At 51.6% G+C, this 142,373-nt stretch overlaps 2 protein-coding genes across 7 annotated transcripts; one reads left to right on the forward strand and one right to left on the reverse strand.

The window, feature by feature from the left end:
- Window positions 1-6,292: 6,292 nt before the first annotated feature.
- Window positions 6,293-43,938, reverse strand: NMT1 (N-myristoyltransferase 1). Its single transcript, XM_073326244.1, has 12 exons — window positions 43,752-43,938; window positions 28,922-29,033; window positions 26,798-26,939; window positions 23,227-23,345; window positions 21,619-21,710; window positions 15,515-15,631; window positions 14,521-14,691; window positions 13,480-13,588; window positions 11,724-11,894; window positions 11,120-11,287; window positions 10,426-10,563; window positions 6,293-6,632 (listed from the first exon to the last, which is right to left on the reverse strand). Exons 1-12 carry the CDS (start codon window positions 43,877-43,879, stop codon window positions 6,612-6,614), a joined length of 1,488 nt encoding a protein of 495 aa, XP_073182345.1. The 5' UTR covers window positions 43,880-43,938; the 3' UTR covers window positions 6,293-6,611.
- Window positions 43,939-46,708: 2,770 nt separating this feature from the next.
- Window positions 46,709-67,952, forward strand: DCAKD (dephospho-CoA kinase domain containing). Of its 6 annotated transcripts, none has more exons than XM_073326326.1 (6): window positions 46,726-46,802; window positions 48,124-48,182; window positions 56,907-57,024; window positions 59,528-59,731; window positions 66,042-66,129; window positions 67,015-67,952. In XM_073326326.1, exons 3-6 carry the CDS (start codon window positions 56,913-56,915, stop codon window positions 67,298-67,300), a joined length of 690 nt encoding a protein of 229 aa, XP_073182427.1. In that variant the 5' UTR covers window positions 46,726-46,802; window positions 48,124-48,182; window positions 56,907-56,912; the 3' UTR covers window positions 67,301-67,952. The 6 variants fall into 6 exon arrangements, with proteins under 6 accessions (XP_073182426.1, XP_073182425.1, XP_073182427.1 ...); XM_073326328.1 differs by having other exon boundaries at window positions 56,912-57,024; XM_073326327.2 differs by lacking the exon at window positions 46,726-46,802 and adding an exon at window positions 46,812-47,745.
- Window positions 67,953-142,373: the final 74,421 nt, after the last annotated feature.

Consider the following 142,373-nt stretch of genomic DNA (forward strand, 5'->3'; position numbering starts at 1 on the left):
AAGCACAGTAAGAACAAACATTTTGCAGTAGCCAGGGCCTGAGCAGAGCCACTGACCCATCTCCTCCTGGGGCTTGTTACCCCTCTGTGCCATGAGTAACAGCTGGCTATAGGGCCAGGGGGCTTCGGTGGGACATGATGTGTGGAAATCTGCGAGCTGTATGACCATGACTGGCAGCCGAGGGCAGGGACAGCCCCTGGAACTGATGGAAAGTTAGGTTTTGCCTAAACTAAATTTTTCATGAAAAGTACCTGCCTCTGGGGAAACCTTCCAGCTTCTGTTTTAAAAAAGGCATTCAACGCCCCAGTTCTATTGTTAGGGCACCGGGCTAGGGTACTTCAGCTGCCTCTTGCCCCCTCTATGGGCTTCTTTCACCAGCTGTACTCCATCTCCCAGAATGCACTACAGCCCCAGGACGGTGGAGCACCACGGGGGATGTATTCTGACCAGATACAGGATGTGATCCAAGAGGATATTCTTCTGGGAGGACACCAGGAGACCCTTCAGCCTGTCCGCCACTGTGACAAACAGCTGGTTCGACTTGCGGAACGATTTTATCCATTCAATATAAAAAGCCAAGGCCTGGCGAACATCCAGGGCGTGGAGCCTCTGCTCACAGCTGTTGGCATGAGGCTTCGGGTAAAAGACCGGTATTTATCCCCCTGATATATTTATAAGAGAGCAATCATATCTCCCCTCAACCTTCTTTTGGTTAGGCTAAACAAGCCGAGCTCCTTGAGTCTCATAAGACAAGTTTTCCATTCCTCGGATCATCCTAGTAGCCCTTCTCTGTACCTGTTCCAGTTTGAATTCATCCTTCTTAAACATGGGAGTCCAGAACTGCACACAGTATTCCAGACGAGGTCTCACCAGTGCCTTGTATAACGGTACTAACACCTCCTTATCTCTACTGGAAATACCTCTCCTGATGCATTCCAAGACCTCATTAGCTTTTTTCACAGCCATATCACATTGGCGGCTCATAGTCATCCTATGATCAACCAATACTCCAAAGTCCTTCTCCTCCTCCGTTACTTCTAATTGATGCGTCCCCAGCTTATAACTAAATTCTTGTTATTAATCCCTAAATGCATGACCTTACAGTTCTCACTATTAAATTTCATCCTATTACTATTACTCCAGTTTACAAGGTCATCCAGATCCTCCTGTATGACATCCCAGTCCTTCTCTGAATTGGCAATACCTCCCAGCTTTGTATCATCCGCAAACTTTATTAGCACACTCCCACTTTTTGTGCTGAGGTCAGTAATAAAAAGATTGGTCCCAAAACCGATCCCTGAGGAACTCCACTGGTAACCTCCCTCGAGCCTGACAGTTCATCTTTCAGCAGGACCCGCTGTAGTCTCCCTGTTAACCAATTCCTTATCCACCTTTCAATATTCATATTGATCCCCATCTTTTCCAATTTAACTAATAATTCCCCATGTGGCACAGTATCAAACGCCTTACTGAAATCAAGGTAAATTAGATCCACTGCATTTCCTTTGTCTAAAAAATCTGTTACTTTCTCAAAGAAAGAGATCAGGGTGGTTTGACACGATCTACCTGTTGTAAAAACAACCAGGTTGTATTTTGTCCCATTTACCATTGACCTCAATGTCCTTAACTACTTTCTCCTTCAAAATTTTTTCCAAGACCTTGCATACTACAGATGTCAAACTAACAGGCCTGTAGTTACCCAGATCACTTTTTTTTCCCCTTTCTTAAAAACAGGAATTATGTTAGCAATTCTCCAGTCATACAGTACAACCCCTGAGTTTACAGATTCATTAAGGTGGATCTTATCTGGGTGACCTGTTGATCCACTTGTGTCCTGGACCAGCCCTTCACTAGCCAGCTGTCGAGGTAAGGGAATACCTAGACATGTGTTTTCCGCAGGAAGGTGGCCACGACTGACATACATTTGGTGAACACCCGAGGTGCCGATGATAGGCCGAATGGGAGGACTGCGAATTGGTAGTGAGTAACCCCGTCTACAAACCTTAAGAAGTGGGCACTGGTGAATGCGGGTCAATCAGGGCTATAAGGCCGCCTTGAAAGTCTCTGGGGTAGAAGGAAGGTCCAGGTCCTCCTCCCGTCCCTCTTCCACCAGCCCCGGACTCGACGGGCCCGCTTGTTGTACTGCTGGAGAGGAGTGAGCCGGCCCGGGTTGCACTCCCTCAGCTGTCTCATGCTCTGGCGCTCGAGAGGGGGAGTGCCCCGTCAGTCTTCCTGTGCGTCTCACGAGGCACTGGTGACTGGGAGCAGTGCCGAGACTCAGTGTGTGGTGCTGTTTTCGGTGCTGGGGAATGCCGGTGCCGAGGGTCTCTAGTCCCAGAGTCCTTCCTTGGTGGTGCAGCCTCCCTCATTGAAGCTGGTGCACTGCAGACTGACACACAGGAGCCCGGTGCTGGATCCCCAGGGCTCGACTCTGATTGCGGTTGCAGGGTTGCCTCCAACAGCTTTAATCTATGGCCCCTTTCCCTCTCCGTGCGGGGACGAAAACTCCTGCAGATCTTGCACCTGTCTGTTTGGTGGAACTCACCCGGGCACTTAGGACAGGCTGTGTGTGGGTGGCCTTTGGGCATCAGTTTTTGGCAGACCCCACATGGTTTGAACCCCTGGGACCGAGGCCTGGCCCGGCCCTGGGGAAGGGAAAGGAAAAAACGTGGAGAAGAACCCCCAATAACCACTAAAACTTACTGTCTAAACTGTAACAAACATCTCAACTATTTACAAAAATTTCAAGCGAAAGCTACTAGGGGATCACTCAACAAGCGAGAGAGGGAGCGTTCCGGCGACCGTCACTGGCGGTAAGAAGGACCTGGAGAGGCGGCAGGTCGGCAGGGCCCTATATGCAGCACCAGGAAGGCGTGACTCCAAGGGGCTCCACAGCCGACCCCACAGGCACTGCTAGGGGAAAAACCTTCCCGCGACTCTGCACACGGCCCTAACTGGGAACGATATGCGCAAGCACTTGAAGAATAAACGTGGCTCTGAGCGCCCTCTGCTGGAGAGATGGGTTGTTCCTTGGATGCAGCTTCAGTTCCGAAATCCAAAGCGACCCCTGTTCCTGCAGCAGTCCTACTCAGATGTTACGTGGCAGCTGCACCCCCTATTGCCCGCAGCTGACATCGTACTATGGCTGCCCCACAGCTTCTCCAGCAGCTTCCGGTAGCAGAGAATCTGGGCCCACGCCTGAGACCCCCCTGTTCTCATTGCAGGAGCAGCAGGGAACTGCAGCAGCCCCCTCCCCAGGAAGCAGCAGGGCTGGGGGGTGGGCTGGCTCCATGCAATGGGGGTTGTCACTTCTGTCCATCAAGACGTGCCAGGCAGCTGTTATGTCAGGAGCACAGCCAGGGGCCGAGCGCAACGATGCGTTGGCACCGAGAGCCAGCCATACATGGTGCTTTGGAAACGTCTTTGGGGAGAAGTTTAAATCTCCTTCTGGCCACAGCAGCAGCAAACCATCTCAGCAGGCAGCAGAGGAGTGACCAGAATCCACGGCTAGAGAGGAGCTGGCCACAGCTGGATTTCAAAGAAATGCTGAGGAAGTCCTGCCACAGAAGTTCTAGGCGTAGCCATTGGTTGGGTGGCACCGATGTTGCAGCCCATCACCTGCTGCTGCTGCTCCAGGGCCCCATGAATTCCAGGCCCACCAAAGCAAATATTCCCCACCCTGCCTGGAGCAGGATGCAGAGAAAAAGGCTCATTGCATCTGGGTTTTCCTGCTTGGAACGGGGATGTGCCCTTCCATAGCCTGTCACACCGAGTCAGCAGTGCAGGCCTTAGGAATGTGCCCACCACACAGACCAGGGCAGGACCTTCCCATCAGAGCACACTGCTGGTTGTTCCTCTGGCTTGGTGAACAGTGTGGGGCTCTCTGCCTGCCTTGCAGACTGGCCAGTGGGTGTCTTGGCTTGAGGGTTTTCATGAATGCATTGGCCTGTACATCAGGAACTGGCTGAGGCCTTTGCTCCTGGTCAGTTTGTTTCTGTGGTGGTCCCATTCCACCGACAGGGCATTGCAGTTTATACTGCAACAAGGATGTGAAAAACCAATGGGTCGCTAAACATGGGGTCTCTTCCACCAACCGCCGGACTGTGCACCAAGCTGGGTCAGAGATTTCCAAGCAACCTTGGGCTGGTTCCCTGTAGGAAGTGCCCTCCAAGCTCTGTGTAGATTTCCTTGTGGGAGCTTACACGCTTCTCTCATTGTCAGGCAGAAACACTTCCCCCAGCGAGGCTCGTCACACAATTAGAAACAGCTTTTGCCAACAGCAGTAGCGAAGGGGTGGCCTGGTCTTGGATTATAATTACAAGGCCCTAAGGGACCACTGTGATCATTTGACCCCTTATCCACTGGCCACAGGACTTCCCTGAACTCCTGGCTGACCTACAGCAAAATGTCCAGTGATGGCAAATCCCCTCCCCCCCACAGATTGTTCTCATGGTCCATTCCCCTGCCTGGGCAGTGAGAGTGCCATTAAAAGACAATGCAAGCCTGACGAAGGAGGGGCTGTGGGGTGGTTTCCCAAGATAAAAATCTATGAGAAGGGATGCTGTTACACAGACAATGGGGGAAACAATCAGCTGGGATGTTCCGATCATTGCACGGGACACTTTAGAAACCAGAACATAAGAACGGCCACACTGGGTCGGACCAAAGTCCATCAAGCCCAGTGTCCTATCGTCCAACAGTGGCCAGTGCCAGGTGCCCCAGGGTGAATGAACAGAACAGGGAATTACCAAGTGATCCATCCCCTGCCACCCATTCCCAGACTCTGGCAAACAGAGGCTAGGGACACCATCCCTGCCCATCCTCAATAACTTATTTAGTTCTTTTTTGAACCCTGTCATAGTCTTGACCTTCACAACATCCTCTGGGAAGGATTTCCACAGGTTGACTGTGTGTTGTGTGAAAAAAATACTTCCTTTTGTTTGTTTTAAACCTGCTGCCTATTCATTTCATTTGGTGACCCCTAGTTCTTGCGTTATGAGGAAAAAACAACACTTATTTGCTTTCTCCACACCAGTCATGATTATATCCCCCCTTAGTCATCTCTTTTCCAAGCTGAAAAGTCCCAGTCTTATTAATCTCTCCTCATATGGCAGCCGTTCCATACCCTTAATAATTTTTGTTGCCCTTTTCTGAACCTTTTCCAATTCCAATATATCTTTTTTGAGATGGGGCAACCACATCTGCCCGCAGTATTCAAGATGTGGGTGTACCAGGGATTTAGAGAGAGAGGCATGAACCAAAAGGCATGAACAAAAATGAGCATGGAAGGGACTGTCGTTCAGAGCCCCCGAAAGGTACAACAATGGGTAACCCCAGAACTGCCAAGATAGCCAAGCCAAGGTGCACTAGACCCCTGCCTTTCAGAGTGATGGGGTTGGAGAATTGATTCTGACCTGGCTGGCGTGGTTATTGCAGCTACGTGACATGGGCTGCCGGGGGCAGAGAGGAGTTTGGGTGACTACATCCAGTTTACTCAGTGCTGCAGTTACGGATTTGCACCAATGTGAGTCCAAAAGCTGGGTTCCTTGGGGCACTTCATGAATAGCTACTTCTCCAGAGCATAGGGAGGGTCGGTTCAGCTCATCAAACCCAGCAGAGAGGGACCACGTCTCAAAGGTGCGGGGGAGGCTGAAGCTCCAGGTCTGCCTTGATCAGACACAGATAGCCCTTAGCTGTGAATATGGATTTACTTCCTGGCAGGCCGGCAGGGCAATCCACCTATCCTTCGCTCCAGGCACCAGGCAGGGGCTAGGCTGGGAAGAAGCACGCTCTGTTGGGGCTAGCCAGTAAGGCAGTCTCATGGCAGCTCCTCTCAATGGTTGGGCCTTCCAGCAGGAAGTCACTTCTCCAGCCCTTGACTTTCGCCACCCACAGAGTCCAGGACACAGATGGACGCCTAGCCTGCCGCATCACATTGTTAATGAATCTGGAGCTCAGGAAAACGAGGGGAGAACCCCGGAGACAGCCAGGCAACTCCTCCAACAAGCCTCAGTCCTGGGGCCTCCAGTCATCCCAGAGCAGCGCCCTCCACCCTGCCCCACTGTTCTTGGCCCAGTCTCTAGCGTGCATGTGCTGATCAGCAGTTTCCTTGGTGGTGATGAAGCCACCAAACTCATCCACGCTTGTGACCCATGATGGGATTTGAACCCAGACCTGCAGAGGCCAGGGCGGCAAGCAGCTGTCCCATTTTAGACCCAGCTTCTTGCTGAGAAAAGGCAACATGCAGAGCTGGGGAAGTGGTGATCTGGGTCAGTCTGCAAGAGGAAAGATATTTAAAATATATATAATATATACTTTTATTATTCACCCGTTAACTCCAGTATTTGCCAATCATGAGCTAGTTTGCAGCAGTTACATTCCCTTGATCACGTCTGTACGAGGATGCAATTAATTGAAACAAAGGAGACCGATGCCACTGCCCAGGGTGTGGCAGCTGGCATCCTGTGACACAATCATTAAAATCAGGTGATGGTTAAGTCCCTGCTCCTCTGCAGGAGGGTCTTGCTTCCACGGAAACCCCAACAGCCAGTGGCAACCTTCGCTTCCTGGCCCAACTTCTCAGAAACGTCGCCTCTCCTCTCGAGGATTGGTTACTGCAACACCAGTCCAACCTGAGAGAGCCAATGGGAAACAGGTTAGGAAGCGTTAACGTGACAGATCCTCTCTGTTTCAGTCCCCAACTCTGGACACCTGGCACATGTTCTCCAGCGCTCCCCACGGCTGCTGGAACTCAGCAGCAATCTGAGCCACACGGGGGAGTCCAGCCGCAGCCTCCGTTAGACCAACAACGCATCACAGCCCAAGGGAACCCATGGCAAAGGCCTGAAGAACAAGGTGTTGGAGAAAGAGCACACCCTCCTCACAGTAGTGGTCCCGTGGTAAGAGCATAGGGCTAGGAGTCAAGACCCATGGGGCCTAGCCACTCGTTCCTGCATAACCTGAGGCAGATACTTACCCTTGTGCTTTGGGAGACTCACCTGTAAGACGGGGGTGACACGGACTGCCCCACTGTGCACTGGAGAGGTCCCTGCCAGTGCAGGATTCTGGCATTTGGGGGTGATTTGTATTTATGTTCAGGTTTTTCCCTGGCTAAGTTAGTGCCTTTGAGTTCAGAAGCCAGTTTTCTGCACGGGGATCCCCTTTAGAAGGAGCCAGCCGCTCTCGGGGGTTCCCTGGTGCCAGCTGTTGTGTGATAGGTCATTTCTGGTTTGTGAAGTGCTCAGATTCGCTGATGGGAGGTGCTGGGGAAGGGCCAGAGCTGCTCAGCTGCCAAGGGGCACAGCTGGGCTCAGGGCCCGTGGCGTTCGTACTCAGCGCCTTCCTGTGTACTCGCAGCAGCACAGCTCCCCCGGTGCCACCCGTCTCAAGCGGTGCTGAGCAGAACGAGCCAGTTAGTGACCGACTGGCTGCTTCGTAAAGGCTAATTCTCAGCAAGCGAGAAAAGCTTGATATGGTTCTAACTGTTGCTGGGGCTCTGCACCCACATAACTGCTGTGGAATTCATGGCTGCAAGGGGCATCAAGCCGAATACCATGGCCGGATTAAGTTATAATCCCAACTGCCATAGGCATTTTCTCCCACTGCCACAAGCAGCAATGCAAACCTGGCCAGGGGCGTTCTGTGAACCTTCCTCTGAAGCAACAGAGACTGGCCACTGCCAAAGACTAGAGCAGACACCCCAGTGCTTTGGACCAGCGTGGCAGGTCCTGTTACTCCAGCCAGCCTGGATACCGTATCTACTGCACAGCCCAGAAAACACACGCAGTGCTATATAACAGGAATATTTTATAATTTTAGTGCAACTTCCATCCCAAGGCAATTTTCAAGCTAGGTGCATGCACTGAAATGCTGTCACCTCTGGGGTGTGGAAGTGGTGGACAAATGGGCAAGACAGCACGAAGGGAAGGGAAGCTGTGGTCAAGACCTCCAGGACAAAACAGCTCCTCGTACAGATGCAAAGATACCCGGGTCCCATTGCCCAAGCTGTAGGGGGGCTCGAACACTCCTAGTTGGGAGAGGGGAAGCCCAGTGTGGGAATGGAGAGGAGAGGAAAGGAAAGTGATGAGGAACAGTCAGAGTGGATTCACCAAGGGCAAGTCATGCCTGACTAATCTAATTGCCTTCTATGACAAGATAACTGGCTCTGTGGATGAGGGGAAAGCAGTGGACATGTTATTCCTTGACTTTAGCAAAGCTTTTGATATGGTCTCCCACAGTATTCTTGCCAGCAAGTTAAAGAAGTATGGGTGGGATGAATGGACTATAAGGTGGATAGAAAGCTGGCTAGATCATCGGGCTCAACGGGTAGCGATCAATGGCTCCATGTCTAGTTGGAAGCCAGTATTAAGTGGAGTGCCCCAAGGGTCGGTTCTGGGGGCTGGTTTTGTTCAATATCTTCATTAACGATCTGGAGGATGGTGTGGATTGCACCCTCAGCAAGTTTGCAGATGACACTAACCTGGGAAGAGAGGCAGATACGCTGGAGGGCAGGGATAGGATACAGAGGGCCCTAGACAAATTAGAGGATTGGGCCAAAAGAAATCTGATGAGGTTCAACAAGGACAAGTGCAGACTCCTGCACTTAGGAAGGAAGAATCCCATGCACCACTACAGACTAGGGACCGAATGGCTCGGCAGCAGTTCTGCAGAAAAGGACCTAGGGGTTACAGTGGACGAGAAGCTGGATATGAGTCAACAGTGTGCCCTTGTTGCCAAGAAGGCCAATGGCATTTTGGGCTGTTTAAGTAGGGGCATTGCCAGCAGATCGAGGGACGTGATCGTTCCCCTCTATTTGACACTGGTGAGGCCTCATCTGGAGTCCTGTGTCCAGTTTTGGGCCCCACACTACAAGAAGGATGTGGAGAAATTGGAAAGTGTCCAGCGGAGGGCAACAAAAATGATTAGGGGACTGGAACACATGACTTATGAGGAGAGGCTGAGGGAACTGGGATTGTTTAGTCTGCAGAAGAGAAGAATGAGGTTGGATTTGACAGCTGCTTTCAACTACCTGAAAGGGGGTTCCAAAGAGGATGGATCTAGACTGTTATCAGTGGTAGCAGATGACAGAACGAGGAGTAATGGTCTCAAGTTGCAGTGGGGGAGGATTAGGTTGGATATTAGGAAAAACTTTTTCACTAGAAGGGTGGTGAAGCACTGGAATGGGTTACCTAGGGAGGTGGTAGAATCTCCTTCCTTGGAGGTTTTCGAGGTCAGGCTTGACAAAGCCCTGGCTGGGAGAAGTTAGCTGGGGTGGATCCTGCTTTGAGCCAGGGGTGGGACTAGAACCTCCTGAGGCCCCTGCCAGCCCCGACAGCCCAGGGTTTGGTGAATGGCAATTCCCAATGGGCAGGCGTGAAGCCACCCATCAGGAGCTCAGAATCAGCTACCGAGGGCAGAGCCCAGTGACTCAGACTAGGTAGGACATGCACTGGACTCTCACGGGCGCGTGCTCCTTACACGGGCAGTGTCCAGCAGGCACCATGGGGTCAGTCAATCGGCATTTCACTACCGGACTTGTTGTAAAGGCCCGAGAGAGGGCAGATGTGCGGCACTCACAGGTGCAGTGCTGGGTATCCTGCCCATTCCCGCATGCTGCCCTACACAGGACAAACCTTCTGCCAGATGCTGCCTCGTTCCCAAGGCACCCTCAAAGGAAGGCTCCCGATGGCTAGGCAGGGGCTTAGCCCTCACGCTCTGCACCTGCAAAGCGCTTTTCAACACCAACTCTCCCCAGCCTTGTGTCCTAGCTCTAATTTACAGATGGGCAGGGCACAACTGCCCTGCCTCGGTTTCCCTGTGGTGACAGAGGAGTCAGTACCCAAACCATTAAGGCGCAGGGGCTCCTACCTCAGTCTGTGCTCCAAGGGGACAGAAAGGTGGCTTTGCTAAGACACAGGTGGTGTAGCCAGCTGCCGCCAGGGCTCTGGTGGAGGCTGCCAGACAGACGGCTTTTAATGAGCCCTTGGGCTAGTGCTTCTAGTTGCCTGGCCCTTGGTAGCAGGGTAGCGACTCAGCCCAAGGAAACCCTCCCCACACAGGCAAACAGCTTTGGAGGGCCCAGCAAAGCCTGTGGTACGTCCAGGCGCTAATTCCCAGGGGTACAAAGGCTGCTGCTCAGCCCAGCCCAGCCCAGCCCAGGCAGGAGCTGACCGGGCTGGCTCAGGAAGACATCCCTGGCATTCCCCTTGACAAGTGCGTTACAAGCGGTTCTGCCTTCTGCTAAAGCATCGCACAGTGGCTGTTGCTGGGAGCTCAGTGGCTGGTGATCTGACTTGGTACCACACTGGCCAGTGTCCTGTGAGAGCCTTGCAGAAATCATTCCAGCGACCAAACCAGATAACCTACCCGCACAGCCCCCTGGCCAGCCCCCACCAGGGCGACCCCTGTGCTGAGCAAGGAGCTTACCTTTTCTGCCCCCATGCTGGGGCATTTCCAATTGTAGAGATAATACTGCAGATTCCCGTCCCCAATCCCAAACTTCAGCTTCTCCAGGAAGGTTTTGTTTTCCATGAGATCCAGTGCATTGAACACATCAAACCCCCTCTGCACAGGTGAAAGGGGAGCGAGGTCATCAGTAAGCCTTCCCCAGGGCCAGCCTCTGCAGTTGTGCTGTCCTCCTTGACCTCCAGGCACTGCCCGTCCTGCAAGCCTCCCAACTGGCCATGTGGCCTTTAGCTGATCGCCCCAGGGGAGAGGCCCTAGATTGACTCCCCCTCTCTAGGGGATGGGGGCCATTGAGAGAAACCTGCTCAGCTGCTGCCCCTGCTTTTGGTGTCCTCTGGATAATACAGGGGGTCTGGCTTCGTGGCCGTCAGGCCAGTGTCGTTCTGGGAGACCAGGGTGGGCAAAGCACACGCTCCTCACAGCCATAAAACAACAAGGTGTCATCATTCACGCTTTCTTTTAAAGGTGGGTGGGGCCCACGTCTGCGGCTCCCCCCAGATCTCAAGGGCCAACCTGCAGCATGCAGCTGGTGAGGAGGTGGCTACAGTCAGCCTCCTCAGGGGCTGGGGTCACAGGTCTCAAGCCTCCCCCCGCCCTGGCAGCTCTCTGCCGAGCCCTGGTGCTCCCTGGGCGAAGGGGCTCCATGCCTGCTCACCGACTTCGCGAGGATGAGGGCGTCGCTCATGAGGTCGAGGAGGGGAGTCTTGGTGTGAACGTTGTAGAAGGAGTACGCGGCTTTCAGGCTCTTGTGAGTGGGGTGGTTCATGATGGTGGAGGGCAGAGTGTAGAAGCTCAGGAAGTCCGTCACCTCGCCGGTGGGGCTCTGAAAGCAAAGGGCAGCAGCATAGGTACGGCCTGAGCGAGGCCGAGACAGGACAGAGCAACAAGCAAGAGCCATCTGAGGCCGTTCGGGAGCTAACAGGGGCCATGCCACTAGCTGGCTGCCTTGCCCGCAGGCTCGGCACAGGGCAAGGCCCGTGCCTCAGGGCTGCACTGAGGCTGGTGCCAAGGCAGCACAGCGACAATTGCAATAACCCAGCCTCTTCTGCACCGCGAGGCCCGTCCCGTGGAGCCCAACGCTGGCACTCCCCCCCACCCCCTTTCGAAGCCGGCGGGAGCCATCCCCTCCCACGCTCCCGGGTCAGTGACCCCCGTCCGAGCCAGGGGAGGAAGCTACAGACGCTCAGCAGGCAGAGGACAAGCTGACCCTTCCAAAGTGACTGGGGCCCGGGTGACCGTCTCCAGCCCTGCCGGCTCACCTCCACCACGAAGGTGTCAATGATATTCTCCTGCGGGAAGAACCAGTGCTCCACCTCCTCACGACTCATGACCGGGGTCAGGTGGAACTGCTTCAGGTACTCGGTCAGAAGCTTGTGCACAGCAGCGATGTCTTTGTGCTCCATTGCCCGCAGGCTGGATGTCTTCGGAGTCTGGAGAGAGGGGGAGAAACTGTCCGTGCCAGCTCTAGAGCATCTGGACTCGAGCAGATTTTCTCAGTACCCAAAGGGCCAGGATTGCTAACGATTATTAACAAAGAGGGATCCTCCCACAAGCAGCTGCCTACAGGGCATCCCCACACTGCTCTTTTCTGCTCAGGACCCCCACACCTTGGCCCATCCTCAGATCCCTGCCCACCTGGCTCCCTTTAACTGACACCCTGCAGAAAGCTACGAAGACCACCTGCACAGGGGTCCCAGAATCCTATGCTTTGGGGTCTGTCACACGCAAAGAGGCTTCCAGCCACCCATGACCTACAATAACGCGTGGTGTTGTCGGAGCTCCAGATTCATGCCAGGCTTGCAGCCATGGTGCCCCCTGCTCTGGTCCCATTCTGGCACACATGCTAAGTGGGCCAGGCTGGGCAGGAGACCGTTAAGGAATACGTAGGTGCTGCAGGAAATGGGCTGCTGATCCAGTAGGGGGCAGCTTCCCTGGCTTGGCACTGAGCCCACACCCTGTCACGGTGCCAAAGTGAACTGGAGGTGCCAGCTTCTGCAAAAGAGGCAAAATCAGGGCCCTGCCCCCGGTGGTCACAGTGGGACAATTGAGCCCAGGGTTCATGGGGGGAGATGTACAGCTCATTTATGAGTTCATCAAGTGCTCTGGGATCCGCCCAGATGGGAGGTGCTACAAGGAAGCAGCGGCTCCTTACGATGGTCTAAGTGACTTCCAGAGCAACGTGCTCCATTTATACGTCCAAAAGGTGAGTTCTCTGAACTGTGGGGGCCGCACGCTCAGCCTGCATCCCTTGGGCCTCCCGCCCCTCCAGTGCACAATGGAATTCGCTGCTCCTGGTCTGGCGAGACCAGAGCAGGAGGCTGGGGTGTTTTGGGGTTTGTTTCTAGTCTGAGCCGATTCCTGCCCCATGGAGCAGCAGTGCCTAGCCAGACCCAGGGCTATGGGGGCTATGGCGACAGGCATCCTAAATACTCTTTAAAGAAGGATGAAAATTCTTTAGTCAGCAGCTGCTTAGGAGCGAGGCCAGCCGGCTGCGAGCTCCCCGGGAACTGTGGGGGCTCTGGACCAGAAAACAGCAACTCAGACTCCCTGGAGGGAGCAGCAAAGCCAAGCAGGCACTGCCATTTTCCTGACTGTAACTGCACTCAGGCAGTGGCCACCCCAGCACACTGCTGGGGATTACAGCACAGATTGGCTCGGCCTCTTATTGTTAAAGCAAACCCCTCTGAAATCGCTGCCAAGCCCGTGCACCTGGCTTCCCCGAAGGGCAGTGGTCTGACTCACCAGGCCACAGTCCGCGAGAACTCATGGCCCACAGCTGCACACGCTCGAAGACAAGCGCAGGGACTCAGGCAGCATGAGCTACGTGCTAGGCAGCTAGTGGTGGCTGTCTGGGACCTGTCTGCCACACTGACCACAACAGGGAGGAACTCAGAACCAGCTTGGATGTCTGAACCTCAGCAATTCACCTCCCTTCACAGCCAGCTCAGGAGTAAGCGGTTTGCACCCTTCAGGTAACCTAGAGAGGCAGCATCTACTCCATTCACAAGCACATACCTCTGGCAGGCGGTAAAGCTTCATGGTGCGTTGCATAGTCATGTTCCTGCTCAGGTGGGAAAACTTGACTTCAATCAGTTTCCGAGGATTCAGGGACCGATGCCAGTATCTGCAGAAACACAAATCTAGGTCACACATGCAGGACGCTCGCGATGGAGAAGTCTGGAAAGAGCATGCAAGTCTTTTAAGTGCCAGAAGGTGGCAAGCAAGAGCACAAGACATCAGGCTAATTAGCAAGGCAGAAACCACTCCATCACATCAATCTAATCAATCTGTCATCACTTTCAAACCCTCCATGGCCTGTCCCCACCCCACCTATTCACTACTGTCAACACCTGCCTCTGATTGGCCCAACATGCCAGCCTCTATTGCCCACTTGCTAAATTTTCAAACAAGTACCTTTGCAGTCTTTCCCATGCTGCCCCTCATGCTTGGGATGAGCTCCCTGTAAACATCCCCAAATTATCTCATCACCCACTTTCAAATCCCTCCTTTGCTGTGATGCCCACAGAAACCTGAGGACAGCTAGGTCGCTGGTGTACTGAGACCACTGCCCATCATGTGGACCAATCCTGTTGCATTGTTTTCTTGGGCTCCCATCTGTGTCTATCTACCTGCCTTCCCCTGTTTTAAACTTGGATTATAAAGTCTTTGGGGCAGGGACTGTCTGTTGTTCTGCATCTGTTCAGCGTCTAGACCCTGGAGCCGTGGTCCATGCCTGGGGCCTCTAGGGGCTATAGTAATTCACACCCAACGGCTCCCAGAGAGAAAAGCCAGGGCAACTTGGGGTGCATGTGCGGGAGGAGTCCTCGACACGGTATTGCTTCATGGCCTTCAAAGAGCCAGCAGCTTACCCTGAGGACACACACAGCTGTCCAGCCAACTCCCTGAAGGACACTGCTAGCAGGAGGAACCCCAGGATGTACCTGGTCCACTCAGCCCAGTGGGATCGTGGGTAAATCAGAGTGCGCTGCTAACAAGCCATGGGAAGAGGGGTCTGTTAAGGGCCAAGTCTGCACTGCTTGTTGGAGCGTCACTTACCTACAAGTTCCGACGGGTTTTGGCAACACTACCCCTGCAGTGTAAACAGCCTGGAAAATCCCCTCCAGGTGAACCCGCCGGGTGATCTCCCGGATCAGAACCGGGGCCACCCGTTTAGACCGCAGCTTCTTGTGGACGCAAAGGAAGTTTATCTCCACCATCTTCTTCTCTCTTGAGAGGACAAAGAACAAACCCGGAAAGAGTCATACAGAGTTGTCTTGGCAGGGTTACTCCAATTCCCCAGGCCCAGAGCATGGCCTCACCTGGGGAGGGAGGGGGCAGATGGGAGTCACCCCTCCCTGCTCTGCAGAAGGGACATGGGACATCCCTAGTATAAGAAACCAGGCCAGGGGACTGGGAGGTTTCCCCATTTGCCCATTCCGGGCCATCACCTGTCACCAGTTCCGTGCCCCACTCCTGGGCTGCATTCATCTAGCTACGCAGTGAAGCAATTCAACAGCAGAGCTGCCTGGCCTCTCGAACAGGAGCCCTCTGCTACCAGCGTTCGGTAAGTCACACAGGTTGGGTTTGTGCTTCTCATGCACTAAGAATCATGGCTGTCCCATCCTCGATGCTGCGTAAATAGCATCACACTGGCGTAGGGAAGCCAGAGGGTCTCATTGTCCATGGCCCCTGGGGAGCCCAAGTTGCTTAGGCGCTTTTGAGAACTTTACTCTGAGCACACCAGTTGTCCAAGGAACAACGTGCTCTGGAGAATTTCCACACGAAGTCCCTTTCCTACAGCCAGAGCTGTATGCTGGCCATGTTAGGAAGCACTAACAAAGCTAGTGTTGGAGATTCTTGTATGTGAGACTTCCTCTGACAAGAGCTGCCCACCTTAACCAAACCCCCTTTCCCTAATCATGGGACACTCCTAGAGCCCCCGCGGTGCACACCAGGCCCGACCCCGCAAGGACCCCTCCGACCCAGCCCAGGAGCATCCGACCCCACAGTGGGGAAGAACTGAGACTGAGCCGAACAGAAAGGCACTTACGAATCGTAGATGTGGATCGTGGCTGGAATAGCACTGATGAATCCCACCAGCTTCTTGCTAGAGATGACTCGGACCCCACAGTGCCACTGGGGCAACCAGCCGGGGGGACGCAAAGCCCTGGAGAATGGACAAGCCTTTGTTGGTCCTTGCATATTCCTGCACCAGAGGCCCCAAGGCACCCGTTTTTCTCTCCAACAGGCCTGCCTCCCCCCAACGTCCTGGCTGACTCTAGTGCGGGCAAAAGGCACCAGTGCAGCCCTGTCCTTGGACAGCATGGGCCCAAGGGCTGTGCTTCAGCCTTGGCCCGGAGGAATCCCAGGTAGATGAGGACAGAACGTTCAGCCTCCATGGGCCAGGCAATCCTGGGACTTCCCACAGAACCTTCCAGCCCAGGGACCTCAGTGGGATCTAGGCCACCAAAAGAGAAGTCTGATAGGTGGAGAGCACACAGCACGACTAGCTGGGCACCGTTTGAACCAGAGATTCCCTCCGTGCCATGGGCAACCCACGCTCACCCTAGGAGAGCTACGAGTGCGAGTCTCGCCAGTGCTCAGTGCTGGCCTCGCGCCGTGTTCACAGAGGGCCAGCGCTCAAAGCCCCTCTGTTCTCAGGGAGAGCAGCGAGCCCAGAGCCCAGGGGAGACCCCAGCCCAGAGTTCTCGGCCTGACTCACTTGTGAAGAGAATTAATATTTTATGGCTGTTTGTCTGAAGGGCGAGCCCCCACCCCGAGCACAGCACTGAGCAGCACGTCAGAGCCCCTGCCATGGCACGGAGCCCTCATCGGGCTGGGAGGGACCCAACTGCCGTCTTGCGGCTGACTAGAAGCGAACTCGAGGAGAGCAGTGTCCCGACCCAGGGCAGGGAGATGACACAGGCGTAGCGGCCAGGAGGCAGAGCCATCACTGTGCACAGCTGCAGGGTTATCACTCTGAACTGTACACAGCTGGGTGGGTTATCGCTGTGCACAGCTACCGTGATACACTACTTGTAAAACGCTAGGGGTTCTTCACAACCATGGCAATGGCATACAGCACCCATTGTATACAGTACAGGTATACAATGGTAACTAGCAAGAATTAATCAATAGCACATACAGAGCACCTTTTACCCCAGGATTTCCAACTACTTCACAACCTGGCAGCCCTCCGATGTGGAGGTCATTAGTGTTATTGCTGTTTTATGGAGCGCACCAAGAGTTTAGCACAAAGACTCAGGTTTAAAGCCATACTAGCTACGGCCCAAGAGACCCCACCGTGCTGCCAGCCTACAGTAACAAGCCGACTATGGGCTGGCTGCAGGAATCCCTGGGTGAGGTTCTCTGGCCTGTGTTACGCAGGGGGTCAGACTGAAGGATCATGATTGTCCCTTATGGCCTTGAAATCTAAGAATCGCTAAACGAGCGGCTTCCTCCCAGGGCTATGCAGTGAGCAAGAACTTTGAATGCTGGGAGCTGCCATGGGTTATTTATATCACACTGGCACAGTCCCCGAGCTTTGACTGCTTCTTAGCAAGAGCTGGTCCCTGGCCTGAGGAGCACAGGGACCAGGCAATGGTTCAGGTGAAGGAGGTGTGCAGCCTACAAGGAGCAGGAGGCCAAGGCAGGTACATCTGTGGGAGGAGGGAGTTTGGAGGGGGAATGCTTGGAATGGTCCCCATGCAGCATGAAAGAGGATCCAGACTCTAGAAAGAGTAGCAGAGATATAGGGCTGTGTGCAAGGGGTCTGCAGGACCGGCAAGGGGACAGCAACAGTCTGAAGTAGATGCAATAAGTGAGTGGAAGAGGGTGAAGGAACTGGGGTCCTGGAGGAGATGGGTAAGGAGATAATCACATGGCAAACACAACCACAGCAAGCGAGGACAGAGATGGCCAGCCCCAGCCCAGCAGGAAGGGCCCGTGATTTCAGCTGCTGTGGGCGGGGCGGACAATATAGTTCTGTCTAATCACCCTTCACAGCAAGGCCATTAATTCACAGCAAGGCCTTTCCTTCGCCTGGCTGTGCCACACAGCATGCAAGCGTATTGGGTAGGGAATGGATTAGAGTGACCACCATTCACAGGTGACCAAGACGTACAATGCTGAAGGCACCGCTGGTATCTTGCCAGGCCAGAACGTGACCATGTATACCAGTTCCTAGCAGAAGGGAATGCACAGAGCCTGGGGATTAGTTGGAACTTCTGAGAAGAGGAACCTGGCGTGCCATGATACTCCATATTCTTCATAGAAATATTGTTATGATATGAATATGGCCTAAGGTATATTTTATGCAGGATGGGTCTTGTAAGGTATCATTGAATCATAGAATCATAGAATCATAGAATATCAGGGTTGGAAGGGACCCCAGAAGGTCATCTAGTCCAACCCCCTGCTCAAAGCAGGACCAATTCCCAGTTAAATCATCCCAGCCAGGGCTTTGTCAAGCCTGACCTTAAAAACCTCTAAGGAAGGAGATTCTACCACCTCCCTAGGTAACGCATTCCAGTGTTTCACCACCCTCTTAGTGAAAAAGTTTTTCCTAATATCCAATCTAAACCTCCCCCACTGCAACTTGAGACCATTACTCCTCGTTCTGTCATCTGCTACCATTGAGAACAGTCTAGAGCCATCCTCTTTGGAACCCCCTTTCAGGTAGTTGAAAGCAGCTATCAAATCCCCCCTCCTTCTTCTCTTCTGCAGGCTAAACAATCCCAGCTCCCTCAGCCTCTCCTCATAAGTCATGTGTTCCAGTCCCCTAATCATTTTTGTTGCCCTTCGCTGGACTCTCTCCAATTTATCCACATCCTTCTTGAAGTGTGGGGCCCAAAACTGGACACAGTACTCCAGATGAGGCCTCACCAATGTCGAATAGAGGGGAACGATCACGTCCCTTGATCTGCTCGCTATGCCCCTACTTATACATCCCAAAATGCCATTGGCCTTCTTGGCAACAAGGGCACACTGCTGACTCATATCCAGCTTCTCGTCCACTGTCACCCCTAGGTCCTTTTCTGCAGAACTGCTGCCTAGCCATTCGGTCCCTAGTCTGTAGCTGTGCATTGGGTTCTTCCGTCCTAAGTGCAGGACCCTGCACTTATCCTTATTGAACCTCATCAGATTCCTTTTGGCCCAATCTTCCAATTGGTCTAGGTCCTTCTGTATCCTATCCCTCCCCTCCAGCGTATCTACCACTCCTCCCAGTTTAGTATCATCCGCAAATTTGCTGAGAGTGCAATCCACACCATCCTCCAGATCATTTATGAAGATATTGAATAAAACCGGCCCCAGGACCGACCCTTGGGGCACTCCACTTGATACCGGCTGCCAACTAGACATGGAGCCATTGATCACTACCCGTTGAGCCCGACAATTTAGCCAGCTTTCTACCCACCTTAAAGTGCATTCATCCAGCCCATACTTCCTTAACTTGCTGACAAGAATACTATGGGAGACCGTGTCAAAAGCTTTGCTAAAGTCAAGAAACAATACATCCACTGCTTTCCCTTCATCCACAGAACCAGTAATCTCATCATAAAAGGCGATTAGATTAGTCAGGCATGACCTTCCCTTGGTGAATCCATGCTGGCTGTTCCTGATCACTTTCCTCTCATGCAAGTCATTGGGAAGGTTATAATTTACTGAATGTGATCCTCCAATTTGTATCATTTCTGTATCTGAAGTTAGGAATATTGACTATGTAACAATTACAACTGTGTGTGTACTTGGGGAACGCCGGCTGGACAGCAAGCAACCATCCTGGATAAGCCATTAAGGAGAACAATAGAACTTTGAAAATGCTAATCTCACTCCTTCCTGAGATGTTTACTGGAATGCTGCATTGACACTGCAAGGTCAGGTAATAAGATCATGTGATGGAAGATACTATTTTGGACATTTCTGGTACTTTCCCATTGGAAACAAAGGCTTCCCGCCTTATGTAAATTCTATTTATGGCTGGGAGGCAAGGCCATCAGCACTCTCCCTTCGCTGCCTTCCCTCCCAAGAAGTAAGACTGCTAAAAGCACCTGAAGAGACAAAGGAACTAAGCTGAGGGAAAGGCAAGGGCTGAGTCAACACTGAGGCCCTGGCTACACTTACAGATGTACAGCGCTGTGAGTTAAACCCGCCTTCGGAGAGCTGAGTAGGGAAAGCGCTGCAGTCTGTCCACACTGCCAGCGCACTGTCGTGGCCACGCTTGCAGCTGCATTGGGAGCGGTGCATCATAGGCAGCTATTCCAGCATTCACATGGCTGCAACATGCTTTTCAAATGGGGCGGTGGGGGTGGAGTGTGACAGGGAGTGTGAGGGGAGAGAGAGTGGATTTTTGGGGTGCTGAGAGTATGTCAGCACGCTGTCTTGTAAGTACAGACCCCTCCCCCCCGCCTCTCTTTCACTCACTGAAAGCAAAGGGCAGCTGTTTCTTTTTTCCTCATAGAGGAGATAAGCCGCTGCTCCCGGAAAGGGACCCCAACCGCCCCCCACCGCCTCTCTCTTCAAGCAAACATTAGCTGTCGGCACTCCAAATGGAGCCCCCCTGCCTGGCTCTCACTCATTCAAAGCAAACAGTAGCTGTTTGTTTTTTTGATAAGCAGTCCCCCAACGCCATGTCCACGTCCAGAGCTCACAACCAAACAAGAGAGGACGCTTCAGTTAAAAGGATTATGGGGAGTTTCCGGAGGTCAATCAGTGCGTAATAACGTTACTCCCCATTTACACTGGAGCTGGAGCGTCTCCGGCGATGCGCAATAGCTGTTAATCCTCTCGGGGAGGTGGAGTACCAGGAGCGCTCCAGCCAGGGAGTCAGAGCACTCTACGTGCCTTGCCAGTGTGGACGGGGAGTAAGGTAGAGCACTCTGGGAGGCTTTACGGCGGTATAACGTGCAAGTGTAGCCAAGCCCTGAGACAGAAGAGTCTAGTCTGTAAAGAGAAGTAACTGGAAATCTAAGCTACAGAAACTCTGCATCCTGCCCAAGTCAACATTTAGGGTGAGGAATTACATTTTAGCGAATCAAACTTAGTTGGCGTGTTTTGTTTTATTTGCTTAGTATCTGCTTGCTTTGTTTCCTATCTCTTATAATCACTTCAACTTTACCTTTTATAGTTAAACGAGAAAACAGTTTATTATAACATAACCCAGTTTGTGCAATTTATAACTGGGAGAGGGGGGGTAAGAAGTTGTGCATATTTCTCTTCACATTGAGAGAGAGAGCGAATTTTTATGAGCTTGCACTGTGCAGATCTTTCTATACAGTGCAAGACAATATTATCTGGGGTGTACTTTCCAGAGGGAAGCTGCACTTGAGTGCTGGGCAATTTCCGTGCTGAAACTGTCTGCAGCCTCTGTGTGATTCTACAGCTGGTGCTCCCTACCTGTGAGTGTGTGGCCAGAGAGCCTGACTCCGCAAAACAGGGACTGGGAGCCCAGGCTAGTGGAGCAGGCAGGCTCAGTGAAATCCCAATACATCAGGTGGCATCCCAGAATGCGGGTCCAACCCGGTACGGCAGGGGACCAGGCAGATCTAGGATCAGTCCCCAGCATTGACACTGACTTCCTGAGTGACCTTTGGCATGGGTCAATCTGCCCTCCTCTGTAACCACAGCTAACATTTACCCATGGCACGGGGATGAGGAAGGAGGCTCTACAGAAATGCCACCTTGGCCTTATCAGCCAATTAACAGCAAGTTTATATTGTTGGCACAATCTGGTCATCGGAGTCTTCATGCTGCAGCTCCAGGGCAGCAGGGCACAGGTCGAGTCAGGAAGCGACTGAGCTAACTGTGCTCACGCCCCCTTCCAAGGGAACAGCACAGTCAGGGTCGGGGACAAGCTCAGAGCTGGGATGCTCTGCCCTCCCAAGGCTCAGAGGAGTTCAGAGCAGGAAGAGCCACATGTGTCCAAATCCTCCTGCAGGATACCTGGGGTTGCATGCCAGAGACATCGACCTTTCCACACCACTGGGCATGTGGCGGGATGGGGACGGCAGTGGATGAAGGGAGATTTGGTGAGGAAGGAGGCAAGAGAATCAACAGATAGCTGCAGCACCAGCCCAGGGGAGCCAGGTTTGCTGGGCCCCCATCCCCATGCGCCCTGGCCCCTGCTCACAAGGTTGGGAAGAGCCTGCTACTCACCACAGCAGGAATTCAGGTGAGTAATCAAACCGGAACATGTTGTCATCATCTTCCACGTAGTTCTCGTTCAGGAGCGTGTACAGCTCTTTTAGCTAAGAGAGAGATCAGTCGGCTGAGGAGGCAAAGCCGGCTAGTCAGTAACAGCCCCCCTCAGCTGGGCCCCCTGACTGGACAGCAGCAGCGACAAGGGGAAATCCCATTTGCTGTGGGGAAAGAACACCCTTCAAAAGGCCAAGCTAATGCTGGTGCTCCGCTGAAGGTGGCCTCCTATGTCAAGAGACCAGCTGCTGCCTGAGTACCATGGAGCATGTCCCTCAAACTCCCCCTTTCCTTTGCCTAAGCACCCATTACCGCGGACGCGCCAAGAGCAGAAGTTCATAACCTGCCTGCGGAGCCAGGTTAGGACAGAGTGGGGCACACTGGGCTGCCGGGGGTCACGGCCTGGGGCGTGGACTCAGGAGCTAGTAGGGTGACAGCATCGAGCCTGGGGTTGGGGGCTACAGAGACACCTGGAGATGAGGGAAGAGGCTGCAGAGACCCATGGGGATGAGGATACAGGGACGGGGCAGATGTGCCTGACTGAATGGGAGAGGCTTGGGGCCAGCCAGGGTCTGCATGGCGGAAGCTCCCCAACTCCCTAACAACCCCCCGACCCCCACACAAAAACACCCTGTTCTATACTTCTCCCACCCAATCCCAACAACCCTCCAGGTTCACTCTAGGCTTTTTCCCTCTCCGTCAGCTCCTCCATTATCCCTGACTCCCCCAAGCCTTTGCACTGCTTCTGACAGGGGCAGGAAATACAGTGCTGTATTGTAATTTAAATGAATTACTCAAAGTTCTGTATTAAAATGCCTAGTAAGAAATCTATTTATTAAAAAAAATTACGGGCATCTTTTTTTGGTCTGTATTATCACAGACATACTTGCCGACAGCTATTTTGAAATAAATTAGCTAAATAACTGAAACTGGCCTAATTTTATAGTGTGTTATTTTGACAAATAAAATATGCAGAGTTTTTTAAAATATTGTGTGCAGAATTTTTAATTTTGTTGGTGCAAATTTTGTTATTTTTCAGCGCCGAATTCCCCCGGGAGTAAGCCAGTGCAACAGTAACTGGGCCAGTCATTGCTGCTGCAGGAGCAGTCCTTGGCCAGCTCTGGCCATTGCTGCCACGTGCCCTCTTCTCGATATGGGAGAAACCTCTTAGCTCCCAACTCATCTGTGGGTGCAACCTTGGCAGACACTCCTGCTTCTTTCCTCTTTGTCAGGCTCACTTCATCTCCAGCAGGCAGGTTTAGATTCCCAGGGAGGCACCTGCTGGGTCGCCCAACCCCGAGCTCCAGAGACAGGTGGGAATTTCCATCTCCCGCCGGGAGGGTTGGTCTGGTAGGGGGACTGACGACACTGAAGCTACAAATGCGCAGAGGCCCCCCTTGCCTCAAGGAGAGAGCAGCCCAACTGCTAGCCTGAGCCGGGGAAGTGGGGCAGAGAACGAATTCTACGGCTCCAAAAACAACTCCAGCAGCTCAGTACTCGGGGCCCACAGCAGGGGCTCTACATTAGAGACCCCTCCCAACCGGCTTGTCCTGCCTTGGCCCTTCTTACCACGCCTCGGTCCCCCAGGTCCAGGGCATCCCAGGTGAAGCCTGGGGGCAAGGTGTAGGGCTCCTGACGGATATTGTCTTTGTCTGGTTCCACCGGCCCATGAGTGTTCACCACTTCTCCTGGGAAAGAGACAGGAACAATGAAACGGTCCCTCAGCCTCTGGGAGCCACCTGCGTTTTAATAACATGCTCTGACATTCGGAGAGCACCTTTCACCCCAAAGGGTCCCAACAAATTTCACAGCTGTATATACAGGGATCATTCCCCCATTATTGAAAAGCAGCCAGCTCTCAGGAGGAGCAGAACAGCTGTTTAACAGTACACAGCAACACTACGCCATGGAGCTGAGGAACTGAAGAGCTCATTCCATTAAATGGCAGGCAGGTTTAGGGGAGCAGAGCTGGACTCTGACTGGGCCCAGGGCTAAGAAGTGGACAGGCACTGGCTTTATGCCTCACTTGGAAGGCGATGCTTCCACACCAGCCGCCTGCTGCTTGCTGGTACTGGTTTATTTCTTACTCTGAGGGAAGGGTGACTCTATGGAATCATTAACTCCTCCCTGCAGATGCTGGTTTTTCCTCAGTTTCCCACTCCATTACTGACCAAACCCAACCCCCTCAGCGGGTCAGATCTCAAAGTTACAGCCCGAGATGGTATTAGCTGGAGGCCACAAACAGCAGATCTTTCTCTTTGTGAATTTGCACCATCATAGTCCTTGGCCTACCAGCCAGCCCTTTCCTGAAACTCCCCCGTTGTCCGCAATACCCTCCTGGAAGCTTCCAAAAGAGAGTTTCTGCCTGCCAGCTCCAGCTTTTGCCATTTGGCAAACGCCAGGATTTCCCACCCTCTGTGCTTTAAATGCAGTTGAAATTAACAAGGCTACTTTTGTTTAACTACTGTGACTCCTAAAGCACTTTATCAAGCCAAGAGATCTCGACTTGGGCACCAGCCATACTGGGAGGTTAGCACAGCCCAGGAAGTGGTGGTGCTAATTAAGTGCCACTGAAAAGAAAGTACACCACATTGTCTTCATGCCTCCCGTTAAGGGAAAAAAAAAAAAAAGGATTAAAAAAAATTCTAGGCAACAGAGAGGTGAATTTAAGATCCAAACAAGAACCCAGAGAATTAATTACCCCAGAACCTCAGGGCCAGAGTGCTCACCTGGAGCAGCTCCCATCGCTCTCAATGAATGCGGAGCGCTAGAAAATCCGGCCCCTCAAATCCAGACTACTTATGTTCACCAGATTCTAAGGAGCATCGCACAAGTCATGCTGCGTGCTTGATACTGTCCTTTAACCAAACACCAGGGGAGACGGCATGGTGTAGTATTGAGAGCCGGGGGTGGGGGGTGTTTCAGGCAGTCGGAGCTCTGGTACCAACACTACCACTGATGTGACCTCTGGACAAGGCCCCTGATCATTCTGTGCCTCGTTTCCCATCTGTGAAATGGAGAGAACACCTTCTGCTTTACAGGGGTTTGTGATGCTTAACTGATGTTTACAAAGCCCTTTGGGATCCTCACACGCTCTAGGATCGGATTCCCATCCCCTAGGACACCTACAGCACACTGGTGTATTACAGTAACCATCCAGACAACAGAACAAGGACTGAGGTCTGCGTGCCAGACTACCTGAGCTCATTCCCTTCCACAGAACAGCCCTTCCAGAAAGCCAGATAAAGAATCAGATACACTGGTAAGGTGCCAGTGTTGACAAATGGATACAGAGCTAGCCAGACGTGACATGGGCGGCAAGGGGGATCAGACAGAGGCTTCTTCAAAGGAGTTGCTGAAAAGAGCCAATTTCCCAGTCATCGCAAGGAGGAACAAACCCTGGGTCACCTAAGAAAACTAACAGTTTGGCCACTGTGATGTAAAGCTCTTCTCAGCTCAGTTTGGACTAGGGTGGGCGTTGCCAGAAGCAGAAAGAAGAAGCAATGCAATCACACAGACACCACGGGAGTTTCTGCAGAGATCTGCTCCAATTCCTCCAGGACGCAAAGTCCTTCCAGAGACACAGCTCTCCGCATCAAAGAGCTTCTCTTCCTTTCAAAACCATTTGTCAGCTGAGCATTGTGGCCAGGACAGAGGAATGGCTCATTACTGGACAGCATCACTTCAGTGCACACTCACCAAGTCAGACGCAGTTATTAGTGCGCAAGTGACCTAAAATCCCCCTTCGAACAGGGTCAGCACAAGTCTTACTGGGGGAAGCTGCTGCTTTTCCAAAGAACTACTCCAGAGATAATGCCCAGGCCAGCTTGGCCAGCTGAACTATGAGCAGATCAGACTTCTTGTCACGATCCCGCCCTGCTGAGGAGATTTACTGCTTTTCCCTTACGTCGAGAGATTGAGAGCAGACTAGTGGGCGTCAGGATTCCTGGATTTGATTACCAGCTCTGCACCGGTGTCACAGCAACACTGGCAAAGTCTGTGTCTCAGTGTCCCCGCTGTCGAACAAAGAAGCAGATTAAGCCATTGATGGACCTGTTCTCCATGAACTTGCCTAATTCTTTTTTGAACCCAGTTATACTTTTGGCCTTTACAACATCCCCGGTAATGAGGTTCTTCCTTTTGTTTTAAACCTGCTGACCATTAATTTTGTTGGGTGACGCCACGTTCATTGAGATGTGAAGGGGTAAATAATACTTCCTTATTCAAGTACTCAAACAGGAGAAGAGGGGATTTGAAACAACAAGTTCGATTAAGAGAGACTTGAATATGACCTGTGGAGATCTCAGCAACTTTCCTTGGAACTTGGCAAAACTGATCAAATGCAGGGTTGGTTTAATTGTTAAAGGAACTTGGAACCAGCAGTTTCCACTGACAAAACAAAGATGAGACAAATATGAGCAAATGTTATGGCTCTAACTTTAAAAATATTATTTTCAACTGCAAACTTATACCAACTTAAGCGGAGTCTTTAGGATCTCGGCAATTTACGTTTCAAATATTGGGTATCCCTGACAGCCTTACTGTGCTTGGGCTGTGCTGGGTGGTGTTATTATGGAAGAAAAACAAAATGAAGTAAACCTACCTAAGCCAGCCCAAATACTAAGGTGATGGGTCCAAAAGGAGAATCTCGACAGAGAGCCTTGCAAGTTAGTTATGATAATGTACCGGCCCTGGCATAAGTCTTAGTCACCTATCTGCACCATGACAATAGTGAACAACAATGGAAGGAAATATAGTCTAGTGGATCAGGCACTAGAATGGGACTCAGAACACCTGGGTTCAATTCCTGCCTGCCCGCAACTCCCAGTGTGACCTTGGGCCAGTCCTTTAGTCTCCCCGTGTTGGTTTCTCCTATCTGTAAAACACGGATAAGGTTTCCTTATCTCACATGGGCGCTGTGAGGATAGAATCCATTTATAATGATGAGGGACAGAGGAGTATCAAGCTACAAAGAGAACGATAAATATTGACCAACCAAAAACCTGCTTCAGGAAAGGCTGGGCTAGGCAGACTCCGGATACAGAAGTTTGGGGTTTACCACCACCCAGGACACAGTCATGGTCATGGTGAAGGGATCCAGGACACACTAGTGTAGGAAGGATGCCCATAAGGTACTTACCTAGTTTGGGTACCGGCTGTGTGTCCCAGAACTGGTAGCTGCGCTTGCTGGCCTCCTCCATGGTCTTGGCGGGTCCCTGACCTACAGAGAACAATTCAATGGCTTTCTGAATCTCCTGGATCCTCTCAGCTGGCAGTTTCACCTGAGTAGCAGAGAAAGGGGCACAAGACGACAGACCAGTGAGCCATGCTACCAGACTCTGTCGGCTCCTGGAGCTTGAGTCTAAAACAGACAAGAAGGAAGGTCCTACCACCTGTGCCTCGACTTGCTCTGGGCATTTGAATGAGGGCAGCGCTTGCGGGTGGGGATGGGGAATTAGGAGGTGCAGGGAGCACAAAGGATATTATTGCCCGTCCTGCTCATGTCTCTCCCACAATACTCTGTGGAATGACATTGACATGCCCCCCATCTCCAGGGCGTTAGCTGCGTCCAAGGCACGTCTGTATTAAGAAACTGTAAAGTACAGGCACGGGAGCCCAGGGGCCAGCAGGACAAGTGAAGCGAGCCATCCTCAAGGCCGCTCCTTGGGCAGGAAGAGCGGCCCAGCAGACACATACCAGCACTCGGCTCTCACAGTGAGATCTGCTTTGGCCCTATCTTTCACCTCCTATTAAGCCAGGACTTTGCAAACTGGTAATTGCAGCTGCGTGATGCAAACAGCAGCAAAAACACCATGGCCATTAGGACCCAGGGAAACAAGTGCAGCAGCATGGCTCTCTCCCTCCTCATCTTGCCCTGCCCAGCCCCTCTCCCCCCCCCCCCCCCCCAAAATCTCCTCTCTAGTGATGCAGCATTTGTATTAGGATAATGCCCAGAGGCTCCAGCTGAGATCAGGAGACCACTGCGTTCAGAGCTGTACACACACACACAGGAATTTACCATCCAAAGGCCCCCCCAGAGGGGCTGTTACTTGCCCTCACTCAGTGACAGAGCCAGGAATAGAACTCAGGTTTCCCAGAGTCCCAGTCCAGTGCCCTACACACCAGGCCACAGTGTGTGTTATGGCAGTTCCTCCTCCTCCCCTCCCCAGCCACCTGCCCCCCATGTCCAGTGCTGCTGCTGAGAAGCACTGCTTAAAGGTGACGAGGAGTCAGCTGCCTTAACCACAGCCCCTGCTGCTTCTCCAGCTCCTCCCCAGCAGCACTGCCCTGGAGCAGAGCACAGTGCAGGCCCAGGGGAGGAAGAGAGCAGCCCAGCCAGCAGCAGCCATTCCTACTGCCCCATAGCCAGCAGCACCCTTCTCTCCCCTCTCCCTCCGCCATACTTCACACACCCAGGATTACCCACAGCTCCGGGGGGGACCTGAAGGATTAGAATAATAGAATCATAGAACTGGAAGGGACCTTGAGAGGTCATCTAGTCCAGTCCCCTGCAAACGAGGCAGGACTAACTATTATCTAGACCATCCCTGACAGGCGTTTGTCTAACCTGCTCTTAAAAATCCCCAATGATGGAGATTCCACAACCTCCCTGGGCAATTTATTACAGTGCTTAACCACCCTGACAGTTAGGAAGTTTTTCCTAATGTCCAACCTAAACTGCACCTGCTGCAATTTAATTTGACTGTGGGACTGGAGTTCAGTGCTTTGGGGTTTGAGGTGCAGACAGTTTGAAGTCCCCTGAATTGAGCAAATCAGGATCAGATGTTGTCCAAAAAGCAGACAATACTGGCCCTGTCTCCAGTGCAGGCAAGGGCAAGACACTGGCAGGCGGTGGAAGGGTCTGGCTGGCACAGAGAGCAGTGAGCCTCTCCTGGCCACCACACAGCAAGGCAGCAGCTGACTGGCCACAAGCGCCAGTCTGGGCATGCTTACTACAGCACTGGTGCTAGCTTGCATTTCCTAGCAAAGGGTCGTGTCCAGGCCCAGATCTGCCCACAAACATCTGCTAGCATCAGTGGGAGTTCTGGCACATGGATCAAGGCTCGGAGAGGGCCCTAAATCTTAGAGCTCTGAGTAACAGAATGCCAAGGGCAAGTCTCAGCATCGGTAGCCTCTTTCCCCACCCACGAGTCATGTTGGAGACACACACATACACACACACAGAGGATATATTCTCTCTCCAAAGGGCAGGCTCTCATCTGGGGGAAAGACCCACCAGCCTGGTGGTCAGGGGGCAGTTCACCTTTACTGGCTGATCCTGAGCCGGATCAAGTTGTTCTCCTCCCTTCTCTTTCTTCCGTTTCTGTTTCTTTTTCTTCTTTTTGGCTCCACTGTCATCCACTGGACTTAAGCCGCTAGGGAACAAAGTAAACATCATTGGAGCGTTTTCTGAGGGCATTTATACAGTCTCAGCATCTCGAGAGAAAACAAAGGGCTCCCTGTTCTAAGTCAGACCCGAAGATGCATCACACCTGCTCCAGGAGCCTGAATAATCCACAAACAAGGAATGCAGCCAAGAGTGCATTTCCTGGGCTAGTTTCAAGCCCATTTCTTAGCGACGGCACTTCCCAGAAAAAGCCTCTAATAAAGGAAGGTTAAAAATATTCATCCTTTTTCAGACTGGTACCGCTGCCCAGCGCTGCAGGATCTGAGCATCTTCTGCCTGACACAGGCTGGCGAGAGGGAGTCCCCAGGGGGACAGAGGCTGGGGCTCCCCTCCCACTCTGGGAAAGGCGGACGCTGTGAATGTCGTTCCAGTTATGAAGGAAATCAAAGAGGACGGTATCACAGCATTTCCTGAGGCTGCTCAGACTCTGGATTCATCTAGATTCCTCTGGGAGCTGCCTCCCCTGAGGATGTTCTGCCCCGGGCTCTGCCATGCTCTCTCCTGGGCTGTACACCCTACATGGCCCCCGAGGAGCTCCGCTGTATTGGCGGGGGTTGGGGTTCAGAGACCGAAATGTACGCGAACGCAGCGGAGACAATCTGTGAACTGCCCCACCACAGAGGGAATTTTCTGTTCTTCTTGCTTGATCTTACCAGTTTGGGGAAGTTAACGAATCTGGCCCATACTCTGTATTGGTACATCCATACCAGTGGCAGAGCTTGTGTGGGGGGTTCAGAGGCATTCCCACCCACGCACAGAGCAATCAGTAGGTGCCCAGGAGACCAGCGGCACAGGGAATGCTGGTAACTAAGAATTCCGAGACACAAGCCAATCTCCACACTCCTCCTTAAACGTCAGAGCTCCCCAAGCCATGGCTCATCGGGCTGATGTGGCTAAGGCACTTCAGTTTCATAGCAAACAGTACCCAAGGGAGCGGCCAGCATCACACCCGAGGGCCTTTGAGTGCCCTGACCTGAAGGATTAGGTGCCCGTTTTACAGCTGGGTGAACTGGAGCTGGCCTTTCAGCAAGATTGCATGAGACTCGAACCCACAACTTCAGCATTGACCTTCAGCCACCGCACCTGAAAACCACATTAACCCTCAGCTGCTCCTCAAAACCACAGGGACTAACCTGCAGGATCTGAACAAAACACAGAGAGAAGGAACGACGTCCTGCCCTGTGCAGAGCATATGTAACACCAACTAGCAGGGGCAGAGAGAAGGAGCAGAGAATGGAGTAGCCAATTTGAGAGTCACACCTTTCTGCGGTAACCCTTGGAGGCAGATCACCAGCCCTTCCCCAAAACATCCCGATGCCCCGGGAGCTGAGCAGCGGTCAGGGCAGCCAGGGAGGCCAGACAGGAGGTTAGCAGTCCTGGGACGGGAGGACGTTCTACCAAAGGGACCCTGAACACAAGGGCTACAGGAGGCAAATGAGTAGTGCCCTACCAAATTCACGGCAGAAAAAAATGCGTCTTTTGTGTGCTTTTACCCTGTACTATACAGATTACATGGTGCAGACCAGGGTTTCTGAAAGTGGGGGTCCTGACCCAAAAGGAGGTCACAAGGGGGTCGCAAGGATAGTGGGGGGGGGGTTGCGATATTGCCACCCTTACTTCTGCTCTGGCTTGAGAACTGGGTGGTCAGAGAGCCGCGGTTGCTAAGTGGACGCCCAGGTCTGAAGGCAGCACCCTGCCAGCAGCAGAACAGAAATAAGGGTGGCAATGTCATGCCATGCCATGCCACCCTGACCTCTGTGCTCCTGCCCGCAGAGCCGAGAGGCTGGAGAGTGGTGGCTGCTGGCCAGGGGCCCAGCTGCGAAGGCAGCGGCCCAGAAGGAAGGGGGCAATCCCACACCAGGCCACCCTGACTTCCGCACTGTTGTTAGTGGAGACTCTGCCTTCAGAGCTGGGCTCCCAGCCCGCAGCCGCCACTCACGGCACAGAAATAAGGGTGGCCACGACCCTCTTACAATAACCTTGTGACCCCCCCAACCCCCTTTTGGGTCAAGACTCCTACAGTTACAACACCATGAAAATTCAGATTTAAATATCTGAAATCATGAAATTCATGATTTTCAAAATCCTATGACCGTGAAATTGATCAAAATGACCTGTGAATTTGGTAGGGCCCTTCACACGAGGTGAGGAGAGAGCAAGAAGTCTTTTGCTCCTCATAAGTCAGGTGACACATGCCCAACAGCTCCTCTTGAAATGCTTTACTGTCCCAGTGGAACCAGCCGACCCAGCCCCTGGCAACTGACACCCCTTCGGACAGTAAGACACAATATAACCCAATCGCATAGCACAGCTAGGCTGCCCAGGCGCCAGAATTTGACCAGCACAGGCCTAGCCAGCTGCCGCTCAGAGCAAGCAGCAGGAGACCCCGGAGGAAGCCAGAAAGGGGATGTTTTGCAGCAAGTGGAGAGAAGAGGCACCTCAACCGCACACTCAGCCAGCAGCCGATCCGCCCTCCAGCCCCAGACCTGCACCCAGACCCCTGCTGAGCTCACAGGTCAGTTGGTTTGCAGACCCCAGAATACAGAGCATTTCTTTGGGTGTCAGCCAAGAGCTGCATCCTTCACAAACTGGCTATTATCTGCACTGGGCAAGACCTACACAAGGAGAAATTCTGGGCATGGCTACACTGGAAACTTCAAAGCGCTCCCGCAGCAGCGCTTTGAAATGCGAGTGTGGTCGCGTGCGAACGCTGGGAGAGAGCTCTCCCAGCGCTCCTGGTACTCCACCTCCATGAGGGGATTAGCTCCCAGCGCTCGGAGCCTGTTTACACTAGCGCTTTATAGCACTCTGACTTGCTGCGCGCGCGGGAGGGGGGAGAGGGGGGAAGGAGGTTGTGATTTTTCACACCCCTGAGCCAGCAAGTTAGAGTGCTATAAAATGTAAGTGTAACCAATTGGTCACGCAATCACAGTCATGAAGGTCGCTATCTTAAAACAAAAAAACTTCAAATCCAGACTCCAGCGAGAAACTGCTGAATTGGAATTCATTTGCAAATTGGATACTATTAATTTAGGCTTAAATAGAGACTGGGAGTGGCTAAGTCATTATGCAAGGTAGCCTATTTCCTCTTGTTTTTTCCTACCCCCCCCCCCCCCAGATGTTCTGGTTTAACTTGGAGAGTGGTCAGTTTTGAAGGGGTTTTACCAGCAGGAAAGTGAGTTTGTGTGTGTATGGGGGTGGGGGGGATGTGAGAAAACCTGGATTTGTGCTGGAAATGGCCCACCTTAATTATGCACATTATAGGGAGAATGGTCACTTTGGATGAGCTATTACCAGCAGGATAGTGAGTTTGTGTGTCTGGTTTTTGGGAGGGGGGTGAGGGGGTGAGAGAACCTGGATTTGTGCAGGAAATGGCCCAACTTTATTATCATGCACATTGTGTAAAGAGTTGTCACTTTGGATGGGCTATCACCAGCAGGAGAGTGAATCTGTGGGGGGTGGGGGGGTGGAGGGTGAGAAAACCTGGATTGGTGCTGGAAATGGCCCGCCTGGTGATCACTTTAGATAAGCTATTACCAGCTGGACAGTGGGGTGGGAGGAGGTATTTTTTCATATTCTCTGTGTATATATAAAGTCTGCTACAGTTTCCACGGCATGCATCCGATGAAGTGAGCTGTAGCTCACGAAAGCTCATGCTCAAATAAATTGGTTAGTCTCTAAGGTGCCACAAGTACTCCTTTTCTTTTTGCGAATACAGACTAACATGACTGTTACTCTGAAACCAACCAAGCCCTGAGTTACAGGACCTTAGACAGGACTGTGAACTGAGGGGCCATGTCTATGAACTACCCTCAGCTCCCGGGTCTGCCGCGGAAACCCCAGGCACTCAGCACCTTGCAGAGTCGGACACCGTAAGTGTATCTAACGGTTACGCTGCCAATTACAGGAATGGAGAATTAACGAAGAACAAACAACAACATAATATCGGGGCCTGGAAAACGTACTGGCACTTTCTAGCTGGAGAACTAAGCTCACTAGCCAGGGTAAAAACTAGAATTTAAACACTTCCTAGCTGCTGTAGCCAAACTCACTGCACTCACCAGGGCTCCTGGCATCCCTCCACACACCCCCTGCGTGCCACCAGGGACTCCCTGCACCTCCACCCTACCTCCACAGCAGGAGCTCTGCATGTCCCCCATTTCAAAGGCTCTGGGTACCTCCCATCCCTCCTTCCCCCCCATAGTAGGATCCTCGGTTCTCCCCGCATGCCAGGGGCTGTGCGTCACCCGTTTTCCCAGTGCCAGGGGGTTTGTGTGCCACCCCATTCTCCCCTCCCATTCCATTCCAGGGGCACTCTGTAGGTTAGAGTGTCCATTACAGGAAGTTGTTCCGGAATAGCTGAAGAACTCAATACGGAGATAAGCCCCGAGTCATTCAGGGTGTCAAGGAAGGAAAGGGAGGAGGAAAGGCAGAGCTGAGATAGGGGTGGTGTTATGCTGGAAGGTGCTAATGGCTGCCATCAACCAGTCTTTGATTTACAGTGAGTTCCAGAGTTGAGTGAGGCTGGTCTACTAATCAGATGCCAGGGGCTTCACGGGTCCCCCGATTTGCATCAGAATCAATAGGGTTTTGTACCCTGGTGCCTAGAACATTCCCGACACTTTGGAATTGATCAGAGACAGTGTTCAAGAGACAGACACCAGCACGCCGAGCGTCACACCTGGCTCTGCTCAGCCAGGAGGTGAAACGGTGGTGGGCGGCCCTGGAGCTATTCACTGGGCCAGCAGAATGAAAATCGGGGACGGAGGGAAACGATGATCAGCAGAAGCCCCCACCATCCTCCCAGCAACCAGGGGGCTCTGGGGCCAAGGAGCGTGCTCCTTTTCCTGTCCTTCCCTTCCCTACCAACGATGGCACAGCACTGGGCTGCCACCCAGTCTGTGTAGGAACATCACCTCCCAGCCGCTGGGCTGCCACCCGCAGCTCTCGTAGATACTTCTCTGGCTCCCACTGCCATAGACTTGGGAGTCCCTCGCAAGCCTACGGGTCGTGCAGTGCTTCTGTCCCTACTGTAAGGCAGAGAGGCTGACTGTCTGTCCAAGGTCACGCAGGGAGTCTATGGCAGAGCAGAAAGTGAACCCAGGTCTTTTGAGTCCCAGGCTAGGGCCAAACCATGCAGCCACCCTTCTTTTCAAGAGCCTGGCTTCTGCCCTGTGCGTTGCTCCTGACAGTACAGCTCTCTTCAGGCCTCTGGCTATTAGGGCTGGTAAATTTTACAAGTTCTGTGCATGGGGCAAAGAGCTGAGTGGTGGCTGGGGTGGGAAAGATGGAAAAACTGACACCATCATTTTATAGCACCCTTGTGGATGCTCACTGAGTCACTGAACTTAGAGCCATGAGTGGTCACTGCTCTCAGGCTAAGACTGTGATTCCGCATCAGACAGACGCCTGCCCCCGCACGGGCCACGCTGACAACAGGGCCGTGCAGGCACGCAGATCCACCTGTACGCAGCTCAGCACAGGACTGGGGTGAACCGAGGAGCTGACCTGCTAGAAGAGACAAGTGGACGGAGCAGGGCAGAGAACGGAGGGAAAGGAAAAACAGACTGGCTGAGACACTGGAAGCCATGCAGGAGAAGGTTTAACGGAAGCTGGAGAGATGCAGTAAGTTACATTTTTAAAATAGGAGAGTGGGTTGAAAGTACACTCAAGTAAATACAGCACCCAGCTGTATTCAGACTCTCTCCCGAGTGAAACTGACCTGACTCCTCTTGGTTTCACTGCTGCCCACAGGGTTTCCAATAGCAGCAGCGAAACCTGACAAGACTAATCCGCTGTCAGGACCGCAGCAAGGCAAGGCTCCTGCATAGCCGCAGCCGCCGCACTGGAACCCAGCAGCCTTGGGAAGACCGTGCTGCAGCAGTGTGCGTCTGGGCCACGTCTTCACAGCCAAAAAGCAGCTCCCTAGTGAAAGCCTCGAGTCTGCCGAAATTAAGGGCATTTGCCTGGGAAAGATTCCTACTCAGTTACACCTAACTTCGCCTCCAGGATCTCTGCTCCTGATGGTCTCTCAAAGCCCAAGCCGGAGGCTCTTTGTAATTTATTTTCTGAACAGCTTGGCAGGTTTGAAAGCAGGTTGCTAGGCTGGGGGGGGAGGGGAAGATCTTTTCCTTTGCAAACATCACATTTTATGCAGAAATCATTCAGACAAAAAGTGGACCCCACCCACCAGACTGACTGTACGGTCACTTCGCACAGTGGAACTGCCCTTAATAGCTCAAAACCATCCAGACAACACAGCAGCAGTTAGAGGAGACAGAACGAGCGCACAGACAGTTTGCCAAGACACAGGGGGTAAAATCATTCATTGGTACCTTTAATAACCCCCCAGTGAGAGGAGCCCAAGTTCAGGGGAGTTTTGATCTGGAGGTTTAAACAGGGGACTGAAAAGCCACAGTCCTGAACTCTATTCCCAGCTCTGCCATTGCTTGCTGGGTGATATTGGGCAAGTCACTTCACCTCCCCGTGCCTCAGTTTCGCCATCGGTACAATGGGAATGTAGTTCACCTGCCTCACTGGTGAGACACTTTGGACCTATAAATGCTGCGTAGTACAGGTCTCATCTGCCAGATGGCACCTCCAGAAACACAAGACGCGCGCGGTGTTCTGGGGCAGTGCTGCGGTGCTGACTAAGAGGAAAGTAACCAACATCACTTCCTACAGCAGTTAAAATATTCCTTGGAGTTCTCCTACCCAGTCAGCATGTCTCTGCTTATTGGGCAAGCCCTGAGGCGATCCCAGCCAGAGAGGGGCACAGCTGCAGTTTATGCCCGATTAAAAAAGTTATTTTAAAACGCACGCAGTGAATTTCCCCCCAACCTGCCCACAGAGAATTCAAATGACAGCTCTGTTCACAGGCCTTGGTGTATTTGCCCCAAAGGATGTTTGAATGCATGTTCAAACAGAGCAGTAAGGAGTCACCTTTTATTATATAGTGCAGGACTAGTAAAGGTCACTTGATTCACCCACATTTACTATAAACCACGCAGGTCTTGGACCTTGTCTGTACTACGGGGACTCCAGGCGCACGGCTGAGGCGCTGTATTATGCGGATGTAACCCTGTAGCTTAGTACAGCGACAAAGGGCTTTTTCTGTCTGTGTAGGAACATCACCTCCCATCTACGCCAGGGGTGAGGCCACCAAAGCTAGTGTGCTCGGGGTTAAAAGAAAAGGAGGACTTGTGGCACCTTAGAGACTAACAAATTTATTTGCGCATAAGCTTTCACGAGCTACTGCTCACTTCATCGGTGTTGGATTCTTCTGAGGGACGATACTATGTCAATCTACATTTTAAGCGTAGATTAAGCCTCAGAGTGATGTTCTACCCCAGAGCCTCTAAAGCAGCTCCTTGCTCCTGCCCAGACCTACTCTGTGTGCATCTCTGCTTATTTCCCATCAGCGCCTGTGTGGAAGAGCAGGCTGAGCTCCAATCTGTCTCATGAATCAAACTACTGGGCGAGTGCAGACTCTGCAATGCTTATTGCTGGTGGTGGCTGGCAGAGACGTATGAAGCAGAAACAAAATAGCTTGATTTTTCTGGCTGCCAGGCTGGGTTTTTGAGGGGAAGCAGTTAGAAGAATCCTGTCCTGATCTGCAAATGGAGCAGCTGCGATACGGAAGACACCAAGGGGGAATAACTAGAGACCTGCCATTTCTAGGTGGATACTTACTGTGGCCCAGGGAGGCTACCTGCACTAGGGGGCAATGCAAGCTCCTGGATGACAGAAATGTCTCCACTGGTGTTCAAAGGTATAATCGCCCTACTTAGCAGATGAGACCTTCAAGACGTTTAGGACCTTCACACTGCAGCCTTGATAATTAAGGGCAAAACTGATTAAGATCACAGGGCTTGTAGGCCAAGGGGAAGCATGACTATCAAACAGGAATCCCAATCTGTCTCAGAATTTCGTCTGTTTTCTTTCCTTTGCTATGTAAAACCCCAAGGCTCTTCTTTCTCCACTTTGGTGCTGGAGAACAAGCATCGGCCTTGTCTACATGAGCAACATTTAACATCTTCAGAACCATGTGCTCGCCACGCATACGGACAAGGCCCTTCATGCCCACACTCAGACGATCTCCAGGCAGCAGACTGGTGCCAAAGGCCAGTTCAGTGCCAATGCAGCTGGAGGTCGCTGGTGTAACAGCACAAAGAGTGCCTGCTTTCCTGTGGTACCACAGTACACCTGCAGCTTCTTGAGAGCTCCCTCCCTGAACGCACTCCAATGGGCTAGAATAGTTCCAGGTTAGCCATGGGGCAAATCTGCCCTTACTGAGTTTCTGTCTGAAGCAATGGGATCTTCCGAACAGTGCTCACAGGGTTCCATTTCTTTGAATCCCCGAGACTCTGCCAGATGGGGTGGGTCGGACACCCATTGTTATCATATTAGTGCAGGACATTTCTCGTAACTTTCCAAATTGCCCAGAGGATCTAAGCAGAAGCCATCGCTCCTCGCAATGAATTGAATTCACTCCCATCCAGGCTTTTAAGCTCTCTGCCTGGAAATTGATCTGGTTATTGCATATTCTAGGCAATGGGAAGTGCAGGAAAGGCTGCATGATGAAAGAGCTGGCTCACCCCTCCCTCCCACCGTTTGCGATGGATAGCATCTCGCACGTATGGCAGGGAGGGGGAAAGGAGCTAAAATCTCCACCTTGGAACTGACATTCAAACAAAGCATGATATACTATTTAAGTGAACTATCCAGGCAGGTTCCAGGCTAGATTTTACCTGGATGTGGAGGCATTCACTGCAAACAGCATAATCAACCTTAACTGAAAACTGACTGAAATGCCAAATGCAACCAAGATCTAGAAATGCACCATCACTGAAATCCCTGGTTATACAGTCAGGACAGTAACATCATGAAACTCCACGTTTATTCCCCTTGTGACTTCAGATCTAACACCCTTCGTTTTCAAGAGTGCGTGGTGGGGAGAGAATCTTTCAAACTGCCAACTCAACCTGGGTTTGCGGAGTCCTGGCTGCCTCAGAAACAGTCAAAGCTTAGCTGACACTTCTGATGAAGTAGAGCAGACTCCAGCTTGTTTTCCCTTGATTTTATCAGCTCCTACCAGGAGAAATACTTTGCATCAGTTAAGGCATCAGGTGTGACTCAGACACAGATGGAAGAGACACACTGGGTAACAAGGAGTTATTTTTTTTATAGTCACTTTTCTAAACATAACCTGAAATGCAAACCAAAGTCGCAGGAGTTTTGTTACTCAAAAAGTGAAAGAGAAAAAATCCAGAGAATAAAGGAAAGAAAATGGCACCACAGTCTTTCAGTTCTCCTTCAACACTGCCCCCCCACCCAAAAAGCTGGAAATGTAGTTGTAGATGCTCACATACCAGACTGAAGGACCTACATAAACTCCCCACTGCAGAGCTCAGCTCCCTGGTCAAAAAGATCCCAAACAACGGTCAGTCAGTGAGATCATTTTCTGTCCCGTATTTAGATGCTTGAAAATCTTCTGGGCAAGCCCACTGCTAATCAGGCCTGATACTTACACAGGTAATCTCATTAGAGTCCAGAGGGCTGTGAGAAGGAAGGCTGAATGATATTTTTAAGAGGCTGTCCAGATGGCAAATTACATGTTGTGGGGCAGAAAGCAAGAGAATGTAAATACAGCACTAAGTGTTACTGTGCTCTACACCAGTGTTTCTCAAGGGCTGGTCCCTGAGATCTTCCCTGACACCATTTAGGAAGGCAGCAAGCTGGGCTCTGGTGTCGAAAAGGTTGAGATACACGGCTCTATACCATTCAGAAACTAAACTCCATGGAGTTCCTCTGATGGGGGATTTACAGAGCACATCCCTTCATGGTGCCAGAGAAGGGGATGACTTACAAAATTAGAGAAGCTGCACCAACATTTCTAAACAGACCACCCAGAGAAGCCCCCGTCCGTCACCCTCCCCTGCTGCATTTATACCACCCAGGCATCCCAACCAGTTGTGGTCCAGCCTGTACAGACAGCACAAGGCAGTAGTGCAAGCTTCCCCTTCCCCACAGGGACAGCAGCAACGCCCACAACAGCTGCTCACTGTGCGGCTGCGGGCGGGGATTCTACATTGTGCACTGATGCCCACGTGGGAGAGCACCGTGTGACCCATGTCAGGTGTGAATCCAAAGTCTCTCGAGAAGAACATCACCACTGTGTTCCTGCTACAGCCTCCACTTTTGGACCACTCTACAACCCAAATAATGTCAAAATACTTCTTGACCGATACTGACAAGAGACACCACCGAAATGCAGCCATTTCAGGTACGGAGAGCGGCAGTCGACTGGCACACAGCACAATAGTGCCAATGACCAAGGCTACAACGGTTTACAGGCTTCCTATAGGTGAGAGCACAATCAAGAATAGGACTTGTTTTATTTCTATGAACTTTTTTTTTTTTAAACTAAACAGTGATCAGAGAAAATATTAAACTACACTCGCTCTCTAGAAAAGTAAACCATTCAGCCTTATCACAGACTCTCTGAAACAGGCTCATTTGATACTTTACAGCACTGATAAACCAGTTCCCCTCTTTCCTACCCTTAAAAAACCAGTCAGCACTATTGCTAATAATTAAGTTAGACCTGGCTTTTTCAGTCTTGTAGCAAAAACACAAAGGCCCTTTGACAGGGAATGGGGCACCGAGGAGAGAGAGAGAACTCCTCAAATTGTTTTGCAAGTCCACTTAGCAAACAGTTGCGTGACAGGTGGTATATTAAGGCTGAATTTCAAAATGCTTCTCTCCACCCCAATTTGTTGTTTGATAGCATGAATTGTGGGCAGCCCAAGTAACTAGATTAATGAATTGTGTGCATGTTCGTCTAATACAAGCATGAGAAATCACAGAGCACATCCATCACCAACAATGAAACCGCTCAGATGGGGTTCTGGAATTTTTCATTTTCTTCCTCTTTGGTCTTTTCTCTTTCAGGGTCCTTTGAATGTGGGGGAAGGGTGTTTGGGTGAGTCGTCAAGGCATGTCTTCACTATCAATATATCTATGGACTCTGCTTTCGAACTTCATCGCCAGTCGAAACGAGTTTTAAAAACTTTCCAAACACCTTTGCGAAGTCTAGTCTGGACACCCCTGATGTCTGTTCCACACAGCAAATGTTTGACGTTCGTTAGACTATGCCCACACTACCGCTGTAGCATAGACACGTTTTACATCAATGGAAGGGTTTTGCTGTCAATGTCGTTAATCCACTGCTCTGAGAGCCAATAGCTACGTCCACAGAAGAATCCTTCTGTCCACCTAGCCACATCTACCCCAGGGGTCAGGCTGAAATACCTATGGCACTCGGGGTGCAAAATTTTTCACAGCCCTGAGAGATGTAGCTAGATTGACTTGAGTTTTAGGTGTAGACCAGGACTTCATCTCTTAACTGTCATGTGCTAATTCTAGGGAAGACAAGGTAATTATAGCTTCCCCATGTGAGGGTTTAAACAATAACTTGCCTTGTCTACACTAGGATGCTAAACTAGGTTAGAAATAGACTTTCTTCCCTAATGAATACAGGACCTGAGAGTTTAAAACTCATTTTGACTGGGAAATATAATTAGGAAACACAAAGCAGAGTCATCAGTCGTGATCAAACCCTGCTTCTCATTTCTGCTTGGATCTGCTCTTACAAACCAAATCATGTCAGAGACGGAAGCCCAGAGCAGAGCTAACCTTATTCAATTAAGATGCAGTGCCCCACCCATGAGGCAAATGAAATATTACAGCAAGGCTGTGTCGACACAAGAAAGCTTCTTCAATGTTTCCAGTCTGACCTTTTATTAGCTATGGTTTCTTCACAAGTGACATTGCCTAATAAAAGCTGCTGACAAAGAGAGACTGCTCTTCAGCTCATAGTATACCAACTACCTAATGGGGTCAAGGATATGAAAAACATAAAAAGTCTCTCAACTGAAGCTCAGATTTGCCCAGCACAAGCCAGGAACTGCTAGAAAAATGTGATCATACATGTGACTGTCAGCTCCAGTGTGTAAACTAAAATGCACACACAGTGGGTTCCAAAGAGGATGGTTCTAGACTATTCTCAGTGGTAGAAGAGGACAGGACAAGGAGTAATGGTCTCAAGTTGCAGTGGGGGAGGTTTAAGTTGGATATTAGAAAAAACTTTTTTACTAGGAGGGTGGTGAAACACTGGAATACGTTACCTAGGGAGGTGGAAGAATCTCCTTCCTTAGAAGTTTTTAAGGTCAGGCTTGACAAAGCCCTGGCTGGAATGATTTAATTGGGGATTGGTCCTGCTTTGAGCAGGGGGTTGGACTAGATGACCTCCTGAGGTCCCTTCCAACCCTGATATTCTATGATTCTAATGGCGGGTTAGGGGGTGTCTCCCCTTTAAGCTATCCACATCACTGAAGTTTTCTGTATCCTACTATGGACAGCAATAAGAAGATGGTGGAGAACAGAGCCCTAACATGGGTGCCATAAGCAGCCTTATACCTGGGACACTACAATTGCATTTCACACTAGGACTGTTAAAACCAGCCTGCCCTACTCCATACACAGATCCACAATATGAAACTGCAAAACAGCAAGATTCTATCCATGAACCGGCTTCCTCAAGCTGTTATTTAGGTACCAAAATAGCAAAGGCAGGATAAAATCTCCAGCATAAATATTCCATTAAAAGAACAGGTCATTACAAAAGCCCAATAGATTAGACAAGAATAGCAAAATGAGACCCTCACCCTTGTTTCCCTGATCTATGTGAGTAAATGAGGCCCAAGGAGTTAGTCAGCATCATACTTCAGAGGGGAAAAAAAATCCTGGCTCACACTGATCAGGAAAACCACACTAAAATCCTGTTTAATCCATGACTGTAGGTACGTGTGCACAGGGCCTAAAAAATTAAAGTTCCAAATACAGGTTCCGAAGACACTGCCTTTCTTAACTAACTCCAGTGTAACAGCCCAAGTACTAGAATAAAACCTTGGAATGAAACTTTAATGAAGTATTCCTATTCCATCTACAGAGCCAAGGGGTGTGCTACATGCTTGCTAACATGGAGAGAGGAGGAGCCGGTATATCAGGAAAGGGACACTGAGGAGTCAGTCTCTGTGCAGATAATAAGTACCCTTGCCAGTGTGGAAGAAAAACGCAGTCTTCACTCTTAGGTTGTTTGCAACAAGTCAGAGACAGTTTATTCTCACGCAATTGCAAGGGGAGAGTGCGCACGGACAGGGATTCCCCCTTTCTAGGCAGGTCTCTGCCAGATAAACAATTAGGGCAAGCATTTATACCTTTTGTTGCATACAATAATGATCAACAGCCATGTCTTGTTTATACATATTCCTTCCTGATATCTCACTTTTCTCAGCAGTTCCTGCTACAGTCTGCGTTCCATTCTTATCTAACAGAAGGTCAAAACAGCATCTCTTACAGTTTTCCCACTCGCTTCGGCCCTCCCTTAAAGTCTCGAGTTATTAGAGTTTGCCTGACTCTTGCTCTATTCTTAAGAAAACTAAGATGTCTGTGTTCAAATTCCCTTTATCCCTTTTTCCTTCCACACCAGTTTGGGGCAGTAGGAAGGAATGCCTCTGAAGATTAGTGCCAGGTAAGCAAAACGGAGTTACTCAGTTTGGGAACATCCTGCTTTACTGCAAAGACAGGATCCACCTACAACCAGAGTCTTGTCTGCAGCATGGATCCATCCCCTCTTTTCTTGCTGTACATGATCTATTTTCTTACAGCACTGATGGTTTTGCAGCCCCTAGACACATCCATATTTTGCAAAACCCCTGATCCTTTTGATTTCTCGCTGTTTACAAAATTTCTGCTTTACACGGTAACCACTTTACAGTAATACATATTTGAATTGGTTCTTTAACACCTTCCAGCATGCAGAATGCAAAGCACCTGGCAAGTTATATTAGATGCAAGTCACTGCACCTTACATTTATGTGGAACCTTTCACTTATATTGACATAATATACATTACATGATATGTACTTGCTGTGCACAGGAGTCACTTCAGCCACCACTGGAGCTGCAAAAGTACACAGCAAACATGGCAGCAGTTTGGGAGTTAAAACCTCAGATCGAAACTGCAGGTGGATTCAGGGGGGACAAATGTACTTTGCCCAGCTGAAACCTGGCCAGAGCCCTAGGTTTAACTCCGGTGCAAAGCACCCCAGGATCATTAATGACCACGACGGCTCAGGACCCCAGCTGAATGTTTTATCTGTGTTTTCCTGTGGTGAAGGTTCCCATGCTCAACCCCCCTTCCCTGTGCCCTCCAGCAGGTGCCTCTCCCAGGAACCATAGTGAATGGTGGCAGTACCCAAGCACCAGCAGGGGGCAACACCACCAGCCTCCTACTGGGGCAGTAGCGTCACCAGCAGCTCCCTAGCCACAGACGACTCCCACTCCGGGTCCACACGGCACTGCTCCTTGGAGGCTGCCCAGCAGAAGTCTCCCATCCACGCCCTGCTCAGGCCTGACCCTGCTCAGCTTGCGAGGCATGCCGCTGCAGCCCATGGGCCCCTCCCCTTTTGACTGGCAAAGACGTTAGCCATTCACAGTGTGGAATACCACCCTGCAGCCAATCAGGAGGCGCCAGTGGCGGAACTCGGCGCACTCCCGGCCGCAGCCTCTCTCAATGGGGCTGGCCGGCTGCGCCCTGTGGGGCCGCTGGGGCCCCTCTTACCCCCGGTTGTAGCTGTGCTCTTCCTCGTTCTCGCAATCGCTGCAGTGCTCGTGATCATTCTCCTCCCAGGACGATCGCTGGGGCCTCGACGGCGGCCGCCTCACTGCTGTCTCACTGTCGTCCGCCATCTTGAAACGGGGCCTCGCCGGCTGCCGCGCCCCCACAGCTAGGCGCGCCACGATTGGGCGGTGCCGCGTGGAGCATGCTGGAACTTGTAGTCTGCAATGAGATGAACGCGGAAGAGCCCGTTAAAGCGACAGGGACTACAATTCCCATAAACCTTTGGGAGGAGGCTGCCGCGGTAGATCAGTCTGTACATGAGTGGATGTATTCTATGATGAGATTACTGGTTCTGTGGATGAAGGGAAAGCAGTGGATGTATTGTTTCTTGACTTTAGCAAAGCTTTTGACACCGTCTCCCATAGTATTCTTGTCAGCAAGTTAAGGAAGTATGGGCTGGATGAATGCACTATAAGGTGGGTAGAAAGCTGGCTAGATTGTCGGGCTCAACGGGTAGTGATCAATGGCTCCATGTCTAGTTGGCAGCCGGTATCAAGTGGAGTGCCCCAAGGGTTGGTCCTGGGGCCGGTTTTGTTCAATATCTTCATAAATGATCTGGAGGATGGTGTGGATTGCACTGTCAGCAAATTTGCGGATGATACTAAACTGGGAGGAGTGGTAGATATGCTGGAGGGCAGGGATAGGATACAGAAAGACCTAGACAAATTGGAGGATTGGGCCAAAAGAAATCTGATGAGGTTCAATAAGAATAAGTGCAGGGTCCTGCACTTGGGACGGAAGAACCCAATGCACAGCTACAGACTAGGGACCGAATGGCTAGGCAGCAGTTCTGCGGAAAAGGACCTAGGGGTGACAGTGGACGAGAAGCTGGATATGAGTCAGCAGTGTGCCCTTGTTGCCAAGAAGGCCAATGGCATTTTGGGATGTATAAGTAGGGGCATAGCGAGCAGATCGAGGGACGTGATCGTTCCCCTCTATTCGACATTGGTGAGGCCTCATCTGGAGTACTGTGTCCAGTTTTGGGCCCCACACTTCAAGAAGGATGTGGATAAATTGGAGAGAGTCCAGCGAAGGGCAACAAAAATGATTAGGGGACTGGAACACATGACTTATGAGGAGAGGCTGAGGGAGCTGGGTTTGTTTAGCCTGCAGAAGAGAAGAATGAGGGGGGATTTGATAGCTGCTTTCAACTACCTGAAAGGGGGTTCCAAAGAGGATGGCTCTAAACTGTTCTCAATGGTAGCAGATGACAGAACGAGGAGTAATGGTCTCAAGTTGCAGTGGGGGAGGTTTAGATTGGATATTAGGAAAAACTTTTTCACTAAGAGGGTGGTGAAACACTGGAATGCGTTACCTAGGGAGGTGGTAGAATCTCCTTCCTTAGAGGTTTTTAAGGTCAGGCTTGACAAAGCCCTGGCTGGGATGGTTTAACTGGGAATTGGTCCTGCTTCGAGCAGGGGGTTGGACTAGATGACCTTCTGGGGTCCCTTCCAACCCTGATATTCTATTCTATGATTCTATGACCACGGGCATGCTGGGATGTGTAGTATTCTTCTTAGTAGTCCCTTCTTGAACAAATTCATCCGATGAAGTGAGCTGTAGCTCACGAAAGCTCATGCTCAAATAAATTGGTTAGTCTCTAAGGTGCCACAAGTACTCCTTTTCTTTTTTCTTGAACAAAGGGGCTAGCAATTGTGACCTTAAATTGGTCTTGACTGCTATGTGCAGAACCTATCAATTTTTGACCAATAATGAGGCTTAAAACTATGAAGGTTTAAACACAGGTAACGGGATCTCAGAGCCTCCGAGGGGAACAGAAGTACTACATTGTGCAGTGGGCCAGGTGGATTATGGGAGGTCTCAATGGTCAAGAAGGAAACTCAGTCCCACCACGATGTACTGCATTGCACTGGGCCTTCTTAAGCTTTCCAGACAGGATCCTGTTTTTCCTGAGTTCTATGAAGAACCTCAGGATGCTGTGCAATGAATGGTGAAGTACATTACGGGAGGGGAGATGGTTCACCTTTCTCAAAAGCATCAGGAATTGCCAACTGGACACTAGACTAGTTGGACAAATTATTTAAACTGGTGCAGTAAAAGATGGAGACTAAGACTGCTTTCTGCAGTTACCAGGAGGTGAGGTATTTGACTGGTATCGGAACTACCTGAGCCTCAACCCACCTGAGAAGGTTTTCAATATGAGGATGCAATCTCCTACTTCAGGTTTTCAATTGTTGAGGGGACCTATTCAGAGGTAGAAGGAGAAATCTGATTAGGAAATATTTGTGGCATCACTTCTGACATGCCCTTAATATGGAAAACCTTGTATCATGTATGGTATAAAGATATCTACTTTGGTTGCATCAGGTATGTAAGCTGCATGCTTATTTGTCCCCAAACAGATGGACAAAGGCAACACATAGTCCTGTGCCTGTAAGGATCCAATATTGCATTTTTCTTCTTTCAGGGCAACTGTGGCAAATTGCAGCTTGCACAGATGGCCAAAGCACACTTGTGCACTGAGCAGAGAGACAGCAGTCATCTCGCCTGCCCTGTGTTCGTTATGCTGGCTGGGTATAAAGTAACAGATTAGTTTTAAAAACCTCTCTCGTGCAATCAGATCCAGGTGGACAGACCCCTGCATCTCTGGGCAGCCTCCTGGGCCGGGAGGCTCTGCAGAGGTCCAGGTCCCTGTGGGTCCAAGCACAGACCAGGGCCCGCTGGTTCCTACACGCTCTCGGCCCTGGCTACACCCACAACCCCCCTCTTTGCGCCACGCCCACGACCCACCCCCTGTCCTCCACCCACCCCATGGCCCGGTTCACGCGCCCCGCCCCCCTCGGCCCCGCCCTGGGCGCCGCGGGGCGGGGCGGGGCGAGCCGAGTAAGAGCCGCAACGATTGGCTGAGCGGGCAGAGCCGGGTTCCTCTCCGCCAATGAAAGGGCAGGACAGTGGCGGGGCTGAGGGGGGCCCCGGGTCAGGGGTGAGGGACCGACCGACCGACGGACGGACGGACGGACGGAGGCTGAGGTGGGGGCTGGGCCAGATCCGCCGGTGATCCCGCTCCCGACACGTGACCGCTCGGCCCGGCGCCCCCTGCCACGGGGGGCGGTCACCCCGCGGCACTGGCAGGCCGCTCGGCCCGGCCGGGGCAAACCGCCCCCCCCGCCCCGGGCCCGCTCCTCAGGGAGCGGCTCTGCCCTCCGCCGTCCCGGGGCCCGCATCGTGGCCCGGGGGGGCCTGTCCCGTGGCTGGGCGGGGGACTCCCCGGGCCCGGCCTGGGCGCGACGTGCCCTGTCCCCGGGGCCGGACTGCGGGCGTGTCCCCTGGAGCGAGCGGTCGGCGCCGCGGCTCCTAAGGCCCCGTGGGCTCCAGTCCGAGGCGCCGGGGAGCTCGCCCCCCCCACCCCCGGAGAGCAGCTGGCGTGGCGCCCCGCCTGCCCCGAGCCGCCTGCGGGGCCCGCCTGGCCCAGGGCTCCCCCCACGTGCCTGGAAGGGTTCGCCTCGCGGGCCCGGGGGGCAGTCCGTGGGCAGGCTTTTCAAGGTGGGGAGGCTAGCACCCCGGAACGGCAGTCTGGAGGGGAGTGGATCCGTGTTCTGTCCCCACAATGTCTTGTGGGGGAGAGGGCAGGCCCTGGCTGTGTCCCACTGCTGTGGCGTGGGGGTGGAGAGGAGAGCAGGACCATAGTGATGCACAACATTGGGCTGGCTGTCAGGGCGTGGCCTCGCCCGGTCCCTTCTTCCTAATGGAAATACCTGGCCCATGGCAGGGGCTGGAGCATGTGCATCCCAGCTGCCAGGGGTGGGATGGGGACTGCATTGGATGCAAGCCACCGGAGTGGGGGACCAGCTGCCAAGGAACTACCATCAGTATGGAAGTAGAAGCTCCTGGGATTCTCCTTCCCACCCTGGTGCCAGCTGCCCCTGCTCACCTTGAAACTCCCTCTCCTGTTCATCCGTCTCTCCATTCACTGGTACTTCTGCCCTTCCTCCCATTTCAAGAGTCTAGGTAGACAATCCCATCAGAATCAGGATGTTCCATTTAAAAAATAAAATGGGATGAGTGATACTGAGATGGGCTGGCCTTGAAAAGTTTGAATATTGAGCTGCTCGCAAGTTAAGATCAAACATTTTGGTTTGGGGCCCATTCCTTGTGTGATAAGGGGCCAAGGACTCAATATTCACCAATTCCTAGATTATTTTTTCAGATCAGAAGGGATAATGATTATCCATTTCTGTGATTGTGATCCTCTAAACTGACCTCCTGAATTAACACAGGCCATGACATCTCACCCAGTAAGTTTTGAATGAAGCCCATAAGTTCTGTTTGAATTATAGCATATTTTTTTTAGAAATATATCAAGTCTACAAGTAAAGACTTCAAGTGATGGAGAATCCACTGCATCCCTAGGTAAGTCATTCCAATGACTAACTACCTTCACTGTTAAAACTATATGCCTTATTTATAGTCTGAATTGCCTAGCTTCAACTTTTGTCCATAGGATCTTGTTATGCTTTTTTCTGGTAGATTAAAGAACCATTTATGTTCAGAAATCTCTTCTCCAGTGGTCTAGTCATAGACCATGGTCAAGTCATTTCTTGGATATGCTAAATAGATCGAGCTTCTTTAGTCTCTCGCTACTCTCGCAGGCTTTCCAGACCTCACATCATTCTAGCAGCTCTCTTCTGAACCTCTTCCAATTTTCAACATCCTCTTTAAAGTGTGGACACAAGCAATGGATACAGCCTTCCAATAAACTCCTCCAAAATGCTGTACAGAGCTGATAATCTGTATTCTCCTGCTTAAGTATCCAAGTATCATGTGTGCCCTCTTAGCTACAGCATTGCACTGGGAGCGTCTTTTCAGTGGGTTATGTACCATAACCCCATGTCACTACATTCCAGGGTACAGTCCCCCATCTTATAAGTGTGACCCTCACTCTGTTCCTCAGCATATGACCTTACATTTGACTGTATTAAAACATGCTGTTCATCTGAGCCCACCATTTTACCAAGCAATCCAAATTCGTATGTATAACTGATCTGTCCCCATCATTATTTACCAGTCTCCCAATTTTTGTCATTTGTGCATTGGACTAGCAATGATTTTATAAAAAAAAGTACTTGTGGCACCTTAGAGACTAACAAATTTATTTGAGCATAAGCTTTCGTGAGCTACAGCTCGCTTCATTGGATGTATTTTCCACTGAATGCATCCGATGAAGTGAGCTGTAGCTCACGGAAGCTTATGCTCAAACTTGTTAATCTCTAAGGTGCCACAAGTACTCCTTTTTCTTTTTGCAAATACAGACTAACATGGCTGCTACTCTGAAACCAATGATTTTATATTTTCTTTCAGATAATTAAAGAAATTCATAGATTCCAAGGCTAGAAGGGAGAGTTGTGATCCTTTGACCTCCTGCATAACAAACCAGAGAACTTCCCCAAAATAATTCCTAGAGCAGATCTCTTTAGAAGTATATTGAATAGCATTGAGCTGAGAACAGATCCCTTCAGGACCTTACTAGAAGCACTCTGTAGGGCTTTGATTCCCCATATACAATTTCTTCAGTTAACCAGTTTTTAATCCATTTAATATGGCCTACATCAGGGGTTCTCAAACTGGGGGTCATGGCCCCTCAGGGGATCACAAGGTTATTACACGGAGGGGTTGCAAACTGTCAGCCTTTGCTCCCAAACCATGCTTTACCTCCAGCATTTATAATAGTGTTAAATATTTAAAAAGTGTTTTTAATTCATAAGGGTGGTTGCACTCAGAGGTTTGCTGTGTGAAATGGGTCACCAATACAAAAGCTTGAGGACCATTGGACTACATTTTTGTATGGTAAATTTTTAATCAGAACATCAAGAAGGTCCTAGTTTGAGCAGGGGGTTGGACTAGATGACCTCCTGAGGTCCCTTCCAACCTTGATATTCTATGATTCAGCACTAAATCAAGCACCTTATGGAAATCTAAAAGGTAACTGTTAAAACAGTCCTCCTGCACTGCCAACCCCTCAGCCCCAGCCCGGAGCCTCTTCCTGTATCCTGAACTCATCATTTCTCGTCCCACCCCAGAGCCTGCACCCCCAGCCAGAGCCCACACCCCAGCCCCCAATTTTGTGAGCATTCATGGCCCGCTGTACAATTTACATACCCTGCTGTGGACCTTGGGCCAAAAAGTTACCCCACCTGTGGGGTAAGTGATGACTCAGGGTGCAAGGGAATGGAGAATTAGGCCCTAATGTCCAGATCCAAAGCTCACTGAAGTAGGAATGCATGGTTCGGTCTTCCTCAACTGGCAGCAAGGTGACTTGTCAGAGTCTTGTGAAAAACTGACTTCACTATTAGTAGTCTTTCTATTTCTGATTTCCTTATTAATCCCTCCTGGATCTCGTTACGTTGGGACTGCCTGACCCAGTCTGCTTTCCTAAGCTTTTTTGAAGAACAAGTAGGAACATGCCCTTGCCTCTCGTTCCAAGCAGTATCGGGATACTTGAGTACCTCCTTGGGTACTGACAGCAGCAGAACTAGTGAGTTTCAGTGCAATAGTTATGCAGGGCATCTGGTATTGGCTTCCTTCATGTTACAGCCTGGCACAGTTTCCCCCTTTGAAGAGTTGCCTCCAACTGCCATAGAATCTTCTGGAAACGCCCCCCCATTAGGCCTCTGGCATCACTAGTTCACGGCCTGCCTCTATCTGTCCTATTTACAGGACTATGAAATTTGATCTATATGATAGATACACATACAGATCACCAGCGAAAAGGAAAAGAAGCACATCCAGTGCCACCCTTTAATATGTAAGTAGCCAAGATTTGCAGATGAGATGTACCACTCATGGTTATTAAAAAGAACAGGAGGACTTGTGGCACCTTAGAGACTAACAAATTTATTTGAGCATAAGCTTTCATGAGCTACAGCTCACTTCATCAGATACATTCAGTGGAAAATACAGTGTGGAGATTTATATACACAGAGAACATGAAACAATGGGTGTTACCATACACACTGTAATGAGTGATCACTTAAGATGAGCTAATACCAGCGGGGAGGGGGGGGGAATCTTTTAGTGACAATCAAGATGGGCCATTTCCAGCCGTTGACAAGAAAGTCTGAGGAACAGTTTGCGGGGGGAGGAATAAACATGGGGAAATAGTGACCAGAGAGATTGAAGTGTTCTCTGACTGGTTTATGAATGTTATAATTCTTGACGTCTGATTTGTGTCCATTTGTTCTTGGTCACTCGATTACAGACCTAAAAGTCGCAATATTACAACAAAAAGACTTCAAAAACAGACTCCAATGAGAGACTGCTGAATTGGAATTAATTTGCAAACTGGATACAATTAACTTAGGCTTGAATAGAGGCTGGGAGTGGATGGGTCATTACACAAAGTAAAACTATTTCCCCATGTTTATTCCTCCCCCCGCACTGTTCCTCAGACTTTCTTGTCAACTGCTGGAAATGGCCCACATTGATTTATCCCTACAAAAGGTTTTCTGCCCCCCCGCCCCCTGCTCTCCTGCTGGTAATAGCTCATCTTAAGTGATCACTCTCCTTACAGTGTGTATGGTAACGCCCATTGTTTCATGTTCTGTGTATATAAATCTCCCCACTGTATTTTCCACTGAATGCATCCGATGAAGTGAGCTGTAGCTCACGAAAGCTTATGCTCAGATAAACTAGTTAGTCTCTAAGGTGCCACGAGTCATCCTGTTCTTTTTGCGAATACAGACTAACACGGCTGCTACTCTGAAACCTGTGGTTATTAAAGACTCTGGAGCTCTTTTTGCACAACTAAGTTAATACCAAAATGTGTTGATCAAACTCTCTTGGATAATTATATTCTGCCTCCTTAAATTCCTTCCAGTGGTTTCTTTTGGATCTGTTAATTTTTATTGCGCCTGTACTGCTGATCAGTGGTAATTTGTGCTGGAACATGATGGACACATCCCTCTTGAGGTGGCTGTGTGTGTACACACAATGTTTGGAGCTGGCTAGTAAAATTTGACAACCATCTTAGTGAGCCCTCTGGATGAAAGGTACTATATAAATGTAAGCTTATTAGGTTTATAGGCATAGCTTCACTTCCTTTTTAATGGAGGGAAGGGTTACATCTTGTGGGCAACCAACCCAACTTCAAGCAGCATCCTTATAGCCAGGGTTCTCAAACTTCATTGCATCATGACCCCCTTCTGACAACAAAAATTACTTCACAACCCCGGGGGGGGACCAAAGCCTGAACCTGCCCGAGCCCCACTGATCCAGGCAGGGGGCCTGCAACCTGCGTCTTGCTGCCCAGAGCTGAAGCCCTCAGGCTTCAGCCCTGGGCAGTGGGGCTTGGGCTTCGGCCCTGGGCCACAGCAAGTCTCAGCCAGGCCTGGCGACCACATTCAGAGAGAGTTGTGATCCACTTTGGAGTCCTGACCCACAGTTTGAGAACCATTGTTGTACAGTAATTGGAAGTGGGGGAGTTGCATTGTATGTAAGAGAGAAGTATGACAGCTCAGAGCTCCAGTATGAAACTGCAGAAAAACCTGAAAGTTTCTGGATTAAGTTTAGAAGTGTGAGCATCAAGGGTGATGTCATGGTGGGAGTCTGCTATAGACCACCAGACCAGGGGGATGAGGTGGACGAGGCTTTCTTCCAGCAACTAACGGAAGTTACTAGATTGCAGGCCCTGGTTCTCATGGGAGACTTCAATCACCCTGAGATATGCTGGGAGAGCAATACAGCGATGCACAGACAATCCAGGAAGTTTTTGGAAAGTGTAGGGGACAATTTCCTGGTGCAAGTGCTGGAGGAACCAAGTGGGGGCAGAGCTCTTTTTGACCTGCTGCTCACAAACCAGGAAGAATTAGTAGGGGAAGCAAAAGTGGATGGGAACCTGGGAGGCAGTGACCATGAGATGGTTGAGTTCAGGATCCTGACACAAGGAAGAAAGCAGAGCAGCGGAATATGGACCCTGGCCTTCAGAAAAGCAGACTTTGACTCCCTCTGGGAACTGATGGACAGGATCCCTGGGAGAATAACATGAGGGGGAAAGGAGTCCAGGAGAGCTGGCTGTATTTTAAAGAATCCTTATTGAGGTTACAGGGACAAACCATCCCGATGTGTAGAAAAAATAGTAAATATGGTAGGCGACCAGCTTGGCTTAACAGTGAAATCCTTGCTGATCTTAAACACAAAAAGGAAGCTTACAAGAAGTGGAAGATTGGACAAATGAGGAGGGAGGAGTATAAAAATATTGCTCAGGCATGCAGGAGTGAAATCCGGAAGGCCAAATCACACCTGGAGTTGCAGCTAGCAAGGGATGTTAAGAGTAACAAGAAGGGTTTCTTTAGGTATGTTAGCAACAAGAAGAAAGTCAAGGAAAGTGTGTGCCCCTTACTGAATGAGGGAGTCAACCTAGTGACAGAGGATGTGAAAAAAGCTAATGTACTCAATGCTTTTTTGCCTCTGTCTTCACGAACAAGGTCTGCTCCCAGACTGCTGCACTGGGCAGCACAGCATGGGGAGGAGGTGACCAGCCCTCTGTGGAGAAAGAAGTGATTCAGGACTACTTAGAAAAGCTGGATGAGCACAAGTCCATGGGGTGGGATGTGCTGCATCAGAGGGTGCTAAAGGAGTTGGCAGATGTGATTGCAGAGCCATTGGTCATTATCTTTGAAAACTCATGGCAATCGGGGGAAGTCCCGGAAGACTTGAAAAAGACTAATGTAGTGCCCATCTTTAAAAAGGGAAGGAGGATGATCCTGGGAACTACAGGCCAGTCAGCCTCACCTCAGTCCCTGGAAAAATCATGGACCAGGTCCTCAAGGAATCAATTCTGAAGCACTTGCATGAGAGGAAAGTGATCAGGAACAGTCAGCATGGATTCACCAAGGGCAAGTCATGCCTGACTAACCTGATTGCTTTCCATGACGAGATAACTGGCTCTGTGGATGAGTGGAAAGCAGTGGACGTGTTATTCCTTGACTTTAGTAAAGCTTTGGATACGGTCTCCCACAGTATTCTTGCCAGCAAGTTAAAGAAGTATGGGCTGGATGAATGGACTAAAGGTGGATAAAATGCTGGTTAGATTGTCGGGCTCAACGGGTAGTGATCAATGGCTCCATGTCTAGTTGGCAGCCAGTATCAAGCGGCATGCCCCAAAGGTCAGTCCTGGGGGCTGGTTTTGTTCAAGATCTTCATTCGTGATCTGGAGGATGACATGGACTACACCCTCAGCAAGTTTGCAGATGACACTAAACTGGGAAGAGAGGTAGATACGCTGGAGGTTAGGGATAGCATATAGAGGGACCTAAACAAATGAGAGGATTGGGCCAAAAGAAATCTGAGGTTCAACAAGGAAAGTGCAGAGTCCTGCACTTAGGACGGAAGAATCCAATGCACCGCTACAAACTAAGGACCGAATGGCTCGGCAGCAGTTCTGCAGAAAAGGACCTAGGGGTTACAGTGGACGAGAAGCTGGATATGAGTCAACAGTGTGCCCTTGTTGCCAGGAAGGCCAATGGCATTTTGGGCTGTATAAGTAGGGGCATTGCCAGCAGATCAAGGGACGTGATCGTTCCCCTCTCTTCGACATTGGTGAGGCCTCATCTGGAGTACTGTGTCCAGTTTTGGGCCCCACACTACAAGAAGGGTGTGGAAAAATTGGAGAGAGTCCACCGGAGGGCAACGACAATGATATGGGGACTGGAACACATGACTTATGAGGAGAGGCTGAGGGAACTGGGATTGTTTAGTCTGCAGAAGAGAAGAATGAGGGGGGATTTGATAGTTGCTTTCAACTACCTGAAAGGGGGTTCCAAAGAGGATGGCTCTAGACTGTTCTCAGTGGTAGCAGGTGACAGAATGAGGAGTAATGGTCTCAAGTTGTAGTGGGGGAGGTTTAGGTTGGATATTACAAAAAACTTTTTCACTAGGAGGGTGGTAAAACACTGGAATGCGTTACCTAGGGAGGTGGTGGAATCTCCTTCCTTAGAAGTTTTTAAGGTCAGGCTTGACAAAGCCCTGGCTGGGATGATTTAGTTGGGGATTGGTCCTGCTTTGAGCAGGGGGTTGGACTAGATGATCTCCTGAGATTCCTTCCAACCCTTATATTCTATGATTAACTACATGGTGGTTGTTTAATGGAGAGTTATTTGAGGTAGAGTTGAGGATCCTTCTAGTCTAAATAGCTGCTTCTCTGTAATAATTTCAAAGAATAGTCACAGTACACAGCACAAAGAATGCTTATCATTTACCAGAAATAATATATTTGTATACCTTCTGCTGCCTGTATGGGGGGAGTGGTTCCTGTGGCATCCAGTGACTTAATGCTTGTGTGATAACTTATGATACACATCCACATTTATATATAGGGAAGAAATGGTGTCAAACTTAGTATATTTTACTATTTCTGCACTGGAAGGGATTTAAAGTCCTTTGAACAAACAAGTGCAGAGGAGCTAAAAATGAGCAGATTGCGAAACACTGTTAGACTGAGATTTACTTACTCTTTGCCCCCAACACTGCATTTGGCAGAAGAGTTTTCTTCACTGGAAAAAAAAGGGAGCTCTAATGTTGAAGAGGTTGGATTGTTTATAAGTCAAACCAGACTCTCCAAAATAGGGGAAACTTGCTGTATTTTGTATCTTTTTAGATATCTCTGCTCATCAGAAAAAACACTGACCTCTGTATAGGGCACTGGGGAGATCATTTCTGGAATATTGGGTCCAGTTCTGGTTTGTCTGCTTCAAAAAGGATGTTGAAAGTTTGAAAAGCATTCGGAAAAGAGCTGTAAGAATGTTTCTGGAAAGTATGTTTTATGTTGAGAGACTGGAGAAGAGCAATAAGCCAAATATATTGAGCAAGCGAAAGTTACCAGGTGGCTTGAATCATAATCCATAGAGACCTAAAGGGAAGAATATTTCTGATAGTAGGTGGTTCTTTAATCGGGAAGACAAAGGCATAAGAAGATCCAGTGGAAACTGAAGCTAGATAAATTCAGACTAAAAATAAGGCACACATTATTAACAGTGATTGTAATTAGTCATTAGAATTTAGGGGTATGGTGAATTCTCCATCCCTTAAAATCAAGACTGGATGTTCTTTAAAGAAAAATGCTCTAATTCAGCTAAAAGAAATGGGCTTGATGCATGAACCAGTGGGTGAAATGCTCAGGTCTGTGCTAGACAGGCAGTTGGATGAGGTGATCAGAACGGAGTTGTTCCGGCCCTGAAGCGTATTAAATTAATCTTAACTCGCAACAAACTAAATCTTAGGATGTTTAATGTGTTAGCAAAGTAACATGGGTGCCAGTGAGATTCATAGTTCTGAGCAAATTGGTTGGATTACTAAATAAACTCTATGTAGTTACCCTCTGAGACATGTGGAACCTTCAGTTAGTGTAGAAAATAACAGCCTGCTACCTTACTATTGCCTTTTGCATAGAGCACACTGCACGTTTGCCATAGATAGCACTGATTTGACGTTAGTTTGCTGGTGCAGTTTAATGTGTTGATAAGGCTCAATGTGGTGTGGATGCTGGTTATGTTAGAGGCAGCCTTTCTGCAGGTGCATCCCACCTGAGATCAGCTGGGATGCTCTCCCTGACCATCCACAAAGTTCTTCATCTCGGGGTTGGATGTTATGAGCAGGGAGGGGCTAAGTTCTCTTCCCATTTCTGTTACTGCTTTTTGTTATAACCCTGGACAAGTCACTTACACTGACATTTTCAGAAATGTCTACTAACTTGGTAGTCATCATTTGAGACTTGGGGCCTAACTTCTGGAAGTGCTGAGCATCCACTATTCCAGTTAGCCAACTGGCTCTGCGGATACTCAGTGCTTCTGAAAATTAGACGCTGCTTGATTCAGATTGTGCATTCCAAACTAGCGGACATTCAGAGATCTTGGCCTTAATTTTTATCTCAGTTCCTCAGTGCGTAAAATGAAGTTATGTATCTTAAAGAGAGGGTGAGGGTTAATTAATGTTCCTAAAGTGCTTTGAGATCTCTAATGAAAACATGCCATAGAAATACAAGTTTGATCCTCTTTGAATTAAATTAGGGCAAACATGTGCATGTACAGAATTAGTGAAACCCGGTCTTATTTTGTTGTGATTTAAGCTTTCTTTCTTTTCCAGAGCAGGATGTTCCTGGTCGGTCTGTCCGGTGGAATTGCTTCAGGAAAAAGCACAGTAGTGGCAGTATTCCGGGAACTGGGCTGTGCAGTGATTGATGCCGATGTTATTGCCAGACAGGGTTAGTTTTGCATTGTTGGTCTCTTTTCTCATATTTCCCTGACAATCTGGAGTTAATTGCTGATGGTGCTTTGGAGTTTAGACAGCAGAGGGTGCTCTGTGTTCAGTCAATAACTGTTACCTTTTGCTTCCCCAGTTTAAGACAAGATATGTGTGGACTGGCTGTCTTGAGGATTGGAAACAGGATACATTATTAATCAAAAGTCCCATTTTAATGACCCACACTGCGAAGAGATTTCACTCTGGGTGTTGTACTCCTAGAACATAGTGCAGTGAACACTGCTTTGTAGAGCAGCTGTCTGTAAAGGAGCATAACAAAGTTCTCTTTGCAAATCTGTGACTCTCCCTCCAGCCACCACCAAATTTACCATGACACAACTCTTTATCTGTCAGGGGCTGTTGGTGGCGCTTCAGTGACCGGTGAATGTCGCCAATACCCCCAGAAGAGCATTTCAGCCTTCATTCATAGACGTTTGGTGGGTGCTTTTTTGTTAAGATTAATTGCCACCCTTAAATCTCTCTGGCCACTAAGTAAAAGATTTAAGGGTGGCAATTCTGCAACAGAAAAGCTTCAAAAACAGACTACACTGAGAAACTGCTGAGCTTGAATTAATCTGCAAACTAGATCCCATTAACTTGGGTTTGAATAGAGACGGGAGTGGCTGGGTCATTCCACATATTAAACTTATTTCCCCATGTTACGTATCCTCACACCACCTTGTCAACTGTCTAAATGGGCCACCTTGATTATTACTACAAACGTTTTTTTTCTTCTGCTGATAATAGCTCATCTTAACTAATTATCCTTTCACAGTTTGTTTGGCAACTTGTGTATATATGTGTATCTAATCTATCTCAACTTGCTATGTGTTCCATTCTATGCATCCAACGAAGTGGGCTGTAGCCCACGAAAGCTTATGCTCTAATAAATTTGTTAGCCTCTAAGGTGCCACAAGTCCTCCTTTTCTTTTTGAGAATATACATTAATTTTTTTACACTTCATTTTATCCCCAGCCTTCTCCCAATTACTTTTTTTATTAGTATATCCTCTGGGTAGCAAGTTTGATGACTTTTTAAAATGACATACTTTTCCTTACATCACACTAGTCTATAATAAGCTGCAAACAGCTCTTGAGAATTGGCCTCCTACAGGCTTTCATGTGCAATTTATCACAAAGAATCTCACGTATTCTATAGAAGCCTTATGGCTTGATTCTGATGATATTGGAAACCTTAAGCCTATTAATATTCAGTCGTCTTTGATATTTAGTAACCTCCTACTCCCTTGTGGGAGCCCATCTACGCTATTCATCCAGCCCAAGAGTTTTCAGTTAGAACAAGCCGAATATTTGTGCCTGTCTTCTAAAATCTCCCTACTCTGCACCCAACTGGAATAGAACAAAATCTATGGCAGTCGTGTGCTCTCTCAAGGCAGCAGTGCGCAAACTTTTCCAGTCTTGCCCCCCTTTATCGCTAACCAAATCCATGCCCACTCCCCGTTACTGCACAGCCAAGGCTTCTTCAGCAGCGGGCAGCTTCTGTCTTGCAGCCAGGCGGCAGCACTAGGGCAGGGCCAATACATGTCCCTCTGCCCCTCCTCCCTCAGATTTTCAGGGTTGGGGAAGGCACATGCAACTGGGGCAGAGTTAGCGCTGGGCACGAAGGCAGATATTGGTGTGGCAAGCTGACCTACAGGCTGGGTGGCCTGCTGAGGTGGCGCTCCCTTCCTGCCCTCCGTGGGGCTGGCCTGAGCTACCTGGCATTGCTTCCCCCCCCCCCCCCCCCCCCCCGTGTTCTAGGGACATGAGTGTAGAAAGCACCACTGTCTTAAGGCATGCGTGTAGAAAGATCCGTCAAAATGTAAACTGTGGCCCTTGATAACTATACATTATAAAGGGTTTCATACAACTCTGCTCACTGCAGTGTTTTCCCTTTTGAAAGGAACCAACTGAAATAACATGTATCACTACTGAGTGCTCCTAGTGGTTCAGTTAGAAACACGGCCTCTCCAGCAGAGAATCCTCTGAGACCTAGTTGCTGGAGAGTGACGAATCCATGATGATTCTGCAGGTCTTTTCCCAGCTTGGCTACTGACTTGCTGTGCAACCTGGGGCAAGTCCTTTCTCCCAGTTTACTGATCTTTAAAATTGGGATAATGCTTCCTCTTAGGAGAATGATGACGCTAATTAACGTTTGCAAAGTAATTTGATCTCTTGGGTGTCTGGCACTGTAGAAATTTAAGTGTTATTGGAACAAAAGTTTAGCAAATTTGTTTCTGCAGCACTAGATTCAAAGTTGGTTCTCCTGTAGATTTTAGACCCCTAGGATGAGATGTTCCACAGCCCTGCTTCAGTGTATGCTGGTCAATAGACATGTTCTCCCTTGAACGGAATAGACCTCAGTTGTTCAGTGAATGAGATTCATTTTAGACCCTTCACTGATGTAAGCACTCACTTCCTGTTATGCAGAATTGGCACTAACTTCCAGCTGTTTATTTTTATCAGTGGTTCAGCCCCGCTTCTTAGCCTATCAGCAGATAGTGCATTACTTTGGAAATGAAATCCTCTTGGAGAGTGGGGAGATAAACCGGGAGGCTCTGGGAAACATTATCTTCTCCCACCCGGAAAAACGGCAGCTGCTGAACTCCATCACTCACCCTAAGATCCAGAAAGAGATGCTGAAACAGATCTTTAAATACTTTGTGTTAGGTAAGAAACTAAACAATTGTTATGGAATCCTTGGACATCTGGGGTTCTGGTCACACTGGCGACCAGCAATATGTGTTTGCTTGTTTTTTCCTTTAGGAGGGAAAGGGACTAGAGGAGAAAGGGAGCTAAAATGTTGACTGACTGCCTTTGTGCTATGTCACTAGTGGCCTTTAGCAATGTGGCTATCCTTTCATTGTACCTCTTCAGATAAGTCTGCCTTTTATTTTTGCCCTTCACATTTTCTCCCCTATATGGTTTAAAGTACATCTGTAGGGTCTGAGGGAAGCATTGTATGGCTTCTTCTGAGATTACTCCTTAGATAATGTCACACCTTCTGAAATGTTCTAATATTATTCCCCTCCACCCCCTGCTTCACTAAAAGCCATAAAGCTCTCTTAAACTCGATAAGGTGAAAAATGGGTTGACAGCTGTGGTTTCTGGAGTTCTGCTTTTCCCTCTGATAAATATAACAAATACAGCCGTCAGACTTGGTCTAATCAAATGCCAGATAAGATCACCAGCTGTTTCGGAGGTCTCCGTGTAGACAGAGGGATGTCTTAATAGAGTCAGCCTAGTTTGCAGAGCTTATCAAGGGTGAGCTATGTGACAGCTGAATAACCTTTTGCTAGGGAGCTGAAGAAGCCAAGCTCTCCTGAGAGAGATGCAGGGGGAGAAAGTAAGCCAATGAAGGAAGGTGACAAGAAAGGAAACTGGAGAAATAGACAAAGGAAATAAGAGGCGTATCTAAATGAGCTTATGGAAGCCATTGGGGGAGCTTTACCAACTGCTCCAGCTATCATTTTGCAAATGATTTTGTCTTAATTAGTTTACAGCAACTGACTCGGGATATTTATTTTTGGTGTCTTAGGCCAAATGGCTTTTGCTAAGGTTTTGGGTTTGTGCACATATGGAATCCCTTCCCTGCCCCCAAGTTCCACTGGTCTGAAGCCCAGTCCTTTAGCAGCTGATGAGTTTAAAGCTTTATAAGTTGCAGTCTTGCAGAGCGGGAAGAGGGTTTTCCAACGGAATACACAGCCCTCACGTCTGCCCTCCAACAGATCAGAGTTTAAAGCCATGACGGTGTTTCGTTTTTGGCATAGAAAAGCTATTTTAGATCATTTTTAGACTAATGTTCATTTTCTATCTCTGGGTGCCTTGGGTAACAAAACCGCCTTGCTTTATAAGTAGAGGGGATATAAAACAGCATCTAGATGGAGAAATACATAAAGTAGATTTCTCCATTTATTAAAAAAAAAAAAACCAGATATCTTCCTGACTTTTTCTGTCCCATGCAGTAGTGTCTACAGATGATGAGAGAGCTTGTTATGGCACAAAGGGTTTATAGACCCACACGTGGAATGAGATACACACAACCGATACAGGGCTAATAACCCTTTGGTCCACCCTACACTGTCATGGGGCTTCTCTCTCTTTTTAAGACCACGGATGGTTTGGTTTTTTTTTTAAAATGTTTCCTTCTTATAAAGCCAGGTAGCTTAGCACTATGGGTCCCACTGTACAGGCCTTAGAAGGAGAAAAAATTATAACTCATTTTGGTGGGAACTGGCAACATGGGGTTAAGGAAGTTCATGTGGGCCCAAGTGACCCTGCAGCCAACATCCGGGATTGGTGAGAGGAGTTAAAAGGGCCAGTTGTGGGTGACCAGGAAAGAGAGCAGAGCGCTGCTGCTACTTTGCTGATGGAAGCCTGGTTTCAGCCCAGAGCCTGAGGCAGCTTGGTACCTGAACGAGCCATTTGATAGGTGGGACGACTAGACCAAGGAAGATTGGCAAAAGGGACTAGCCACATAGAGACAAGGCCAGAGCAGAAGGGTCCTGCCAATGACTCTGCAGTCCATCTGTTTTCCTTTTTGTTTTCGACTCTAACACCCTGCGAGGGGTAGACCCCTGTGTGCTAGACAGAGGGCTAAAGTACCATGGAACTGGATCTGTGAGGGGTGACACCCGACCGCTGGGGACCTGCGGCAGGGTGAGTCGTGCTTAATAGGCCACAAGGGGGCATTGGCTAGACAACCAGGTAACACTCATTAATTTGAGAAGCATCTAAAACTGTTCTAAAATAGCTTTTCTGTAAGTTAAAGTTGCAAGACAGCAGACCTTAATGCAGCAAGCAGCCGTGGCTAGAAATCCTGCAAATCCTGCATCTTGGCAGGGGTTAGACTAGATCAGTGGTCTTCAGCCTTTTTATGCACAAGATCACTTTTTGAATTTAAGATCAACCCAGGATCTACCCCGCCCCTTCCCTGCATCCCCATCCTACTCACTTCATTCCCCCACTCTCACTCACTTTCATCGGGCAGGGGGTTGGAGTGTGGGAGGGAGTGCAGACTCTGGGCTGGGGCTGAGGGTTTCAGAGTTTGGGAGGGGGCTCTGGGTTGAGCCTGGGGCAGGGGGTTGGGGTGCAGGAATGAGAGGTGCAAGCTCTGGGAGGGAGTTTGGGTGCAGGGGTCATATGGTCACACTGCACCTAATCTCATAGAAGCCACTGGACATTTCATGAGTGTTACTTTTTATTACTGTTATTTGTGACATCCTTCAGGGATTGTCACAAATCAGTGTAACATTCTCAACTGTGGGGTGTGTGTTGGCTGAGCCTGGGACAGGGGATTGGGATGTAGGAGTGAGGGGTGTAAGCTCTGGGAGGGAGTTTAGGTGTGGGAGGGGGCTCCAGGCTGGTGCAGGAGGGGGTGAGGGCTCTGGGAGGGAGTTTGGGTGCAGGAGGGGTTTCTGACCTGGGGCAGAGGGTTGGGGTACAGGAGGGGGTGCGAGGTGCAGACTCCAGCTGGGAGGTGCTTACCACAGGCAGCACTTGGTTGACAGTGCAGTGGGGCTCAGGCAGGCTGCTTGCCTGCCCTGGCCCCATGCCGCTCTCGGAAGCGGCTGGCTGCTGGCACATCTGTGGCCCCTGGAGCAGGAGGGGGCAGCGGGTCTCCGGGCGCTGTCCATGCCCATGAGCACTGCCTCCGCAGCTCCCATTGAGCCACCTCGCACACCCCCTTCCCTGCAGGGGCTGCAGTGACATGTCAGCAGCCAGCCAGTTCCGGGAGTGGCATGGGGCCAGGGCAGGCAGCCTGCCTGATCCCTGCTGTGCTGCCGGCTGGAGATCACAATCGACTGGCAGAGGCTCCGGGATCGACCAGTCGATCATGATCGACCGGTTGATGACCACTGGACTAGATGATCCGTGCAGTCCCTTCTAACCCAGTGATTCTATAACTCCTGTCACCAATTGGGCGAAGGGGATTCCCTGCCCTTCAAGGGGTCAAGTTCTCTGCTGTAGCCCTGATGATTCAAGAGGACCTTAAACCTGTCACCTAGTCCAGGATTGAGTATAGCCCCTGCTGCTCCTCAGACCAGTGTATTTTTCAGGGTTGGGGGGTAATGGTGGATGATTGGGGTGGAATGGTGGGCGCCATCTGGAGGGAAATAAGGAAACACTTTTGTGGCAGGTTGTTTTTCTTCTAAAAACAGAAAAGGTGGCTCTTGGAAGCTGCTCTGAGGTTTGGAGTGTTAATCATGGAGGAGACAGGTGAGTGAGCAGAGTACAGGAGAAGTGTTCTAAGGTATAAAATAAATACACTTGGTTGTGTGGAAATTGCCACCATGAGTTTCTCTATTTATGATAGGCAGGGATACCTATCATAATGGGACATGTTAGGTGATCATAACAAGTCCCTTTGGTTGGTTGCTTATAACTTTGCCAACTGTAATCATTTGGGATGCAGTTTTCCATGCTGATTTCTGAGTTAAGCTGGAATTTATTTTTAAAATTTCAGCAAAAACAGTTCAGAACTTCCAACAATAAGGTTAAGGAAAAATACTCTGTGGTATTCATGTTAAATGCTTATAAATGCTTTAAGGAGCTTCAGAACACTCCATGTTTTGCAGCAGAGACTTTAAATTTTGCAGGGGTCAGAGAGGTGCCTTTTGTCTGTTTTAAAATTCATCTAAGTTTGGCTGAGTTATAAACCTCTGAAAATTGCCAGTTCCAGATTCTCAGCAGAGAGCTTTGTTAGAAGCTGGCAGCAAAATTCTCTAAACATTCCCTCCTTACTGAGCATCCACCATCCCCCACAGCATTCACGGAGGATGCTCCAGCCTGTGACTGAGCTAGATTTGTCTTGAAGGTGCTCTTTCCAGATGCTGGGGGTCACTGTGCTGCTGGACACCAGAACGGAGACCAAGGAGACTCTTCCCTCCCGCCCCCCCCCCCGCTTTCATTCCCTCCCTGCTGTCATCCAGGCAACCTGGAGGAGGAAGACAAAGCCACTGATTTGAATGAGGGACAGAGGGGGTCAAGGGCAAGGCATGGGCAGGTTGGGGAGGGAATAACAGAAGGAGGGACAGGCTTGGGGAGGGGGCAGAGGGAGAATGGGCTGGCTGTGGTGGGGACAGACCGATAGAGGCAGGGAGGATGGGGGCATGAGGAATAATGCACAACTAATCTAAATTCTGCCATTTCTTAACTTTTAAGGGCTTGACTTTGCAACCTTAATATTTTGTCTGTATGTAACTTTCTAAGTTTTTAAAAAACAACCACCCTCTGAAATACCATGCGCACTTCATGTGCATTATCAGCAGGGTTGGAACCTTTAGATCCTTAGCATAGGTCTCTGCCACTTGAGTTAATGTCACTGGTAGCAGTAGTAAGTTGGTATCCTCTACGTGAACCAGCCATTATAGAGGGGGATGAGCGAGACCATCTGCTGGTGGGTTTCACAGCTATTGGCTGACAGCAAAGAAATGTTGGGACTGAGGCATCCTGGGTTCAACTTCAGGTTGTAAAAGGCTGTGTCCCTGTCCTCATGGCTCCTATCAGCCCCACCTTGTAGCAGGCCCCTTTCCATTCCAGCTTGTCCATGTGCTGCTCCTCCCCACTCTTCACCCCACTGCTTTAAAACAAGTTAGGATATTTCTTCCTTCTCCTCCATGCTACCTTTGTGCCAGTGTAACCCACACACCTCTTGGGTGTGGTGTTCTGTCCCATCTAGTGGCACCGAGACCATGTAGAAAGAGAGATAAATGAGTCTGCTCTACAGCCTTAACTAAGAGCCAGTTGGCTTTTAGCTCATGCTGTAGAGGCTCATGCACTAAGCTCCAAAGGTCCCCAGTTTGATCCTGCCCGCCAATGACCGGGGTGTGTCTGTGTTACACCAGCGGGGGGTACTGAGCGTCTGCGAGAGACTGGGTATGTCTAAATGGCAGCTGGCAGGGTGCTTCCCAGCAGGGGTGGACAGATCTGCACTAACTCCACAGCAGTGCGACCATGGCGGCCCAAGTATGTACCGAGGCAGTCCGTGTGATTGCACTCTGGTGGCTAGCCTGGGCTGCCATGGCCATGCTGCTGTTTTCAGCATGCTAGCTGGAGTAGCACGAGCACATCTGTGTGCCCATGCTAGGAAGCTGCTGTGTAGACATATGTCCAGTCTCCATGCTCTGAGTTCTCATCCGTAAGCCTGCACCTACAGCAGCCAAGAGGAGCAGTTTCAGGAAAAGTCTCACTCCTACAGCCCTGGATGGAACATGCTCTGTCTGGTTAGCACGTGGGAACAGAGGGGATAGAGCAATTTCAGTGCAGAGAGAACGTGGGGACAAGAGGGGTGCTTATTAAAGCTCTGCTGAGCATGTGCAAACTGCCCAAATTGGTCAAGCTGTAAGTCTGAAAATGGCAGATTTTCATGAGGCCAGCAAAGGGCACATCCCTGACCCCAGGGTCACCTCACCCAATCTTCAGTCCCTGTGCCAAAGCATGGAGGCACTGCAGCTTCTCAGCAAAACAGCTGTGAATGATTTTACAAAATATTTTCCCCGACCTTGTTCTCTGCAACAGCTGAACCATTTTTGCTAAAACTTGCCAAAAACGTGTCTGGAGGCAGACACTCAGCATAGGAAATTCCAGCCCATTTGGGACATGTTGGGCAACCCAGCACAGCCAGCCCCACCTCTGATAATATTGTAGCAAAGCGGCAATGCCTGCTCTGGTCCTAAGGTGCATCAGGTTTTCCGTTCTAACCTCCTGTTTCCAGCCACTCACAACTTTCTGAAGCTTTCGCCTTCTGGTCTGAAAGTCTGAACAAAAACACCGGCTGTTTTTGAGGAAGAAGAAAGTGAAAGTACTTCACTTTTCCCAGGGCGGCAGCTACAACTGTGCAGCAATGCAATTCTCGGTCCATATTTTTAATGGAGTGTGTGTGTGTGTAAGGTGTTTGGTAAGAAAACCTTATACGTAGTAATGTTTACATTTTATATATACATATTGTTTTTGGTGGGGGGTTGGTTCGTTCATCCAGGCTACCGCTATGTGATTCTGGACATTCCTCTGTTGTTTGAGACCAACACAGTAACCAAGTTCATGAAACACACAGTGCTGGTTTACAGGTAAGTGCCACAGTGGGCCAAGGAAAGTGGGGAACGAGTGTCATTTTGAAAGCCCTTGTTAATGCAGCCTTTTAGTTAAATGCAAGTAAGCAGGAATATGTTAAGACTCAGCAAATCAAGATACAGAGCCAACATTAAGAATTCAAGGGGTACTAACAGGGAGTGTGACCACACTCTGTTGGGAGGAAATCCTTCTGAGTCTCTCTCTCTCTCTCCATTTCCCCTCTTGCTTTTTGTTTCTTGTCTAATCAGAGTGTGAGCTGTTCAGAGCAGAGATGGTCTTGCTAGGTGTCTTTGCAGCCCCCAACGCAATGGGGCCCTGATCTCCAGTGGGGTCTTAGTGCTAGTAGGCTGTGGGGTGTAGTACAAGAATGCTAAATAATAGTGCTAATTAATAATGGACAAAAATCACTTTCTGTGGGACTCTCAGAACCATCTGGGGTAGAGGATCTGATGCACTCCCCCCAAGCTAGCTGGGGATGGTGCTGATGCCATGTTATCTGGTCGCCCTTTGTGTTGGGGGCGGTGCTGTATAATCTCCCGTTCTGGCAGTGGTGACCCCACGATGCAATGAAAGCTGGCTCAACTGGCTTTTAAGAAAAACCTGGTCAGTTCCTTGGATCCTGCTGGTTTTGCAGGTTCCTTATGAAAGGAGACATTTAACTGGGGAGGTTCTGGGTCACATGCCTTAGCTGAAGCACTCTCTGATTGGAGAGTGGGAAGGGATTGCTCCCCACCAGGTGTATTGGCTGGGATAGGGCTGAGGGGTCCTGTTCTCTGGAGCACTGTGCTCTGTGTCCTGTAATTGCAATGTGGAGGCATTGGGGGGGCCTCACTCCTTTCCAGATGCTTCTCTGAGGCTGTCTCTCATTCCCATCCCGGTAGTGATCCACAGACACAGCTGTTACGACTGATGAAGAGGAATGGCCTGGCCCAGACAGAGGCAGAAGCGCGCATCGCCTCCCAGCTGCCGCTTGATGAGAAGTGCAAATTAGCTGACCACGTGATTGACAACTCCGGGGACTGGGAGAGCACGCGGAGGCAGGTCCTGAGACTGCACTCTCAGCTGGAGGACTCTCTGGATTTCCTCTTGGTGCGCTTAGTGGCAGTCACAGCAGTTGCTGGAGTTGGTGGGCTGGTGTGCTTTCTCCTCAGGCATTTTCTCCCTTAATTCACTTTTTTTTTAAAGGGACCAAAACTGCCTGGAATTTCCAAGTTTGCAAAGGGCAGTGAAATGTCACGAGCCTTAATGGCTTTGCCGTCTGAATACAGACGACAAGATGAGCAGAGTCTCCTTGTTAACTTCTCAAGGTGAAGCATGGATTCCTTGCCAATGCTCTGACTCGGCTTCTTTCTTTTAACTTTTTAGTCCTGTTATTAATGGTCAGCAACTGCTGCAGGAGAAGGTGAGGGGTAGCTGTAATAGATGGAGGTCCTCAGACATTTGGGTATGAAGTAATTACACTGTTAGGATGGACATATTAAAAACCATGTTTTAGGCCAACTCATTGAAGTGCTAGTCTACAGGGTGAAAGGAATCTTTCTGTCGATTTAACCCCAGATGGAATATGATTACTTAAAGTGTCTCATGGCAGTCTGGTCCAGGAATGGGGATCTGGACTATGAGGTTCTCTTCCCCTGACTTCCCAGCATCCTCAGCTCACAAGAGCTTGCCCTAAATGATTCACTTTGACTCTAGACAAGTCATTTCACTTCTGTTTCCTGGTTGTGAGATTTAATGAATGTTTGCAAAGTACCTTAAACCCCACCAATGCAGGGCATTGTAAAATTGCAAGAGTTACTATAAAATGTCTGTCTCATGCCATCATTTTACAAGGTGCTTTGTTTTACCTATGGTTGCAATTTCCAGGCTTCAGAGACCTTACTGTAAGAAATATTATAATGTTACCTGTGAGTCAAGTGAGCAAAGCCACATAGCAAAGGGTGCAGTTAAAGCAGCCACATGTAAGCCTCAGGGTGCGGCAAGGCATGAGCATGCCTTTGCCTGTCTGAGACCTGTGTGTGCTTGATATAACTGCACTCTTCAATGGTGTGTTTAGCTTGGCCATTGCACTTGTTGTTGGCAGGAGAGACCACAGCGGCAGGAGCTCCTTCAGCTTCAGTGTTATAATAGAGCCTGTAGTTTTATGGCCTGAGCAGGAAAGTTCTCCCTGCCCCAAGTCTGTCCGTCCAGGTCTAGTGCAGGGCACATGAGAGGATTTGGTCCCTAATGCCACAAGAATTCCTAATCCTCCAGATCGAGACAGGCCTGGCAAATCAGCAGGGCATGGTTTACAAGCCCAGAGGATGTGTTGAACTGGGTTGGACCTTTAGACTGTGTCCTACCTTGTGGAGTGGCCAGTAGCTGACACCTCAGAAAATCTCTGTGCGCCCACCCACTTGTGCAGTTCTCTAATTTATTTTGGGGTCTTGCTACCTCACTCCCACAGTGATCCCTGAGACAAAGGGTTCCTTACCCCTGTTTTAACATTGCCTCTTATCAGTATTGCAGTCCCACATTAGCTTCAGAGCATTTCCAGGATTTTCAGAGGAGAGACTGTGTGCCAAGGCTAGCCTAAAGACTAGTGACACTGCACAGCTCCTGGGTCAGTTCCTTGTCCCATGGGTTCTGTTTCCCAGCCTGCGTCTTTCTCAGGCACAAGGAGGTTGGTGCTGGTGACACCAAGTTGTGTGGGCAACACTGAGGAATCTTCATGGCGCCAACATGTCCAAGAGGGATCTAGGAGGTGCGACAAAAGCTGCTATGGTATGAAATGTATTCCTTAATAGTTAGCTCCACCTTTACCAAAGTTAACCAAGTAGCTCCAGAGCAGAGAAGTTGAGGCAAGAAGAAGTTGGGGTGGCTGGTATTTCTTTCAATAAGTGATAAAAAGCTGAACACCTGTAGCTCTTCATACAGGGAGTGCTGCTGCTGCACATGCTGCCGTCTAGTCCCTTTTACCCCAGCGCAAGGCTGTTCTGTACACCTGGCTGCTCCGAAGCAGAGCTTATAAACACAGTGTAATATGTTCCAGAACATGGCAATGTCTGTATGTGTACAGGAGTTCATTCAACAGGAGCGCTCCTCGTGGCTAGGCGTGGTGTAGCAGCTGTCTCTCACTCTGGGTCCTCTGCCAACAGTCACTACGTTGCTCTCTTTGTAACTTGGCCCTCCAGCCAGGTCACAATATTCATGTCTGTCCCTTTTGGGGTAACAAGGTTCAAACAGAAGTTCAATTAATAATTCCAAGACCTTGTGTCAGGTCTCTGGCCCCTGACTCTGGGCCCAGTGGTCATCGTGTCCCTGCAGGCTTTGAATTATCCTTATTCCCTTATGTCAGGGGGCTTTATGCCACCTTTTCAGTGGCTGGTAGGGGAACTCAGGCCCTCTGTCTACACTGGGTTCCAGCCTACGGACCCTGTATCCAGCAGTCATGGTCTGCACCATCCACTCCTTGCTCCTGTTTATCTGGGCTTCTTCCTACCTAACCTTCTCAGGCTCTTCCCCCCACAACTCCTCTGGGTTGACCCTTCTTTCAGGTCAGACTAGATAATGATGGTCCCTTCTGGCCTTATAGACTGAGACCGGGACTCCAGGTTTTTATTCTCCCGCTTGGGTTCCCACCTCTCTGTTCCCCAAGAGTGACTGCAAACTCCCTCCCTGCAGCCAGCTTCTTTGTTTGTTTTTTGTTGGCACAGCAGCCTCATCCTGCGAGGTTGTCACTGCCACTTCCCTCATTCCTTTTTAGCCAGATTTTTTTTTTTAAATAACCTTTCACTCAGTCTAGTCTCCTTAAGGAAACTCGGCAAGGCTTTCACTTGTACTACTCCATTTTTCTGACTTTCTTTCTAGTCCCTTTAGGGAAAAATCTTTCAGTCCAAGTGTGACCAGGATCTTAGTGGGGAGCCAGCTATGGTCACTCGATTAGGGTGAACTGCAAAGAATGGGGCAGACAATCACCATAAAGCTGGTGGATATTCCAAAACTTAGATTTACCAAGCCAGCATAAAACAGCTTCTTTATTACCTCACTGATTACTCAAAAGTCCAAACAACACCGTTCCCTTAAAGTGATCCACCCTCAGGCCTCCATCCAGGTATCCATGTCAAATATGATGAAAATTTCTTTAAGTCTTATTTCATCATATAAAAGAAGAGGTTCCACCAATCCCAAAGGATCAGACACATCACCTCCCAGGTTATTGAATGTTTCAGATCTTACCTAAACACACGCTACAGCCAGTTCTTATTAATGAAACTAAAATTTATTAAACAAGAGAGTCTGGTTAAAAGATCAATATACAGACAGACATGAGTTCAATCCATTGAGGATCAGATTCATAGCAGAGATGGTGAGCTTTGTAGTTGCAAAGAGTTTCTTTAGAATTCAGTTCATAGGTTATAGTTCACTGTCCAAATCTCATATTCAGGGCGTACCAGCATAATTGGGACCTCAGTCTTGTGACTCAAACTTCCCCTGACGAAGCCTAAGCAGATCTGAGATGACAGAATCAGGACCCAAGGATCTTTTATCCAATTTCATGTCCTTTTTGACAAGTTGGAGTTCAAAATGTAATTAGGATGACTTTGAAGGAGGTCCATCACCAGTACTTAATTATAGAATTAACATAATGCAATTTGCTTGTTCCACCATTCACAGATTATTTGCTATACGTTTCAAAGAGAGATGAATACAGAGATATCCCGTGTTTACAATTATTTAAATGATAGGATGTTCTTTTGACCTCTGAAGTATCAGAATACAGCATAGACAGGAACTGTTGGTTACATTGTCCACCCTACTCATACATGTGTAAATACATAAAAACACAAACATCTCCCCACATGTCTTTTGAGGGTTATTTATTTTGCAGGATGTTTAACCCTTTCTAGTCACCCCAAACTGGCTCAATTTTTCATAAAGAAACTTTCTCCATAGAATATTACCCACAATGCCAGAGAACATGAGAAACTGTTTCTTTGGTTTTGCACACATTACATTGCCCATCTTTGTCTTTTTAATAAGTTTTACATCTCATGTAAGGCACAATGACATGTTAGCACTCTAAGAATGACTACATCACTTTTTCTGTCATGACTGGAGAGTATATATTCGATTTTGGACCATATATCATAAAACATTCATCCTTTTGTTCCCTTGGTGTGTAGTTCTTGCCCTTCCTTTGCAAGCTCCACTGTGCAAGTTGCCACATTCTAAAATTCTTGTCCATGTAAGGCTATTGTAATATCCACCTAATTTTTTAGGGCTTGTTTTGCTGCTTTGTGAGCCGTCTCATGTCCAGGTGTTCTGATGTGCACTACAATCCATCTTACTGTTACACAGATACCTGTTTGCATTATTTCTGTAAGTATGCACATTATTTCACTTTTTATGTCATTTCTGCTTTCCAGAGTCCCTATTCTGATTGCAGTAATGCCTCAAGTAAATCGATCATATTACTGCTATGGCCAGTCACATCTCTCTTACCCAGGTTAGTGCTAACATTAGCCCCATTAGTTCAGCCATCAGAATGGTCACACAATTCAATAGCCTTTTAGATTTCCGCATTCCAAGACTAGGAACACGGAAGGCTGTTCCCACTCTGCTTGTGCTGCCATCTTTTGATCCATCTTTGTAGACTGGACAAAGCTGGCCGGATTTGTCATAACTAAATTCAGATACTTCTTTAGTCACAATGTGTGGTTTTATCCTTCCCTCAGCTTTTGTCATACAGTTCCAAATCCACAAATGGGGGAATAACTGTCCCTCTGTAATTTTTAGTGTTCTCAGGTTTTCTTTTCTACATGTCTCCTGTACCCTTTTTCTGACCCTGATTGGATGAGGAAGTCTGTCGCAATCCATATAGTTTTGTCTACTAAGCTCCCAGCAATCCTCAAGTGTTTTATTTTACTTCTGTTTTCATGATTCCCTTTTACCTTTGCCCAAAAGGTTAGATCTAATAGTTTCATCCTTCGGTTTATCGGTGCTTCTCCAGTGGCTACTTATTGTTCACACAACTGATGGTGGTGTTATTGCATTACATCCCAGCTGCAGAGTGTGGGTCTGGAGCAGTTCCAAGTTTCTAAGAGTTGTTTTTGAGGCTGTACAAAAAAGCTTGGCATCCAGAGTCTAAAACTGGTCTTCTCAGTGCTCTGTACATTCTCATCAGTACCTTCGTATCTGCACCTCATTTGTTTTCAGCTACACTTCTAAGTAAGTTTATCCTGCTTTTACACTTTTGTATGCTATTATGTGTGTGACCTTTCCAAGCTAATTTATTATCAAACACTACTCCTAGTAACAAACTTTGGAACTATCTGAATTTTTTTCATCATAAAGAAACAAGTTCCAGTCTTCCCTAATTTTCCTCCTGGTTAAAAGCATTCCCTTAGTTTTAGCAAGTTAGAATTTAAATACCCAATCATTTCCCTTCTTGGACAAATGAGACACTCCAGAGAATTTCCTTTTCTCTAGCTACTTTGTCATTTCTCCGTAGTCCATGTAGTGTAGGTGTCTACAAAAAGGGAAATACCTATTTCTGTCTGAATGCTTTCTGGAGGTCATTAATCATAATGGAAAACAAAGTAGGGCTGTTAATAGTCCCTTGCAGAATTCCATTTGTAAGCTTGTAGATTTTGGATAAAGCCGTTCCCCCTTTGATAGAATTCTGCCTTATCGACCCATGTCGGTCCCAGGGTATTAGAGAGACAAGGTGGGTGAGGTAACATCTTTTATTGGACCAACTTCTGTTGGTGAGAGAGACAAGCTTGGCTCAAAAGTTGGTCTAATAGAACAGATTCCCTCACCTTCCTAATCTCCCTTCTCTACCCAAAGATGCCGCTGTGGATAAACAACAAAATAAAAGAAGCAGTGAGAGGCGAAAAGGCATCCTGTAAAATTGGAAGTTAAATCCTAGTGAGGTAAATAGAAAGGAGCATGAACTGCCAAGTGAAGTGTAAAAATATAACCAGGAAGGTCAAAAAAGAATTTGAAGAACAGCTCGCCAAAGACTCAAAAAATAACAGCAAATTTCTTTTAAGTACATCAGAAGCAGGAAGTCTGCTAAACAACCAGTGGGGCCACTGGACGATCAAGATGCTGAAGGAGCACTCAAGGGAGATAAGGCCATTGCAGAGAAATTAAATGAATTCTTTGCATCAGTCTTCACAGCTGAGGATGTGAGGGAGATTCCAGAAGCTGAGTCTTTTTTTTTTTTTTTTTTTTAAGGTGACAAATCTGAGGAACTGTCCCAGATTGAGGTGTTGTTAGAGGTGGTTTTGGAACAAACGGATAAATTAAACAGTCATAAGTCACCAGGACCAGATGGTATTCCCCCAAGAGTTCTGAAGGCACTCAAGTGTGTAATTGCAGGACTACTAACTGTGATATGTAACCTATCATTAAATCAGCTTCTGTACCAGAGGACTGGAGAATAGCTAATGTGATGCGAATTTTTTAAAACTGCTCCAGAGGCGGCCCCAGCAGTTGCAGGCTGGTAAACTGGATTTCAGTACTGGGCAAATTGGTTGAAACTATAGTAAAGAGCAAAATTACCAGACACATAGATGAACATGATTTGTTGGGGGAAGAGTCAATATGGTTTTTGTAAAGGGAAATCATACCTCAGCAATCTACTAGAATTCTTTGAGGGGGTGAACAAGCATGTGGACAAGGGGGATCCAGTGGATACAGTGTACTTAGATTTTCAGAAAGCCTTTGACAAGGTCCCTCGCCAAAGGCTCTTAAGCAAAGTAAGTTGTGGAATAAGAGGGAGGGTCCTCTCATGGATTGATAAGTGGTTAAAAGATGGGAAACAAAAGGTAGGAATAAATGGTCGGTTTTCAGAATGGAGAGAGGTAAATAGTGGTGTCCCCCAGGGGTCTGTACTGGGCCCAGTCCTATTCAACATATTCTTAAATGATCTGGAAAAAGGGGTGAACAGTGAGATGATAAAATCTGTAGATGATACAAAACTACTCAAGATAGTGAAGTCCAAAGCAGACCAAGAATACCATATTGCCTCTATATAAATCCATGGTACACTCACATCTTGAATACTGAGAGCAGTTATGGTCACCCCATCTGAAAAAAAGATATACTGGAATTTGAAAAGGTACAAAAAGGGCAACAAGAATGATTAGGGATATGGAACAGCTTCCATATGAAAAGAGATTAACAAGATTAGTCATCTCTTTTCCAAGCTGAAAAGTACCAAGGAGAGAGATGATGACTAGTGTGGAGAAAGTAAATAAGTGTTATTTACTCCATCTTATAACAGAAGAACTAGGGGTCACCAAATGAAATTAATAGGCAGCAGGGTTCAAAATAAGGTTTAAAAAAACTGGATAAGTTCATGGAGGCTAGGTCCATCAATGGCTATTTGCCAGGATGGGCAGGGATGCAAAACCATGCTCTGAAGTGTCCGTAGCCTCTGTTTACCAGAAGCTGGGAATGGACGACAGAGGATGAATCACTTGATGATTCCTTGTTCTGTTCATTCCCTCTGGAGCACCTGGCACTGGTCACTGTCGGAAAACAAGAATAGAATAGCCAAAGGTTCATCTAGCCCAGTATCCTATGTTCTCCCTTTTATTCCAGTGTTGGCTAATTTATATAGAAGGCCTTCCTGCCACCGTAAGTCATGCGTTTGCAGTGTTCAGGATGACTGTTCTCATAAAGTTCTTGGTCTCTATGCTTTTGTGTACCTCCATTTCTAGTCTCCTGATGTGGTCAACTGTGCATCTTCCTTTTCTGAATCCACTTGGTACCTCAGTTATAATATCATTTTTGCCCAAGTTTTCTTCTAGTCTTACATTTGTCATTTTTTCCATGATTTTTCCCCACACATGATGTGAAGACAATAAGCAGCAGTTCTTGTATATGCCTTTTCTGGTTTCCTACATGGTGTCACCAGTGCTTGTTGCCATTCTGTTGACAGCAGTCCCGTTTCCCATATGTCCTTGTATAACCACAACAGAATCTGTAGACAACCTTCCGACAAGTGTTGAAGCATTTCATTACTTACATTCTTTTTACCTGGAGCTATAGTTTTCTTTTTCCTAATGGCTGCAATAAGCTCCTGCATAACAAAAATGTTAGTTAACACATCATCGGTATCTTCTCTCCAGCCATTTAAAAGCTCAGTTTTCAATAAACCCTTTCCCCACTCCCCATGAAAGTCATTGCTTTCATTCATATCACTACTGACCCTGTGGAATTCTTCTGCTATAATGTCTGCCTTCCCGCAGTTGGAGACCTCCATTTCATTATTTACAATAAGACCAGCTGTACATTTTATTTCTACCTCGAATTCCAGTCACTCTCTTAATTTGCTTCTAGATTGCTGAAAGCTTTGAATCGTTCTTCAGTTTCCCACAGACATTTCTGCAACTTTTCATCTTTTTGATAATTCTTTGTGCCTCCCCTTTACATAGAATCATAGAATATCAGAGTTGGAAGGGACCTCAGGAGGTCATCTAGTCCAACCCCCTGCTCAAAAGCAGGACCCATCCCCAATTAAATTATCCCAGCCAGGGCTTTGTCAAGCCTGACCTTAAAAACTTCTAAGGAAGGAGATTCCACCACCTTCCTAGGCAACGCATTCCAGTGTTTCACCACCCTCCTAGTAAAAAAAGTTTTTCCTAATATCCAACCTAAACCTCCCCCACTGCAACTTGAGACCATTACTCCTTGTCCTGTCCTCTTCTACCACTGAGAATAGTCTAGAACCATCCTCTCTGGAACCACCTCTCAGGTAGTTGAAAGCAGCTATCAAATCCCCCCTCATTCTTCTCTTCCGCAGACTAAACAATCCTAGTTCCCTCAGCCTCTCCTCATAAGTCATGTGTTCCAGACCCCTAATCATTTTTGTTGCCCTTCGCTGGACTCTTTCCAATTTATCCACATCCTTCTTGTAGTGTGGGGCCCAAAACTGGACACAGTACTCCAGATGAGGCCTCACCAATGTCGAATAGAGGGGGACGATCACGTCCCTCGATCTGCTCGTTATGCCCCTACTTATACATCCCAAAATGCCATTGGCCTTCTTGGCAACAAGGGCACACTGCTGACTCATATCCAGCTTCTCGTCTACTGTCACCCCTAGGTCCTTTTCCGCAGAACTGCTGCCTAGCCATTCGGTCCCTAGTCTGTAGCTGTGCATTGGGTTCTTCTGTCCTAAGTGCAGGACCCTGCACTTATCCTTATTGAACCTCATCAGGTTTCTTTTGGCCCAATCCTCCAATTTGTCTAGGTCTTTCTGTATCCTATCCCTCCCCTCCAGCGTATCTACCACTCCTCCCAGTTTAGTATCATCTGCAAATTTGCTGAGAGTGCAATCCACACCATCCTCCAGATCATTTATGAAGATATTGAACAAAACCGGCCCCAGGACCGACCCCTGGGGCACTCCACTTGACACCGGCTGCCAACTAGACATGGAGCCATTGATCACATAGTTGATCATTCGTTAAGCCTTTACTGTCCATTCTGTGTTCACTTGCTTGTATGCCTTATTACTTTCCATGATTGCTCATGTGCAATCCTCATTCCACCAGGGAACCAGATTTCTAAGCAGGGGGCCACTTTGATGTTTTGTAATGGCCAGATCGGCTGCTGCTGTAATTCCTTTTATTATGTTGTTGTTGTTCTCTTATGTTGTCACTTGTGGTTACTAAATACATATTTACCACATTCAGTCTTGAAAAGGCCCCAATCAGCTTTTTGAACATTCCAGCTAGGAAGTCTTTTTGTAGTTTTCAACATTTCTTTGGTCTTCGTACTCAGTAAGTGTAGGGCAGTGATCACTTTCTATTCAGTTGTCTTTCTGAACTTCCCAGCTGCATTTACTATCTTATATATAATTTGTTGCAGTTCTCAAATCCCAAACAGGAAAGGATCCATCCACTGAATTAAATCTAGTAGGTGCTCCTGTATTCAGTATTTCCAGGTTTTGCATATCAATAAATTGTTCTAAGTATTTACCATTGAGGTCAGCTTTCTTACTTCCCTATAGCTCATTATGACTATTAAAGTCTCTGCAAATTTTGAATTGGTTTTGGGCATTAACTAGTTTTTTCTAATTCTAAAATAACTAATTTTACATGGTTTATAAATATTATAAATCATATGTAAGTGTTTTTTTGTGCAGTGGTAGCATTATATTCAAAACTTAATTTCTGCACATCCATTTCATAATAACTAAATTCCTCTTTTATAAATATATAGACAACTCCCCCACCCCCTTCGAGCCTCTCAGTCCCTCTGAAGTATATCCTATCCCAGCAGATTGAACGTCCGTTTATTTATTAGCCAGGTTTCTTGTGTACATAAGGCTTTTTTCCCCCACTTCATTTTTTTCAGTTTCAAAGATGGCTGTCTTAAATTCCTGTCCCTGCATTACTAAACTGCACGTTCCAGCTAGGGATTGTTAAGACCAGTTATTTAAGCTGTGTTATTACCTTCATTTAAAATTGTGTGAATGCAGTCTAGCGAGCAGATATTTTTCTGCTGCTTTTGCGATGATTTTAATCCTTTCAGGTATTTCCCCTATCTGCAAGGTGCATTTAATTCTATAACGAACACTGTAGATATCTTTACCTATCAGCAATACATCCCCTCTCTCTCTCTCTCTCTCTCTCATATTTTCCTCCTCATTCTGCTGCAGGTACCTTTTGGTAGCCTCTACGTATGATACTTTTGGAATGATTTTGATTGTTTTGTACTTCTCTAGCTTGTGCTTCTACTGCCCATCCTTTATATGCTTCACTGCGCATTCCCTCGCAATTGCTGCGTGTAGGTTCTGTTCCTTCTGCACAGCTCTCATAGGAGTGATTTCCTCCATAGTTACTGCACCTCAGTGTTCCCTTACACATGGCTACCACGTGTCCAAACCTCTGACAATTATAGCTGCTCACAGGAGAGAGAATATCCAGTAATAGGATCTAAATGGGGTATCAAGATCTGCAAGTGTCCCACCTTTAAGTGTTATGCGTACAGCTGTCAATGGCAGATTTTTCTCCCTCTCCCCTAGCTAGCCGTTTAACAAACAATACTACATCTTCACCTATGCTCTTTTGATATTATCCTCAGCCAGTCCTAGTGGCATTCCAGACATTGCCCTCTTGCTTCTGTCAGGAATGTAGGCAGTTGACAAGTAATTTTCATTGTCCCTGCAGTTACAGTTTTAAGAAGGTTTTTCAGCTTGCTCCTTATGTGTACATTCTATCAATAGATCTGCACCCTGCGTTCATTTAGCTCTTTGTACGTCACCAACACTTCGCTTGCTCCGTTCTGCCATTTTCGGGGGTTAACATCTCCTATTTTCACATCTTCTGGCAGGACTTGACAATTATGAAGTGTTGACTTTTATCCTGGGTTTGTTTTTCATTTCTGTGCATTCCTCCCCTCCCACCCGTCACATGTGATTTTGTGTTCAGCCTTGTTTCAGCTGGGAGCTGGGTCCTGATGCAGTCCTCTACCTAGCGTATTCCTGCCGACCAGCCAGACACCAGCACCCTGCCCAGCTGCTCTGTCTCCTCTGTCAGCCAGTCCCACTTCCTCTCCTTATCCTAACCTCCCTGCTCCTGCCAGGTAACAATTGGCCTCCAGCCCCCAGTCTGTGGGGTACACACCCCATCTTGCAGTGTAACTTGGTTTCCATAATCGCAGCAGTAAGAGCCTTCCATAGGTCACTGACAGGGATTGAATCCTGAACACTTCCCCCCAGAAACATAAGCCCCCGCCCCTTGAGCAGAAGGAATAGGATTCCCTCAGCTGGAAGGAGCAGGCTCTACATCAGGGGTGGCCAAACTTTTTGGTCCAAGGGCCACATTGGGGTGAAACTGTATGGAGGGTCAGGTAGGGAAGGCTGTGCCTCCCAAATCCCAGTTCCCACTCCCTGACTGTCCCCCTCTCAACCTCCCACCCATCCAACCCCTCTGCTCCCTATCCTCTAACTGCCCCCTCCTGGCACCCCCTGCCCCAACTGCCTCCTGGGACCCGGCCCCCCGGATTTCCACGCCTATCCAACCCTCCTTCCCACAGGCCCCGACTGCCTCGACCCCTATCCACACATCGATTGACCGACCCCACACCTATCTGACTGCCCCTAGGGCCCACCTGCCCCTTATCCAACCTCCCCCCACCTTACCAGGCCGTTCAGAGCGGCAGGAGCTCGCAGCCACCCGCCCACACCCAGCCAGGCCCCTGTGCTGGCGGCATGGTGAGCTGAGGCTGTGGGGGAGGGGGACAGCGGAGGAGGGGCTGGCCTAGGGCTGGCCTGGACGGTCCCGCGGGCCGTAGTTTGACCACCGCTGCTCTACATGGACCAAGCGCTTGTGGGTATGTCTACGCTGCAATGAAAAACTCAGGGCTGGCTTATGTCAGCTGACTCAGGCTTGCAGGGCTCCAGCTAGCAGCTGTTTAACTGCAGTGTAGACGGTCCGGCTCGCGTTGGAGCCTGGGCCCTGTAAGGTGGGAGGGTGCCAGAGTTTGGGCTGCCCAAATGTCTACACCACAATTAAACAGCCCATTGGCCTGAGTCAGGTGGCACCGGCCTGCTGCAAGTGTCTAATTGCAGGGTAGATGGGGAGGGAGCTATGATTAGACACTTAGCCAGTGCTACCTTGCACCTGTAAGTGTATGTGAGTTATGCACAGGTCCACCTGTAGATACAGCAAGGGAGGGCTCACTGGGTATGATTTGTGCCTATAGGTCCCAACCAAAATCAGGGCCCCCTTGGGCTGGGGGCTGCACATGACAGCCCTGCCTCAACCAACTATTGCAACAGCCTTGACAGTGAAGTGGGGGAGGGGAAACGGGCTTACCCAAGGGCCTTCAGCCTGTCCATGGCAGAGCCAGGAACAGAACCAGGTCTTCTGCCTCCCTGTCCACAGCCCTGCCCCTGGACCACACTGCCTCCACCTTGCCCCTGCTTTGTGGAGAAACTGTTAATGCTGTGTGTTTTCTTGGCGGGGGGGTCAGGTGCCTAGAGCAGATTATTGGGAATCAGGAATCCTGGGTTCTTTGCCTGATTCTGCCACTGACGTGCTGCATGACCTCGGGAGAATCACTTCGCCTCCCTGTGCACCGGTTAACCCCCTCTGTAACAGTGTGGCTTTGCCCGCAGAGCCTGCAGCAGGCCAAGCACCTGGTCGTCTTACTGGCACTAAACCAGTGGGAGGGGGAGCAGGATGCCGATTGAGATCATTCTAGGACCTGAGTGGATGGATGGGAGGATGGATGGATGGATGTGCCCAATACCTCGTGCAAGGCCTCCCCTACGGCACTGGGTCAAACCTGACCGGGGAGAAAGGGGGACCAGAGCCAGGAGTAACCAGCCTGACAGAACAGTCGCCTGCCACTTGCTGTGTAATGTCCCTTCCTGGCCACCAGAGGGCAATGCTGGCCCAGCTTTCCCGGGGCCAAGTTCGGGCAGGGCACAGGGCTGGGCTCTCTGGGGAGAGGTTAGAAATCTGCCTGGCTGAGTTCTCCATCGCTGATGGGACAGACGCCCCCGTACAAAGCGCCCCAGTTACGGGCCGTGCGTGGCAGAGGGCTGGGTGTTTGCTCCGGTGCGCCAGCGGCTCGGGCTAGTCCTGGGCACGAAGGCAGCACGTGTACATAGCATACGCCACCCAGGCAAGGCACAGCCGTGGGTCTCAAACTTTTCTCCTGGTGACCCCTTTCACGCAGCAAGCCTCGGAGTGTCCCCCCCCCTTATAAATTCAAAACACCTTGAAATATATTTAACACCATTATAAATGCTGGAGGCCAAGCGGGGTTTGGGGTGGAGGCTGACAGCTGAAACCCCCAGTTTGAGAACCCCTGGCCTCCAGGAAGCAGAGGTTAAACGGGGCAGTGAGGAGGAGGCAGATGGAGCTGAAGGTGATCCTAGAGAGAAGGGGAAGCCATAGGAGGGCTGCTCCAGAGAGCAGGAGCTACAGAGGAGAAGGCTCTTACACAAGACATGGAGGCGCAGCTCCGCAAAGTATTTAGGCTCCAAACTTCCACTGAAATCGGAGGAGGTTTGGAGACGTGGATATCTAGAGGATCATGGCCAGGGCACGTAGCGGGGAAAGGACAAAGGAGGTTGGTGCTAAATGCAAAGGAGCGGGGAGGTGAAAGGAGGGAGCTGGGCTAGGCTCACAGGGTTAGGATGGAAGGTTTTATAGCTAAGGGGTCAGGTGCTGATCTATGGTCCCTGGTGCAATTCCACAGGGAGTTACTCTGGAGTCACAGCGCTGTGATAGGTTGGGATCTGCCCCCGCCGCGTATTCTCCATCTGAATCCTTATGTGAATTGGTGAAGCCTCTGTAAGTCTAAGCGGTGGGTGGGGTGGGGTGGGGGTCTGGAAGGGAAACATGAGCACTGGGAACCAGGCTTGCCACCACGACAGGTAACTCAGCCCTAGTAGCAGCAGGCTTCTGCTCTGGCCAGGTCTTATGGTAATTCCCCCTGCTCCTTGCTGATGAGCTGAGGGAGGAGAGCTCAGCTCTGCCTTGATTGCCCCAGCTGCTGGAATATTTACAAGCCTTGGGTGTGGAGAACTGGGCTTGCACGTCCGTCCATCTGGCTGGCTCCTGCGCTCTTGGGATCACATGCACCAGTTGATTTCGTCTCATCCCCTCCTCCCCACTATGATTCAGCCTTTCCTGCTCTGGTCTCCCTCTGCTCCTCCCTCTTTGCCCTTTCATTGTATTGCCCAGAGGTGTGGGACACGCCCGTGTTGGTTCCCCCCCCCCCAGCGCCCCTGCTCTGTGCAGTGTTCCAGCTGTGCCAGGCTACTCCCACTGGCCTGGCCACGTTGCCCCCACCCAGACTAGGTCTGTGCCCTTTGTCCAGCTCCCATCCCGGGGAGGGAAGGACTGGGAAGGGAGCCGGAGGAATGCCCTGTGCAGCACCTGTTGCTAAGTAAATGTCTTACCAGCCTGCAGCCCTCCCCGTAGGACCCTTGAGCACATAGCAACTGCTTCCGGCTGCCTGGCTCTGAAAGGACAAAGAGGAGACTGGAACTAGGTAAGGGAGGGTGCATGGAGGGAGAGGGGCCAGTACCCTAGCCACCCTCCCCCACTGCAGCCATGTGGGGTACCTGACTTTGCTTTTGTGGCTCTTTCTGCCTGCCTTCCTTGTGGGATCTCCCAGCTTATCCTGCAGCAGCTCCCGCTCTGTGCAGCTAGCGATAGCTGCCTCGCGGGGACTGCCTGGGGCCCTCCTCTGGCCTCTCTTGGTTAGTGCTAGTAGCCTTCAGGCTGCCCCATGGAAGACAGCCTCACTAACGGCCAGGCTGGCTCTACATCCAACCCAGAGCTCCCTCTTGGGCACATCTTGCGGAGTTGGCCATGGCCCAGGGGGCTTGTGGCTAGGGTTTCTGATCCCTCACTATCTCCCCCCTTCTTGCCTGCTAGTCCTGCAGTGCTAGCTGGAGCAGCCGGGGAGCCTTGCTCCAGCTGAGCTCCAGGAGGCCGGCTTTGTGTGCAGCAGAGCACGTGGGAATGGGGTCCATGCAGGCTCCCTCTGCTGAAGGTCATGGGCCCAGGGGGTTAGAGCCAAGGGCAGGTGCAGCAGTGCCCTGGACCAGCTCAAAATTTGTGAGTCAGGCCATCAAATCAGGAGAGTAGTTTGAAAATTACAAGATTTTAAAAATCCAGCTCCAGCTGGGGTTCTCTCTGAGCCTGGAGGGGGAACCAGCCCCTGTTTCTAGCTTTTCTCTGCAGACAACTGGGCTAGAAAGTTACTTTTTGAAAGCTGAGATTTTCAGTAATCCCAGGACTCCAGGAGCTGAGGCTTTAAGAACACTAATAGCACGAGCCTCATGCTGAAACCAGGAGGGTCGGTGATGCTGCAGGTGGGGAGAACTGCCCTGGCAATGAGTGTGGTGGGTGCAGTGGGAGCAGAGGCAGCACATGTATGTACATGCTGGAGGGGACACAGCCAGGGCTGGGCTCATTTAGTCCTTGGCTTCCACCAAGCTGTCCCCAGGGCTATTTTCTGGGGAGCTGAGTGGAGACCCCTCCCACCCCCCCGCACAAATTGCACCAAATGAGTGTGATCTCTGCTGTAAGGTCACCTCTCCATTGAGGGCTCATGGGGTAGCTGCGCTCATGGACCATGGAAGCCTCGGGTAATGAGGGCAGCATGATCCCAGCCCGGGGGCTTCTGCCAGAGTGAGCAGAGTGAGCGTGAATGCCTGGAGAGCAGGAGGCCAGCCTCCCTGACGCACCCTCCCCTCTTCCCCGTCACATAGTTCTCCCCCCAAGGCCCGAGTGCTGGAGCCAGCGATGAAAGGAGGGGGAAGAACTCAAAGTGACAGACTGGAGCGTGGACGGGGCATCAGGTCAAAGTCCCCTGGTTTCCTGTCTGGCTCTCTGGCACATGGGGTGATTTGCATGTACTAGGTAGGCCCCACTTTTCCCTTTATCTCCTAGACTGGGGGGCTGGGCTGCTTTGCCGTGGCCGTTAGTGAGGCTGTCTTCCATGGGGCAGCCTGAAGGCTACTAGCACTAACCGAGAGAGGCCAGAGGAGGGCCCCAGGCAGTCCCCGCGAGGCAGCTATCGCTAGCTGCACAGAGCGGGAGCTGCTGCAGGATAAGCTGGGAGATCCCACAAGGAAGGCAGGCGGAAAGAGCCACAAAAGCAAAGTCAGGTACCCCACATGGCTGCAGTGGGAGAGGGTGGCTAGGGTACTGGCCCCTCTCCCTCCATGCACCCTCCCTTACCTAGCTCCAGTCTCCTCTTTGTCCTTTCAGAGCCAGGCAGCCCCCCCGGACAGCCATACGTACACCAGTGCTCCGGTCCTGAGACATGCTCACCCGTGGACAAGCTCACCCAGTTCCTGTTTGTTTGAAATCTGCTTTTCATTGAAATTCTAGTTCATGGCACTGAAAGTCCCTCCACCAAATCATATATCAGCCTTGGGAGCAGGCAGGCCTGATGCAAGCGCTCCACGCACCTCGGAAAGAAGCACTTAATTCAGCCCTCCCTGCCAGCAAAGCTGCCCCCAGTGGTCCTGGGGCCCAGGGCCATGGCAGGCACCAGACTCGGGGCCTTGCTCAGGGAGCTCCAGCACTGCACAAACACCAATGCGTTTAGCTGTGCACGGAAAGTGCGGTGCCCACCGTTGGGAGAGGTGAAACGGAGTCAGAGAGCTTCAGCTGTGCTCAGCGTTCTAGGGAAGCGAGCCAGGAGTCCCGGCTCCAAGCAGCCCACACAGGGAGCTCGTCAGAACCTAGGATTAGAAGAGGGAGCAGATCTCCCAGGGCACAACCCCCCAGTGCGGCCTGATCTCCAAAGGGCTCAGCTCCCCAGGGAGGTGCCTATGGAAGGGCTGGGTTTTCCCAGGGGCTCAGCGCCCAGCAGCTCCCCCGGAGAGGCCAAAGGTGTTCTGACCCCCAGCTGAGTGCACTTGAAAAACTGCCCCCAGTTGTGGTTGCTCAGCCCTTGGCACAGTCTCAGCAGCCATCATGGGGCCGTTGTAACTGAGCAGCATTTACCCCGGGCAGAGCAATTCCCCCTGTAACCGTGAGCTTTCCCATCCTGTGTATCCAGCATCACTAACCTGGCTGGGACCCCCGGGGCAGGCCCAGGATGACAGGTCCCTGATCCTTGGCTGTGGTCACGGGTGCTGCTGCAGCTCGGCAAGTGAACAATTGCACACTCACAAAACAGCGAGCAGCAAACACTGATCTCTGCTGGTCGGGGCCATCTCTGCCTGCAGAGTGGATGGGGGTTTAAACTTCCACAGGCCCGTGCCAGGTCTGGACTATGCACTGGCTGCAGTGCCCTCACAGCTGCAGAGAACATGGCCCGAGGTGTTATCCCACTCTTGTGGCAATGGTAGCTAAGCCCTGGGCCGGAGCGAAGCAGCATTCTTTGGCTAAATCCGTCTGCCTTCTTACAGCCACAAAGCGTTCCCACAAGCTGCTGCGTCCCGCCTCAGAGGTGGCTGCATTTCAGTGGTGAATGAAGTGATTGCTGTGCTCAGTTCACCTACCCAAGCAGTCCTGTTGGCTCCCATGGAACTATTTGCATGAGGGAGGCAAGTCACTGCCTCCCAGTTCAAGCAATGTTGGAGCTGTTGCAATGAAAGGTGGTGCAGACGGAGAGCTCTCATCGAAGGCGACGAGCAGCGGAGGGGCCGTAGCATTCTGATTTCCGAGGACCCTGTAGGCTCCAGCCAAGCCCAGCAGGCACCGTGCTGTGCTCGAAGCTGTATGTACACAGCCAGGGACAATCCCTACACTCTTTGGCCATACAAAGGAAGTGCCATTGCCCCCCTTCACGGAGCGGCTCAGTGACTGAGTCACCCAGGGAGCCCGGGGCACGGCAGGCATTGGCACAGGTCTCCAGGGCCCAAAGCCAGGTCCTAACCCGCCAGGCTGGCCGGCCCCTTTGAGGAGTTTTTCACTGCCCCAGTGAACATGGTGAGGCTCTCTCCTGGCTGTCACGTAGCAGGGGACAAACCCTTCTATAAGCCATTTCCAAATTCTCCATCCATCAAGCCCTGGCCTGGGCTGGCTCCAGTGCCCCACAGCACCCAGCTCATGCCCGTCGGGGCCAAGGGTCTGCGCTCGTTGCTGGCATTCATTGTTACCATTATGCACCGGCGCTGCCCCGGAGCACTGGCCTCCCCCGGCAACTCTGCAAGCTGGCGATAGCGTCCAATATCGTCGATAGCAGCATCGATGGGCCTGAACGGGAGCTGAAGGGGGATGCAAATCGCTGCCTGCGGCCTGCCCTGCGCGGCCAGGTAGTGTCCACACAGCGCGCCAGAGACAAGGCGTTCGCTGCAGCCGCTCGCTGCCTGGGCGAGGGGTATCCCGCCGCTGGGCACCAGAGTGCCCTCGGAGGCAGCTGGCCTGGCCACGGGCACACGCGGGAGACTTGGCTAGACGACCCTTGAGGCGACGCCTGTGCCTCTATGTGCTTCCTGCTCCTCCCAAAGGTCTCCGCTAAGGTGCTAGTGGCTAGCACGGGGCCCTGGGAGCCAGGACTCCTGGGTTCTAGTCCCTACCAGCCCCATGCTCGCTCAGCTCTCCCTTACCCAGGAGTTGCGAGCAGGGTTAGTACTTCCTGTTGCTCTGGTACATTGGGGAGGGGCAGCTCACTGGGAGGATGCGCTCCTGGCTCTCAAAGGACCCGGCAGTCTTCCCTGAGAGCTGGGCTCTTCGACCCCGTACGTTCCAAACGTGTCTGATCGCTGAGCCTGCTGTGCGCTGGTGAACAGATGCTGTACCCTCCCCAGAGGTGGCTGCATTTCACTGGTGACGCCTGATCCTGGTACGTGCCAAGGCCAGAGCCCAGCCGATGCCCTGAACGAACAAACCACAGCCGATGCCCTCGGCAACCCAACCTTGGCGAGCCCTGGGCTGCTGACCCTGCACGGGGCGGGTCTGGGTCATCCGACCAATAGCCCACCCCAGACTCAGCAAGCCTGCCCCAGCTGCTCCCGCTCCTGGAGGAGCCCCACTCCCCCACCCCCCGGTAGGGTGGGTGCTGGAGCCGTCTCCCGCAGGAGGAAGCCAATTCTCACTGGTCCAGGCAAGATCAGTGACACTGCATCACTTGCGATCAATCGGCTGTGTCTCACCCACATTGCTGAGCCGGCTGCGGCCTCCTCCATCCCTCTGGTTTAATTGAAGTCTGTTTGAGCAGGGAGCCGCGCAAGCTCAGCACACAAGCCAAATATTTAGTTGCTGCAAATTGGCCTCCAGATCAATTACTCTGCGGGTTGCCGAGTGGCATTTCCACCCCCAGCTCCACTTGGCTCCCAATTCCAAGGCGCTGCACGGCTCCCTCCGTCCCTGGGCCTGGAGCTCCGTTCAGAGACACGTTTCTCATCAGGCCCTGCAATACATCACCTGGCACTGGCCAGGCTGGGCCAGGATTTTCAATGAAAAAGTTGGTCTTTGCTCATTCTCCCCGTGCAGGCCGGTGTCTGACGGGAACGTCTTCTCTCTCCCGAGCTGACAGGCTGCTAGAAAAATAGCCGTCTTGCTTGTGCATGTATGACTGGAGCACTAGGGGAGTGGTGGCAAGTCCACACGCCAGCAGGGGCTAGGTGGTTATTTCTTACAGGGGACTTCCAGGGCAAACTTCCCCCTTAGCTGCGGGGAGGCAGATGCTTTGTCTGTGACTAAAGGTCTCCAAAACTCTTCACTGATGCAACTTAATTACACCGCACAATGCTGCTGGGGAAACTGAGGCACAAAGCCAGGGAATGGCTAGTCCCAGATTGCACATCAAGAGGTGGGGAAAGAACTTGGGAGTCCCGACTCCCAGCCCCAAGACCCTCCCGTAAGGTGAGTACAGTACTAAGAGAACACAGGAGCCCTGGCTCCCAGTCCCCCATCAAACCAGAGGACCACATTGCCTCTTGGGGACACATGCCACTGCACTGTGGGGCTCCCCTCTATGGCTGGGAGGAACTGAGTTGGAAGCAAGAGCAGCCCCAAGAGCCCAGAGGTGTGGGGACAGTGTCCCACGAGGGAGATGGACAGTCCAGGGAAGGTGGACTTGAAATGAGGCAACACAAGGACCCAGGGAGCTCACGCTGCCCAGATTCATTCCTGGCATGGGCGGGTGGTGGGTGGGAGAGCAACCCGAGGGGAGCTGACGCCGAGCAGGGAGTTTGATTGTAGGAAGGAGAGCGAAGCCGACCTCCAGATGACCAAGGTATTTAGCTTGTTTGCCTTCTTCATCAAACCATTGTTATGACTCTGCCCGGCCAGCGGGGGGCGCTCGCGCAGCCATTGTCGGTGTCTCTGCTCTGCCCGGCCAGCGGGGGGCGCTCACGCAGCCATTGTCGGTGTCTCTGCTCTGCCCGGCCAGCGGGGGGCGCTCACGCAGCCATTGTCGGTGTCTCTGCCTGGCCCGGCCAGCGGGGGGCGCTCACGCAGCCATTGTCGGTGTCTCTGCCTGGCCCGGCCAGCGGGGGGCGCTCCCGCAGCCATTGTCGGTGTCTCTGCCTGGCCCGGCCAGCGGGGGGTGATCGCGCTGCGTGTCGGTGTCTCTGCCCGGCCCGGCCAGCGGGGGGCGCTCACGCAGCCATTGTCGGTGTCTCTGCCTGGCCCGGCCAGCGGGGGGCGCTCCCGCAGCCTGTAGGAGCAGCGCCAGGCAGCGGAGCAGGGGCACACTCTGCACCAGCGGGCCTGTGAACTTGGGGACTGCGGCGCCCCCCGAGGTGAGTCGATGCGGGGAGCAGCCCCACTGGGTCATCGCCGGCCTCACCACCTGGCGCCCCAGATCCCGTTTGTTCCCCACTGACTGTGACTGGCCCCCTGTGCTTGGCTCAGTGCCAACCAATGAGTGCTGCGGCCACGGGGCCTCGACCCGTGCTCCTGTCCCCCGCTGCACTGGCCTCTGCTTCGGTCGCTCAGTGACCTGGCAGGGGCCCGGCGAGACTCTCTCATGGGGCCCAGCGCTGCCCTGCTCTGGGCCCCCACGAGCAGCTGCTGAAAGCTCGGGCCCTAATGCAGGTAGCTCTGGCCTCCCAGGGCCGGAAGGCAAGGAGAGCCCCGGGCACGAGTCCGGCCCGCGTTTGCCCGCCTGGGGGACGTGTGTTCTCTGGGAACGAGGGCCCGGCTGGGACAGCTCCGCCACTGGGTCCCGCCCGATGCGCCTCCCAGGGCCGGCTCCCGGCAGTGCAGGCCCTTCTCATTACTGACCCACAGCCGTCTGTCTCCCTCTGTGCAAGGGGCCTGCCTGCCAAACCATTGCAAAGTCCCCAGGGGACACCCCAGCGCAGGAGCCCTGTGCCCCAGGACATCTCCCGTGACACTCTGGTGCGGTGCCCGGGGCAGGCAGAGCTGGGACCGGGCGGCCGGGCTCCAACAGAACAGATCAGGCTCTGCCAAAGAGCAGCTCGCAGTCAGAGTCTGTGACGCGCGGGCACCGAGTGGTGTGTCACCCCCTCGCGGCCAGGCCACAGAGCATTTAGTGATCTGCCACCCGCTCAGAGCGGCCTCCCTCGTGGCCCAGCTTGGGCTTTGCCCCGCGGAGGTGGTGGGGCCGGGCCCCGGGTTCGGCTCAGCTGTCTGCTCCCCGAGCCAGCAATGGAACCCACTGCCCAGCCCACTGCCCAGCACCCTGCTGCTTTCTCACAAGCACCGGTGCAGCCCACGGGCTAGAGGCTGCGGGTCCCTGCATGGGGCGGTCCACGCACAGAGGAGCAGCCAGCTTCCTTCGGCCACTGGCTCCTGTCGCTGACGGGAGGACGAGGCCTGTGCTGTGGCTCTCCAGGCCCGTGTGTTCAAACCCGGCTGATGGTGCATGTGCAAATGACACAACCTCCAGCTGGGTGTAAAAGTGAGCGTGGGGACTTTGAGGTTTTGGGTGAGGGGGTCTGGGCAGCAGGCTGGCCCGCATCTTTGCCCTGGAGACGTATGGCAGGCTGAGGAAATGGTAGTTGGGTGGCAGGGGCCTCCTGGGGGCCTGGCTCCCCCACTCAGCGCAGCCGCCCACTGGGGCCCTTACAGCTGCTCGGGGCCCTTACAGACTCCAAATGCCACATTTGGTTACAGATGGGACATGAACCCTGGTATCCTGGGCAAACTCAGGGAATTATCCTGTCTCCTTCCTGCTGCCCCTGCTGTTCTCATTGGATCTGATCACCTCTTCCCCTCCTGTGCTCAGCTGTTGGGCAGTGTTGCTGTGAGCTGTTAAACAGCTGCCTTGCCTTGCCCCAGAAGTGACTGTATTTTAGTGGTGAGGGTATCGATCTATCCCGTGCCTACCTCCAAGGACCCTCATGAGGCTAATGTTTTTAATTGTAATATCTACTTTCACTTCCTGTCCTGTCCATGTTGGTTTTTAACCAAGAAAACAACGAGGAGTCCGGTGGCACCTTAAAAACTAACAGATTTATTTGGGCATAAGCTTTTGTCGGTAAAAAACCCACTTCTTCAGATGCATCTGTACTCCTCGTTGTTTTTGTGGATACAAACTAACACGGCTACCCCTCTGATACTTTTAACCAAGAAGCCTTCTTATATGAAGCAAAATTGTGGGCTTGGGGTATTTTTAAATAACTCCCAAAGTCATTTGCAGTTTTATGTTTTACTCCCATGCAGTTTGCTCTTGATTGATTTTAAAACTAAAAACATATATAATCAATAGGAAAAGGGGGAAGTTGAGATCATTGAGTATAACTTGACAGTTAGGAAATACAGACAATTGATTAGGGAAGCTAAAGGTATCAATGACAAACCTATGGTCAGGTTAAGGGCTAGAAGAAGGAATACTTTCAGCACATCAGGAACAAACAAAATCTTAGCAATGGTCTAGGTCCCATATCAGATAAAGATGGTTAAAATTGTCAATCATGAGGAAGAAAGGGCAGAAAAGATCATTGAATATTGCTGTCCTGTATTTGGAAAGAAGCGGGATGGTGCATTAACATCTCACAATGATACTCAAATACTGTCTGTGAGAACAGAAATGGGGGAGAATGTTAAACAGCAACTATTAAAGCTTTCTTTTAGATCAGCAGAACTGCATAATTACAGCTGGGAGTATTAAAAGAATTGGCTGAGCTCTCTGAACCATTATTATTGATTTTTAACAAATCTTGGAATGCTGGGGAAGTTTCAGGGGACCGGGAAAAAACGAATGTTGTGCTAATATTTAAAGATGGTAAATAGGATGACCAGGGACACTGCAGGCCTGTCAGCCTGATATCAGCTCTTGCAGAATAATGGAACTGCTGCCATGGGATGCCATCAGCAAAGAACGAAAGATGGCAGAATGATTAAGGCCAGTCAGCATGGTTTTATGGAAACTAGGTCTTGGGAAATAAACTGGATATAGGTTTCTGATGAGATTACAAGTTTGGTTGATAAAGATAACTGTGTTGACATAACATTCTTAGACTCCTTTAGGGCATTTGGCTTAGTCCCAAATTACAGACACTGGGTGTCTGTAAATCAAGCCTGGCTCTTTTTACCAGACATGCTCCTGCTCAGTGAGCCAGGCTGGGCTGGCCGCAGGCACCCTTGGGTGTTCTCTGGCCTGGGTTGGACTGGGTGACCCAAGGGTCCCTTGGGGCTGGGAGACAGGGTATCTGTGAGCTGTAGTAAAGTGCTTTGAGATGGATGAAGTGGGCTAGGGGGCCATTTGTAAAACTTCTTTCGGTCACTGTCAGTTGTTCAGCCCCCTGCGTGGGTGTTTACGCTCCAGACTTGCTCCTGACACAGAAATCTGCGTACAAGCATGGACACCCAGAGTGAACCTTCTCTGCAGGAGGGACTGATTTTCTCCTTTGCTTTATTTTCCACCGAGAGGAGCCAGCTTTTCCCAGACACTCTGCCGACCCTGTGCAGCCCACATGCAACCCAGGCACGTAGTGATCTCCCCCATGCCTGAGCCCCCTTCCCCCGCTCCCGTGTACAAAGGGTATTAGAGCTGACATTTAAATGCCGTGTGTGTTTAAAAGTAGCGCCCCAGAGGGGCCCGGGAGTAGGAAGCTGTTGGCGAGATGCTCTCGGATAGATACATACGGACATTGCTGGCGAAGAGGGGCTAGGAGGAGGCACCTGCAAATATAAATCAACGAGTGACTTTAATATATGTGCTCTCAGTGGCGCGGAGTGCCCCAGGACTCTGAGTGACCTTGATGCTGGACTCTGTGTCGGTGTGCTGCTGCGAGCTCCAGGTCCCCTAGGGAAGGGGAGCGAAATTAGGAAGCCAAATTCTCCGGCTGATTGACACCCGGGTAAACATTGTAACAGCAGAAGGCAGGAAAAAATAAAGTGCAATCGATATTGCGTATGTTCATCACGTTTCAGGGATGAAACTGCTCCAAAGAAAGAAGAGCAGAGCTGCCGTCCTGGGGCCTGATTTAACCCCTAGATCTAAAGCAAATGAAATTAGCACCATCTGAAAAGCCGAACGACGACGACGATGTTACAGCGGCGACCGGAGAGTCCAGGCAGGAGCAGGTGATGCTGAGCACTGAACAGACATAGTGAGGGTGGGTCCTGCCAAGTGCTCACACGGTAAACAGATACAAGGGGAGGGGAAACTGAGGCACAGTGCTGGGCAGTGATTTGCCCCAGGTCACCCAGCAAGTCAGCAGCAGAGCCAGGAAGGGACCCAAGTGTCTTGAGGGCCAGTCAAGGTCGTAGCCACTTCCACTCTGCCTCCAGCCTGCTCGACCTTTCCAGGGGCAGCACAAGCACAACTAATGAACCCTGGACCTTCAGCACCATACCACAGACCTGGACCTCTCGAGCTAAGAGAGCAACTCTAGTGGCTGGCAGCACTAGTAGGTTGTTATCCTGGTAGTGAACCAGCGGGGTTATGTAGGCAGGGGTATTCCTTTCCCCCATTCCTATTCCAAATCAGCTTGCCTCTTTCCCCAACCTGTCTCTCCCCCATATACAGACGCCACTGCCTGGTCATCTCCTTCTTGGGCGTGGTTCTTTCTGGATTCTGTTGCAGCAGGGGAGGAAGGTTGGCCCATGCTGAAAAGAAGAGGCCAGGCCATGAGGATCCAGGCTGTCTGCCCTGTTCTCTGCCTTGGTGTTGGGATCCCTGGGGTCAGCTGGAGAATCCCCACAGTAGAACCTTTACTTTCTGGAAATTTTCCTTTTCCTCCCTATCATCTACTTTTGCCCAGTGTTTTAATCCTGTAACTAAAGGGTGAATGAGAGTGCCAAGTTCTGGTTGTGTTCTGACTGGCAAAGGGGGGCAGACAAAAGGATGGATGGACACATTGTTGCAACTAGCGTTCTGATTTGCACCCACTTCACTAGCCAGCTGGCAGGACTGGGCTGGGTGCTGCTGGCAGGGACGGCCAGTCCCAGTGCAGGATTTCTCTCGAGCTGGCACCCTGATCTCTCCTCTCAGTCTTCAGTGAGCGTGCCCGGGGCTGGGACGGGACTCCAGGCTGCGGTGTTGTGGTTCTCAGCAGTGAGCGTTGGCGTTGGGGGCCTGTTGCTGTTCTCCCTCCCTCCCCAAGCCCTCCTCCTTGGCTCCCCAGAGGGAAGGCCTCGTGGTGCACCCAGGGAAGTGTACAGAGGGCTGGGCAGGAGGAGTGCGGGAGGCGTGGGCTGTGCTGGGGCGGTCTCAGTGGTCGCAGCTGGGGTGGGGGCTGTGTCTTTAATGCAGAGCTCGTCGCTGGAGGGGTTTTCAGGCAGCAGCAGAACCAAGCCCTTTGCCACGTTCTGGACAAGCAGGATCAGGCTGCTCCTCTCTGCCGCCAGACCCTTGCGGCTCTCCTGCGGCCCACACAGACGCTGGGAACCAGGGGAGACGAGACCCTGGCTTGCAACACAACAGCCAACCCACCCCCGTCGGTGCCCGCTCCCTCCTCTCCACCCCGCCTCGGCCAGGCCACGACCCTGCACCACGGGGCTCGTGCTGTGCCAGGAAGGGTCTGGAGCTGGCGTGTGTTGGTACTGATGTTGGATGACACGCCAGGACATCCCTGGATTGCCAGCGCTCCCTGCCTGCGGAGAGGCCGTGGGCCGGGTCCCTGTAGGGAGGGGGATTCCCAGACTTGGAGAGGGCTCCCACGTCCCAGCCACGCCCTCCTAGGGGGTCGGAGTTAATCCTGGAACGAGCACCAAGCTAAGGACAGAACAAGACTGTTATCTAACCCAGGCACAGCCTGGCGTTGGCGCTGGGCTTACCTACATTGCCCAGCCCTGGCCTGGCACACAGCCCATCCACCCCATCCCTGGGTCTGTCCGTGTCCCGCCCTGTGACTCGGGCATGGGCTGTGAGCTCAGAGTAGTGGGTCCGGCGGCCTGGCCTGTGCGGTGCTGCAAGCTCCAGGCTGGTTGTCGGCAGCGGCCACCACCAGCGCAGCAGCTGGCTGCAGCCCACGCCCTGCGCCCTGCTGTCTCTCTGCCCCAGCTCAGCCCTGCCGGTCCTGCTCCCGCTGCCCTGCAGCCAGGCCAGTCCCTTGGGCAGCCCCAGGCAGAGAACAGGGCAAGTTGGGTCCCCTCCCACACAGCACTGGGCAGGAGAGCAGCAGCCTGCGAATAGCTGTGTGCACTGGGGTGGGAACAGGAGTTTGTGTCCATCTACATCAGCTTAGAGAGCGGTGCAGCCTTGCGGCTCCCTCAGGTGGTAGGTTCTAGGGAGTGTTAAACTGCAACGTTTGTTTAAACCCCTGCTGCGTGTGGAATGACCTGGCACAGGCACCCCCAGCAGATACAGGTTCCCGGATCACCGGCTGGCAGCTCGATCGTAGGGAATCCCCTAAAAACAAGGACCTGGCCCTAGTCGCTGCCGAGGCCCTGGGCAGAAGGGACATGCTGGGCCTAGTCCGGCATCGCTGGGTCCGTGCTCCTCACACCTGGTGATGAAACATGGAACTGGGAACGTTCTTTAATACGATTTACAGATGGGGGAAAGCTCTTGTTCACTATGGCAGTGCGTCTTGCTGATTTATAAAAAGCATATTAATAGATTCATAGATATTAAGGTCAGAAGGGACCATTATGATAATCTAGTCCGACCTCCTGCACAATGCAGGCCACAGAATCTCCCCCACCCACTCCTGCGAAAACCTCTCACCTATGTCTGAGCTATTGAAGTCCTCAAATCGTGGTTTAAAGACTTCAAGGAGCAGAAAATCCTCCAGCAAGTGACATGTACAGCATTTACAAGTTGATAAAATGTTGCCATAACCGATCAGAACAAATGTTCATTGAAAATAAATCACGTTATAAACAGGTGCAAAAGAACCAGACAGACTAAATTAGTCCCAACAAAAAGGACACGTTGAAATTGTCCAAGGACTGAGCTGGTAAAAACTAAAGCTTTGGAACTGGAAATGAATGAACCGATCATGATGTGTCAGATATTAGGCCTGATGGTTGGACAAAATAGTGAGGGGAGGGGCGATTCCCCCCACCACTCCTTTGGGGGTCCTAAAAGAGAGTTTGGGGGGTAAATATGGGAAGAACAGACAGAGGCTACTGAAGTGAGCTTCACCATCATGGCTGCCAGCCCACCATCTCCTGGGATCCCTGGACCTACATTGCCTGACCCTGAGGGCTGTCCTGACCCGACCAGGCCAGAGAGAGGGACCCAGATGATATCACCACCCTGACCGGCTCCAGATGAACCCCAGATGCCACCTGAAATGGGATGAGACTGTAACAACAGCAGCTCCAGCCCTTCTCAACGGACGTCTTCTCTGTCCCCGAGGACAGCTCTCTCCATCTCTGATAGCGCCCAAGAGCCCGTCAGACGGGGGCTTTTCCGTCGAAGACGCTCCCCAGCCAAAGGGGGAGAGAGCGAGGCGCGGTGCTGCTGTCACGAAAGCCTCACCTCGGCCTGTGCACTCCCGAGGCTTTGACTGGTTTCCTTTTCTGCGTCTTTAATGAGAGGTCGCAGGGATGGTGACTGGGGAGCTGGCCATGGTGCCGAGCAGGCCAAGGTCTCTGGAAACCAGCCGCTGGCCCATTTAACAGTGTTTAACGCTGGACAGGGACAGGGCTACAGCAATGCCAGTGGTCCGTATGTTCTGTCTATATTGGTACAACAGCCCAGTACCACTCTCTCGGTTTCTTTTTGTCCCTAACACACTTATTGTCTTTGTCAGGTGGGGGCGCCCAGGGCTGGGGAAGGGCTCCCAGGTCCCAGCCATTCGCCTCGGCACAGACCCCAGCCCTCCCTCCTAGGGGTCAAGCCCCACACGTAACAACAGCACCACCGTCTTGTCTAACCCGGCACAGACAGGAGCAGACCCAGGCCAGGTCGCTAGCAGGGTTACACAGACTCCCTCTCCCCAGCACCGCACACACAGGCAGATCTTCCCCACCATGCCTGGCTAGACCCACACAGACCCTGCCCCACGTCAATGCCATCCTTTCCCTTTGGGTCAGTCCAAGGTGTCCGGGCGCTGGCCTGGTGCTGGCAGGTGGGGTGAGCTCAGGATGGTGGGTCAGTTACACGGTCTCAGCTCCAGGTTGCGAGTTTACAAGAATCGCCTTTTGCCAGCAGCCGGCTCCTCCCCGACTCAGGTCTCTGCTCTCATTCTTCATTTCCTTTCTGAATGTCCTGGGCTGGTCCCCATCCCCTCCAACTCATTCGCTCAAATCCTGCCACAGGTTAATTCTCCGGGTTTGACTGGCACTCCCCCCAGCCACTCAGGTGTGTGCAGTGTCCTGGGGGGAGGGGAGAAAGGTGGAAGATGGAGAAGCAAGGGGAAGGAGCTCTCTCACCCAGGCCCTCTCAGGGGTCCAGAGAGGCCCGGGCCACTTCCAGCTTTTGAGGCCCCTAGCCAGGATAAAAACAGGCATGTCTCCTGTTGACTACTGTCCTCATGGTCAGGGATTGGCATTGACATGTCACCTGTTGCAGTTGCGGAGTTTTCATTATCTGTAGCATTGTTTGTTGGGTAAGGCGCGTTTTCCATTGGTTTGAGCAATGAAGTTTTTGGCTTTGAGCTCTTAGCTGCTGCTTCACTCAGTTGCTGTCACTGTCTCTTGCTTGCACCACTTTCAAATCTCCTCTTCATAGTGATCCATCTGGTCACTATGTGGCCTATCCACACTGGAAATATTCTGCTGTAAATAAATGGCTTATCTACACGTGAAAGCTTCCTCTGTAAACGTGTACACAAATGCTGAAAAGACTCAAAAGGAAGGACTACTAAATAAGAACTCAAAATGAAACAGTTGTCACGGAGCGTGGGGGAATCCAGGCCCTGCACCCCTCTTCCTGGGATTCACTGAGACTCTCAGCCAGCCAATAAAACAGAAGGTTTATTGGACAACAGGAACACTGTCCACAACAGAGCTTGTGGGTACAAGCAGGACCCCTCAGTCACGTCCTTCTGGGGGAGCAGGGAGCTTAGACCCCAGCCCTGGGGTTCCCTGTGTTCCTCCACCCAGCCCCAAACTGAACTAAACTGCCCCAGTAGGGTCTCTCCTGCAGCCTGTCTTCACATTCCTGGGCAGAGGTGTGACCTCCCCCTCCCCCTCCTGGCTCAGGTGACAGGCTCTCAGGTCTCCCATCCCCAGGGCACATTCCCAGGTCAACACTCCCCACTCCCTGCTGCGTCACATCGTCACATCTCTCCCCTCTTCGAGACTGAACTGAGCGGGGTCACTGTGACCAGTGACCTGGGGAAGTTCGGGGCCCCCTCTCCGGGACAGCGCATCCGCTATCAGGTTGGCACTTCCCTTCACGTGGACCACGTCCATGTCATAATCCTGCAGGAGCAGGCTCCATCTCAGGAGTTTGGCGTTGGCTCCTTTCATCTGGTGCAGCCAGGTCAGGGGAGAGTGGTCGGTGTAGATGGTGAAGTGTCGCCCGAAGAGATAGGGCTCTAGTTTCTTGAGGGCCCACACCATGGCCAGGCACTCCTTCTGGATGGCCGCGTAGTGTTGCTCCCGGAGTAGTAACTTCTTGCTCAGGTACACGATGGGGTGTCTCTCCCCCTTTTCATCCTCCTCCATTAACACCGCCCCCAGTCCCGTGTCTGAGGCATCGGTGAACATCACAAAGGGCTTGCCAAAGTCTGGGTTTGCCAGAACTGGGCCACTGACCAGAGCCTCCTTCAGCGCCTGGAAAGCCTCCTGGCACTGCTCAGTCCAGACCACCTTGTCTGGCTTCCCCTTCTTGCATAGCCCAGTGATGGGGGTGGCTATGGGGCTAAAGTGGGGCACAAATCTTCGGTAGTATCCTGCCATCCCAATAAAGGCTTGGACCTGCTTTTTGGTGTGGGGAGCGGGTCAGTCTCTGATCACTTCCACCTTGGCTGGTTCCAGCTTTAGGCAGCCGCTCCCCACCCGATGGCCCAGGTAAGATACTTCAGCCATCCCCACCTTGCACTTCTCCGCTTTTACTGTCAGCCCAGCCCCCTGGAGTCGGTCCAGCACTTGTCTAACCTGGGACACGTGGTCCTCCCAGGTCTGGCTAAAGACACAGATGTCATCAATATACGCCACGGCAAAACTCTCCATCCCCCTCAGTAGCTGGTCCACTAGGCGCTGGAAGGTGGCCGGCGCTCCCTTGAGGCCGAAAGGCAGGGTCAGGAACTCATAGAGCCCCAGAGGGGTGATAAAGGCTGATTTCAGCCAGGCATCTGCATCCAGCGGCACTTGTCAGTAGCCCTTTGTAAGGTCCATTGTGGTAAGGTACCGAGCTCCTTCCAGCTTGTCTAGGAGCTCGTCAGGCCTGGGCATGGGGTAGGCATCAGATACAGTGATGGCACTGAGCTTCCAACAGTCCACACAGAACCGGACCGACCCCTCCTTTTTGGGGACCAGCACCACCAGCGAGGCCCAAGGGCTGGCCGATGGCTGGATCACCCCCAAAGCCAGCATGTCCCGGACCTCTCTTTCCAGGTCCTGAGCAGTTTGCCCTGTGACTCGGAAGGGGGAGCATCTTATCGGCGGGTGCGACCCTGTCTGCACCCAGTGGACAGTCAGATTAGTGCGTCCAGGCTGGTTGGAAAACAGCTGTCCGTACGGATGCAGCACCCCCCTGACCTCAGCTTGCTGGGCAGGGGTTAGCTGATCCGAGAGGGGAATTGTTTCCAGGGGGGAACCAGTTCTGGTCCCAGGGAATAGATCTACTAAAGGGTCATCTCCCTGCTCCTCTCACTGTCCACACATGGCCAACACCACATTCCCCCTGGCATAATATGGCTTCATCATATTCACATGGTACACCCGGCGGTGGTGCGCCCGGTTCGACAGCTCCACCACATAGTTTACCTCGTTTAGCTGCTTGACGACCTTGAAAGGGCCCTCCCAGGCGGCCTGTAGTTTGTTTTTTCTCATGGGGATGAGAACCATCACCGGATCCCCGGTGGCGTAGGCACGGGCCTGCGCCGTGCGGTCATACCAGACCTTCTGCTCCTTCTGGGCTCTGGCCAGATTCTCCCTGGCCAAGCCCATGAGTTTAGCCAGTCTCTCTCGGAAGATCAGGACATACTCCACCCCTGACTCTCCATCGGGAGCGGCCTTCCCCTCCCACTCGTCTCTCATCAGGTCCAGGGGACCCCTCACCCTCCTTCCATATAACAGTTCGAAAGGCGAAAATCCGGTAGACTCCTGGGGCACCTCCCTGTACGCGAACAGCAGGTGCGGTAAGTACTTGTCCCAATCCTGCGGGTGCTGGTTCGTAAAGGTTTTCAGCATCCTCTTTAGTATCCCCTTGAACCTCTCCACCAGCCCATTGGACTGGGGGTGATAAGCTGAGGCCCAGTCGTGCCGGACCCCACATTTCTCCCACAAGCACCGGAGCAGGGCCGACATGAAGTTGGAGCCTTGGTCTGTCAAGACTTCCTTGGGGAACCCCACTCGGCTGAAAATGGTCAGGAGCGCATCGGCCACGGTGTCTGCTTCAATGGAAGCTAAGGGCACTGCCTCGGGGTAGCGGGTGGCAAAATCTACCACCACCAGAATGTATTTCTTCCCCGACCGGGTCGTCCTGCTGAGAGGCCCCACGATGTCCATGGCCACCTTCTGGAAAGGCTCCTCTATGATGGGCAAAGGTCTCAAAGCCGCTTTCCCCTTGTCCCGGGCCTTCCCCACCCTCTGACAGGGGTCACAGGATCGGCAATACTGCCGGACCGTGGTAAAGACCCTGGGCCAGTAAAAGTTCTGTAGCAACCTCTGCCGGGTGCGCCGGATTCCCTGGTGCCCTGCGAGGGGGATGTCATGGGCCAGGGACAGGAGCCTGCGGCGATACTTCTGGGGGACCACCAGCTGCCTCCTGATCCCACAGGACTCCACTTCCCTTGTGGGAGCCCATTCTCGGTACAGGAACCCCTTCTCCCACAGGAACCTCTCCTGGCAGCCTCTCCTCATGGTCCGTCCCACACTGAGGTCAGCCAGGTCCCTGAGCTTCCGCAAGGAGGGATCTTTCCTCAACTCGGCCTGGAACTCAGCGGCTGGGGAAGGGACGGGGCCCGGTTCCCCCTCAGTGGCCAGGTCTGAGGCCTCCGCCTCTCTGAGCCGTGCCCCTCGGCCCTCCCTCCCCACCAGGGTAGGGTCCTGCGCCTCCGGTGTGGTACCCTCCCCGAGGTCGAGGTGCAGTGCCCCTCGCCGGCTCTGGCTACAGGTCACAACCAGGGTGGTCTGGGGCTTGCTTGGCCAGTCCTCTAGGTCTCCACCCATCAAAACTTCAGTGGGCAAATGGTGATGTACCCCCACATCCTTGGGGCCCTCCGTGGCACCCCATTTCAGGTGTACTCTTGCCACGGGCACCTTGTCCCGCCCACCCCTGTCAGGGTCAGGTAGGTATTGGGCACCACCCGGTCTGGGGCCACCACCTCAAGCCGGGCCAGCGTCACCTCCGCGCCTGTATCCCAGTATCCATTGACCTTCCTCCCATCCACCTCCAGGGGAACAAGGCACTCTCTTCGGAGGGACAGCCCCGCGCCCACCCTGTAAACCGAGCACCCTGAGTCCAGAGCCTCCAGCCCTCTGGCAGAGCTGGCCTGGGGTACTCTTCCCTCCTGAGCAGGTGGTAAACTGGTAGCCCCCCTTTCCTAGGTCGTCTGCCCCTCGTCCAGCTGAGTCCCTACCCAGTAAACCCTGGGTAGGTTTGGTCTGCTCAGTTTGTCCCTGAGACCGGGGCACTGGGTCCGTACGTGGCCTCTCTGGCCACAGTGATAGCAGCTCAGGTCACGTTGGTCCCCTCGAGCGGGTCGGAGGGGACCAACGCCAGGCGTTCCCCTTTGGAGGGGGTTCTCCCTATTTCCCCGCTGGGAGGCCCCATGGTGACTCTCTCTCTGCATCGGGGGGGGCCTGTTCTTTTGGGACTCCTCCTAGCTACCCCCTGACCGACTGTTCACAAATTCGTCGGCCAGCTGCCCTGCGTGCTGGGGGTTCTCGAGCTTTTTGTCCACCAACCACAGCCTCAGGTCGGACGGGCACTGATCATACAGCTGCTCCAGTACGATTAGGTCAAGCAGGTCCTCTTTAGCTTGGGCCCCAGCTGTCCACTTGCGGGCATACCCCTGCATCCGGTTGACCAGTTGTAGGTAGGTGACCTCAGGAGTTTTAAGCTGACTCCGGAACCTTCTCTGGTACTTCTCGGGGGTCAGCCCAAACTCACGGAGCAGGGCCTGTTTGAACAGTTCATAGTCTCCTGCCTCCGCCTCTGTCATTCGGCTGTACACCTCCACGGCTTTGGGGTCCAGTAAGCGGGTGAGGAACTGGAGCCTGTCTGCAGGGTCAACCCTGTGCAGCTCACAGGCATTCTCAAAGGCCGTCAGGAAGCTATCTGTGTCCTCCCCCTCCTTACGCTGGGCCAGGAAGCACTTATCAAAGCTCCTTGCAGTCTTGGGTCCCCCCTCACTCACCGCAGCCGGGGCCCCACTGCTCCTCAGCCTGGCCAGCTCCAGTTCATGCTGTCTTTGTTTCTCCTTCTCCTGACATTCCCTCTCCTTCTCTTGATGCTCCTTCTCCTGACATTCCCTCTCTTTCTCCTCCTGCTCATGTTGACGTTGTTTCTCCTCATGTTGACGTTGTTTTTCATGATCCTCCAGCTCCCTCATTTTCATCTCCCTCTCCCATTCCAGCCGCATCCGCTCCAGGGATGGGGAGCTCCGCCAGGAGGATCCCCTGCTGGCTGCCGGGGTCAGGGTGCCCTCGGTATTCGCCGGGCTTCCCCCAACCCCTCCCCCAGGCCTAGGTAGGAAGGGTCTCAGGATGTCCTGGGCAGCAGTCTGACCCCTCCCAGCCCGGTCAGGCCCCAGGGCCCACGCTGAGTACACCGGGCGGCTTCCCTCAGGGACAGGGATCGGGTCATCCAAGCGATCCTTCTCCTCCAACTGGGCAATCAGCTGTTCCTTGGTGGACCTCCCGATGCGCAGCCCCCTCTGCCTGCACAGCTCCACCAGGTCGCTCTTAAGGTGTTTAGCGTACATCTCCCTGCTGGCCACTCGCGGGCCGGGCAGCTTTCCACGGTTTCCAGGAAAAGCCCCTAGTGTGCCAGTCCTTCTTGAGGTCACCACCTCTTTGCCAGGGTCGAGCTGCAGACTCCTCCGCCCCTGGGACCGCTCGCTGCGATCCCCCGGGGGACCCTGTTACTGCAAAAGTCCTTCTCTCTGGTCACACACTCCCAGGGGTTAATCGCCCCCTGGAACCGTCTCTCTCTGACTCTTTAGCACGCCTGGTCCCCGTCAATCCCCCTTCGTTTTACTGTTCCCCAGTCACTTACTGCAGGAAGCACCGTTCACGGGGTGCAGTAGATCCCACCGCTGCCACCAGTTGTCACGAAGTGTGGGGGAGTCCAGGCCCTGCACCCCTCTTCCTGGGATTCACTGAGTCTCTCAGCCAGCCAGTAAAACAGAAGGTTTATTGGACAACAGGAACACAGTCCAAAACAGAGCTTGTGGGTACACCCAGGACCCCTCAGTCAAGTCTTTCTGGGGGAGCAGGGAGCTTAGACCCCAGCCCTGGGGTTCCCTGTGTTCTTCCACCCAGCCCCAAACTGAACTAAACTCCCCGAGCAGGCTCCCTCCTGCAGCCTGTCTTCACATTCCTGGGCAGAGGTGTTACCTCCCCTTCCCCCTCCTGGCTCAGCTGACAGGCTCTCAGGTCTCCCATCCCCAGGGCACATTCCCAGGTCAACACTCCCCCCCTCCCTGATGCGTCACATTGTCACAACAGTCAGACAGGTTATTATCCTTATCACTGAATCAAAACTCAAGCATGCAGGTAGAAGAGAACAGGCTGAGCTGAAGACAAAGGGATGACGTATATATAGTAAACACAGACACGGATACAGACAGAGGGATAATGTCCAAAAATTTCAAACGTGTGTCCTCACGAAACTCACTGTACAAGATTGCCCTCACAAATGTTCACCTTGAATCTGGGCCTACAGCCTATGAAAGCCTATGACGATGGCCAAGCTACCAAGCTAGGGCTCAACCAACCAACCAACCAGTCACCTCTCTTAGCTCCCCTATGAAGATACTAATGCGGAATTCTCACACATCAATAATTCCTTCGTCAACTCATCGTAAAACTATAAAGACACTAAAATGTAACAATTCTCTACCTTTCAACATGCACTTGATCCAGCACCAGCCACTAGTAGTGGTTTGTTTATATAATCAGCTGATCTGAGAGGACACATTCATCACGGTCTAATCTTGTGCCATCAGAACCGATATATTTTTATTAATATATATGAACATTTTAAACTCTTTAATATGACAAAATCTGTATCAGTTAACAACAAAATTATGTCTTTTACCAAATCACATCTCTTATTTGCTTAAATTTGCAGCTCTAAGCTGAGAGAGTGTGTCACATTTTGGTCTGATAGGGATGCACATAAAAACAAGTTGCAAAACTTATCAAATGCCAAAAAATTAACACGTGTCTAAATTTGAGGCCCCCTTTGAGTTTGAGGCTCAGCCCAAATGGCCCTCACAGCCCCACCTCTGATTGGCCCAGCTCTCACCAACTCCAGAGTCCTTAACTCTGCTGGCCATAGATTTCTTCTTGTGTCCTTTTGCTTCACTTAACAATTTTCTACAGTTCCTAGCTTCTGATTTATGTTTGTTACTATCAACTTCCCCTTTCTTCTATTTCCTATTTTTTAAAATATTTATATAGCTGCCTTCACTTCTGTTCTAAACCCAGTCAGCTTTTTAACCACTACTGCCTTCTTCCTCAGTTGTGAGTGTGACGCTGTGTGGAATCTGGGAGACACTTTTGATGATTTAACTGGGAATTGGTCCTGCTTTGAGCAGGGGGTTGGACTAGATGACCTTCTGGGGTCCCTTCCAACCCTGATATTCTATGATTCTATGATTCTATGATTCTATGATATCGTCCATACCAATATTATAAAATTGCAAGGAATCTTACCAGATATACTGTGTAAGGTATCAGTGGAAAAGTCATAATTTGCTAAATATTGTAATCATGTTTGTATGTAGGTGTCATCTTGGGATTGTGAGTTATAGGTATGTACGGTACATATGTATTTCAAACTTGTGTTGTGCATCTGGGTGACAGCCCCAAACAGATTGGCATCAGCACTATCTAGCTTGTTTGATGGCCCATCAAGGGACATCAGCTGTACAATGAACCCATTGAAAGAAGCCAGGGGCTACACCTTATGAGACAGCAAGACATGTAGGGGCAGGCCGATGGACAGAACTCGAAGGCTTTTCCATGCCATGTGCTGGGAAGCTTGTGTTTGGGACAAAGGAAGCACAAGCTACATGGCAAAAAGGAATATAAAAGACAGCTGCATTATCTCCATCTTGTCTTCAATCCTGCTGCTTACCTCTGGAGCAACTTTTTACAAATGAAGCTCTGAACAAAGGACTGAACGACCCATCCAAGCTGAGGATCTGTTCCAGAGGGACTTTCAAGCCAGCAAACTCAGCAATACTGCTCAGAACCTGATATATGGACTTTGAAGTCTTATGTATTTATCTGATTGCTTTACAGTTTAACAACTTTCTTCTTGTTCTTTCTTTTTTCTTTATAATAAACTTTTCATTTTAGACACTAAAGGATTGGCTGGCACCATGATATTTTGGGCAAGATCTAAACTAAAATTGACCTGGCAACGGGGCTGGCTCTTTGGGGTCAGAAGAATATTTTGTATAGTGAGCAAAGCTTTTAAATAACTTCTCACTGTACTGGACCTATGTGCTGACTGGGAGCCTGTCACAGAGTCCCTGGGCGATGCTCTGGAACTGCTCCCTACAAAGCCAGTCAGGACTCTGGGGAAGTCTCCTCTCTGAGCAGCCTGTCTGCAGGACACACAGCTCACCCGGCTTCCACCTTCCTGGGTCTGACCTTGGAGCATTCAGCATCCTCTGCCCCTCCATGCGCTTCCCACAGCGAGTCCACCCAGGCGGGGTCCTGGGGAAGCCAGAGGGTCCTGCCCCCCAACTTCGCAGTCAGATGGGACTCTCAGCCAGCCAGTAAAATAGAGGTTTATTAGATGACAGGAACATGGTCTAACACAGAGCTTGTAGGTGCAGAGAACAGGACCCCTCAGCCGGGTCCATTTTGGGGGGCAGTGAGCCAGACAATCACGTCTGCCCTTCACTCCATGTCCGCAGCCAGCCCCAAACTGACTCTCTCCAGCCCCTCCTCCTCTGGGCTTTGTCCCTTTCCCAGGCCAGGAGGTCACCGGATTCCTTTGTTCTCCAACCCTTTAGCTCTCACCTTGCAGGGGGGGAAGGACCAGGCCGTCAGTTGCCAGGAGACAGCGTGTCAGCCATTTATGTACCCTGGCTCTTTGCTCTGCAACAACTACAACAACCCCCTTATCCCACCCCCTAGAGACTTAAGAACTGCATAGGGGAAACTGAGGCACCCCTATAGTATTCAGAGGAAACAATAAGAACAGTCCCACTTCGTCACAGTGCCAGAGAACTGGAATGCAATAATATGTGATTTCTTTTTTTAGCTTCTTGATAACCAGTGTGGGGGATCAGGAGCACACTCTGTGACTGGTTGGCAAGTATAACTTCAATGTTAACCACCAGTTTTGGGAGAATCCCTTTTGCAGCCTGCTCTGACCTTGGCATTTTCAGTGAGGGCTACCCCAGGCACACTGGGTCACAGTGAGAGTATGACTATTTGGGCATCTAGTAAAGGGTTCTTAAACAATTCCCAACTATCATTCACATTTTTCTGATTAAATTCTTCCTCCCAGATGATTTGGCTCATAACTGTTTTCAGCTTTGTGAAATTGGGCCATTTAAAGCACCAAGTATCTATATCACTGGCCTGGACTTTATTCTGCTGGCACATTATAAATGTGACCAAGACATGATCACTTGTGCCTAACCTAGTGTTAATTTTTAGTTCTGTGATCAGTTCCTCTTTAGCTGTGAAGACAGGGTCTAACAAAGAATTCTCCCATGTTGGCTGCAACCGTTTTTTGAATTAGGAAATTCATCTCTAATATTTAGAAATTCGAAGGATGTTTTAGGCCTGGCAGCATGAGACCCCAGCATGCATCACTCAGATTGAAGACCCCCATGATCACAAAGCTAGAGCCAGATCCAGTACAGGTTTTGACTGGATGCTTTTATCATGGAAGAAGTGATCAGACAAAGAGGGAGCCAGAATTTTCTAGGTATCCTCTGGAAACTATGATATCAGACTGGCCAAGCTGGCACGACTACCCTATGACTTCATGGATGTCATGGCCATATTGGCCAATTCCTCCTTTTTCTTTACATGCGAGAAGACTGGACGCTCCAGGGCTGGAACAGATTCCAACGCATTCGATGGAGTGGAGATGTCCAGATCCTTCAGCTACAGATCCAAGATAGTCAGATCGTTTCCCTCCTGCAGAAGAGGAGGTAACCTCGGAAGTGGAATATCAAGAGGGACCGCCACACGCTGAGTTTCCTTCTGACTCAGAGGAGTTCAGAACTGTTCATTCCCCAATGGGAATGTGGGAGTAGCAACAGCTTTGTCTGCCTCTGAGGATGCAATTCAGTTCCCCAATTAGTGCATAGGATGGCACTGACCCTGAATTTACCATCTCCAGCACTAGGGGAGACGGCACATCCCGTATCTGACATCTTAGGATCAGTGATGAAACCTAAAGTCTCTTTACACATATTCAAAGGGTTGTTATGACAACCAGCAAAGACCTTTGGTCCAAGACGTCTTCATGCCAGCCAGTTTCTAAAAAGTCAAATCCCACAGAAAGGATTCTCTTGCTTTCACATACATCCACAGCCAAATTCCCTGGTCACAGCAGCTGAACTTCAAGACCGAGATTCCAATGGATAAAGAAGGAAGGAAGTTAGATTCTCTGGGTAAGAAATCATTTTCTTCTGCATCCTCAAATATGCGTATAGCCAGCTTCCAAGCGGTGATGGTCAGGAATCAATTTCAATTGTGGGAAAAGATGGCCCTTTTCACCAAACACTCACCAGAGGGCCAAAGGACAACAGCTGTTATTCACAAAGGCCAAAATGTAGCTAAATATTCCCTATGGGCACCATTTGACATCTCTGATAATCCTCTAGATCACTGGCAACAGCAGTGTCTCTGTGTAGACATGCTTGGCTACATTCATCTTCCCTCCCACTGGATACCAGGGCCAAAACTGAAGATTTAGCCTTCAGAGGAGATGACTTATTTAGTGTTAAGACTGATGACACATTGGGCAAATGGAAGGAGATTCGGTCTACAGCCAGGCCTCCAAGGTTATGCCACCTTACAGGAGAAGAACTTCTACCCTGGTGTTTAGATATGACAGGCAGTACACACCACTTTCTTCATCCACCTCTTGTCAGAGGAGGTGACGGTTTCATCAGCAACAAACAGAGTCTCAGACTCAGGACAGGAAGAAAGCTGTGAAACCTCATATGAGGCAAAGAATCCCTCAGCCACATCCCCTCATGTTAGTCGAGAGCTTTGAGCCAATTTTAGTAAATCAATTGGGGAACCATCTGTCCACATTTCACAATGCTTGGACAACTAGCACCTCGGACAGCTGGGTTTGGATATGGTAACGGAGGTTATACCATCCAATTCAGGTGACTCCCTCCATACCACACCCCCTCCTCCCTCTTCCGGGCTGCTCCCACGAAACACTGCTAGGGATAGAAGTACGCGATTTCTGAATGTGGGTGCGAGAGAACAAGTTCCCTTGGCTTCTGGAAACAAAAGGATCTGCTCCCGCTACTTTCTAATCCCCCAAAGAACAGAGACCTCAGACTGATGGTAGATCTTCGGGATCTCAGAAAATAAATCACAAGGTTTCAGTTCAGGATGCTGTCCTTGGGTCGAGTCATTCCCCTTCTCCTCCGGCTGCTCCAGACTGGCCGCTGCTCCCGATCTCAAGGAGGCGTATTTCCACTTTCTCAGAGATCATCCCACCAAAAGTACTTATGCTTTGTCCTTGCTTTGCTCCGTGGTCAGTACAGAGTCGGTCTCTCCACTGCACCAAGTATTTACCGAGTGTCGCCCTCCGGTAGCGGCACAGACGTGTTTCTCTTCCCTACTTAGCCGATTGGCTGCCGAAGGGCCAGTCCGAAGAAGAATTAGCGACCGGCATTCAGAGCATTTGTTCTCTGTGCAGAACCACCCTTCATAAACAAGCCAAAAATCCCTTCTCCTCCCTCTCATAAGATTCCCTGCATGGCGATTGCCTGTCTCAGGAAGGGCCTTTCTACCGGACAGAAACTCTTGAAAATACCAGATTTTCGACATTCACTGACAATACAGCCAGTGCAAATGGCAAGGTTTGGCCTGAGGCTGCTGAGACTCTTGGCATCAGTGACAAGCCCCTACGCCAGGCCCGGAAGGAGGCCTCTTCAGTGCTGGGCTCTGCAGCAGTTCAGTCCCAGTGAGGACAGCCTGCCGAAGAGGATTGCAACCCCCTAGAAACCATTCACTCTCCAGCCTGGTGGCTGCAGCCACAGAATGCACTCAAGGGAGGAATATTCGCCCTCTCAGCCAAAATGAATAGTAACCCTGGATGCATCCAGGACAGGCGGGGTGCACATCTTCACACCCAGGTAGGAAAGGGCCTTTGGGTTCTCCAGGCAACCCTCGGGTAAGAGGCAGCAACAACCCCACACTCTGCTGGTAGGATCCAGCTCTGAACTGCCCCAAAGGTCAGGGAGATCTGGCTTCTGGGGTTGGTGAGAGTGCATCTCAGTGAGGAGTGTTGGGTTCCTGGGCCTGTTATGTGGACAGGCAAGGGCTGGCGGAGTTCCCAGGGGCTGGCAAAGACTGGAAGAAGTGGATGGGGTTCCCGGGGAGGGTGGGGTTCCCTGTGGCTGGCAGGGCTCCCAGGGGTGGGTGGGGTTCCTAGGAACTGGCAGGGGTGAGCGGGGCTCCCTGGGGCTGGGAGGGTTCCCAGTGTCTGGCGGGTGCTGGCAGGATGAGTGGGGCTCCCCAGGGCTGGGAGGGCTCCCAGCACAGCCCCAGAGTGTTAGTGAGCTGGGTTAGTGCCATCTCTCTTTGTCTCCCAGCAGGAAGAGCTGCGCCACCAGGGACCTTACCGGAGTGTCTCCAAGGGGCAGATCACTCTACGTCCAGGTGCCTTCCCAAGTCCCCTACTGTTGGGGCCTGGAGTTGAGCTGACCTGGGGGTACCACGCAGCCTGGCCCTCCTGCAGTGATCTATGAGCCATCATTGATTGACTGAATAGCTGAGCAACGGCAGGCATGTGCCTGGGGAGCGGCTCAGTGAGCAGTGATGAACAGGCTCATTGGGGTTGACAGCCCCAGTGCCTGGCCCTGCTCCTGCCCCTGCAAATACGCCAGTAACGGCGGAGCTGGGTGCTCTACTCCAAGTCCCATTCATCCCACTCTTATGGTGGTTCCCAGCCTCAGTAGTCAAAGGCAGCCAGGCCCCGCCAGGCCCCGCCAGGCCCCCGCCTCTCCAGAGCACCTCTGGAAATGCACCGAGAGAAGAACAAAAGAACCCTCCTGGCCCCCGTCTGAGAGTGGCCTCCCCATCCCTCATCCCCAGTCCCAGCTCCCATCACAGCCCCGCCGCGCAATAGAACCTGCTCCGGTGGGACAAGCCGGACGGGTGGGGTGTGTCCAGATGTGCAGTGTGATGCCCTGGCACAGATCCCTTCACAGAACCACAGCAGTTTGGAGGCTGAGCACATGGAATGGGAAATCCAAGGGGAGCACAGGCCGGCTGCAGAGGGACCGACTCTGCTTTAGCCAGCTGTACATCAGGAGTGACTCCAGAGTCAAGGGAGCTGCTCTGGCGTGAGAGGAGAATCAGGGCTAGAAAGGCCAAATTCTTGGGGTGACGCCAGGGAGGAGTCGGGCCTGGAAAGTTATTTCAATCTGCACCTCGGGGAATGCCTGGGGCCTGGGATGGTTGGTAAGCCCTGGGCACTGTAAAAAGTTGCTCCAGAGGTAAGCAGCAGGATTGAAGACAAGATGGAGATAATGCAGCTGTCTTTTATATTCCTTTTTGCCATGTAGCTTGTGCTTCCTTTGTCCCAAACACAAGCTTCCCAGCACATGGCATGGAAAAGCCTTCGAGTTCTGTCCATCGGCCTGCCCCTACATGTCTTGCTGTCTCATAAGGTGTAGCCCCTGGCATCTTTCAATAGGTTCATAGAATCATAGAATATCAGGGTTGGAAGGGACCTCAGGAGGTTCTAGTCCAACTCCCTGCTCAAAGCAGGACCAATCCCCAACTAAATCATCCCAGCCAGGGCTTTGTCAAGCCTGACCTTAAAAACTTCTAAGGAAGAAGATTCCACCACCTCCCTAGGTAACGCATTCCAGTGCTTCACCACCCTCCTAGTGAAAAAGTTTTTCCTAATATCCAACCTAAACCTCACCCACTGCAACTTGAGAACATTACTCCTTGTTCTGTCATCTGCTACCACTGAGAACAGTCTAGAGCCATCCTCTTTGGAACCCCCTTTCAGGTAGTTGAAAGCAGCTGTCAAATCCCCCCTCATTCTTCTCTTCCGCAGACTAAACAATCCCAGTTCCCTCAGCCTCTCCTCATCAGTCATGTGTTCCAGTCCCCTAATCATTTTTGTTCCCCTCCGCTGGACTCTTTCCAACTTTTCCACATCCTTCTTGTAGTGTGGGGCCCAAAACTGGACACAGGACTCCAGATGAGGCTTCACCAATGTCGAATAGAGGGGAACGATCACGTCCCTCGATCTGCTGGCAATGCCCCTACGTATACATCCCAAAATGCCATTGGCCTTCTTGGCAACACGGGCATACTGTTGACTCATATCCAGCTTCTCATCCACTGTAACCCCTAGGTCCTTTTCTGCAGAACTGCTGCCGAGCCATTCGGTCCCTAGTCTGTAGCGGTGCATTGGGTTCTTCTGTCCTAAGTGCAGGACTCTGCACTTGTCCTTGTTGAACCTCATCTGATTTCTTTGGCCCAATCTTCTCATTTGTCTAGGTCCCTCTGTATCCTATCCCTACCCTCCAGCGTATCTACCTCTCCTCCCAGTTTAGTGTCATCTGCAAATTTGCTGAGGGTGCAATCCACATCATTCGCCAGATCATTAATGAAGATATTGAACAAAACCGGCCCCAGGACCGACCCCTGGGGCACTCCACTTGATACCGGCTGCCAACTAGACATGGAGCCATTGATCGCTACCCGTTGAGCCCGACTATCTAGCCAGCTTTCTATCCACCTTATAGTCCATTCATCCAGCCCATACTTCTTTAACTTGCTGGCAAGAATACTGTGGGACACCATGTCCAAAGCTTTGCTAAAGTCAAGGAACAACACGTCCACCACTTTCCCCTCATCCACAGAGCCAGTTATCTCGTCATAGAAGGCAATTAGATTAGTCAGGCATGACTTGCCCTTGGTGAATCCATGCTGACTGTTCCTGATCACTTTCCTCTCCTCGAAGTGTTTCAGAATTGATTCCTTGAGGACCTGCTCCATGATTTTTCCAGGGACTGAGGTGAGGCTGACTGGCCTGTAGTTCCCCGGATCCTCCTTCTTCCCTTTTTTAAAGATGGGCACTACATTAGCCTTTTTCCAGTCGTCCAGGACCTCCCCCGTTCGCCATGAGTTTTCAAAGATAATGGCCAATGGCTCTGCAATCACATCCGCCAACTCCTTTAGCACTCTCGGATGCAGCACATCCGGCCCCATGGACTTGTGCTCATCCAGCTTTTCTAAATAGTCCCGAACCACTTCTTTCTCCACAGAGGGCTGGTCACCTCCTCCCCATGCTGTGCTGCCCAGTGCAGCAGTCTGGGAGCTGACCTTGTTCGTGAAGACAGAGGCAAAAAAAGCATTGAGTACATTAGCTTTTTCCACATCCTCTGTCACTAGGTTGACTCCCTCATTCAGTAAGGGGCTCACACTTTCCTTGACTTTCTTCTTGTTGCTAACATACCTGAAGAAACCCTTCTTGTTACTCTTAACATCTCTTGCTAGCTGCAACTCCAGGTGTGATTTGGCCTTCCAGATTTCACTCCTTCATGCCCGAGCAATATTTTTATACTCTTCCCTGGTCATTTGTCCAATCTTCCACTTCTTGTAAGCCTCTTTTTTGTGTTTAAGATCAGCAAGGATTTCACTGTTAAGCCAAGCTGGTCGCCTGCCATATTCACTGTTCTTTCTACACATCGGGATGGTTTGTCCCTGTAACCTCAATAAGGATTCTTTAAAATACAGCCAGCTCTCCTGGACTCCTTTCCCCCTCATGTTAGTCTCCCAGGGGATCCTGCCCATCAGTTCCCTGAGGGAGTCAAAGTCTGCTTTTCTGAAATCCAGGGTGTGACGAAACGGGACTGTTCTTAATGTTTCCTCGGAATAGTGTGGGAGTGCCTCAGTTTCCCCTATGCAGTTCTTAAGTATCTAGGTGGTGGGATAAGGGTGTATGATCGTTGCAGAGCCCTAGAGGGCAGGTGTGTGCAGGGGTCTGGGCACAGAGAATGGCCGACACCCTGTTTCCTGGCAACTGGCCTGGGCCCTTCCCCCCTGCAAGGTGAGAGCTAAAGGGTTGGAGAACAAAGGAATCAGGTGACCTCCTGGCCCGGGAAAGGGACAAAGCCCAGGGGAGGAGGGGCTGGAGAGAGTTTCAGTTTGGGGCTGGCTGGGGACATGGAGTGAAGTGCAGGCGTGGCTGCCCCCCAAAATGGACCCAGCTGAGGGGTCCTGTTCTCTGCACCTACAAGCTCTGTTTTAGACCATGTTCCTGTCATCTAATAAACCTTCTGTTTTACTGGCTGGCTGAGAGTCACGTCTGACTGCGGAGTTGGGGTGCAGGACCCCCTGGCTTCCCCAGGACCCCGCCTGGGAGGACTCGCTGTGGGAAGCGCACGGAGGGGCAGAGGATGCTGAATGCTCCGAGGTCAGACCCAGGAAGGTGGAAGCTGGTGAGCTGTGTGTCCTGAAGACAGGCTGCTCCCAGAAAGGAGACTTCTCCAGAGTCCTGACTGGCTTCGTAGGGAGCAGTTCCAGAGCATCACCCAGGGACTCCATGACACAGGGTCCGTATTCTGCTGCTCTCCTTTCTTCCTTGTGTCAGGATCCTGAACTCGACCATCTCATGGTTGCTGCCTGCGAGGTTCCCATCCACTTTTGCTTCCCCTACTAATTCTTCTATGAATATTTGCTACCTGTTTGTATCTCAGCCATGTTGTTTTCTTGGGTGATGCCCATGACAGATTTGCATCCCAGCTAGCCAGCCTGCTTGTTGGCCCAGTAAGGACAATCAGCTCATCGTGTGAGCCCCCTTGAGACATTTCATAGAGCAATGAGGCAGTGGCTGCTCTGTGACTCAGTGTGGCATGTAAGGACATGTGACCTGAGACTCCATCTTTGTGCCTGGTTTCAGAGTAACAGCCGTGTTAGTCTGTATTCACAAAAAGAAAAGGAGTACTTTTGGCACCTTAGAGACTAACCAATTTATTTGAGCATAAGCTTTCGTGAGCTACTTTCCAGGCACTTGGGCTGAAAGCATAAAAGAGGAGACAGTGACATCAGGGTTTTGTCTTCATTCCTGTTCCACACCTCTGGACAGGTTTTCTAACAACGGAAAGCTTTGAACAAAGGACTGATGACCTTCTGGGGTCCCTTCCAACCCTGATATTCTATGATTCTATGACCCCCAATCTAATGGGTGAACCAGAGAGATGTATAACAGGCTAGCAGACTTACCATCACTGCTATGAACCTGACCTGCAGACTCTGAAATCCCTTGGAATCTATATGATTCCTTTAGCCATTTAAAACTTTCTTCTTCTTTTTTTATTAATAAACCTCTAGTGATAGTTCTCCTAGGGACATGGCTACTGTGTGGTATTTGGTAAGATCTAAAGTATATATCCATTGACCCAGGGCAATGGCTGATCCTTTGGGATTAGAAGAACCACATGTATGATGAATCTGGTGATTGGGCTGGAATGCCAAGGGGACTGTGTCTTAGCTCCTTGTTAACCAGTGTGGTGAGACAGGAGCTCATTTTTGTTCCTGGCTTGGTGAAATCTAAGGTTAGAATAGCCCCCTGTTTGGGGGGGTGACTGCCCTGTTTTTTATCAGTCTGTCCTCATTTGGCATTCTCAGCTGTGACCCACGCTCGGCACAGTCACAGTGGGAACCTGCTGGAGCTCCGAGCTCTGCAAGGATGTGGCGGGGGGGCGGTTAACCCCCGAGCACCGGGCCAGCTCTCTCCGGCCATGCTCAAGCTCAATCTGCGGAAGGAGAGCGCCATGCAGATCGCCGCACAGCGCAGTCCCCACACCGGGGTCAGGATCCAGCCTCACCCCTCCACACACTGTCATGAGCCACGCTCCTAGATTCTCTGTGGCACTTGTGCCCATTCACACGGCCAGCCCCAGGGCACTAGTGCCAGGATGTGCATCTGCTCCAAATGCAGCAGGGTGTGTTCCCAGGCTCTGTGTTCCCACCGCCCAGGCTCTGCCCCAGGCCCTCGCACCCTGCACTGGTGGCTTGGAATGTGCAACCTCCGCAGTCCTGAGCCTCCCGAACGAGCCCCTGAAACATGGTGACCCCCCCGGGGCTGTGTGAGGAAGGAATCGAAGGCTCCCCATGTCTCTCCTTCTCTTTGTGGCCCATGCCCATTATTCCCCAGGCCTGGGGCAGCAGCAGGTGTAGGCCGGGTCCAGGCTCCAAAGAAGCTCAGTTAGCAGGAGGAGCTGAATCCGGGCACCCCCCGGTCACACCCCTTCCAGCCAGCACGGCCCACTGAGGTCACTGCCCTCAGTGAATCTTCTGCTTGGGGGCGGCTGGGCCCTGCACGGGCGCAGACCCAGGGCTGACGAAGTGTCCGAAGCGGGAGAGGGCACAGCGTTGGGCCGCACAGAGCGGGAGAGCGGTGTGTGCCCCGAGAGAAAAGGGGGCGCAGCCACTCCACCCCCACCCTGTCAGGGCAGGAGCAAGGGGCCTCGGCGACCCCCATTACGTCAGAAAAGGCTGCGAGTGCCGGGGTCTCGGGAGGAGCCCTCCTGTGACAAGTGCCCGTGTTGGGGCGAGCGGGACCCTCTAGTCCATCCGGCAGCAGATGCCCTCGCGTGTCCTACCGGCCGGTCGGCGAAGTGACGGGTTGTTCGCTGCCGGGGAAGGAGAGATTTTCCATCAATCACAGAGCATCCTGCTGTCACAGAGTGTGGGGGAGTCTGGGCCCTGCATCCCTCTTCCTGGGAATCATCAGGCAGCCAGTAAAACGGAAGGTTTATTGGACAACAGGAACACAGTCTCAAACAGAGCTTGTGGGTACAACCAGGACCCCTCAGTCCAGTCCTTCTGGGGGGCAGGGAGCTTAGACCCCAGCCTTGGGGTTCCCTGACTTCAACCACCCAGCCCAAAACTGAAACCAAAACCCCTCCAGCTGGCTCCCTCCTGCAGCCTTTTTTCAGTTTCCAGGGCAGAGGTGTTACCTCCCCAATCCCCCCCTCCCACCCCCTGCTCAGGTGACAGGCTCTCAGGTCTCCCATCCCCAATGAAACTCCCCTGCCACATTCCCAGATCAACACTCCCCCCTCCCCCGGGCTGCGTCCCAGCCCCCCACCGCTGCGTCACACCTGCCCAGCTGCAGTGTAATTAAGTAATGGTGCTGGCAGCCCTTTGATTACAGACCATCACGAGTTGCTTTGCCCTGCCGGCCCCCAGGAATTGTTAATTACTGTGGGGTGAGTGGCTGGGAGTGGGGAGCCAGCAGAGGGATGCGTCATCCAGGGGTGGCTCTAGGCCAGGCGGCCCAGGTTCCATCAGACCCTGGAATTGCCTCTGGTTGGGGCTGCCCGGGAAACCAGGTTGGGAGGGGCCCTCGGGCTGCAAGGCCAAGGAGCCGCAGTCTATGCTGCTGTGCCCAGTGGTCTGTGGGGCAGCGGGGGCCTGTCTGGGAGAAGATGGCTGGGAGCCGAGCAGCATGCCGGCCCATGGGAGGAGAAGATGGGAGGACAGATGCTGCAGCAGAGCAACATCAGGCCCCGTCGGGGCATTCAGCTGGGCTATCTGGGGCTGAAGCTCTTCACCCCCGTGCCCTAGTTCTGGGCTGTTGTCTTCCCAAGATGCAGCCCAGTGTGGTGGTGTCCTGCAGCCCGGTGTGGACAGGTGGGGGCCGCCTGCAGTGCTCTCACCTGCCAGCCCCACAGGACATGGTTTCAGCAGCTGATTGCGGGTGCAGCTCGGGCTGTGCAGCCCGGAGCACAGGACAGAGCAGCCCTAGTTTGCATCTGGATTGAGCTGGGTCCGAGACGCTGCGTGAGCCTTGGGCACAGAATAACGAGAGTGCAGAGATCTGGCTACGCCCCCAGCCAGGCCCCTGGCCACACTCCTGGCATGCTCCTACTCAAGGCAAGGCCATGAAGCTGGCTGTAGCTGCTCAGAGAATCCCCCTGGGGTGGGGAATGCCCAGATGGGGGATCTGCGAGGGCACTCGCCTCTGTACGCCACTGCAGCGTGAAGGGGCCGGCGTCAGTCCCTCATTCAGACCCACACCTCTGCCCACGCAGAACCCACACGCCCCCGTGGCCTACATATGGCTCTGCGTTGGGCCCAGGGTCTAGCTGTGTCAAAGGGGGCCAGGGAAGCCAAGGGAGCCTGCACCGGTGTGACACACACACAGGGCCAGAAGTGCAGGAACAGTCACCTGCGGCTTTAACTGGCCACTGCCTCCCGCCGCTCAGCCTGGGAGCGCCCACACTTGACTCGCTGCAGCCCGCAGGGAACGGTCCCCGCCTCCCCGCAGCACCCGAACGAGACAGCTCCAAATCCCTGCCAGGCCTGACCCCCTCCCCGAGCTGGGTCCATCCCCTGCCGTGCCTCGGACAGGCGCCTGCGCTGGGCTGGACCCGTGGCTTGACCTCGTTCCGTTCGCAGAGGAGGCGAGGGCCGAGCAGGGATGTGTGCGTCGCACTTTGGCTGTTCACGGTAGACTGGGAGGAGGCAAAGAGCCCCAGCCGGACAGCCTGATACTTGACCGGCCAGTCTGCACTCCCAGCCCGGCAGAGGCAGGCTCCACACCCGCAGCAGCCTCTACTCAGAGCCAGAGGGAGTCTCCACAGGCAGCCTCAACTGGGGCAGCCAGGGCCTAGGCCAAGGCCTGCCCGGGCACCCAACCCCACTGTCTAACACTCTGTCCCTAGAGCACCCACCTATTCTGCTCTAGCCCTGGTGAAAGGAGCTGGGGGGCAGAGGGGTGACTACCGGTTCAGCAACGCGACCGCCGGTGAGCTATGGCCTCAGCAACGTGACCCCTGGTGAGCTACGGCCTCAGCAACGCGACCCCCGGTGAGCTACGGCCTCAGCAACGCGACCCCTGGTGAGCTACAGGCTCAGCAACGCGACCCCCGGTGAGCTACGGCCTCAGCAACGCGACCCCTGGTGAGCTATGGGCTCTGTGATGCAACCCCCAGAGAGCTACGGGCTCAGCAATGCGACCCCCTGGTGAGCTACGGGCTCAGCAACACGACCCCCTTGTGAGCTACGGGCTCAGCAACACGACCCCCTTGTGAGCTACGGCCTCAGCAACGCGACCCCTTGTGAGCTACGGGCTCTGTGACGCGACCCCCGGTGAGCTACGGGCTCAGCAACGCGACCCCCTGGTGAGCTACGGGCTCTGTGATGCAACCCCTGGTGAGCTACGGGCTCAGCAACGCGACCTCCTGGTGAGCTACAGGCTCAGCAATGCAACCCCCTGGTGAGCTACAGGCTCAGCAATGCAACCCCCTGGTGAGCTACGGCCTCAGCAACGTGACCCCTGGTGAGATATGGGCTCTGTGATGCAACCCCCGGTGAGCTACGGGCTCAGCAACGCGACCCCCTGGTGAGCTACGGGCTCTGTGATGCAACCCCTGGTGAGCTACGGGCTCAGCAACGCGACCTCCTGGTGAGCTACAGGCTCAGCAATGCGACCCCCTGGTGAGCTACAGGCTCAGCAATGCAACCCCCTGGTGAGCTACGGCCTCAGCAACGTGACCCCTGGTGAGATATGGGCTCTGTGATGCAACCCCCGGTGAGCTACGGGCTCAGCAATGCGACCCCCTGGTGAGCTACAGGCTCAGCAACGCGACCCCCTGCTGAGCTACGGCCTCAGCAACGCGACCCCGGTGAGCTACAGGCTCAGCAACGCGACCCCCTGGTGAGCTACGGGCTCAGGAACGCGACCCCGGTGAGCTACAGGCTCAGCGATGCGACCTCCTGGTGAGCTACGGGCTCAGCAACGCGACCCCCTGGTGAGCTACAGACTCAGCAACGCGACCCCCTGGTGAGCTATGGGCTCTGTGATGCAACCCCCGGTGAGCTACAGGCTCAGCAACGCGACCCCCTGGTGAGCTACGGCCTCAGCAACGCGACCCCTGGTGAGCTACGGGCTCAGCAATGCGACCCCCGATGAGCTACGGGCTCAGCAATGCGACCCCCGATGAGCTACGGGCTCAGCAATGCGACCCCCTGGTGAGCTACAGGCTCAGCAACGCGACCCCCTGGTGAGCTACGGGCTCAGCAACGCGACCCCCTGGTGAGCTACAGGCTCAGCAACGCGACCCCCGGTGAGCTACGGCCTCAGCAACGCGACCCCTGGTGAGCTATGGGCTCTGTGATGCAACCCCCGGTGAGCTACGGGCTCAGCAACGCGACCCCTGGTGAGCTATGGGCTCTGTGATGCAACCCCTGGTGAGCTACGGGCTCAGCAACGCGACCCCCTGGTGAGCTACAGGCTCAGCAACACGACCCCCGGTGAGCTACAGCCTCAGCAATGCAACCCCCGGTGAGCTACAGGCTCAGCGATGCGACCTCCCGGTGAGCTATAGGCTCAGCGATGCGACCCGGTGAGCGACGGGCTCAGCGATGCGACCCCCGGTGAGCGATGGGCTCAGCAATGCGACCCCCTGGTGAGCTACGGGCTCAGCAATGCGACCCCCGGTGAGCTATGGGCTCAGCAACGCGACCCCTTGTGAGCTACGGGCTCTGTGACGCGACCCCCTTGTGAGCTACGGCCTCAGCAATGCGACCCCCGGTGAGCTATGGCCTCAGCAACGCGACCCCTTGTGAGCTACGGGCTCTGTGACGCGACCCCCGGTGAGCTACGGGCTCAGCAACGCAACCCCCGGTGAGCTACGGCCTCAGCAACGCGACCCCCGGTGAGCTACGGGCTCAGCAATGCAACCCCCGGTGAGCTACGGCCTCAGCAACGCGACCCCCGGTGAGCTACAGGCTCAGCAACGTGACCCCTGGTGAGCTACGGCCTCAGCAACGCGACCCCTGGTGAGCTATGGGCTCTGTGATGCAACCCCCGGAGAGCTACGGGCTCAGCAACATGACCCCCTGGTGAGCTACGGCCTCAGCAATGCAACCCCCAGTGAGCTACAGGCTCAGCGATGCGACCCCGGGTGAGCAACTGGCTCAGCGATGCGACCCCGGTGAGCGACGGGCTCAGTGACGCGACCCCCGGTGAGCGACGGGCTCAGCAGTGTTTCATTTGTAGAGGGAAGCTGTAGGCAGGTGCAGTGGAAGAAGCAGAACTGTCCGAAGCTCCTGCCCTGCTCTCTCCCAGAGGCTGTGTTGCTTCCAGCCCAACTCCTCACGCTTTCACCTCCCTGGTGCGAATAGTAGCCCACTGAAATCACTGACGGTCAATAAGCCTGCTCTCAGCTTTTCCCGGGGTCAGGTGGGCAGCTCCTGTGGTAACAGGTTCTCTTTCTGCTGGTGGTGATCACAGGACCAGCTGGTGTCACACCCTGTGACACAGCAGGGAGGGGGGAGTGTTGACCTGGGAATGTGCCCTGGGGGTGGGAGACCTGAGAGCCTGTCACCTGAGCCAGGAGGGGGAGGTAACACCTCTGCCCAGGAATGTGAAGACAGGCTGCAGGAGGGAGCCTGCTGGGGGGGTTTAGTGTCAGTTTGGGGCTGGGGGGAGGAACACGGGGAACCCCAGGGCTGGGGTCTAAGCTCCCTGCTCCCCCAGAAGGACTTGACTGAGGGGTCCTGGTTGTATCCACAAGCTCTGTTTTAGACTGTGTGCCTATTGTCCAATAAACCTTCTGTTTTACTGGCTGGCTGAGAGTCATGGTGAATCCCAGGAAGAGGGGTGCAGGGCCTGGACTTCCCCACACTTTGTGACACCATGAGCTGCCATCTCTTTGGAGCACTAAGAGGCTTTGCCGTGGCTGTCTCTTGGGGTTTGTGGTCAGATTGGGCAATGACGGGGTGGCCGGAGCTGTACTAATGGAATTGTTGCACCCCAAATATCACAGCCAGAAGCGCTTTCTACTTGGGGTACCCCTGGGCAGTCTGTGAGAGGCTCTGCTGGCTGAGTGACGGGCTGCACCTCCACACGACCCAATCCTTTCTGTGATACATCACACAGGAGCGGCAGTGGTTCAGGATGGGGCATTTGTTATCATTTGTTTCAGCGTGTCAAATGCTAACTGTTGGGGACCTGCCCAGTGCCACTCAACATCCCCCCTTGTGAGCTGACCTGTGGGTTCTGCTACTGCAGCCAGGTGTGAACAGAACTTGGACAGGAAAATTATCATTCCTACGACGCTCTGATCCTCTTTCACATGCACTGGAGCTGGGCACATCTCTGCCTTAATCTCGCTGTGAGCAGATGTCCAACGCACGTCAACCCATGCTGTTCGAGTCACATTTGTACTGGGTTGAGTTTTATGATCCTCTCCCTGCATCAGTGTAGAAAGGCTTCTGGTTTTCCCTCATGGTCTCATTCAGTGTCTGTGTCCTTGCTCCTTTTACCTGCAAGGAGGAAAGCGGCTGCATTTATTTTCATCCCAGACAGTCCGTCCAGAGCTTGGCTGCATCTCCTCTGGAACACCTCCGGTGCTGGGCTCATGCCTATTGACATGCGCAGCCATCTGCAGTGACCAAATGTCATCAGCATGTGGACCCTCTACCCAGCCTTATGTACCAAACCCCATTCCTCACTTCACGGACCACAGAGATTCTGGCTTTGGAGGGTTCTGACAAGATGTCATCACTTGCGGGCAGTGGAGAGTGGCATCTTCTCAAGGCCTAGTTCAGTGGCTTTGGGTTTATGCAGCTGTGTAATCTGCAGGATGGCTTCTTTACCACCAGCATGCTGCTTACCCAGCCGTACTGGCCTCCACAAGTGGTAGGATACCCGTGCTCTGCAGACTTTCAAGCTCCTTGCATAGGGGGCTACGTATTGCCACTGGAATTCTCCACTGCAGGGGTCTATGTCCAATCACAGCTTTCCTTCAAGGCACCCGCCGCCTTCGAAAACATCCCCCTGTGCTTTCCAAATGGTCTCCAGTGGCCATGGGACTCCCCCTCTTGCTTCCACTGCATGCCCCGTGTCTAAGCATCTGTCTAATGTGAGATCCCCTTCCCAGAGCAGGCGCTTCGGCAGCTGGTGAGCCCACGGACGGCAGACAATCCTGTCCCCAATCAGGGACTCTGCAAGTCCCCAGAGTGCTGTAGCAGCCAGTTAGTGAAAGGCAGTAATACGGGGTCTTTCCCGCCCTTTGGCCTTGAGTGAAAAACCAGTGTCACTCCACAGCTTCGTTCTGCTTTGGGGAGTTCCCATCATTGCTGTGTGGCTGAGGCCGTGGTGAGTGGGAGGGATCTGGGGGGGCTCCAGGCAATTTCCATGGCTCATGCCCTCCAGAGAACCCCGGGTGTCCTGGGCTCTGCCGGGAGTGAGCTGACCTCTCTGCATGGGGCCTCCATGGAATATGCCTTGAGCCCAACCCCCACCCTGAGGACAGGCAGCCAAAGCCCCCAGCTGAAAGGACACGGAGGGAGGCGCTCAGGGAGGCTGAGTTTTGGGTGGTCATGCAGGCCCCAGCACACAACCAGTCCCTGTCTTTGCTCTTTCATCCTGTAACCTCAGCGGGAGCTGCGCCCACCCCGCAAGAGAGGCATCAGCTGTGGTTTTTGTGCATGTTTATTCTGCTGCTGGGTGCCGGGACTGAATAATGGATCATCCTGGCCAGATTATCTACATCCCTGGATCAATCCCCCCCGACCCCTACCTCTCCTCCCAGCTCCGGGGCTGATCTATCACTCCTGTCGCACTGGGGCCAGGCGCCGGGCTGCATCCTCTGCTGGCGTCAATTCCCTGGAGCACGAGTCACTAATTCATTAATGTCGTTCATTTATTGCTACTCGCGATGCTCCATCACTGTCCTTTTCTGAGGGCCGGGGAGGCCTCCCGTCAGTGATCAGTTACAGAGCACAGCCCTCTGGCCCGCGGGGCTCACAGGCTGGGCAGGAGCAAAGTCCTGCACAGAGTTACAGAGCCCAGAACTGCCCCAAAGTCCAGGGGAGTTTGGGATCTGCTCTGCAGCCCAGGGTCACAGCGCCAGGTCCACACGGCACGCCATTCGGCTGCATGCTGGAACGGGGCCTGCCTCAGAGTTCCAGGAGGTCTGCAGCCCGGGTCAGTCCTGGGTCTGTCCATAACAGCTGGCTCCAAGGTCCCTGAGGCTGGGGGAATCCTGCCTCAGTGGCAGCTGCTGGGGTAACCCCGAGCATCTCAGCAGGTGGGTGTGTCCTTATGCCTTTTCTAGGAGTCTTTCTCTGCTGAGGTGGGGGGTCGAGACTATAAGGTGGATAGAAAGCTGGCTAGATTGTCGGGCTCAATGGGTAGTGATCAATGGCTCCATGTCTAGTTGGCAGCCGGTATCTAGCAGAGTGCCCCAAGGGTCGGTCCTGGGGCCGGTTTGGTTCAATATCTTCATAAATGATCTGGAGGATGGTGTGGATTGCACTCTCAGCAAATTTGCGGATGACACTAAACTGGGAGGAGTGGTAGATACGCTGGAGGGCAGGGATAGGATACAGAGGGACCTAGACAAATTGGAGGATTGGGCCAAAAGAAATCTGATGAGGTTCAATAAGGATAAGTGCAGGGTCCTGCACTTAGGACGGAAGAACCCAATGCACAGCTATAGACTAGGGACCGAATGGCTCGGCAGCAGTTCTGTGGAAAAGGACCTAGGGGTGACAGTGGACGAGAAGCTGGATATGAGTCAGCAGTGTGCCCTTGTTGCCAAGAAGGCCAATGGCATTTTGGGATGTATAAGTAGGGGCATAGCGAGCAGATCGAGGGATGTTATCGTTCCCCTCTATTCGACACTGGTGAGGCCTCATCTGGAGTACTGTGTCCAGTTTTGGGCCCCACACTACAAGAAGGATATGGATAAATTGGAGAGAGTCCAGCGAAGGGCAACAAAAATGATTAGGGGTCTGGAACACATGACTTATGAGGAGAGGCTGAGGGAACTGGAATTATTTAGTCTGCAGAAGAGAAGAATGAGGGGGCATCTGATAGCTGCTTTCAATTACCTGAAAGGGGGTTCCAAAGAGGATGGCTCTAGACTGTTCTCAGTGGTAGCAGATGACAGAACAAGGAGTAATGTTCTCAAGTTGCAGTGGGGGAGGTTTAGATTGGATATTAGGAAAAACTTTTTCACTAGGAGGGTGGTGAAACACTGGAATGGGTTACCTAGGGAGGTGATGGAATCTCCTTCCTTAGAGGTTTTTAAAGTCAGGCTTGACAAAGCCCTGGCTGGGATGATTTAGTTGAGGATTGGTCCTGCTTTGAGCAGGGGGTTGGACTAGATGACCTCCTGAGGTCCCTTCCAACCCTGATATTCTATGATTCTATGATTCTGTGAAATGCAGTAAGATCCAGCGAGTTCTCTAGGAGCTGATACACAGCACACCGAGGCTGGCAGAGGCTGGATTCTGCTGCCACTTGTGGGCTATAAATCAGTGGTAACACCACTGAAATGAATGGCCCGGCCCAGCCGTCACCCAGGCAGAAGGGTGATTTCATGGATTGGACAGGGACTCAGGGGACCTGGGCTCTTTTCTCAGCTCTGCCCCTAGGGCAAATTACTGCCCCTCGCTGTATCTCTGAGCTCTCTGGGGCTGAGCCTGTCTCTCCCTGGCTGTGCAGCCCCCTGCATGATTGCAGTTGGGGCTCAAGCACTAGGTAATACCAATCAGAAACTAACAGTAACAGCTGGAGGGAGGCTAGTCTGGGCCAGGAAAGCATGAGCGCCCAGCTCTTGGGTAAGCGCCCCCATACCCTCAGGAGTCCCAGCCTGTAGAGTGCTAACAGGCTGTGCGCAGCCAGGAGTTCTGTTGCACCAGGCTGGGAAGAGCGGGAGTGGGAAGGAGGAGTTGGCCAGATTGTGGAGAAGTCCGTGATCCATGAGTGTTGGGGAGTTTCAGGGCCGGCGGGCGGGGCTGTGATTGTCTGGAGCGCTGGGATGCTGCAGATATCGCTAAGCTCTCCTGACAACAGCAGCCTAGAAAACACAAACTTCACGTACAGCAAAACCCTGCCAGGGGGCTAGCCCAGCACTTGCTGCATCCAATTAGTGTTACAAACATGGGGAGCTCCACCACAGATGATCTGGGCAGGCAGGGACTAGAGAAACAGACACCCAAGTGTGGAGGTGTGGTGACACATGGATATGCAGCCAGGCACAGGTGTGCCATGAGGTGGGGGTACGCAGCCATGCAGTGATACACAGCCATGCATGGACGTGCAGTGACTCGTGGATACACAGCCACATGCAGATGTGCAGGGACTCAGGAGTCACCAGGCTGCGTAAGGATGAGGTGATGCACAGATGGTTGGTTGCACAGTGACTGGGGGTTCCTAGCGCCTCTTGCTGCATCATGATGCATGGCTGCACCGTGACTGCCTGACGGGCATGCACAGACCTCTGTGATTCCCAGCTGTGCATTGCCAGGTGGCCATGATCCCAAGATGCTCAGCAATGCAGTGGCTTAGAGCAACACAGGCCCCCCAGCACTACTGTGATGCTCAGCAACTCGTGCTGTGTGGTGAATCGGACACCAGGTTCTCCAGATGGCCGATCACTTTGTTTTTAAGTGGCCACTGATCTGTATATTTTAGGCTTCTGCAGCCTGAATATTAAACCAGTCCCTGAGGGTTTTGGATCCAGAGTCCTGAGCCCAGCACTTATACTTCAGTTGTATGCAGAGGCTTGAAGACATGTTTAAGCTCCAACCTGTGAAGGAAATCAATGGACCCAGCCCAATGGGGACTGGTTCTGTCAGTTTGACTGCAGCACGTGGTGCTCGTATCAGGGATACTTTGTGGGGTGCACAAGAGTCACCGTAGGGGCCGTCTTGCTGTGCAGACAAGCTGTGATCAGGGAGATGGTCCTGCTGCAGCAAGGCAGCTGCCTTCATGGCTGGTTGTCACATTTAAACATCCAAATGTATCATCATTAGATCCTCGTTTCATGGCAGCCTCTTTCCCTTGGGCGTCTGTCACCGCGCTGGTTGGAGAGCGCGCTGCTTGTCAGTAACACTTTCCATCTGGAGATCTCAAAGCACTTGGTAAACATGAATTAACCATGGCTCAGAGCAACCCTGTCACGTAGGGAACAGATCTCCATGGGTCCCAGCACCTGCTGTGCCAGGGAGCTGCAGCCACCTTTGGCATGAAGCAAAGCAGCTGTCAGCACAGGGGCCTGCAGAATACTGGAGCCAGCGGAACGGGCAGGGGAGCCTCGGGAGGCACACTGGTATCTGGCCAGGGAGTTAAGGGTTAATGCTCCACCTCTTATGAAAATTCCCAAGAGATCGTGATGAGCTACAGCTCCCGAGGCCCTTGGCTTTGTGTCCCCTTGCAGGATGGCCGTTGTGGGCAGCACTCAGTACTGACCGCAGGGGAGGAGCTCTGCCCACCGCTGGGTGTTCTGGGGTCTCCCTGCCAGGCACACAGCACAGGTGCAGGCTTAGGAAAAGCTGGTAGAAGCCCCTGCCCCCCTCTGACTGCAGCCAGACGCCTTCCAACCACTTCTCCTTGCCTGGCTGGCAGCTGGAGTCATTGCAAAGCAATTCAGTGCTGGGGAGGTGCTCAGGACTGGCATAGCAGAGGGGTGTGGGTCAGGACTGAGGTGCACCAGCGTTGCTGGGGAAGGGGAGACATGGGAATGGAGATCCCAGGACTGGGAAAGCAGGGGCTGAGGGTCGGGAGTGAGGGGCACCGGCACAGCTGCGTGCGGGGGGGGGCCTGCCCAGTGCCTGCCCACACTAGACTCGACTCTGGCCAGCCCTCTCCAGCTCTCGTTTGCTGTGTTCCCCATGGCGCTCGCTGGGGGCTGCTGTGCTGCATTCCCCTGCCTGGCTGCTCAGAGGGCTTTAGCAGCTGGGAAGGGCAGCGGGATAGAGCCCCAGTATGTGCAGGGAGAGCCCAGCCCACGACCAGAGCCTCTTGGTTAGTGTTTCCTCCTGCTCCCTTGCTAGCTGCTGGAGCAAGGCCCCTTCCCTCTGCCTGGAGCTGAGCTGCGCAAGGCAGCTGGGCAGCAAGCTGGGGCTGGGGGGGGGGAATGTCACATCCTGTCCAGGGCCCGTGAGCACCCAGACAGTCCTGTGGCCACACATGATGGAGGTCAGGGGTGTGACACACAGCAAGGGGGAGCCGAGCCTCTCGGAGCAGGCCCTCCACCGCCATTGACGGCGACTCCCCTGGCTGCCCTCCCCCTGCCAGCTGCCTTTCCCGTGCATAAAGACAGAGACCGAGGCTGGGACAGGGCCCAAGGTGCAGTGATTCTGGGGTTGCAGGCACATCTGGGGGGTCGGCTCCTCCGTACCCTGCAGTCACACGGACACCTTGGTTCTAAGGGCCACGCCGTCAGCTACAGTGAAACTGGGGCTTATATGTCTTCTGCAACTGGTCACCCCCAGAGGGCAAGATTCGCTCCTCCTCATGCGCACAGTGAAGCAGGACTGATACATTCCAATCAGTAGCTACAGCAGGGCGCGGGGCCCATGCCACACATTGCCTGGTCGTGGGTGCAGGGCCCATGCCGCACACAGCAGCCTGGTCGAGGGCACAGGGCCTGTGCCGTACAAAGCAGGCTGGTCGAGAGTGCGCGGCCCATGCCACACACAGCAGCCTGGTCGAGGGCACGTGGCCTGTCATTTTCCTCTACCAGATCTGGGCTGGTATCCCCCAGTTGTGCTCAGCACAAGATCCTTTAATGCTCTGCCAGTTCTGGCTGAGATTTCTGTAAATGAGGCATGTTACACACAGCGCCACCTAGTGCAGGAACAGTGTCATACAGGTTAGTGTTCCATTCCGTCTCCCGTTAAGTTCTACGTCCCACCATTGACATTATCTCGCCGTCTGTGAATTTCAGTATGGATCAGTCTGTTGAGTGTCTCTAAATCGTCCTGGTTTTCTAATTACGGGACCTGGCCACATAACAAAGCTGGCTGTCCCCTACTTGCAATGACTGGCTGTGGTCGGTTTGGGATCCTTGAGTCTTCTTCCTCTTGTTATGCATCTGCCATGTGTAGAATTTGCGCTGTTGGTTGTTCTTTCTGAGGCACAAACTGCCGACGTCGACGGTTTCTGTTGACCTCTCTACTGTTTGCCTCAATCACATGTAATCCAGAAGATTAATCTTTTTTCTTTATGAGAGCTGGAGTTGTCCATCCTTTCTCGCCATCAATTTGACATGAACGTGGTCACCAGGTTCTAGACCTGGCTGTTCGCTAACTGAATGAACAGCTGTTATAAGTGTCCATATGTTATCTTAGCCTGTTTATCTGCTTTGGCTACTATCTTCATGTCTGGCCTCTTTGGAATAGGTTCTTTTCCAAAGTTGGAATAGCAGTTTGGAGTTTTCTTCCCATTAGGAGCTGTGCTGGACTATGTCCAGTAGCTGCTATTGGTGCTGATCTGTAACTTAGGCGTAATGGGTCTTCCTGCTGTAGGATTTTCTTGATTGTCTATATAGTTCTCTCAGCCTCTCCATTCACTGGTGGGTAATGTGGGTTGCTAGTAATAGATCAAAATCACATTTCGTTTGGAATTACTTAAATTCTGCTACAATGAATTGTGGTCCATTGTCCATCACTAGTTGTTCTGGAATACCAAAGTGAGCAAAAGTGCACTTCAGTTTCTTGATAACACTGTGACATATTATGTCTCTGTGTACATTATTTCTATATACCCGGAAAAATTGTCCACAATGACCAGGTAACTTTGTCCTCTGGATCTGCATAAATCTGCAGTTAGTCTCTTCCAAAGTCTCTCTTGTAGAGATGTTTGTACACTGTATGATTCAGCATTGTTTCTTCAGTTGATTTGTACTGGATCCCCTTTCAAAAGTCTAGTACTATCAAATCCTCCTTTGAGTTCTTCCATCTTTCTCGCTAGGCCCGTCATGGCTGCCATGCTGCAGCTGAAAAGGCAGTTAGTCTTTGATCCCATGCATTCTGAATGCAAAGCTTTTGTCTTTGTAAGTTGTTTCTGTGGTGAACTGGCCCATGCAGTTCAGAATCCATTCCAGGGCTAGTCACAGCTGTGTCAGGTGACTTTAGCTCTGGGCGGGGTTGGAAGTGATTGTAAGTCCCTTCAGAGATCATAGAATCATAGAATCAAAGAATATCACGGTTGGAAGGGACCCCTGAAGGTCATCTAGTTCAACCCCCTGCTCGAAGCAGGACCAATTCCCAGTTAAATCATCCCAGCCAGGGCTTTGTCAAGCCTGACCTTAAAAACCTCTAAGGAAGGAGATTCTACCACCTCCCTAGGTAACGCATTCCAGTGTTTCACCACCCTCTTAGTGAAAAAGTTTTTCCTAATATCCAATCTAAACCTCCCCCACTGCAACTTGAGACCATTACTCCTCGTTCTGTCATCTGCTACCATTGAGAACAGTTTAGAGCCATCCTCTTTGGAACCCCCTTTCAGGTAGTTGAAAGCAGCTATCAAATCCCCCCTCATTCTTCTCTTCTGCAGGCTAAACAATCCCAGCTCCCTCAGCCTCTCCTCATAAGTCATGTGTTCTAGACCCTTAATCATTTTTGTTGCCCTTCGCTGGACTCTCTCCAATTTATCCACATCCTTCTTGAAGTGTGGGGCCCAAAACTGGACACAGTACTCCAGATGAGGCCTCACCAGTGTCGAATAGAGGGGAACGATCACGTCCCTCGATCTGCTGGCTATGCCCCTACTTATACATCCCAAAATGCCATTGGCCTTCTTGGCAACAAGGGCACACTGCTGACTCATATCCAGCTTCTCGTCCACTGTCACCCCTAGGTCCTTTTCCGCAGAACTGCTGCCTAGCCATTCGGTCCCTAGTCTGTAGCGGTGCATTGGATTCTTCCATCCTAAGTGCAGGACCCTGCACTTGTCCTTATTGAACCTCATCAGATTTCTTTTGGCCCAATCCTCTAATTTGTCTAGGTCCTTCTGTATCCTATCCCTCCCCTCCAGCGTATCTACCACTCCTCCCAGTTTAGTATCATCCGCAAATTTGCTGAGAGTGCAATCCACACCATCCTCCAGATCATTTATGAAGATATTGAACAAAACCGGCCCCAGGACCGACCCTTGGGGCACTCCACTTGATACTGGCTGCCAACTAGACATGGAGCCATTGATCACTACCCGTTGAGCCCGACAATCTAGCCAGCTTTCTACCCACCTTGTAGTGCATTCATCCAGCCCATACTTCCTTAACTTGCTGACAAGAATACTGTGGGAGACCGTGTCAAAAGCTTTGCTAAAGTCAAGAAACAATACATCCACTGCTTTCCCTTCATCCACAGAACCAGTAATCTCATCATAAAAGGCGATTAGATTAGTCAGGCATGACCTTCCCTTGGTGAATCCATGCTGGCTGTTCCTGATCACTTTCCTCTCATGCAAGTGCTTCAGGATTGATTCTTTGAGGACCTGCTCCATGATTTTTCCAGGGACTGAGGTGAGGCTGACTGGCCTGTAGTTCCCTGGATCCTCCTTCTTCCCTTTTGTAAAGATTGGCACTACATTAGCCTTTTTCCAGTCATCCGGGACTTCCCCCGTTCGCCACGAGTTTTCAAAGATAATGGCCAATGGCTCTGCAATCACAGCCGCCAATTCCTTCAGCACTCTCGGATGCAACTCGTCCGGCCCCATGGACTTGTGCACGTCCAGCTTTTCTAAATAGTCCCTAACCACCTCTATCTCCACAGAGGGCTAGCCATCTCTTCCCCATTTTGTGATGCCCAGCGCAGCAGTCTGGGAGCTGACCTTGTTAGTGAAAACAGAGGCAAAAAAAGCATTGAGTACATTAGCTTTTTCCACATCCTCTGTCACTAGGTTGCCTCCCTCATTCAGTAAGGGGCCCACACTTTCCTTGGCTTTCTTCTTGTTGCCAACATACCTGAAGAAACCCTTCTTGTTACTCTTGACATCTCTTGCTAGCTGCAGCTCCAGGTGCGATTTGGCCCTCCTGATATCATTCCTACATGCCCGAGCAATATTTTTATACTCTTCCCTGGTCATATGTCCAACCTTCCACTTCTTGTAAGCTTCTTTTTTATGTTTAAGATCCGCTAGGATTTCACCATTAAGCCAAGCTGGTCGCCTGCCATATTTACTATTCTTTCGACTCATTGGGATGGTTTGTCCCTGTAACCTCAACAGGGATTCCTTGAAATACAGCCAGCTCTCCTGGACTCCTTTCCCCTTCAAGTTAGTCCCCCAGTGGATCCTGGCCATCCGTTCCCTGAGGGAGTAGAAGTGTGCTTTCCTGAAGTTCAGGGTCCATATCCTGCTGCTTACCTTTCTTCCCTGCGTCAGGATCCTGAACTCAACCAACTCATGGTCACTGCCTCCCAGATTCCCATCCACTTTTGCTTCCCCCACTAATTCTACCCGGTTTGTGAGCAGCAGGTCAAGATGACTGTGACATCAGCTGTTCAGTTAGTTTTAAAGTCAATTGTCTTGCCAGGAATATTCAATTTCACTCTCCAGGCAGGCTCTATGTCATCACCAGTGGTAGATCCCAGAAACAATGGCTCTTGATTGTCTTCTAACATGAGTCAACTCCCTGACTGCATTGGTGCAGCAAACAGCTGCAAAATATCCATATTTCATGCGTTTAATATATTGTGAGCCTCTGGCTGGATGTGCATCATCCCTTGGGATATGAATTTTTCCACACCTTGTGCAAGTTAGTTAGAATTTGTCCCTCCCAGCAGTGGAGTTCTCTCTCCTTGTCTCAGGGATTTTATGATAATGACTTTCAATACTCAAATGTCTGTTTACAGTTTCTAAGCTAGTTTCAGGTTTTTCAAGTTACTCCTGCCTTTTATTGTTTGACTAATTGGAGGATTGGGCCAAAAGAAATCTGATGAGGTTCAACAAGGATAAGTGCAGGGTCCTGCACTTAGGACGGAAGAACCCAATGCACCGCTACAGACTAGGAACCGAAAGGCTAGGCAGCAGTTCTGCGGAAAAGGACCTAGGGGTGACAGTGGACGAGAAGCTGGATATGAGTCCACAGTGTGCCCTTGTTGCCAAGAAGGCCAATGGCATTTTGGGATGTATAAGTAGGGGCATAGCCAGCAGATCGAGGGACGTGATCGTCCCCCTCTATTCGACACTGGTGAGGCCTCATCTGGAGTACTGTGTCCAGTTTTGGGCCCCACGCTACAAGAAGGATATGGATAAATTGGAGAGAGTCCAGCGAAGGGCAACAAAAATGATTAGGGGTCTGGAACACATGACTTATGAGGAGAGGCTGAGGGAACTGGGAATGTTTAGTCTGCAGAAGAGAAGAATGAGGGGGGATTTGATAGCTGCTTTCAACTACCTGAGAGGTGGTTCCAAAGAGGATGGCTCTAGACTGTTCTCAGTGGTAGAAGAGGACAGGACAAGGAGTAATGGTCTCAAGTTGCAGTGGGGGAGGTTTAGATTGGATATTAGGAAAAACTTTTTCACTAGGAGGGTGGTGAAACACTGGAATGCGTTACCTAGGGAGGTGGTAGAATCTCCTTCCTTAGAAGTTTTTTTAAGGTCAGGCTTGACAAAGCCCTGGCTGGGATGATTTAATTGGGGATTGGTCCTGCTTTGAGCAGGGGGTTGGACTAGATGACCTCCTGAGGTCCCTTCCAACCCTGATATTCTATTATTCTAATTCTGACTGCTCTGCTATTTGTATAGCTGTGGCTGGGGTTAAATCTCTCTTCAGTTGTGGCTGCTGTGAAACGTTTTTATCTGTTAACTCATTAACCAGCCTGTCACTGATATTTTCATGTTTCAGAGTAACAGCCGTGTTAGTCTGTATTCGCAAAAAGAAAAGGAGGACTTGTGGCACCTTAGAGACTAACCAATTTATTTGAGCATAAGCTTTCATAGAATCACAGAATCATAGAATATCAGGAGCTTTCATGAGCTACAGCTCACTTTATCTGATGCATACTGTGGAAAATACAGAAGAAGTTTTTATACACACAAACCATGAAAAAATGGGTGTTTATCACTACAAAAGGTTTTCTCTCCCCCCACCCTACTCTCCTGCTGGTAATAGCTTATCTAAAGTGATCACTCTCCTTACAATGTGTATGATAATCAAGGTGGGCCATTTCCAGCACAAATCCAAGTTTTCTCCCCACCCCCCCACACATAAACCCACTCTCCTGTTGGTAATAGCTTATCTAAAGTGATCATCCTCCTTACAATGTGTATGATAATCAAGGTGGGCCATTTCCAGCACAAATCCAGGGTTTAACAAGAACGTCTGAGGAACAGTGGTGGTGGGGGGGAATAATAAACGAGGGGAAATAGGTTACTTTTTATAATGACTCAACCATTCCCAGTCTCTATTCAAGCCTAAGTTAATTGTATCCAATTTGCAAATTAATTCCAATTCAGCAGTCTCTCGTTGGAGTTTGTTTTTGAAGTTTTTTTGTTGAAGGATAGTCACTCTGAGATCAGAAATCGAGTGACCAGAGAGATTGAAGTGTTCTCCGAGTGGTTTATGAATGTTATAATTCTTGACATCTGATTTGTGTCCATTTATTCTTTTACGTAGAGACTGTCCAGTTTGACCAATGTACATGGCAGAGGGGCATTGCTGGCACATGATGGCATATGTCACATTGGTGGATGTGCAGGTGAACGAGCCTTTGATAGTGTGGCTGATGTTATTAGGCCCTGTGATGGTGTCCTCTGAATAGATATGTGGGCACAGTTGGCAAAGGGCTTTGTTGCAAGGATAGGTTCCTGGGTTAGTGGTTCTGTTGTGTGGTATGTGGTTGCTGGTGAGTATTTGCTTTAGGCTGGGGGGCTGTCTGTAGGCAAGGACTGGCCTGTCTCCCAATATTTGTGAGAGTGTTGGGTCATCCTTCAGGATAGGTTGTAGATCCTTGATAATGCGTTGGAGGGGTTTTAGTTGGGGTCTGAAGGTGACGGCTAGTGGCGTTCTGTTATTTTCTTTTTTGGGCCTGTCCTGTAGTAGGTGACTTCTGGGAACTCTTCTGGCTCTGTCAATCTGTTTCTTCACTTCCGCAGGGGCCATGCGGGTACCCATAGCAGTGCCACTGATTTGAAGGTATATATTGTCCTCAAATGTAAAACAGTTATGGGTAAGGACAAAGTCACAAAGTTCAACCACCAGGTTAGCCGTGACATTATCGGGGATAGTGTTCTTGACGGCTTGTAGTCCATCTTTGTGTGGAATGCATTGGCACCCTGACAGCAGGATTGTCTGGCTATGTAGACTCCCTCCTCAGGCCCTACGCTACCAGCACTCCCAGCTACCTTCGAGACACCACTGACTTCCTGAGGAAACTACAATCCATCGGTGATCTTCCTGATAACACCATCCTGGCCACTATGGATGTAGAAGCCCTCTGCACCAACATTCCACACAAAGATGGACTACAAGCCGTCAAGAACACTATCCCCGATAATGTCACAGCTAACCTGGTGGCTGAACTTTGTGACTTTGTCCTTACCCATAACTATTTTACATTTGGGGACAATGTATACCTTCAAATCAGCAGCACTGCTATGGGTACCCGCATGGCCCCACAGTATGCCAACATTTTTATGGCTGACTTAGAACAATGCTTCCTCAGCTCTCGTCCCCTAACGCCCCTCCTCTACTTGCGCTATATTGATGACATCTTCATCATCTGGACCCATGGAAAAGAAGCCCTTGAGGAATTCCACCATGATTTCAACAATTTCCATCCCACCATCAACCTCAGCCTGGTCCAGGCCTCACAAGAGATCCACTTCCTGGACACTACAGTGCTAATAAATGATGGTCACATAAACACCACCCTATACCGGAAACCTACTGACCGCTATTCCTACCTACATGCCTCCAGCTTTCACCCTGACCACACCACACGATCCATCGTCTACAGCCAAGCTCTGCGATACAACTGCATCTGCTCCAACCCCTCAGACAGAGACAAACACCTACAAGATCTCTATCAAGCACTCTTACAACTACAATACCCACCTGCGGAAGTGAAGAAGCAGATTGATAGAGCAAGAAGAGTTCCCAGAAGTCACCTACTACAGGACAGGCCCAACAAAGAAAATAACAGAACGCCACTAGCCGTCACCTTCAGACCCCAACTAAAACCCCTCCAATGCATTATCAAGGATCTACAACCTATCCTGAAGGATGACCCAACACTCTCACAAATACTGGGAGACAGGCCAGTCCTTGCCTACAGACAGCTTCCCAACCTGACGCGAATACTCACCAGCAACCACATACCACACAACAGAACCACTAACCCAGGAACCTATCCTTGCAACAAAGCCCCTTGCCAACTGTGCCCACATATCTATTCAGAGGACACCATCATAGGGCCTAATAACATCAGCCACACTATTAAAGGCTCGTTCACCTGCACATCCACCAATGTGACATATGCCATCATGTGCCAGCAATGCCCCTCTGCCATGTATATTGGTCAAACTGGACAGTCTCTACGTAAAAGAATAAATGGACACAAATCAGATGTCAAGAATTATAACATTCATAAACCACTCGGAGAACACTTCAATCTCTCTGGTCACTCGATTTCTGATCTCAGAGTGACTATCCTTCAACAAAAAAACTTCAAAAACAAACTCCAACGAGAGACTGCTGAATTGGAATTAATTTGCAAATTGGATACAATTAACTTAGGCTTGAATAGAGACTGGGAATGGTTGAGTCATTATAAAAAGTAACCTATTTCCCCTCGCTTATTATTTCCCACCCCGCCACTGTTCCTCAGACGTTCTTGTTAAACCCTGGATTTGTGCTGGAAATGGCCCACCTTGATTATCATACACATTGTAAGGAGAGTGATCATTTTAGATAAGCTATTACCAACAGGAGAGTGGGTTTGTGGGGGGAGAGAAAACCTTTTGATAAACACCCATATTTTCATCGTTTGTGTGTATAAAAACTTCTTCTGTATTTTCCACAGTATGCATCCGATGAAGTGAGCTGTAGCTCACGAAAGCTTATGCTCAAATAAATTGGTTAGTCTCTAAGGTGCCACAAGTACTCCTTTTCTTTTTGATATTTTCATGTGTTTCATGTTCCCAGAATCACAGTTTTCAGCCAATGTCTGCAGCACTCTTATAAAACATTCAACATTTTCCCCTGGTTCTTGAATTCTCTGGTGAAGACATTCTCTTTCATAAACCATATTTCTCTGCAGTATGAAGTATGCATCAAACATAGCCAGAACCCTTTCACAGTCATCTTGGTGACTGTCTTCAGTAACATTAAAGGATTTAAAGAAATTCTCTGCTTGCTTTCCCATAGCATAAATTAAAGAAGATACCTGTGTATCTCCAGTTTCTTTGTGGATTCATTTGCAATTCTAAATCTTGCAAAATACTGCTTCCAGTCTGTCCACTGGGAAAGTCTGACAAAGCTGAAGTTCTCTGGGGCACAAACAAGTGTGTTTGCAACCTTTGTTGCTGTTTGCCTTCTGTTTCTGTTCTTAGTTTGCTCCTGACACTGTGTCCCATTCCCCTCTACCAGGTCTGGACTGGCCACAGAGCTCACTTATACCCTCCAGATGTGCTCAATGTAGGATTCTTTAACGCTCTGCCAGGTACGGCTGAGATTGATTAAATAAGGTATTTTACACACAGTGCTACCTAGTGGTTAGCGTTCCATTACAGGGCCAGTGCCCTGGCATGACAGCCTGGTAGAGGCAGCAGTGTGTCCTTGGGGGCGTCCTGAGCTTTTCTTAAGAACAGGCCTGGAGCAGGCAGAGGCTGGGCAGCAGATTCTGACATTTGAGCCAGATCCTCAGCCCCTTCCAGCAGCTCTGGCAGTGAAGAGCTGCCCTCATGGGGAAGCTGGGGGTTCCTGTTGGACAGGGGTGTTCCTGGGTGACAGTAAGCCGGGGCAGCCAGCCCGCAGCCCCCGGCTTGGGTTCTTTGCTGAACTTAAGCCATTCTTTGGGTTTTGGTCAATGGGAGCTGTCCCTTTAAGAACAGAGTGGGCACTTGATTGTAGGGTAATACCTAGGGGAGGGACTTGGGGGCAAGTACCTGGGCAGCCAACGACACCTGTGTAAAGGGAGTGCTGAAGTGTGTAACCCCCCTGCCCTGCTGATTGGGGGCACTTTACACCCCGCTGTGCTGCTGTGACTAACGACACAGAACCAGGCCCCTGTTTGTAATTGACCAGAATGTCAGACTGGGGCTGCCCCTGGGGCGGACAGAACCCCCTTGCTTGTTATCGTTTTCCCTAACACAAACTCCAGGCCCTCACTAGCCCGAGGGGAACAGCTCCACTGGCTGAACCAAGATGGGCAGGGATGGTGTCCCTAGCCTCTGTTTGCGAGGAGCTGGGAATGAGTGACAGGGGATGAATCACTTGATGATTCCCTGTTCTGTTCATTCCCTCTGGGGCACCTGGTGTTGGCTGCTGTCAGAGGACGGGATACTGGGCTAGATGAGCCTTTGGTCTGACCCAGTGTGGCTGTTCCTATGTTCTTAACCCCAACGAAGGTTAGCATGTATCTCCATTAGCAGCTCCTCTTGGCACTTCCCCAGCAACTGACACAAAGTCGTGACCTGCTTATGTGGAGGCCAACACAAGGCCAAGTTACAGTGCCTGGGGATGGGAATAGCTTCTGCCGGTGGATTTTGTAGCCAAACATATGTGCTTCCTTCTTTAAAGTTCATCATGTGAATTCCCTCCTCGGCTAGTCTTGGAGGGAGTGGACATAGCCAACGGGGAAGTTCCATGCTTGACCCCTCTGGATCATCCTCTCCCTGAATGTGAGCCCTCTCCCAAAAAGTCTGTGATCACTGGAGATACCCCAGATCTCCAATGACCTGTGTGCATCAGAGGGGCAAAGCCATGGTCACAGGCCAGTGACACGAGAGCATCAGTGCCTGTACATGCCGGGCCTCCCTCAAGCGGAGATCAAATCCCCCGTCTCTTGGTTGTCTACCAAGATCCATCACTCCCGAGATGGTTGGCCTAAGGAGGGAGACTGCCTTATCCCGCTCGCTGTCTGGAGACGATCTTGTCTTGTGTGCACATGTCCTCACGAAGCAAGGCTTGTTTGGAGTGACGGGAAAGGCAGGTTCACAGTGTTTGTCTCTAAATTTCATTGGTAGAAATGCAGCTGGATCTGGCCTTGTTAAGGAACAGGTTAGCAGCATTGATGACAAGCAGGAAGGTCGTGCGTAGAGGCCCAACCGAGACCCACTCGGTATGGTAGAAAGAGCGAGACCGGCCCTGCCCCAAAGAGCAGACAGTCGAAACAGAAACAGGCTGGGAGCAGCAGGGGTTTGCCTACGGTCAGTCCAGGAACAGGGATTAGAACAGAGGGGGGCAAACTACGGCCTGCGGGCCACATCCAGCCCACAGGACCCTTCCCCTCTGGCCCCCGAGCTCCGGCCAGGGAACGGGGTCAGGACAGGCTTGCAGAGGAGCCAGCCCAACTCCCCGGCGGAAGCGTGGTGAGCGGGGCGGAGCCTAGCCCCGGCCCCTCCCCTTCTGCTCCCCTCCCTCCCTGCTGCCCTCGCAGCCACAGTTCCCCCAGCGCCGGGCAGCGGGGATGCAGCTCCGCCGGCTGGCACAGCTATGCACCGCCAGATCTGGTGCTCCAGGGCGGCACGGCCAGGGGGCGTTCGGGGGGGAGGCGAGGAGCAGGGGCAGTTGCGGGGAGGGGGCAGTCAAGGGGCCTGGGCCCTGCTGCTGGGGACAGGTGCAGAGCAAGCCAGGGTCCCCCTCCACCTCCAGCATGCTTGGCCCCCGTCCCCAGCAGCCAAGCCCAGACAGGGAGTGAGCCCTGCCCAACTGCCAGGGAGAGCAGCCAAACAAGCAGGGGAAATGCACAGGGAAAGAACTGAGCCCCACTTTCCCCCACCCCACAGGTAACGTGGGGCGGGGAGAGCAGGGAGGGTTGGATAGGGGTTGGGGGGGCCCAGAGGGGCAGTCAGGGGGTGGGGAGCAGGGGAGATTGGATGGGGCGGGGGTCCCGGGGGTGGTCAGGGGGGCAGAGAGCAGGGGAGTTTGGATAGGATGTAGGAGTCAGGGGTGGGGAGCAGGAGGGGTTTGGATAGGATGTAGGAGTCAGGGGTGGGGAGCAGGAGGGGTTGGATCGGGGTGGGAGTTCTGGGAGGCTGGAATGGGGGCGGGGGCCAGGCCACGCCTCGATGTTTTGGGAGGCATAGCCTCCCCCAGCCTTCCCTACCTGGCCCTCCATACAATTTCTGTGCCCGATGTGGCCCTAGGGCCAAAAAGTTTGCCCACCCCTGGATTAGAACCAGGTCTCCAGTGTCCCAGCTCAGTATTGAGCCACCGCATCACACGAACAGGCAGCTTGAAGGCTTCTCTCCACTGCTGCTGTTGGAGCACCTGCTCCGGCCCCTCTCCGTGGGTTGCAGCAGAACATAGCTGGCTGTGCATCACTACCACGTGGCCCCTCTCCGTGGGTTGCAGCAGAACATAGCTGGCTGTGCATCACTACCACGTGGCCCCTCTCCGTGGGTTGCAGCAGAACATAGCTGGCTGTGCATCATTACCACGTGGCCCCTCTCCGTGGGTTGCAGCAGAACATAGCTGGCTGTGCATCACTACCACGTGGCCCCTCTCCGTGGGTTGCAGCAGAACATAGCTGGCTGTGCATCACTACCACGTGGCCCCTCTCCGTGGGTTGCAGCAGAACATAGCTGGCTGTGCATCATTACCATGTGGCCCCTCTCCGTGGGTTTCAGCAAAACATAGCTGGCTGTGCATCACTACCACGTGGCCCCCTCCGTGGGTTGCAACAGAACATAGCTGGCTGTGCATCATTACCACGTGGCCCCTCTCCGTGGGTTGCAGCAGAACATAGCTGGCTGTGTATCACTACCACGTGGCCCCTCTCCGTGGGTTGCAGCAGAACATAGCTGGCTGTGCATCACTACCACGTGGCCCCTCTCCGTGGGTTGCAGCAGAACATAGCTGGCTGTGCATCATTACCACGTGGCCCCTCTCCGTGGGTTGCAGCAGAACATAGCTGGCTGTGCATCACTACCACGTGGCCCCTCTCCGTGGGTTGCAGCAGAACATAGCTGGCTGTGCATCACTACCACGTGGCCCCTCTCCGTGGGTTGCAGCAGAACATAGCTGGCTGTGCATCACTACCACGTGGCCCCTCTCCGTGGGTTTCAGCAAAACATAGCTGGCTGTGCATCACTACCACGTGGCCCCCTCCGTGGGTTGCAACAGAACATAGCTGGCTGTGCATCATTACCACGTGGCCCCTCTCCATGGGTTGCAGCAGAACATAGCTGGCTGTGCATCATTACCACGTGGCCCCTCTCCGTGGGTTGCAGCAGAACATAGCTGGCTGTGCATCATTACCACGTGGCCCCTCTCCGTGGGTTGCAGCAGAACATAGCTGGCTGTGCATCATTACCACGTGGCCCCTCTCCGTGGGTTGCAGCAGAACATAGCTGGCTGTGCATCATTACCACGTGGCCCCTCTCCGTGGGTTGCAGCAGAACATAGCTGGCTGTGCATCACTACCACGTGGCACATGGGGCCTGTGGGGGGTGGCTGGGAACTCCGGGGATCCTGAGCCCGTGGAATGGCCCATATGGTGTAGGTTACAGCAGCCCTGAGGCTACTCTAAGTCACGCTGGGCCTGAACAGGCCCCCAGGATCTGCACAGAGCATGGACTGGCTGGACCCCGAAGAGCTGGCCCATCAGCTGTAAAAACAGAAGGGGGTAAAATAGGGGAAGGAGAAGGGGGCCCAGGAGAGGGCTGGGACTGGGGTGGGGACGGGCTGGCTAAAGGCAGATTGGAGCTGCAGCCATGTCCTTGCACCATCCACACTCCTCCTATCTGCACACACTGAGTGATTCCCTCACCACCACTCCTCATTCCTGCCTGCTCCTGGCCACTGGCAACATCATGAATAGACCCCCAGCACAGCCTGTCCCGGCCGGCAGCAGGGGAGGGAATGCCGAGGAGAGCCGGGCCAAGGAGCAGCTGTCTTGCTTTATCCTAAATATATCTGGGGTTGTGCGTGCAAAGGATTATGCAGCTGGCATTCTCTGGCTCTCTGGCTTCCACTGGCCACCCCGTCCAGCGCTCGGTCTCGGCAGCTGCTCCTGTCACCAGAACTCCAAATTCTTCTCTCCTTGGGCTTAAAAATCATGCCCCAGGCGACAGGCCACATTCTCCCAGGTGAATTTACCCCCGGGGTGACCCCAGCCCTGTCGCTATGCACCACCCTCTCCTGGCGCATCCGTGGCACATGCCCCCAGTCTGAGGTGTTTAGTAACACTGCATTCTCAGCATGCTGTCTGCAAACCACAGGCAGCCAGCGCAGGGGAAGAGCCCGATCTGAAGCCCATTGAAATCATTGGGAGTCTTTTCAGTGGTGTCCATGGGCTTTGGGTTGGGCCTGAATGCCTAGACAGCAAGAACTCCCCGTTTTCTCTGGCAGCCAGCTCAACGGAGAGCCCCCTGCACAGGAGCTCACTATACTCTCGAGAGCCCCTGGAGGGGCTGATCCTGCACACCCCAAACCTGGGAACAATGAGTGAGGTCGATGAGCTGCCCATGTGGGAAAAGTCGCTCACATGCTTACATGTCTGCATGATCAGGGCCGGCGCTTGTCATGGCTGGGCTGGATCCCCGCTGAGGGCCAGGTAGCCCAGGATCCAGCCTCCGGCAGTGGCCAGGTGCTGCAGAGGAATAAGCCCTGCAGTAGGGAGTTGGGGTGTAACTTTCCCTTGAGCCCCCCATACTCAGGAGCCAGCTCAGGCCCCGAGCAGGATGGCTTGTGTCCCTTCCAAAACGCTGGTTATTTTTAACAGTGTTGTTTGCTGTGCTGACTCTGGCTATCCTCAATGTCCATACGAATTCTGCTAAGCTGTTAGCCTCAAAAACACCTGGTGGCAAGGAGTTCCAAAGGCTAACGGCATGAGAGACGGGCCCTGCCCCTAAAGCAGATGCGACCTTAATTCTGCTGCTCCCTCCCTTGCAGTACTGGACTTCGCAACCTCAGGGGAAGGCTGGGGGTTCTGTGGGGGTTACTTGAAATGGTGCCATCGCTTCCCTATTAAGCTAAGGAATCATAGAATCATAGAATATCAGGGTTGGAAGGGACCCCAGAAGGTCATCTAGTCCAACCCCCTGCTCAAAGCAGGACCAATTCCCAGTTAAATCATCCCAGCCAGGGCTTTGTCAAGCCTGACCTTAAAAACCTCTAAGGAAGGAGATTCTACCACCTCCCTAGGTAACGCATTCCAGTGTTTCACCACCCTCTTAGTGAAAAAGTTTTTCCTAATATCCAATCTAAACCTCCCCCACTGCAACTTGAGACCATTACTCCTAGTTCTGTCATCTGCTACCATTGAGAACAGTCTAGAGCCATCCTCTTTGGAACCCCCTTTCAGGTAGTTGAAAGCAGCTATCAAATCCCCCCTCATTCTTCTCTTCTGCAGGCTAAACAATCCCAGCTCCCTCAGCCTCTCCTCATAACTCATGTGTTCCAGTCCCCTAATCATTTTTGTTGCCCTTCGCTGGACTCTCTCCAATTTATCCACATCCTTCTTGAAGTGTGGGGCCCAAAACTGGACACAGTACTCCAGATGAGGCCTCACCAATGTCGAATAGAGGGGAACGATCACGTCCCTCGATCTGCTGGCTATGCCCCTACTTATACATCCCAAAATGCCATTGGCCTTCTTGGCAACAAGGGCACACTGCTGACTCATATCCAGCTTCTCGTCCACTGTCACCCCTAGGTCCTTTTCCGCAGAACTGCTGCCTAGCCATTCGGTCCCTAGTCTGTAGCTGTGCATTGGGTTCTTCCATCCTAAGTGCAGGACCCTGCACTTATCCTTATTGAACCTCATCAGATTTCTTTTGGCCCAATCCTCCAATTTGTCTAGGTCTTTCTGTATCCTATCCCTCCCCTCCAGCGTATCTACCACTCCTCCCAGTTTAGTATCATCCGCAAATTTGCTGAGAGTGCAATCTACACCATCCTCCAGATCATTTATGAAGATATTGAACAAAACCGGCCCCAGGACCGACCCTTGGGGTACTCCACTTGATACCGGCTGCCAACTAG

This window comes from Lepidochelys kempii, chromosome 27, assembly GCF_965140285.1.
Source record: "Lepidochelys kempii isolate rLepKem1 chromosome 27, rLepKem1.hap1, whole genome shotgun sequence".
Classification (NCBI taxonomy): Eukaryota; Metazoa; Chordata; order Testudines; family Cheloniidae; genus Lepidochelys; species Lepidochelys kempii.

What these genes read in the sequence shown, in the direction of transcription:
- NMT1 (XM_073326244.1), bottom strand. Translation starts at nt 43,879, where the DNA reads ATGGCGGACGACAGTGAGACAGCAGTGAGGCGGCCGCCGTCGAGGCCC. An exon ending in TCACCTGAATTCCTGCTGTG is followed by an intron (nt 15,632 to 21,618) that starts GTGAGTAGCAGG and finishes TCCATTCTCCAG; the next exon opens with GGCTTTGCGTCCCCCCGGCT. An exon ending in CCAGCATGGGGGCAGAAAAG is followed by an intron (nt 6,633 to 10,425) that starts GTAAGCTCCTTG and finishes TGGCTCTCTCAG; the next exon opens with GTTGGACTGGTGTTGCAGTA.
- DCAKD (XM_073326323.2), top strand. Translation starts at nt 47,380, where the DNA reads ATGTCTTGTGGGGGAGAGGGCAGGCCCTGGCTGTGTCCCACTGCTGTG. An exon ending in ATCCGTCTCTCCATTCACTG is followed by an intron (nt 47,746 to 56,906) that starts GTACTTCTGCCC and finishes TTTCTTTTCCAG; the next exon opens with AGCAGGATGTTCCTGGTCGG. An exon ending in CACACAGTGCTGGTTTACAG is followed by an intron (nt 66,130 to 67,014) that starts GTAAGTGCCACA and finishes CCATCCCGGTAG; the next exon opens with TGATCCACAGACACAGCTGT.